Genomic DNA, 144179 nt, shown 5'->3' with positions numbered 1-144179 from the left:
CGCTTATTCAGCGCTTGCACAATTGTGGCTGGTACGATTGTCAATGGAGAATTTAAGTCTTCCATAGTGCATACCCAGGCACTTGGGGACTGTACAGCACAATTGGCGGAGCTCCGTGCACTTGTTCTTGCTCTCGAGTTTGATGATCCTAATGTGAATACTCTTACTGTATGCGATTCTTACTACTGTGTTCAGTCTTTCAATGACAAATTATTCTATTGGTCACAAAATGACTATAAAAACCCTAAAGGCAGTGCAATAAAGCATAAAATGCTTTGGGTTCGAGTGGCGGAACTTACAAAAATGTCTCCCACTCACGAAGGTTATCCATACTCTTGGCCATCAGCGTGTGGGAGCACATGCTGTTGGTAATTCTTTGGCCGATGAAGTGGCGAAGTCTGCAGTAGCCACATGTTCTGTTGCAGCAGTTACAAGGTCCATGACTAAGATTGATAATGACATTTTTGGCATTGATTGCTCCTACGAAGGATGGAACTGCTCCTGTGCAGGGCTTCCCTTCAAAGTATTCTTATTATTTATTTTCCGAACAAGTTTCTTATGCTACAATTCGGAATGTTGGGGATTGGCTGGTTCCAAACATGGGCCGCACACCCACTTTGATCATTGCTGCACATGAAGACACAGCTTATGCGCATGCCGGAGTGTCTGCAACAGTTTCTTTTTTACAGCAAAGTAACTGGTGGTGTGGTTTATATAAAAAGACCTGTAATTATGTACTTTCTTGTGACATTTGTCAACAAATTAAGCCTTCTACGGTCTCAAATCCACTACAAAAACAGCTGTGTATATTCAATCAGCCATTCGACTGTGTGTATCTTGATCACTGCCATTTGGCTGTGTGTATCTTGATCACTGAGGTTCGTTCTCTTCTGATACTGCATATAAATATATTTTGGTTGCAATTGATTCGTGCACTAGATTCCTTTGGGTTTGGCCACAGTGCAGAGCTGACGCTCAAAGTGTCACTAGATATTTTCGTGTCTTTATTGGGATGTTTGCCTGGTGCACCATCCACTCCGACCAAGGTGCAGCGTTTGCCTCTAAGACATACAAGGATGCAATGATGTAATCTGCAGGTACAGTTTTTGTCTTCATATAGGCCTAAGGGCAATTGCATAGTGGAGCGAATGAACCGTGACTTCAAGCAATCTTTGACAGATAGAGTCTTAGGTACTGTCTGGAACTGACTAGCCCACTTTTATGGGGTTCAATGTGCACTTAATAATCTCCGAAGAAGATCTCTGGGTGGGCGGACCCCATACTAAATGCCCTTTGGCATTAAAACGTTTATGCCAGACCTTGATGGTCTAGATGTTGTGGTGGCTGCTGCAACCTTTGACGTAGATAATCATTCTACAATGTTACAAGATCTACAAAAAAACTGTGACAGCTACGCCACTGAACATTTGCTGCCCTCTTCCAATGATGCTGCACTGTTGATTGCGGTAGCCGGCTCCCTTCCTAAGATTTGAGATCTGGTATGAGAAAAGCTGGAGAAATGTATTTGGCCCCTCTTATTGTGGAATAATGAGGTGCTGATCAGTCCTCGACAACATCATGCTGACCCAGCACTGCCACCTCTAATTAACAGAACTGCAAGTGGTTACTTTGGAGGTCATGCCAGCTTCTCTTCTGACTCATCCTCTTCATCTTCCAAATTGACACTTCCACCAACAAAATTGTGTATTTTTATCCCTTGGTTCAAAAAGACTTACCGGGTCCCACCCTGGACTTTCATATGATTGAAGCTTATCCAAATGTTCCTCTTCATGTTGATTGGATTTGTAACTGTGTTTTTCTTACTGATCAATGGTCATAATTTGCCAGAATACTCTGCTGTGAACTTGGTCGACGGAGTTCTGGTACCTCATACATCGTCCCATATCATGAAACATGACCAAGCTCTTGTTAAAATTTCGGCTTTTCCAGTTGCAGGTGGCATTATTTGGGATAAAGTAGATTTTGAAGTCCACAGTCTGACGGAAGTGCTTTAGATTCCATACGTATTTCGCATTTCCTTAGGAGATGTAGTAACACAGGACATACATTCTAATGATTGGGATGTGCAAGCTGTACATTCATTGTTTTCTGATTTGAAATATTATGCTGCTTTGGATGCTGAAGATTTGTATTTCAATTATGCCAATTATGCCAATTTGTTCTGTTATCAACATTATGGACATCATTACTTACATTAAAAAAAGCACATTATGACCTTTTTTTAATTACACTTAATGGGAACACTGTCCAACTCCCATCAAGGGGAGTTCTAAAACACTTCAGTATAAGTTTGCTTATTTTACCGATTATAACATGTCTAATCCAGAATCCATTATTTTTAATTGCATTCAACATCACAGCCTAAATGTATTCTTACCCATAATAAAATGATCTATTCCACTTCCTTTAGAACTGAATTGGTGAAACAAGGTTATGATCACTTGAAAGATACAATTGATTTAAAATCAACAGGGGGTACTGAAGCTTGGCAGGTTCAGGGAACTGAAGCTCTACATCGTGCCTGCCTAATTCCGACTCAAATGTTATTTTTAAATGACAGTATACCAGACAACTTGTTTTTGCTTGGCGACTGCTGAAAATTTGAACATTCCATCAATACCCTCCTTAGCGGAATATGACAATTGGAGCACTCAGACTAATTTTACCATCGATGTATTACAAGCTTTATTTCGCATTGACACTTTGAATATTTCTAAAATTGACCAATCCAGTTGGTTGGTCTGGCCAACAAATTCAAACAAATAGCAACTACGTTTTTCTAATGTAACTCCTGCTTTTACGCTGACTAGACCGGATCCCCGCTTTCCAAATTCAAACACAGTCACCACATACTCGGTGGGTAAATTATGACAACTATGGTTGGAACATTCCACTTTGTCAACAGTAAAACAACATGTATTGCTCTAGTTGAGCGACATTAATTTGGCTGATTTTATTTTAGATCCCAGAGCCCCTAGAAATAAGAAATTTCTGTATGCAGCTTACAGTGAAATTTGGAAACTTTCGCAAGCAGAAGCAGCTTTGTCTGCGTCAAATGGATCGGGCAAATATATAAAAGGTTCTTGCTGTGGTTGATGATAGCATCAGCACACTGTCCTCACGCATTTACACCTTGGATAATATTAAGTTGTCAAGTATTGATATTGTTCAGAATGATGTATCTGTGTTGTATCATGGTCAAAATCAATTGAGATCAGTAATGCAGTTTGCATGGACGTTACAAACTCTCAAAATGGAAAAAGTTGTTTCGGATTACTTGAATGCCACTGCTTTGTGTTCACCTTTTAATTTGACTGATAAACAACGATTTAAGTCCATGAAAGAAGCTAAATATACACTATTACACATTGAACAGTTGGAGCCCTTGCCATTCTCTGTGGCGGAAACTGACTCAAATGTTTGGTTAATTCATGGGGTAATATCTCTCCCATTTTATTTATTTCAATTTAAATCATGTATGCAACATTTTCTGATAGGTCGCTTTGAGCCCCTGGGTAGTTCATTTCTCTATGAACTATAGTCCCTTCCTTTCACTTACATATATCAATGGGGCGATAGGGAAGTTTTCCTAATGGGGAGGACTGCGATTGTACAGTAGGTCATTCCCTAGTTTGTAAATACGCTAAGTTGCACAGTGCTTGTAATGTATCAGCACCGGTATACACCTGTTACAACGCATTTGTTACAGCGCACTACTGTTACAACGCGACTTTTACAACGCATACCATTACAACGCATTGCGCTGGGGAGCGCTCTAGGATAGGGAATACGTATAATTTACTATCCAACACCTTCCCTAGGGTCCACGGGGACAGGAGTTAGAATAGTAAATTATACTTACCACTATCCAGCACCTCAAAGCGCTATGCGTTGTAATGGTATGCGTTGTAATGGTCGCGTTGTAACGGTAGGTAGTTGTAATGGTATGCGTTGTAACATGGTACATCCATCAGCACCTAATATTGCTTGTTTCTTTAATGGAAATCCTGTCCCATCAAAAATTTCCGCTTTTACATTGCCTACAAATGGCAGTTATCCGATTCTGAATAACCACAACTTCTGTGGTTTACGTGCAGGAACAGTTTCACAATGTGTTACTTGTGCTTTTTCCACCCCCGCATGGGAAAGTAGATAGTTTGATTTGGCCTTCCATTCCAACTTTGAAAACAGATTTCAACTAGTTGAGCAGGCTAAAAGCGCTTTTGTTCCAACAGGAAGTGGCCCTCACTTCAGCTCGAGAGACCTTCGAGTTGCAGGTGGCTAGGACATCCAGCGAGATTCAGTCACTTCTGAACACCAACCTTCCACTTCATTTTGGGGAACTTATACACCTAGGAGCTTACTTATGAGCCCTTGCGTCACTTTTGTGCCACCGGTGCGTCACTGTTTGTGACGCACCGGCAGGGTAAAAAATGCGCCATCTTGCCTCATATTTACAAAGTGATGCATCTAGGTAAATGTGTCACTTTGTAAACCCATGCGCCACATTATATGTGCGCCAAGTATAATGTATGCAGGGTGGGCGTTCTGACGCAAGTAAGTCTCGTAGAAGTGTCACAGTGAAATCTATGAGATTTCACTGCATTACTTCTAGGACGCAGATGCGTCAATATCTTACGCCTGCCTCACAGCAGGTGTAAGACTGATGCAGGCACATTTGAGTTGAGTTGAGTTGAGGGAGAATTTGTATAGCGCTACTTTGCCCAAGGGCCTCAAGGCGCTAAAGATGAAATGAAAAGCTGTGTGATAGAGAGGCAGGGGGGAAGGTGAGTTGAGTTGAGGGAGAATTTGTATAGCGCTATTTGAAGTGGGACTGGCCAATGTGAAATGACCCATTGATGGAGTTGCGTCACTTTCGTGACACACTTCAGCAATGCGTCATTTTTGCGCCTACAGCCAGAGAAATGATGCGTCATGCTGTAAATATGACTCATACAGCATGTCACAAGGGGGGTGCAATGAAAAGTGACACATCGCTGTTTTCACGCAGCGATGCGTCACTTTTAATAAATGAGGCTCCAAATATTTAATGCGTCTGACACCAAAGGACTTGCTAATTTTTTTAAGAATGTGGGATCCGGCCTTGTGATTTTTTTCAGATGATATTTGGAGTACTACCAGCTGTTATTTATTCTATATTTTCTACCGTCTTCAGAGGGTTTCCTTTGCTACTAGCACTTGAAGGTGGAATACTGATCCTTCTTCTTCTACTACGCAATGCCTGCACATCACCTGTATTGTACTGTAAGCGATGCCCTTTCTATTGGGCTTTGGGTTCATGCCTCTCCAATACGACGTGTACAGTCCCGGATATTCACCAGCTAATGGGTCCTTTAGAGACCCATGATTAAGCTTTTTTTGGGAATGGCAACAAGGCATGTGCTGCCACACTTGGCATCTTGGCTGGATGGGATGCGCAGGACATCCTGCAACCAAGTTTCATTGAATATCACGCAAGCTGTCCGGATATGTTCTTCAAAGCATCACAATATGAGGAGCATGTCTGTTCCTTCGACATACTTAATTGGATGGCATCCCTTTTTTCTACTAACGAGAGAGATGGCCTTTTGAAATTAATTGCCTTCTTAGGTTCTTGCACTTTTATGGGTTTTCCACCTCCTTTTTAATTTCGTTTTTCATGAACCAACAATTTTTCATCACCAAATGTTATTTTTTCTGCAATTTTTTTTCCCCACAGTCTGGTTTCTTGGGTCTCGCCTACGCAGCGCGCATACGCTGCTTAGGCAAAAGACCTTTAGCAATCGCTTCGGCTTTTCAGCCAAAAACGTGCACGCATTCCATTGCCTTCAATGGCAATGCATGCACGTTTGACGATTCCCTTGTGGGAGCGAGCTTTGACAACATATGTTTGCTCGCTCCCACAAGGGAGCGAGCAAACATATGTTGTCCCCTCCCCCTGCTTCCTCCTTTCAGCGCGAGGCGCCCGCGCTTATTTATTTTTAATTTGCAGCGCAAGGCGTGCGTGCATCTTGCTTTTTTTGCCAGCATTTGTGCCGCTGTTTTACATTCAGTATTTATTTCAATGGTGTTCAACATGAAATCAAAGCTTTAGCAGTGATATGCATGTGTAGCAACTCCACAATAATATTGACCATCGTCAAGTTAAGATTACTCACTCTACACTTCTGCATATATTCTTGCCTTGGCAATATGTTGGTAGTCAATGTTGAGGCACAGATATACGTACAACTGTATATTATGTACCTCAATATTGTGACCTAAAAATGTATGTGTGAGCGTGTGGACCTGGGATTCTTTATGTCAGTGGGGGTGTCTGTGGGAGAGTATTGTTGTTTTAGTTTTCAGAGTTTCCAGCAGAGAGTTTGTGCGAATGTGTCAATACGTGATGGCATAAGTGAGTGATTTTAAGTGAATGTGATTAGGACATCCCTTAAGTCCCTCAGGCGGCCAGTGAATATGTTGTACCATTGAGTAGGTGTTTGAATTCCTCTCACACCAGAGGTGATCCAGCCTAAAGTTGAGAACACAAGGTTATTTTGTGGAACAGGGTTGAGGCTGGTTTCTCGTGACCTTTATTGCCTCGGGCACTGTGTCTAAGGACACGGATGTGCGCCATGACTGGTGGGGGGATCGTAGACTGTCTGCCTCCAGTCTGTAACTGTACATCCATCCAGTGAGGTTAAGTGCTAGCACGTTCTGCATTTCAGAGGTGAGACAAGACAAGACAGCGCTCCATCAAGCAATTAAGCCCACCACCTGACGAAAGCGCGCCATGCATTGAGACTTTGATGTGGATGGGGTTTGACCAAGCGGCTAATAATGCCTTTCTGCTGACCTGCTCCTCAAATATCCAGAAGTCTTTCCTGCTCATGGAACCTGATCAAAAGACATTGCTGGGAAGAAGTGCCCCATGAGAAACCAACGCACCATTCCTCCCCATTCCACCTTCGTTTGACTCATTTCACAATATGCCCCAGAGAACTGCCTTTCCTGTATGACCACAAGACCCTAACAACCACAACACACAAACATAACCACTGACCCATCTAACATTCCACGACATAAGGTAAGGTACCTGCAACAATCCCACAGCTTCCCAATACAGTGCATGACATACATGACCGATTAACTATCCCATAGGGTATGCCTAGGCCACAGTTGATAAAGCAAGTGTGAGCCATCGAGTGTCTATCAACATCTAATGCACCACGGCACGTGCGCAACCTGTGACACATCAATTATCACATATATCAACCCATACTCTAATTAAAATAACTTGTCATCTAGGAATACGTGCACTACATGTTTTTGTATTAAGGAGACAAAAACATCACATATAACTGTTCCCAATTTTACTTTGTATGTTATTTTCTGAAAGATAAAGTTGCGTGCCCAGTTATAGAATAATTATTACAATATGCAACAATCCTGTGTAAACAAAATTTGTTTATACTCTAATAAAAAATCTGCGGTATATCCCAAAATAAAAACATTGCTTCAATGACTATTCTCAGTTTTTATTCAGCTTTCCAAAAGCCCTTGCTTTGTAAAGTATTCCACCAAGGGTCCATTTTTCACTGGTTGCACTGTGAGGCAATTTTTAAATAGTAAATGAGCCCAGTATCCACTTGTCTTATGTGTACATGATCTCAATCACACAGAGCCTCATATGTAAATGTTGACCTTTAGTAGAATTGTGTGCCTCATCAGGACAAAATTAAAAGGATTTTCTGGCCTTTCCATTTAAGTGTGTGCTGATAAGTTCTGAAAGATATTTTCTTAGAGATATGCAGTCTTTGAAAGTGGTTACAAAAAAGTGAAGATGATCTTCACAGTATGTAAACTCACCACCTCTTCTCGCGTTAATACACAGAAGAACGCATTCTTATTGGAGTGTAGGTAGATCTTAAAGTGTGTTAAATCACCACCTGAGCTTGGGTAAGTACATTAACAAACACGTATGCATCTTGCTGGCGTTTTCAGATTGTTTTGTGTACCTCAAGGGATAAAAAGAATGGTTCAATCACTCATATGGTCAATTGTACCTTCAGCTTTGGAAGCTTATATGTACTAACGTATGGTAACAGAGAAGAGAGGCATGTAGTAATAAAATCAAGCTCAATTATTTTCCTTACTGACATGCACTGAATAGGAGGGTTTCATACGCGTAAAAGCTGAAAAATAGCCATTTAAAAACTTAAATCTGGAGCACTGGCAAGTATGCATGTTTGTACTCCCTATCAGTGCACATATCCATTCTCTATTCAGGCATTGAGGATAGGTCAGCTGGTGATGGAGTGAATTGGACTGGGTGGCAAAGACTTACAATGCAGTAGTACATGGGTGCTGCTGCCACCATAACACCGGGTACAGTGGTTGTGAGGCCGAGGAATATGAGGGACCAACTAGCCAACTTGTGGGGTATGACTCATTTTCTTTACTTGCATTAGGATCTATCACACCCTTGCTGTGGTACTGCAAGTGTCCAGTTGTAAGCCAGCCAGCAACTCAGCTGAAGTTCTATTAAACTATTAAACTAAAATGCTGGCATCCCTGCCTGACAGTGCTTGCAGTGTTATTAGTCTGTGATAATAGCTATCACTGGGCATTTTCTCCCTTACCCCAGTCATTCTTTCTGCCTTTTTGCTATTTTGATAAACGTTACCATAGTTTGGAAATTCAGGTGAGTATAGAATAGGTGCAGATTTTCAAGATTTAAACATTTAAAAACCTGGGGCAAATAAAAAATCTCATAGAATCCCAGAACACAACATAGCATAACGCACAAGTGACAAATTTAAATCCCCATGTACCCAAACATACCGCAGTACCCAAAGCACCTTCCTTAACTACTTAATTGCAGATCACCAGATCACCAGAGCACATAACCTGTGGGAATCTAACACAGTCTACAATTGCTATAGGCGCTTGAACATATTAAGTGAATGCACGTCATCAATCATTTCAAAACAACCCAGTGCACCACAGCACACAGAGTATATGTAGTATATAAAAACACATTGGCACCACAATATACAACACCACAAACACCTCACCTACAGCACACTATGTGTGCTCTAAACACTCTATTCCACTAGTGCATATGAAGAAGATAAGACTCAAGAGACATAACAAAGCATCCAGTCAAACATATAAAACAATAGCCCCAATTCACCACAGAACATTAGGAACCAATGACCTATTATATTTGCTACCACATGTCACAAAACCTTAATATAGCATATATAATACACAGCCCATGAAATATCCTGAAACGCTCCAGTACACCAAAGAACATTAAAAAACAATTCCTAAGACCAATTTTCCCTCAAATACCAACATCTTCCTTTACCTTGGTATTCTCAGCTCAGTGCTAGAGTACCCATTTCCTGGGTATTTGAGCACTTTAACACCATTGCTGCTGATGGTATTTCCCTCCTATGCGGACTATGAATTTTTGCCATTGTTCATGACAAGCTCAGCTCAACCGTGCCTCATGACGAGCTGTGCTCGTCATGAGCATCGAAGGGGTTAAGAATATCCAAATCAATAACACATGCTATTTGCATAAAATACCAAACATCCACCAAAGCACTTACAAAACAAGCATTGGCATAGCCAATAGGTCTCGCCTTTCGGACCTTAGAAGTATTTAGTTATGCAGCACAGTATCCTTGGTGCAACAACATGTATAAGGCCCCAAAGGCGAGACCTATTGGCTATGCCAATGCTTGCTTAAAAGTGCTTCTGGACTCTGCTTTACTTTGAACTCTATTTTAGTCTTTTGCCAAGGCACTACGACCTTACCGGGGGGAGGGTGTTATGTGGCCCCTAGGGTCATTCTCAACATTGCTATGATAGCAGGAGCTCTGCTGCCATGATGACTCTTTTGCACACATTACTACTTAACTTTATTTAACAAGACTCTATTTGTGTCTTTCACATGAGAACGGTCTGAATTCTGCATTCTCTGCTGTTCCTGGAGTTTAGTCTGAACACAATGTGCAATTTCAAAAAACATGCCCCTCGTCATTCTGTTCTGGTCAGTTCCTATTACCTAGACAAAACATTCTACACACAGCTACAATGCTAGAGGACCCGTGCTTTGATATCACAGAGTTGCATGTTGTTGACACAAACTTGGAGGGAAACTTTTTCTTGGAGAAGAGCTATGCTGTTCCTATGATGTAAAGCTACCATCTAGGCTCTAAGGTATGGGGTCTGCTGACAAACCCAAGAGATCTTCCTTTATATAATAAATCACAACTTACCAAGGGGAGGGTGGCTAGGCCTTATAGTCTTTTTTCCACTATCTATATATAATGACTTCCCCCTTTATATTCTATGGTATTGTAACAATGCTAACTGTGCTAGGTTTATGATTTTTGCTGCTGCTAGTGGCTAGTATGCTGCATTATAGAGCACGATAGTTAAAATAAACATTTTGAACTATACAGTGACTCTGACTATCCTTATTGTGGACAAGTACGAGTGAGTGAGTGAAAGGGTATGTCTTGCTACCGGGATTCCTGAGAGGGCGGGAGTGTTGTGTTCTGGGTTGTCTAATCATTTGCAGCTTCATGATTTGTCAGGTAATGAATGAGACACTATAGCTAGTCAGTTCTGGGATTTTGGGTGCTAAGGTGATACAACCCCTATACACCTAGGTCCTGTTTTCCGGCGCATATTCTGTGTATGTGCAGAATCCCCGCAACAACTCTTTTCCTCTTCCAGGACCTACGTAATGGCTTCTGAATTACAGCTGTGCAGTGGGTACGCCACTGGTGCAAGGGACAGCCCATCTGCGCCCATCCATGCCCAGAACCAGGTACCCTGGTTCAATCACCACCCAACAATACTTTGCAGCACTCTTTAGGTCACTAGACCCTAGACGCTGTTCTTTCAACTGCTGTTGCATTGCACCTCACACCACTGGAGGAGCTTTCACCTGTATCCAATGGTGGTTCTCTAGCAGGCACAAACCCACACCCCCACACAAATACTAACAATGCCCACACCACCCCCTTTCAACACACACACACCACACAAGCATTACCAACACCTACACTCCCACCATACACCATACGCCATAGCAAATCTGCATGTCAACTAAAACTCGCATGTATGCTTCTCATCACATGATCACTCAGCAAACACACAACCGAAATATGGGACCTACTGAGCAGTGACGCACTGACATCCTCTTCATCACAGAGACCAGGCTGAACCCTGCATCAGCTCCTGACATTGCTACAGCAATTCCAGCTAGCTACAACATGGCTCAACAGAACCACCTTCACAAGCCGGTAGGAGGACTACCTATCATCTACAAGGAATCCATCAAAGACACAATATCCACCAGGAATGCTACCCTATTCATGGAACTCCTGCACTTCAGGCTGCAAATATCTGAAAATTCACCCTGAAATGAACCCTCACCTACCGACCAACCGAAACCTGAGCAACCTTTACCAACCTCTATACCATTGACTTCAGAGCCTACAATCTCCACAGTTACCTCAACTTTCACCTGGAAGACCGAAAATACCCCTGACCACAGTACTCATCGAAAGCTTGAGCAACATTGGACTGATCAAGCTTGTCACAGAACCAACACACACCAGAGGAAAAATACTCTTGATCCCATCTTCACCACAAGTAATAGCATCAAATACAACTCCACCGCACAGCTCACATGGACCGACCACTCCATCATCTACTTACAAATCAATACACCTCAAGTCAACACTCCTACCAGGTTAAGCACTCCAAGCTGCACCTGAAAATAATCACAGAAGCAGACTTGTTCAGCCCCCTCAGCACTGCCCAGCCTAACCTCACAGACAACCTTGACAAGAACATCAACAATTTTAACAACTGATTCAAGGACTGTGCTAACTCCCTCCCACCCATCAAACCCAACAAGCATAGTAGATCAAACAAGCAGGCCAGCTGGTACACAGAAGACCTTTGAGATACCCAACAACACTGTAAACCACTACGAAGGAAATGGAGAACCAGCCACAACACCACCAACATAACTGCCTAGAAGATTGTACGCAGATGCTATCACCAGCACATTAGGAACATCAAGAAAAAAAACACTTTTGGACCACATCAAAGGAAGCTCCAACAGCTGCAAAGAGATGTTTTTGACCATCAAGGATTTCATCTCGCCCTCTTCCACTGTCAACACCATTACTGCCTTCCAACAACTCTGCACCAACTTATCCAACTTCTTCCATCACAAACATCTACAGCAACATTACACACCAATTCAAACCCAGAGAACTCATCACTAACCAACCCACCGCAAACCAAGACAGCCACCTGATCAAAAGGACAACTCTCACCAGAAATGACACCACAGCAACCATGTGGACCATTCACTCAGGTACCTTTACAGACCCATGCCCTCAGCATATCTATAACCTGGAAATATCCCCAATCAGCACAATCTGGACCCACATCATCAACACCTCCATCATCCGCCACTTTCACAGATGAATGGAAACTTGCAGAAATCAGCGCCCTCCTCAAGAAGCCCACAGCTGACCAAATCAACTGAGCAACTTCCGACCCATCTCCCCACTTCCCTATCCAGCCCAAGTGATTAAGAAAGCCTTCACCAAGCAAATCACAACCCACCTCAAACTTCACTGTCTTGTAGACAACACACAATCACGATTCAGAAAGAACCACAGCACTAAAACAGCACTCATCTGGGCCACTGATGCCATTCAAAACATCCAGGATCGGGGAGAAACATCAGCCTCACCCTGCTCGACCTCTTTGCAGTCTTCAACACTGTCTACCACAACACCCTCATCAGGAGATTCCACAAGATTGGCATAAAGGACTGGCTTTCAATAAGATCTGTTACTTCCTCGAAGGTAGTACCTAAAGGGTCAGGCTGCACCCTTCATATCAGAGACCAATAAACTGATACGTGGTGACCCACCAGGATCGTCCCTAAGCCCCACTCTTATCAACGCAAACATGACACGACTCGCCAACATCATCTGATCAAAAGACATCACTGTAATCTCCAATGCCTCTCCCTGACAGAAAAGACAAGCGCCATCAGAACCAACTTCCCTAACTGCATGACCATGGTAACAGACTGGATGCAAACAAACTGCCTGAAACTCAACTCCAAAAAGACAGAAGAACTGGTCTTCGGCAACAAGACCTCCCAATAGGATTATACCTGGTGGTTGTCAGAGCTAGGACCAACACCCACAGACCATGCAAGAAATCTAGGGATCATCCTAGAGGATAAGCTCAACATGACGGCTCAAGTCAATTGTGTGTGTAACTCCTGCTTCCAGATCCTACGCATGCGGCGAAAAATCTTCACAGGGTTGCCTCAGAACCTCAGACGGACCATCACATATGCACTCATCACCAGCAGGCTGAACTACAGCAACACTTTCAATGTTCGGAATCATCATACAACTTCCTCACAGTTTGCAGACCATCCAGAATGCAGCTGCAAGAATCAAATGCAGCTGATTCTTTGAGTGGATCCTCTGGCCCCGCCCATTTTCTTTTGCAGGTAGATGTGGGAGCTCTGCTTGCTCTCGGAGTTCCGACGGCGTTTAGCTGCTCCGTAGTTAGCTCCATAATTAGGCACTGAAAAAGGCAAAAGGAAGACTTGCTGAAAGACCGAGTCACGGTGGCGTGGTGAGGGGATTTTCCGGAGGCTGCTGTTTTTCAACAGCCTGAACCGTGGATAGATTTATCCCGGGGGGGGGGGGAAATGAGCTGAAGGAGTTTATGGTGGCATGATTGTGGTTTTTGAGAGCTGTACCTATGACTCCTGTCCTTGATCCAATGGGCTGAATAACTTATGTTCAGGCAACAGAGCCAGGCAGAAAGGGTGGTTCCCGCAGCTGCTGAGGATTGAAGGATTTTGAAGTGAGGAAACTGCTTTTTTTCAGCCTGGAAGAAGAGTTGGGGCAATTTGCTCCCATTCATCAGTGGAAGTAAAGGAGTGGCTGAGACAATGGGAAGTTTGATGTAGGCGCTATGCACAAATTTGGACCTTATATAGGGCTGTGTTATTCCCCTGGCACCCGTGGGAGGTATATGCTGGATCTACTAAAACAAGGGGTCCCTTGCATGTTTCTGCTTACCTGCTGCCATTCCTGGCCAAAGGAGACCGCAATCGCTCACCTTTGCTGCCTTCACCTGCCTCCATTTGCTACTTACAATACGAGGGGACTGCAACATCCAGCCTGCAGTACGTGGCGCATGGCCACCAAAGTCATCGCCAAGTTTCAAAAGCGTCTCTGAAATCTGCTGTGAAACTGGGGTAAGAGACTGAGATTTTAAATGCGTATTTGTACAACATACCCCCATTCATGGTGTGAAAAGGTGGTGCGATCTTCTCAAACGTAACAATACATCACAAGATATGGGGAAACGTAAACTTGTGGGTGCTGTTGCAAGTAGTAAGAACAAAACTGCCAGACTGAGTGCTAGTATAACCAACTACCTTAACAATGCAATGGGTCTAATTAACAGTAAAATTGAAAATGTTGAAGACCGCTTAATGGCTTCCAAGAATGCTTTAACCACTGTGATAGAAACGACTACACTAGCCCCAACTGGACCTGCACCAGAAGCAGATTTGGCTAACAATGTCCCAGAGAAAAGAGTAACAGCCCTAGTGCATAATATTTGTGGGGCACCTTGTGTATCATCTGACCCATTGGAACTATTGCTTCATCAGAAGACATAAGCAGTCCAATTCCACCAGTAGCCAAAAGTAAACAGCTTGTAAAGGGGAAAGGTGAAGAGTCACCTAAATAACTGCAGCCAATACTCTCTAAACATAATGGAGGGCAAAATGCCCACATTGGCAATGACTGTACAACTAAACTGGATCTATATCCAAAACAATTACTTGGGAAGATCTATATGGTTGAAAAAAATCTCTTAAAGGAAATAGGGAAAACTAAGGATGATGTAGCGCAGATCCTGAAAGTCATTACAGATTTGTCATCTCACGAGAATGTACTATCTGAAAAAAAGCCATCAAATCTATTGGTAAACTAGTAATAAGACTGTATGTAGCCCAGTGAAATCAGCTAAACCTGCATCTAGGTATGACGAGAAAAATAGGGAAAAATTGTAGAGAATATCGTTGAGGAAACTACAAAAATGGATTTAAAATTACCATTATCATCCCAAAATGCGACAAAAACAACAAGCCCCATAAGCTCTACAATTAGAAATCAGGATAGAAATAATGGAAAGAACTGATCCTAGACATAATCACTGAGGTTAGCTTCATTTAGCATCTGAGGCTACACCTTATACTATTATCCTTAGAGATGTTCCAGTATTGGAGGATTGTGTTAATGAGGGTTGGGTAGACTTGAAGAACACTCTCATCATAACACAAATATTCTGGCAAGAAACATTATTACCCTGGGGAGGGAGATCCCAGAACTACGGAGCGGGAGACTGTGTGGTGGTCTTTTTTCAGCATCCGGCAATGATTGAAGTCTTGCTTGAAGAAATATCTAATGATGTAGAAACATCAGCCAATGGGAAAAGAAATATTACCAGGGTACCGCTTGGATATTTTTATAGACCACTTACAAGAAAACCCAAAAGAGCATGACACTGGTCCATTGATAGCTGAAGCAAGTTTATAATGACTCACCCTATTTTCAGTTTCTGTGGTTAAATACTATTGACCATCAGTGTTTTATGATATTTAATTTCTATAAAAAATGTTTTTGACAGTAACAGAAATCAAGTGAATTTATCCCATGAGAAGGAGCTTGACCTGTTTTTAAAACAGATCAAGGTTGACAAATTTTTGATCTGGGGTGGAGATTTCAATAGCAGGAAATGTGACATTCTTGAAGGAAAGTGTTGTGGATGTGAGAATGAGTTTGGAGAAAGCTACACCCATTTCCCACATAATACATATGAGTAATCAATTAACTGGACCTTGTATAAATATAATTTGGAAGTAGTGGATCAGATGCTACTTGAGGGACAAGTGGAGTTACCAACTTTTGAAGGGCAAGGTCACTGCTCCATAATCGGTCACATATTAATCTCAGCCCACAGTCAAAATCAGATACTAAAAATGGAGGTTGAAAAAAGCTGTCTAAGCGACCATACCTCAGTATTCTTAACTGACAGATTAAATGATATTCCTTGTGGGGTACTGTGTTGAGCACCACGCATAAAAACTCAGGGAGAAAATGGCATTTCGATTAGATGGTCCTGAATAAACCAGACCGATTTTAAGGAGAGACTATTGATCGATTGTAAAAAGGATATAGAATTATGTAAAAATGGGGAATCAACAAGTGAAGATATAAGTGGGGCTTTCTGTAAAATACCCACAGCAATTTCCCAGGGTCTAAAAACTAAGAATAGGAACAAAAAGAATAAGATAGTTAGTTGGTTTGACTCCGAATGTAAGGAGGCAAACCACCTATGAAAGAAGGCTTTGAAAATTAGACCAAACGATAATGAACAGATCACAAATCAGAGGACGATATATAAACAGACAATGGCAAGAAAAAGAGGGAGATTCAAAGTGAAGCATGGGAGAAGCTGACAGAGGCAGCTAATACTAGGGACGATAAACCACCCCTATTTTAAAGACAGCAGTGCTGTAAAAATTGAAAGCTTAGTACAACCCCAAGAGTGGATTACCCATTTTATGAAGGTTTTTAATTCAGATAATGAAATCCCTGTCTCAACAGTACATAGTGATCCAATATATACTCGTGAATTAGATGATAACATTTTTATACATTTTGATACTTTCAATTTGGACCCCATTACCGTAGATGAAGTCACATTGGCCTTAAAAAAATGTGGAAAGGGAAAGGCACCTGGTGTTGATGGTGTCCCCATTGACATTTTTTTACCTAATGTGGGTTTGTGGAGTCCGTTGTTATAAAATGTGTTTAATACTATTGCTGTAAAATTGAAAGCTTAGTACAACCCCAAGAGTGGATTAACCATTTTATGAAGGTTTTTAATTCAGATAATGAAATCCCTGTCTCAACAGTACATAGTGATCCAATATATACTTGTGAATTAGATGATAACAACATTTTTATACATTTTGATACTTTCAATTTGGACCCCATTACCGTAGATGAAGTCACATTGGCCTTAAAAGAAATGTGGAAATGGAAAGGCACCTGGTGTTGATGGTGTCCCCATTGACATTTTTTAACTTAATGTGGGTTTGTGGGGTCCGTTGTTATGAAATGTGTTTAATACTATTGCTGAAAGACTGATTCCAAGAACATGGACGGAAAGTATTATTGTCCCGATCTTCAAAAAGGGAAATAGGAAAGACCCCAAGTGTTATCGCTCAAGCTCCCTTCTCAATACAACATCTAAAGTAATGGGCAGGCTATTGCTGGAGGGACTGGAATTGTGGGCAGAGGTGAATAAACTCCTTACTGAAACACAATACGGTTTCAGAAGGGAGATAGGGACAATAGAACAGTGCATCACTTTGCACCTCCTGATTTCTAAATATACAATCATGAAAAATTATCACTTACTAGTACTAGAGTGCGTTATGGGGTGGGGAGAGTGTACACCAAGTTTCAGGGTAACCCAGGAAATTATACTGGGTTGTGTCCTTGCCCCCCTTTTATATTCCTTATATGTAAATGGAGTAGATGCAGAGTTACAAAATTTAAATGCTGATACCCCAAGAGAAGATTAACGCTCTGTTCCAATTTTACTCTATGCAGACGACGCAATTCTTTTGTCACAAACTGTGGACGGACTAAAGTCCCTGATAGAAAAATGTGCTGAATTTATGCATGATAAGGTTTTAGCACTAAATTTGAACAAAACTTTTACGATGATGTGTGGGCAAGAAAAACCTAAAACTAAGATTCACCACGTAAATAGCACTCCAATCAAAGCAACAAATTCATTTGTATATCTGGAACTAGTTTACAATGCAAAGGGAAATTGCAGAACCTAGATTGAACAATGTAAATTAAAATGTGTCAGGTCTACTGAGGCAATTATTAGATTTTTGAAAAAAATCAGTAATAAACCAATTAAGGATCTCATGACTTTATATAATATTAAATGCCTACATGGAACTTGTTATGGAGCAGCACTTTGGGGGGGCGGCGGACTGTATAACCCTTCAAACCAAAGAAAATAACTTTTTACGTCGACTACTTGCTGTACCAAATTACACCCCCACATATAGTGTACATAAAGAACTTGGGGCACCGTATATTGCTGATTTTATAACTACCATAAGTTTAAACACTTGGTATAGGATATGGAGCAAAGAGGGTGCAAGGTTTACACAAGACATAATCAGAGCCTGCATTGCACTGGACCATGGAAGTAAAATCTTGTGGCTGATATATATCAGAATTCTTTTAACTGAATGTGTTGAGGATGTTGGTCTAGAAAATCCTTCACAAATACTTGAATATGATAAAAAAAGGAAATAAAAAGTAGTATGGTGGACTCACATTATTGGTTGAGGGAAGCAGATGCAATCACGAAACCCTTGAAAAAAGTAATACATTTGAGAGAAACTTTGGGAATGGTACACAAAACTATCTATTGCAGGTCACAAACACAAGACACAGATTTTACCTTGTAAGACTACGGATGGGTTTGGCTAATTTTTTAATAGCCTTTCCAAAAATGGGCAAGTGGAGCCAAAACTTGCCAAAGTGCCCCTGTGACAGCAAATCAAAAATCAGACAACATTACATTTCATTTTGTTTTGTAACTTTTATAGTGGGTTTAGGAAGTGTTTCTTATCACCTTTGTTCTTAAAGAAGGGGCCTGCTTTCGAATATATCTGTAGCTTAGGTAATATTAAAGTCCGTAATGCTGTGGCGGTCTTCATTCAGAAGGCAATTAAATTAAAAACAGTAACTCACACCTTGAAGCACTTGTCTATGAAGAAACCGGGGCATTGTCACACACCAGAAAGGACGCAAGGCCAGGGAATCGGTATAGCACTGTGTTTATTCAAGTATAGCTCAATGTCTCTGAGGTTTATATGTGTCCTGTACGTCTTCCGGGGTCTTGGTTCTGGATTCTCGTCACCGCTCCGATGGTATTCCAATATTTCCTGGGAGGGTTCTTCTGTCTGGGTCTCTGCCTCGGGGGAAATGGAGAGTGGAACAGGCAGTTAGAGACATGGGGTTCTTCAGCTATTGCTCCCACACAATTTGGAAAAGGGGGACCTCCTGCCTTGGTCACTGTGTTACCTCACCCGGACGCTCCATGGTATACAAACAAACGGAGGCTTTTGTACCAAAGAAATTAAGCTTAAGGAGACAATAAGGAAGGGGGTTTTCATGAGGGAAGCTGCCCGTGCTGGAAGGGAGGAAGGGCCAGGAGTTCTAACTCCACTTGAGGCCTCTGTATACCACAAGTGTGCTAGCGCCACTTAGCTGGTCTCCTTTGCCCGCTTTATTGGGACAGTAGCACCCCCGGGGTTTAAGCGTCGCCTGGCCCTGCATCATAGTATCCCAGAAACGCCACCCGGTAAACCCCCCAGCTCTGCCAGACCACCGCTGCCCCTCTCGTCGCTTGCCTTGTACCATGGCCCAGTAACATGTTCACGGCTGACTCGGCCTCAGCGCCTTCCCGAGGGGTGTTTCCCTGGAGTTCATCGCTCTCGCTGGCCGGTGCCTTTAGACTCGCTCAGTCCTCTTAGATCTTTTTACTCTCCGCTCTTCTGCTCTCGCTCTCCGCTCCTCTGCTCTCGCTCTCCGCTCCTCTGTTCTCGCCTGGTCCGGATCTCCTTCAGTTCAGTTGTAGGGTTCCATTCTTTCTCGTCTCAAGTCCGATCCTTTGTCTCGGTCCGCCACGTCGAAACAAGCCGCCTGTTCTGCCTCTTCCCCTTTTCTTCTTCTGTCCGAATCGGGGGCTGGTCTTCCAGTCGGTGGAAGCGTGTCCTCGAAGGTGCCCCCAGGGCACCTTGAGTACACCCGCGCAGCTGCTCTTTCACAGGCATAATACAATAAATGAGGATAGTTCTGTATACTTAGCTGCAGTATAAATCTATGGTTTACCACTTTGCACTTTATTTCTTGCACTATATTATCTAATATTGTGATGTTAAACACTATGGCTAATTTAAAAATGTACTGATATATATATATTTTGATAGTAAATTTTATACAGATATTTTGCACAGAAAGCTTGTGGGGAGTTAATCGCTACTCTTTTTATCATGAATTATTTTAATTAATTTTATAATTCTGTGATGTGTAGATGCTTTTTATGATTTTAGGTTGCTTTTATGGTTTATCATTTTAAACCGAATTAAGCTTACAATTGATTAACTCAAATTCAACCTCCCACACTACAGGCACATCACACTGCACCTCAGGAAGCTTCACTGACTCACGCACACATACAAAGACCTTCACAACACAGATCCAGCATACCGGAACAGTTACATACACTTTCATCAACTCACTAGACACCTACGCTCTGCCTCACTTTTACTCGCACACACGGCCTGCATCCACAAAAGCAAAACTGTGGGTCCCTAATTCTTCTACATCACACTCAAAACGTGGAACAACTTCCCTCAACACATCAGAACCTCCTCCTCACTTTTTGAGTTTTGCAAGAAGCTGAATACCTGGCTCTTCATATAGGCACCATGGAACCACACATACACACTTTGCCCAAGCACTTGGATACCCTCTCGGGTGATTAGTGTGTTATACAACTCAACACAACATGACATGACACGACATGACATCACATAACCTAACATACATAACATTTGTAGGAATCCGCCGCTCTGTACAGTGTTCTAAAATAAAGTGCGCTTTGTAGAGAGTGCAAGAGATCCCCAAAAGGCAGGTAGAGGTAAAAGTAGAAAATGCATAGGGGCCGATTATGATCCCGTCCGGAAAGCAGTCCAACAAATCGGTTTCGGAATGCATTCTGAATGACTTGGATTCGTGGGAGTCTAACCAACCGATTATGGTGTGTCCGAACACCGTTCAGTTGGATGCCTATTGACTTCAATGGGAGCCTGTCTTACGAAACCATGGGTACCCCAACAGCCCCGATTCGGAGGGCCCCGGGCAAGAAGGTCCTGCTAAAGTCCCCCAAAGTAAAATTCCAGCAGCCAATCCACGTTGGAACCACTGACTCGGAAAGGCTGTCCGAATCCAACATCCTAATCGCTCACCTGGAAATTTAGGCCGTAGATCTCTACTCCATTGTTACTTCAAATGCCGCTGGGATCTGAGTCGGACAGTTTGAACGCTTTCAGGACATCATGATTTGTCATCCGGAAATGTGTCCGAGCCAGTCGGAAAAAAGGCTTCCAAATCAGATCCGACTGAATCGGATGCTGTTAGGAGTCTTTCAGGATGGCATCGTTATGTACCCCTAACTCTCTTTTTGTTGTAATGTGGTCAAGCAGTTAGGCTTATCAGAGGGTAGTGTTAAGCATTTGTTATACTCAAAGAGGCAATAAGTGGGACACACACTCAAGAATAAATCCAAGACCAATTTGTAAAAATAACATTGATTTATAGCATCCAGGATTGGCCGGGAGCAGAGGTGCTGAGGTCCACTGGAGCAAGTTAAGTTGGTTGGTGCTGGGGCCGGTGGGGCCGAGTGCAGAGTCAACATGTCACCCGGGTGTTATGCGTCTTGAGGTCCTCACGGTCAGCAGCAGGCAACTTGGAGAGACAATCTGGGGACAGTTGGGCCACTCAGGATGTGGGTCTCAGGTATCTCGATGTCCTTATGAGAAGACCAAAGGTTGTGATTAGGGGTATATTTTTGTTTCTTGGTGATATAAAAGCAGGACTTTTGCAATGAGAAAATTTAAAAATTATGTAACCTGTTTTAAAATTAGAACTAGAACTCTGCTCCGCTGGAAGCAAATTAGGCTTTCTCAATAAGGGTGTGATATGGCAATACGTAAGCTGTTGAAAAACAAACCTGGCAGCCTGGTATTGAACCAATTGAAATCTTTGGTTCAGGACTTTAGGGAGGCCAATGTATAAGGAGTTGGCATAGTCTAATCTAGAAATGACTACAGCCAAAAATACTTGAACCAAGGCATCAAATGTGAGAAATTTGCTAGTCTTCAAAGTTTTTCACATCTGTACAAAACAGGAAGACGTGACGGTTTCATGGAAAGATTCTTATCAATGAGATCCCCAAGACTCTTTACTGAGCTCTTAGGCTGTGGGTAGGTACTCATCATGGAGGGCCAATAAGAAGAATTCCACAGATTGACCTTATTGTGTGTAATGACAATCCCTGTCTTATCAGAGTTGAGTTTTAAGTGATCACTATTCATCTAATCTTGGTTGTACAGCATACAATTTTGAAAGATTTCCACAGATTCTGGTAACTGTTTAATGGTAAACAACAGCTGCAGATTGCCTGCATACTTTTAAACTCTGACTAGCATCTCTTTTAGAGAGTGTACCAGTGGACGAATATACGGATTATAAACATTGTAGGATAACGAAGATCCTTGAGGTACTCCATAGGTTAAGTGGACCTTGGGGGAACTGTAGGGGGAAAGCCAGACAGATTGCAAGAGGTCCTTTACAAATTAAATGAACCAGTTTAAGGCTGAGTCCTATAAGCCTGTGGCACTGATGTGGTTGATCAATAACTCATGGTTGATCGTGTCGAAGGCCGTAGACAGATGGAGAAGGACCAACACCTGGGAAAAGCCTCTGTCATCTTCTTCCCACATATCATCTATGACTGAAGGATTGCCTGCTTCAGTTGAAAGAACAGCCACAAATCCTGCCTGATGTGGGTCAAGGACATTAGATTCCTCTAAAAAGGAACAGAGGTGACTGGCAACATGAGCCTCCAGGACTTTTGCCAAGAAAGATAACAAGGAGATTGATCAGTAGTTCTTCAATGGGTCATTGCCCATTTTCTTTTAGAGCAGGACCACTATAGCCTATTTGTAGATGTTGGGTACTATACCTTGGCTGAGGAGGAAAATGACTATGTCAGGAAAACGTGAGAAAACCATTTATAAAATTCTCTGGGTGCAAGTGTGGCTGGGGGAGTCCAATTTGACTTTTGATAAAAGTCACATTAGGAGGGGAACTGGCAGGAATGTTATCCTTTATTATCTGAAACTTCACAATAAAGAAGGAATTGCGAGTATTGCATAGATCCTGTGTCAGTTGGATGGGGATAGTCACCCTATCAGGATTGGACAATTCAGAGACTATGGTAAAACATTTCTTGGACTTGTTCAGGGAGACCAAGATTTTATTTGAAAAGACAACAGTCTTGGCTTGTCTGACTAGTGTTTTATATTCTTTAAGCTAAAAGAATAGATTTCCTTATCCCCTGTTGAGTAGTTGATCCACCATTCTTGTTCTGCATGGCGAAGTGCAGGTCTAGGTCTGGGAAAAACCATTTGGATGCTGCATGGCATCTAGCTTGTGTCTTGTTGTCTACTGATACTAAGTTAACTATATCATCAACAGGATGGTCAACACTGTCATAAGCAATGGGTAAGATGGCATTTATTGATTCCAAAAAGGAATCAAGGTCTACTTGAGGTCAATTTTTACAAAGAAGACCATTCCAGTAAAGCGCAATAGTTTTGGAGGAGTCAGGCCAAGTTACAAAAATGTAATTGAAAATGGTCTGACGGAAAAAAACACGGGGAGGCAGTGATGTAAGTTACTGAAAGGTTAAAAGACCATACCAGATCTAACTTATGGCCTTTCACATGGGTGGGTGAGTAAGTATGCTGTACTAGATTTAAATTTCTTAGCATGTCAGTGAGTTCTGCAGATTCCTCATTAGCCCAATAATTAGAATCGCCTATTATCAAGATTATAGCATGGTCAATAACGAAGAGAGGTAAAGATTTGCCAAAAGTTGGGGACAATATCGCGTATGGCCCTGGGGTCAATAGACTATCGAACAAATAAAAGGAGATTTAGGAGAGTAGAGCTTAATCAAAATGCAATCAACCATAGGGATAGCAACTGAAATTCTGATAGTTCAATGTTATGTTGTATATTCCTTTAATACCGCGAGGTAAGAATGTAGAGTGTAGTGCGTACCTGTGCTCTATGTGGAACTGCGGTTGTAGGCTGAGCTGTTGAGAGGAAGACATCGCTTCCCTGGCTCTCACCTGTTTGTCACTATTACTTAGAATAAATACTTTATTCTACAACTACAACGTGTTGATTACCTTACTACAAATTGGCGACGAGGGAAACTGGAGTTTGAGCGTCCTTACGAGAATAATCTTTCAAGAAGAATATCGAAGGAAATCTCGTTTAAAAAAAAAAAGAAGAAAGCGGACCGGAGCAAAAGACTTTCTGTGAGTTACATTTATTTTTTTGCCTTCGTTTTGAAGTTGCCACCGCTTGCCGACTGCGCCTTAACTTATTTAACTATTGCGGGATTATCTATGCTCAGTGGCCTTAACGGAGCAACCCTTAATTGTCATCGCCTACCTGCATCATTTCAACTGCGCTCGCCATTCCACTGCATGCGCTGACTGTCAGGGGAACTGCGCGCGTCACTCATTAGCGCGTCTTCAACTATTCCCTCAGGAACTGACGTCAGACGCAGGTCACGCAGCGTGACCCCAACGTGGCGGCCATTTTTAGCAAACTATGTTTACTTTTCGAGCATTTCTCGTGTTGAAGATCAGCATGTCGAAGAGATGTTTTGATACATCGTGAAGAGGCCTCGCACATAAAAAAAAAAGGCAGTAACTATCTACAGAATACACATTCCGGACAATACAGTAAGGTGAAGTTATACTTATAAAAAAAATATATATATATATTTTTGTTATTGTGACATTATAACAGGTGAGAAAGTCGGGTGAAGGTTGTTTATTTTTTCTAGTTATATTTGTACTTTCCAGTGCATGGAAGAAGGTGACTGCAGTGTAACTACTGTTAATAAGGACAGAGACATGGCACAACAAAATTTTTCCATTAGTCCTCCTGAACCATTTTGGGTTAAAGGTACCCAACCCAGAATAAAATGGTAGGAATGGAAAGAGTATTTTATTAATTATTTGGAAGCTGTTGATGAAACCAAAAAAATGAAACCTGAACAAAAAAAGAGACTGTTACTACATTCTTTAGGACCCATAGGTTTAAAAACATTTTCAAGGATGAGTAAATCTGATGACTCCGATCTCGATGAATTTGAGAATGCCATCAAAAACATGGATAAGTACTTTGCTCCCAAAGTATGTATCGGGGTCATAAGGCACAAATTTTTCAAAGGAAGCAAACTAAAGAGGAAACTGTGGATGAATGGATGGACGATCTTAAAAAACTTGCCATTGATTGTAAATTTGACAATTTACATGATGACTTGATACGTGATCAACTTGTGATGCACAACAACAACTCTGGTCTGCAAGATCGTCTTTGGGTCAATGGAGATGCACCTCTTGATGATGTGGTAGCTATCATGAGGAAATCTGAAATATCTGGAAGGTGTGCCACGGTTGTGAAGGAGACTGAAAAAGATTTGTCCAAGACTTCTGGAACTTTGTAAGATTCAGGCTCCCAATAGACATTTTCGTCAACAGCAGCAACAAGGGAGATGGACTGGTCAGCCTACAAGAATTCAGAACAAGAACATGGAAGATAGGAGATGCTATAGATGTGATAGTAAAGAACATCTAGCATTTAGTAGACTATGTCCAGCGTTAAAGAAGAAGTGTGGTATTTGTGGACTTTTAGGTCACTTTAGCAAGATGTGTCGCAGACGCAGTAATGTGAAATATGTATATGAAGATGAGGGTGAGAGTATGGAGGAAGTAGAAGTAGAGGATGAATGTTGCATAAAGAGTGTTCGTGGAAACTATGTGATTAACATTTCCGAGGATTCCCTAAAAGGAAAACCAATTTGGGAGATATCTCTTGGTGGGGTGGTGATAAGTGTGTATGCGGACTCTGGTTCCCCGTACACGATTATAAATGAAGAAGTTTGGAGGAAGAAATTTGTAAATAGGATTGGTGAGCAATTGTATCCATCAGATGTTTGCCCAATCAGTTTTACAGGTAATAGAATTGGAATGATTGGTTTTAGGTGGCTTACATTTTTATTTAAAGGCAGGTCCACAAGACCGAAGTTATATGTAGCAAAGGTAGGACCATCAGTGTTAGGGTGGTTCGACCAGAAAAAATTGCACATCATCTTAGATCCTAATTCTAAAGATAAAGTATTAATTTTAGATGACTGTAGTAGAATGGAGGAAACACTGTCCGAAAAATTTCCCAAAGTGTTTAGCAAGGAGTTAGGTGTTCTGAAGGGATTTGAACATAGGATAATTTTAAAAGCTGACGCGCAACCCAAAGTTCACAAAGTGAGACCAATACCTATACTGATAAGAGAGGAAGTTAAAAAGGAAATTCAGGGACTACTTGCCAAAGGCATTATAGAGGAAATTGAAACATCAGAATGGATTTCTCCGATTGTGGTTGCCCGGAAACCCAACGGAAAAATTCGTTTATGCATTGATTTGCGCCACTTGAACAATAATATCGTGGTTGAAAAATTTCCCCTTCCCAGAATCAATGAGATGGTATCTTCCCTTAAAGGTGCTACATGGTTCTCCACGGTTGATCTCTCTGCCGCTTACCACCAGGTAATGTTAGATCCTGACTCTAAGAACCTTACGGCGTTCATTACACCATTTGGTTGTTACCAGCTCAGGCGTATGCCTTTTGGGTTGGCCTCAGCCGCTGCTGTTTTTCAGCGGCTGATGCACAAACTTTTTGGAGACATGGAGAGTATCTCATTTTTTCAAGATGATATCCTGGTTGCGGCAAAAGACAAAGAGAGCCATGATTCTAAACTTAAGCAAGTTTTGGAAACCTTACAGTCAGCTGGCCTGACTGTAGAGTTATCCAAATGCAAATTCAGTCAAAGAAGTGTTTCATATTTGGGACATATCATAAGTGAAGAAGGTGTTGAACCCAAACCAACGTTAGTTGAGAATATAGTTAAATTCTCTGCACCTGTTTCAAAAGATGAGGTGAGAGCGTTTCTTGGCATGGCCGAGTACTGTGCCAAGTTTATAAAAAATTTTGCTGCAAAAGTTTACAATATGCAAGTACTATTGAAGAAAAACACTAAGTTCATATGGAGTGAGTTGTGTGAAGAAGAGTTTAAATTGATCAAGAATGAACTACAAAATGTGAATGCACTTGCCAGTTTTGACCCCAATATCGACTGTTTGTTAACAACTGACGCAAGTGACAAGGGTTTGGGTGCCGTATTGTCACAACATGATGGGGAAGGTAAAGAAAAGATAATTCTGTTTGCTTCTAGGGCCCTTTGCCCTGCTGAAAGTAGGTATCCCATCATCGAAAGAGAAGCCCTTGCGTGTGCATGGGCATTAGAACATTTTCGAGCATTTGTTTGGGGCAAGCCTGTGACCATTCGTACAGATCACAAACCTTTGATCCGTATTTTGTCATGTGAAGGCATCTCTGGTGCGTCTGCGAGATTAGCCAGATTGTCTATGCGGATGAAGGAATACATCTATAAAATGGTTTACCTACCTGGGAGGGATAACCGTATTGCTGATTGCCTATCTAGACTTCCACCTCCTCTTGAAGTATGTGAAGACGACCCTTGGAGTGAGTATTGTGTGGCTTTAGTGCATGATTGTGGTGAGCCTGCCATAAGTAAAACTGAGTGGTTAGCCGAACAAGAAAAAGACACTGTTTTGAAAAACGTTTTAGAATACATCTGCAAGGGCTGGCCCAAGAAGAAGAGTATTCCTGGATTGGATGCCTTTTGGCAAATCCGTATGGAGTTGTCCTCTGAAAACGATATACTCTTTAGGGGTGATAGAATTGTTCCACCTCTGTCATTGAGGAAGAACATTTTGCAACTTTGTCATGAGGGGCATTTTGGTATTATGAGAACCAAGTCTATCGTCAAAGGAATGTTTTGGTGGCCAGGAGTTGACAGTGAAACAGAGGTGTTTGTTAAGAAATGTGTGGTTTGCGGGTCCGCTGACAAGACCCTTAGAATGTTTAAGCCCAAGATGAGTGATGGTTTAATTCCTGACTTCCCTTGGGACACTATTGCAATTGACATTATTGGACCTATTGGGGGCTCTAAAGAATACGGGTTAGTTGCCATTGACCTTTTTTCCAAATGGCCTATTGTAAAATTTGTAGACTAAGTTGACACTCTGACAGTACTTAGTTTCTTAGATAAAATATTCATGGTGGAGGGTTTGCCGGCTTGCGTGCTATCTGACAATGGTGTCCAATTTACGTCCAAGCAGGCTAAGGAGTATTTTGACAGGTGTGGCGTCAAACACAAGACTACTGCACTGTATAACCCTAGTGGGAACGGCACTGTTGAAAGGTTTAACAGAGTAATTAAAGGTGTCATTCAGGCCTCTGTGCATAGTAAACTTGATTGGAAAGTGCAGGTACAGAAAGCAGTCTGGTCATACAGGGTTACTGTGCAAAACAGCACTGGCACTTCCCCGTTCACCATGATGAGAGGCAGAACAGCAAGGTGTAAATTTAATCCTGCATGGCTTTTCGATGGAAAAATAGCTTGTTGGTCTCCAGTTGAGGTCAGAGATAAATTACTGTCCAGTCACGACAAGAGCAGAGAGTTTTATGACTCCCATCACAACACCAAAGATGTCTCTGTCAAGGTTGGAGATTGGGTAAGGGTTAAGAAACCTTTTAAGCTAACCAAGGGGGAAAGTCGCTTTGAACCACCATGTAAAGTTGCTGAGATCTTAAGGAATTCGGTGAGATTAGATGACGGAAGGGTGTGGAATCTTAAAAACATTGCATTCAATCCTGATCAGAATTATATAGAGGTATTTTCTAATTCTAGTGTCAACAATTTTGATTGGGTGGAAGACCATTTTGAGAATAGTCATGTTCAGTCTCAACTTGGCAATGATTTTGCGTCTGTTTCTTTTGATGAGCCGATGCAATCCAACCTTCCTCCGCATATTGAGGGGGGAGTGGGCGAGGGTTGCAGTCATGATGTCCAGACTAACACCAATGCCTCTACCTCTACGAGTCTGGGCACATGTGGTACTCAGGATAAGGTCAGTGTCTTGCCTGACAAAAGAACAAGAGTTGTTCCCAGATGGCTTAAAGACTTCACTGTATAGCATGTTGTTTTTTCTTTCTTGTTTTTTCTCTATTTTCCCTTATTATTCCTTTCCTTACGTTTTACTTTTTTTCCTTTCATTGTATGGGGGGGGGGATGTGTTATGTTGTATATTCCTTTAATACCGCGAGGTAAGAATGTAGAGTGTAGTGCGTACATGTGTTCTATGTGGAACTGCGGTCGTAGGCTGAGCTGTTGAGAGGAAGACATTGCTTCCCTGGCTCTCACCTGTTTGTCACTATTACTTAGAATAAATACTTTATTCTACAACTACAACGTGTTGATTACCTTACTACATTCAAGATCCTGAAAGATTGGCACCAGACCCAGTGAAACTGCCCATTTATCACCCCATGATTGCTGTTAGAGGTGTGCTGAGACCTCATGTAATCTGTATGATGTCCTTTGGTCTTGTCCATACCTTCAGACTTATTGGTGGAGGTGTGGCAACCAAGGATCACTGTTGAGGTTCCCGGTGGGATGGGCACCTCCATCAGACCTACCAGATCCAGAGGAAACCATTCCTGAAGCTGCAGTTGCTCTCCCCAGCTCAACGGGGGAGCTGATACTATGATATTCACTGCACTCTAGAATCTCTCCCCATAATGCTTTGAAGGGCCTTTGGTTGGGATTGTATATTTTCCCATAACTTTGCTTGGGGTGGTCCTAGGAGGATGGGACCACCACTGAATTGTTCAGCATGATGTGCTCTTTGTGTTCAACGCACCTGCTTGGTACTCTACCTAAGTTAGGGGGGACCCCAAAATCATCACCTCTCTCACTGCTTGATATATTTTCAAACTCACTTTTGTCAGGTCGCTATATGCTCTTTAGCATGTAAAGATAGAGTTACTTTACCAAAGGTGTTTGTGGTTCCCAGTTGTTTTTATTGAGGCAGAGTGGAGTTCTATCCATTGAACTCTGCGTAGTTGCACTCCACCCACCGTTAGTTGGAGTTCACAATGAATTTAATGTAGGCTGTGGTAGCTTTGGGAGTGTTAAAAGTGCTCTCTACTGGCACTCGTGAAAAGTATTAATCTTTCTCTGGTTGGTCCGTTAGTGTAGTCATATTCATGTAATCACAAATCCCAACATTCAATTCCAGGAGACATCTTGGTTTCTTGGTTGCCAAAGATGGTAAGCAATGCTTGATGATCTGTTACAAGAGTGAAAGTTTTCCATATAGGAATACATGAAAATGTTCACAAGACCAAACCACTGCTAAACCTTTTTCTCAGTGGTGAATAGGCGTGTTCAGTTTGTGCAAATTTCTGCCTGCATATGTCACAATATACCTTTGAGCATTTGGGTGTCCATATGTGTGAACAGTAAAATGAAGCATTTATATTTTTCAAGTCTCTTACAAGAGCACTTACTGTGGCAAAGTCATGTATATATTAGGAACAGCCATTGGCCATGCAAGGAATGAAGTTAACATCATTTTGTGTCCTTCAGCTTTGTGTGTCTCCTTAATTTTAATGTTCATGACTAAATCATTCAGGGTTCTTCCGACCTCCATGTCAGCAGTTTTTCCTTGGCACGTTCCTCAGCTCAGGAGGCCATGAGGACTAACTTCAGCTAAGGGCTTCTCTCAGCATTCTTCATCTGCATGAATCTGACAGACAGCCGTCGATAACTCAGAGACAAATAGTTTCTTCATCATTGAATTCAATTAACTTACAGTGTTTGATGAGCATATCAGCCCTCGCAACAAATGTGTCAATTGTTTCACTAGCTATCGGTCATTCCGGAATCAAAATATATCTTTTGTACTGAACATTTGGCATCAGATTGAACATCAGATTTAACACCTCTTTGATTTGATGGTATATGACTTTGTTGGTTTGATGTAATTCCGTGATTACTGATTTAACTCCTTCATCTGCAAGATTTTTGAGATATGTGACAATCTTTTTGGTGTATGTTTTATCCAGTGCATCAATTAAATCATCAAAAATCTCACCCTTATCAGTGGGATCAAATAGTCCCCAGGTTTTGAGGATAGAGTGTCTCTGTACGCGGACGACATTCTCCTCTACCTCACCTCGCCGTGTAAGTCCCTTATTGTTGTTTGCGACGTACTACGCACTTTTGGCAGACATTCTGGCCTTGTCATCATCTGGTTGAAGTCCCACCTGTACGTCCTGATTGGTGAGGTCCCGAGGCTCCCGTGGGATTGTAATATACGGGTTGCGGGGCAGGGGTTTAAATACCTGGGTATCTACATTTCGGTTGATCCCAAAATACGTTACGCGAACAATTTGCTTCCCCCTCTTGCGCGCCTTCGGCGTGATGTGGAGGGGTGGTGGAAGCTGCCGCTTTCCCTGCTTGGATGTGCGGCTTTGATCAAAATGATGTCCCTGCCCCGGTTCCTGTACGCACTTCAGAACACCCAGGATCCGGTCCCGTCTGGGTATTTTAGAGAGGTCGAGGGCCTACAGCGGACCCTGCTCTGGGATGGCAGGCCGCGCATTGCCATTACTAAACTGACCCTTCCGTGGTACGACGGAGGGATTGCGCTGCCCGAAATTCAGAGGTACTATTGGGCGTCACAGCTGCTGCCCTTAACCACGGCCTCTATGGTCCAGCCGTGTATCCGGGATACGCATGGATCGGTGGCTCCTGGGCGACGGGAAATACTACAGGGCTCTGTATTCGAGGTCTCTGGATAGAAGAATGACAGGTCCCACTAAGACAGCGGTTCATATCTGGAGAGCAGTGACGAAGGCACAGGGGTGGAAGGGCAGACTCACGATGGCGACTCCACTTTACGACTCTGAATTGTTGGGCAAACTGTGGCATACCAAGGGGTTTGACCACTGGGACTTGATAGGCATCTCCAGGGTGGAAGATATGATAGCTAAGGGGCAGGTCAAATCCTTTGAAATGTTACAAAGGGAGTTTCAGTTGGGGGGAACGGAATTTTTCAGATATGCCCAGTTGAAACATGCCCTCCTGGCAGTAATGCCGGAGGGTGAAAAGATCCCTGAATCTTCCCCGCTGGAGGATAGGCTTTTGGATGGCCACATGCTCGACAGTGCTATCTCATTGACCTATAAAAAATTGATTAATGTCCGCGCTGACCTTCTTCTGGGGGTGCGAGATCAGTGGATCCGTGATGGAGTTGAGTTGGATGACGAGGATTGGCAATGCGCGGTCTCGTCTCCAAAGGAAGTGTCAATCCCGGCCAGACTGAGACTGGTGCAATTGAAAATCCTGCATAGGGTGTATGTCACTGGCCCCAGATTGATACATATGGGCCATTCGGTGGATGGCCTCTGTAGGCGAGGGTGCGGTTCCTTAGCGACTTTCATGCACATTATATGGGAGTGCAGGTCGGTGGCTACATATTGGAGGCGAATACATGCAGTGATGGGTGAAGTAACCGGGGTTGACCTGCTGGCCGAAGCCCGGCGTTGCCTGTTAAACGTGTGGGGCCCCACGGATTATAGCAGTTCACAGACTCAATGGGTCACTCTAGGTAACATGGTTGCTAAGAGGGACATTGCTCAGAAATGGGAAGCGGCTTTGCCCCCAACAGTAGAGATGTGGAAGGCTAACATGGACTGGTGCATGTTCCGGGAGAAGACAGTGTATGTTGCCAGAGGTAGGCCCAAGAAATTGAATAAGATTTGGGGGCCCTGGGATGAGTATAGGGGTGGCATCTGCCTTCCGCCTGATACAACGCCCTTGGAGGAGCGCTTATTCCCCTAGCTCTTGACTCCGGCCGAATGATTGAGGTACAACTGTCCTTCCTTCCTTCCCCCCGTTACCTTTTCACATGGTTTGCTCGTATGGTCTACTACTCAATATACTGACCCAGCCTTCCCCTGGAACGGGGCGATGTCGCACTCATGTTCCTTTGCCTTGCCTTCTTGCACTAGTTAGGTGCCTCCTTTTTATTACATTGTTTTTTCCTTTATATACAATAAAATAAACTTTATACGAATTTGCATTCTATTCTGTGTGCACCATTCGAGCTGCATAATGCCTTGCTGCCTAGCCTCCGGGATGTATGGCTGAATAGCTGTGTACTACTGTGTTGTAAATAAAGGTTTTCCACAACAACAACAACAAAATTCCACCCTTGAGACTATGCCCATGCTTCTTGATTCTGACTCAACTTCCCACACTAAAATCCCTGGAATAATTTTTCATGCCAACACCACCATTTTTCTTTTGTAGTTTCTTCCTCATATCTACCACACCTGCGAAACCTGAATCATCAATATGACTCTGATCCATCCACTATTGCTTGAGTTTTAAGCTGGGATCCTACCCCGTAACAGTACAATAGAAGAGACCCCGTGGAGCAACTGCTATTGCTCCGTAAGCCCACAGCATGTCATCTAAAGCTGATCTCCAGTTCAACGTGTTGATCATTACCAGTTGCAAATGGTCCTTCAGCATACAATGGAAATTTTTGACAGGACCATTGCTTCTAGGATGGTAGAGGGATGTCTTTATATGCTTAATGCCCTATGAATCTAAGAATACCTTCATCACCAACACCAATTGTGTGGCATTATTCATCACAGTCTTCACTAGGTAGCCCTCTCTCACAATTTCACTGTGAAAAATTAAATGTCTACACCAGAGGTGACACTATTTTCAAAACCCACATCAGTCCATTTTGACATGTAATCCATGAGAACAATGGCACTTTTTGAATTTTCACCTAAAACATTTATAGGTCCAGCTACATCCAATACCGCTTTCACACATGGAATTAAAGGAGAACTCACAGGGTTAATCTGTGTAGGTTGGGTCACCTGAGATTTATCAATAAGGACACAATACCCACAGTTATGCATAAAACATTCAACCATTTTGTCTGCCCAAGATCCACAGAAATCTTCATGTACCCTGTGTTTCTTCACCCTTATATCAGAGGGACCTTCATGGTGTAATTCAAAAACGTTTTACCTGGAACTAGTGTTAGCTACCAGCTGACCTAGCCTCGTCAGGAGTCCCTCCGCACACATTAATCCATTAGCTGCATACCCATATGGTATGAAATCCTCATCCAGAGACCTAGGGTTGGGCCACCCTAACACGACCTATGGCATGACTTTGCTAAGGATAGGATCCTTGCGTAAGTTCACTCTCCATTCAATATCTTCCAATGTTCCTTGCAACACACTGCAAATAGAATGTGACAAACACACCCCTTCATTATCTCCATCATCTCCATCTTCTACATCCCCAACTGAATCCTTTAACAGCATTCTGGACGAGCAGTCAGCTATAGTGTTCATTTTGCTAGGAACATATTCAATTTCATAATTAAATTCTAATATGTGATGTTTCCACTTGGCAATCCTGGGAGTAACCTTGTCACCCCTGTTTGTACTAACTAAGTCAATTAATGATTTGTGATCCATTCTTAGCAGAAAATGAACTCCCCATACATACATGCAGAAATGCTGTGATCCCCCATTGTGCAAAAGCTTCCTTTTCAGTGGTTGAGTATGTATGCTCCTCCCCCTAAGTGCCCGGTAAGCAAAGGCTCTCAAGTTCTCTCTCCCGTCACTCCTTTTCTGTATGAGTGCAGCACCCAACCCAATATTGCTAGCCTCAGTAACTATGATCCTACGGTCACTCATATCAAACAATTTCAAAGGACCAGTTAACACAATTTTAGACCACACCTTGTCAAACGCCACTTGGCACTCATCACTCCACACAAACACAACCTCTTTCTTCAATCACTCTCTGACAGTACTGGTTTTGTTTGCAAAATGGAGCACAAGTTTCGAGTAATACTTAGCTAAACCCAAGAAGGATCTCAATTGGTCTTTGTTATACGGAATAGGTGTCTCTTCTATGGCCTAAAGCAGCTCCATTTTTGGACTGAGGCCCTCTTTGGATATATAATGACCTAAATAGTCTACACCCAGCTGTTCAAACATTAAACATATTCTCCCTCACAGCAGGTGGATTCATTTGTTGGCCTCTTAGGTCGGGGGTTCATTTGGCCACTAGTGAGAACTATTTCGAGAGGTAAGGAATGAGTCTGAACCTCTTTCTATAATTGGAATTGAGTTAACATTGATTGACTTTTCTTATTTTTTCAACAAAGAAGGTGGAGAATCCTTCTCAATCCTTGACTAAGGAATTGTTACCTGTTGCAGAGCTCTCAATGCTGGACTGTTGTTTGCCTGGTTGATTTTTAGCCTTATCTAGATGTGACCCAAAATGTGATGCCTTTGCATTCCAAATTTTCTTCTTGTATTTTTTCTACTCTGATGTAGCTCCCATAGATGTGTTATTGAGGTTCTTGTCTCCAGCATCTTTCTGCTAATTTCAGTTTCCTCCTTTCATCATTTAGGTTTTGGTTGTACCATGGGTAGGCCAATTTGTTTCTGACTCTTTTCATGTGACTCTTTTCAATTATGTTTAACATTGCCTGGTAGTAGTGAGCCGTAAGTTCATTCACATCCGGCATGTCCTGTGAAGGGATGAGGTTTTTATGGCATAAGGCTAGATCAGCTTTGTTCACTGTTTTTTGTGTCTCTGACCCACTGCTTGCATTTGAATTGTTGATGTTTAAGTTTAAGTGTTTGTGCTGTAAGTTTGAATATGATCTTGTGGTGGTGCAACCATTCAAAAGGGATGATGGATTAAATGTTTATCTTCCCATCTTTGGATAGTTTGAGATCCAGTATGGCCTCTTTGGTGTATATAGGTTTAGTGCAGGCCTGTGCTAGGTTTTTACCAGTGAAAATATATTTAGGGTTGAGACTAACAGGTTGTTGTCGTTGTTTTAGTGAAGGTTGAGGTCTCCAAAGGAAGATACAATTTGAGTGTTGTATGGAGAGAACAGAAATTATTTCAGTGATTTGTTCAAGAAAGGCTTTGTTACCCCCAGGTGGGTGGTATATGAGTTGCAGGTTTGCTAGTGACCTATTTGATGTGAAAAGCTCGAATCCCATGCATTCGCAAAATGTTAGGCTAGATACTGGGAAGGAATAGATCTAGAGGGAGTTGCGATAAAACACAGATATACCTCTGCCATGTCTTTTGAGGCTATCAAGTCTTTTTATGGTGAAGTTCAGATGGGAGAGTAAGCGGGGAGAAGAAGAGTCATTTACCCATGCTGTCTGACCTACGACCACAACTTTACCATGCATGCCTTTACAACAGATTACTTTGTGAATTCATGACAGCTTAAAGGGATATGTGTGGTAAATTGCATATTCCAGCCTACCTACCCTTAAGCCTGATACCACAGCCCTGTAATTCACTCCAACCCCAACCCTTAAAAATTACATAAAAATCTATACTATTTCTGTAAATTAGTCTCAGATTTATTCTTGAGGGTGTGTCTCATCTATTGCCTCTGTGGGTACAACAAATTGTTAGCACTACCCTCTAATAAGCCTAGCTGCTCTCTACACAGTGTACTGTGTGTTAGTACACTAAATAGAGAGCAAGCTTCCTACATGTGAACACTCGTGGTCAACGAGGGCTGGATTGGAGGGGCACGACTCCCCATACATTTTTAATTCATGAAAAAACGTTCCCCTATTTTTTCTAAAGAGACAACCATCCTTGAACAGTGCATTCCAATAGTCTAAATGCTTAGCTGAGTTAGTCTGTGCTGTTTTGTGAAACTAAAGCTGGGCAGACAGATAAACAAGGCTTCCTACCAGGGTGACTGCCTGCCTGTAAGAAATGCAAATGTGTGCAACAAGTTAATTTGAAAATGTTAAGGGTAATCAGCAAATGTGAAGGATGCTTGGGAGCTGGTACTGGCTTTAATTGATTGAATCACTCAAAGCTTTGTGATAACAAAGATTTATTATTTTTAAGTGGTAGTGCAAAGAGTTAGCAACTGAGCTGTGCGTCTTTCAATTGTAAATGTATTTATTTAACACTTACTACCCCTGACTAGGTGTTGAAGGGACAGTTATGTATACAAGCATTGGAATAGCCAGTAGGTCATGCCTTTGGGACCTTATACGTGTTTAGCCAGAGATATCAGCTTTGCCAATGTCTTTAAGCTATATTGTAGATCAGTGTGGCAGCTGTGCATTATGTTGAAAAATTACAATAAAATAGTGTTATAAGCATTTTTGTAACCTTACACACACACACATATATATATATACATATATATATATATATATACATATATATATATATATATTACCTACTGGCGGTCGCCAGTAGGTATATATAGTTAGCATTTTTTCCCTATGGGATTTCTGAAAATTCTATGCCTAATAACTTTGGCGTTTGTGGACGGAATTGGCTGAAATTTTCAGGAAAATGGCACATTTTGTTTCTGAGCAGCCCTTGAAAATTTGGGGGGGTTTTGTGGAGGGGGGGCCGAGAAAGAAGGGGGGTCCCAAAAGGCATTTTTTCCATGTTAATTTCCATAGGGCGGTTGGACTCACTTTTAGCCCGAACGGCTGAATGGATTTGCACGAAACTTGGCAAAATTGTAGGGACTGTTAGCCCGATGTGCCTTTGCTAGGTCTCAATATATGTGCTTCAGTGGATTTTGAGAAATTAACGTTTAAATCAAGATATATATCTGTAACAGCGCTCCGGGCAGCGATCCGGTTAGCGAACCTTTCGCGTATCGGAACTTTGCGATGCGAAGCTGATTGGCTCTCCGGTGTCTGTCAACATTCTAAACAGTCCGGAGCGGCCGCCATCTTGTCTCTCGGTAGGATCGAGAGACAAGAGGAGGCCAAAACAAAGGGGGAAATTACCATAAGGGGGCATAGTAGATCCTCGTTGACCCCTAGGTTTTATGTGGAGGTTTTAAAAGGGCCTAGGAGGGTCCAAAAAAAAAATTTTTTTTTTTGCGTGGTAAGCGCCAAGTTCGCGAACCGGAAAGCGTTCTGGGCAGCGAACTTTAAGGATAAAAGAATGATAGACTTTTGTAATACTGTATGTTAATTATTTGTTGTTTTTGTTCGTTTTTTTATTTATTTATTTATTTTGATTTAAAAAAAAATTATTTATTATTTTCATAGTTCATTAAAACTTCCAGCATTATATCATCTGGTATCTCGTCAAACATGGATGTTTCTGTCTCTTGTAAGGTTTGAATAAATTGTTCGTCAAAAGATTGATCCATAAAATCTTCATCCACATTTTCTTCATTTACAATGTCTTCGGATGTAATCTCGAAGGAAACATTACTTTTTTCTTGCTCCCCTTCCATTTTTTTGCTGTAAATTGCATAAAAAAAATAATTAAATTAGAAGAGTTAGGGCACTGTTGGGTTTAAGTTCAGACAGGTAGTTCTGTTTTTTTAACAGTGAACTTAAAGTAAGTAAATTCATAATTATAGCAGAGAAGTGTAAGTCAATCAATAAATATAACAGAGGAGTCTATCTGTATCTATAACTATAGCAGGGGGACAGTAAATAATTAACAAAAACGTTTTTACAAATTAATTTAAAGTGCCACTTACAAATTATCAATTTAATTTTCAGGGAGGTGAAAAGGCTCTTGAAATGTAGTTCAGGAAGTAGTAGTCAAAATGGCTGTGTTTCCTTCTCTTCCTTTATATATATTCAGGTACATAACCAATCAAATGTCAGGAAAAAAAAATTGAAAATGAAAGTAACATTTTCATTGGTTGTCAATTCCAACACTTCAGATGTGTTTTGTGAAGTAATTTACCTCACGGTACTTAGAGAGGTCTACAGGCTTAATGGCTAAATGGAATTTCAATCAAATTTGTGAAAATGAAAGGGATTGTTATGTAGTATGAGCTAATCTATATTTGGTGAGAGTGTCTCTAGTCGTTTTTCTGTAAATTACTTTCCCACCTTTTTTTAGGACCGCTTTCCGGAAAGCGGCCCGGTTAGCGAACCTTAAGCGTCACTGGAGTCTACCATTTTGTGTTTCGGTCGCATTAAGATACAAGATGGAGGGCAAATAATGTTTAGAATGGGTAGAAGGGGTCATGGTAGACTTATCTTGACCCCCTAGGTTTTCTGAGGGTGGCTGAGGAGGCTTATATGTGCGGAAAAAAAATGTGCGAACCGGGTAGCGCTCCGGGGAGCGTATTTTGTGGAAAATTAGAGAAAAAAGTTAGAGAAAAATAATAATTGTGAGTGATCAGATGTAGGGTAGCTCTGAGAAGAGCTTTTGGGTTTATGGTACATTTAGGTACTTATAAGTAGGTACCAATGCACAGTCTTAAATTCAGAATGAAAATTCTGTTGCCCTCATCTGAGAAGTGAACTCCATCTCCTCTGTAGATATCTTGCATGTAGTAACGCAAGTTATTGTTGTACAGAGAGCCCATTCCATGGTCTCTCATGTAAGCTGAAACAGATTTGTTTACATGCTTCCTCGCTTTCTCAATTTGTGGACAAAATTGGTTGGACCACCTCCATTTCTGTCTTTGGCATATATTGGAATATACCAAGGCAGTTTGAGGAAAAAGTGCCATTAATTGCTCAAAGGTGTCCTTTAAAAGCATTTCCAGACCTACCCCTGTCAAAGTGCCCAAATCATTACCTCCACAGTGCACTATTAACAGGTCAGGTTTTGGCAAATGCATAAAGGTTTTCACCAATGGTATCAATTGGTGACATTTTAATCCTCTTTGGCCCAACCACTTAATTTCCACATCTTGTAAATTGAGGTTAGGTAAATTTCTGTTCTCAGCATACCTTTGAGCCCAGTGGATGTAACTATGTCCAACAATCCAGACCTTAAACATGGTGGGAGAAGGTTGTTCTGCAGTCAGATGAAGTGTGGTAATGAAAGGGCAGTTGAAACAGTAGGAGTTTCTAAAGAAAAAAAACTGTGGATTTCCAATGCTAATGATTCATTAGCAGTGATTGGTGCATTTCCATTTCTGAAAACAGAAAGTTAGGGTGCATGGATGTGTTCTTTGAAACATGTAATTTGAATGGTCAAGGAAGAAACATTTAATGAAAGATTGCACTGGATACGCAGGTGCACTGAGAGTTCAGAGTTCAATTGAAACATTGTTGTGTGAATTTGCAAACATGAGAGGTCTTCCAGGAGGTGGTTGCTATGGAAACAAGGCAGAGAGGGCAGAGGGGGGAAGGGTTTTGATTTGAAAAAAGTGAGGGAAGAGGTATGATTGGCTAATATGAGAGATATGTGAAATGAATATCTGTATTTCTGTGCTTTCAATAGCTGCAGCCTTTGGAGTGCATCCTTTTTCTTCTGCTGAAGACAATTTGGTGTATTTCTGAGACTGTTTTCAAAACTCAAAAAATATTTGCTAAGGTGAGAAAAGATTTATTTAATTTAGATAGAGAATAGTATGATTTAAGGAGAAAATGATGAAGAAAGCTGTGTTTTTAAAATGTGGTTTTGTCTCTAGTGATATACTAATAGAATTAGTTTCTTTGAGAAATTGTAATTGCATATTTGGTGTAGCATTCTGGCATGCAGTAACACAAGTTATTGTGGTACATGGAGCCCATTCCATGGTCTGTTATGTAAGCTGAAACAGATATGTTGTTTTTAAAAACGATTTAAGAAATCAATTACATTTCTGGATATGTACTGCTAGATCTTCATAGGTTGTTTTGAGCCATATTTATAAGGCATTTGAGTGTCTTTGATGTTATGTTTTCCTTTTAAAATGTAAAGTGTTCCTCATGGGGCAAGTGTCTTGTAAATACGCTCCCACTTGTGCTTTGCAAATTTAGATTTTGATTATGGGAGTTACATAGCCATGTTAATAATGTCCAAACAATGGTGGTAGGGCATTCAAGAAAACGTTTTTCTGTGTCTCTAGGACATTTTCAGTCCTTTCCTCTTGAATGCAGGTATACAATTGATTTATATGCTGTGTTTAAAAACGAATTTTCAAATCAATTACATTTCTTGATATGTACTGTTAGAGCTTCATAGGTTGTTTGGGGTCATATTTAGAAGGCATTTTAGTGTCTTTGATGTTATGTTTACCTTTTTAAATGGAAAGCGTTCCTCTTGGGGCAAGTGTCTTGTAAATACGCTCCCACTTGCGCTTGGCAAATTTAGATTTTGATTATGGGAGTTACCTAGCCATGTTAATAGTGTCCCAAAAATGGTGCTAGGGCATTCCAGAAAACACTTTCATGTGTCTCAAGGACATTTTTAGTCATTTCTTCATGAATGCAGGTATACAATTGATTTATATGCTGTGTTTAAAAACGAATTTTGAAATCAATTAAATTTCAGGATATGTACTGTTAGAGCTTCATAGGTTGTTTGGGGTCATATTTAGAAGGCATTTTAGTGTCTTTGATGTTATTTTTCCCTTTTTAAATGGAAAGCGTTCCTCATGGGGCCCTGAGCAGTTCTTAGCCATGTTATTTAATAGGAAGTGGATAACATGGCTAAGAGCATTTGCTGGAAAATGCATGAATATCGCTGACTTTTCTGCGATATTCATGCATTGCGGCCGTTTTTTTTCCCATTTGCAAGCACTTCTTAGCCATGTTATCCAATGGGAGGTGGATAACATGGCTAAGAGCATTTGCTTCAAAGGTTGTTTGGGGTCATACACCATTTTTGGGAAATTATTAACATGCCTATGTAACTCCCATAATCAAAATCTAAATTTGCCAACCGCAGGTGGGAGCGTATTTACAATAAATTTGCACCATGAAGAACGTAAAATAGCATAATAGACACTCAAATGCCTTATAAATATGACCCAAAACATCTTATGAAGCACTAGCAGTGCATATTTCCAGAAATGTATTGGTTTTCATTTAATGATTTACTTCATTGGTAGGCCTTCACATGTTTTTTTACCTTGGTTTTCTACAGTGAAAATCTTATCTGCAACCATGTGTTGGCCTCACCTCAAATAAACAAAACAGGTGATGGACTGAATGTGGATCAATGACACACATTCACCCCAGTCTAAAGATCTGGGCCTAAACAAATCTTTAGATAGGCTACATCTTATCGTCATCCTGAATTAATCATTTAAAATATTAGGGAGTGATTTATGATTGTTGTATGCCTGTTTTGTACCATTGAGTGTCATTTTTGTGATGCAGTGCTGGTGGAAAACATTTGCTATGTTAAATAATTAGTAGGGCATTAAGTTTTAGATGACTGTTATTTATTTACTGTTTGGTAATAGTGGTTAATAACATTTTATATTATATTTTTCCACAGATTCAACTGGAGATTCTTTCATAGTTTGGAAAATGCCTACAAAAAGTAGAATAAGAAAGGCTAGAAAACGTCAAAGACAGCAGGATGATGTTTTATTGCAGCAGTCCTCTTCCCCAAATACTTGTCAAAACACCAAGAAAGGTCCGGGTAAGAGTACGAAATCATTCTTAAGAAATATTTGTAGTAAAAAAAGTTTTGCTCAAAAAAATGTTTCAGTCCACAAAAAGAAAAGTAATTTAAATGGAAAGGAGAGACCCATCACAAATGTTACTGGTAGAGGAAGAGATAAATCTGTGCATGATAGTAGAAGGAAACAACAGTTTAGGGACATTCGAAATCGAATGTTCCGTAATAGGATATTAGTTAATTTATTGAAAAATATTAAAAAGAAAGGCCAACAGAAAGCGGCATTTTATAAGAAGAAGAAAAATGTAGAGAAAATTATTGATCATGCTTTTGAAATTAAGCGAAAGTTGTTTATTTTGGTAATCAATAGAATTAGGAAACTAAGCAAGGTAATTTCTGATTTCAAAACAAAAAGTAGATGGAAGAGAGTAGTAAATCGTACTAACTTTTGTGAAGTTTTTTTCGGAGAATGGATGCATAGTTCAAGTTGTGAGGCATTTTTTAATGAAGAGAGTTATTTTCAGGATAATGATTTGGTGTTTGCAGTTGACACCAGTGGTCGAGCTTATGAAGTGAAGGATGGTTGTCCAGTTGAAAAAGAACAACTTGTGACAACAGAGACAGAAGAGGCGCTAAGTGATGAGGTTTTAGGAAGACGTCCTAAGGGTCCTGTGTACATTTGGAAGTGTAGTTCTATTTGCAGTGTGCGACAGGTTTCCATCAATTTGCTTTGTGATTTTATACGGACATTTAATAAGAAAAGTTTGAAGCAGAAAATGAAGTTGTTGCAAGATTTAGATCCTTGCAGAGTGAGACAAATGACAGGTTTGCGTGGTCATTCACTGGCTTGTCTTTCCAGGAGAGTATGCCAGAGTGTTTTTCATCATTTCAGGATGCTAGCAGTGCATCATAATAAAGTGAGAAAATTAGTGAGAATGTTGTATTATGCTAAGAGTCCAGCAATTATGCTTAAACAATTATGTGCTGCTCTTTTGCATGGTTGTGAAATAGATGTGAAGAATATTTGTGAAGAAATTGAGTTTTGTTACTTTGGTAGTAAAGATGAGAATGTTCAAATTGACCTTGAAGTAGAGGGTAATGTTGAAGATAATGTACAGGTTTCCAGTACAGATTATTTTCAGAAGGAAATTGCCACGTTTCAGATGAAATCAAGTGAGAGGCCTAATTTCACTTGTGTATGTTGTCGACGCACTTATTATAAGAATCAGACTAAGTTAGTGGATTTATATGCAAAAAGTGAAAGGGAAAATAATAGTGAATGGAAGGATTTTGCCACATACTTGATGGTAGAAAATTGTTTTGATTTGGGAGTGGACCAACGTGTGTGTACTTATTGTTGTAACAAATTAAACCAAAACCAGATGCCTGCTAGGGCGGTTCATAATAATCTGGAATTGGTTGAGATTCCTTCAGAATTGAAGGATTTAAATACTTATGAATCTATTTGGATTCAAAGTATCCATCCCTTTCAGGCTATTGTAAGAATGGAGCCAAAGACAGGGAAGTTGCCTCCAGCAGATTTACAGAGAGGATTAAAGGGAAGAGTTGTTTATTTGCCTCTAGATTTGAACAAAAACATTAACACAATTGGAATAGAAAAAGTGGAAGAGGAACCTCTGGTTATCTTGGTTAATGGGGTTCCGACAAAGAATAAGAAAATATGGCAAGATTTAGTGGATGTTAGGAAAGTCAAAAAGGCAACAGTGTATTTGAAGAAAAATAATAAGTACTATAAGAATGTATATGTTGCAGAAGAGGAAGTAAGTGATGAAGAGGATAGCGATTTGTGTGCTGGCCAAATTGAGAAAGTAGAGGCCTCTAAAAGTGAAGAAATATATGAACATTATAGTGTTCATCCTTTGCATTCCAAGGAAGTCATGGGGAATGCTATTGAGTTGTTTCAAATGAAACAAGCCAAAGGGAGTCCCATTAGTGTTTGGGAGGAAAGTTTGGAAGCTCGGTGTTTCCCACAGCTATTTCCCACAGGTCAAGGAGGAAGATATGATGAGCGACCTCATCAAATTCCTGCGTCTGAATACCGGACTTTACGATTGTATGCAGAAGATCCTAGGTTTCGGCAATGCATTCCCTATTTGTTTCATCTCTTGTTTGAAAGCGATCTGTCAGGACTGTCATATGCAGTGAACCACATTTTAAAAAGTGGTATACAGATGCAAAACATCTCGGCAAGTGACTTTATGCATAAAGTCAATGTCCAAGACAGTATTTTGGATTCTCACTTAATTAATCTCATGGCGTGTCAGCGTGGTACTAATGAGTACTGGTACCGTCGTCATGGTGATTTAAAATGTATGCTGAGGAACTTAGGAACTCCAACATGGTTCCTCACTCTGAGCTGTGCCGAGTATGGCTGGGAAGACTTACTTGAATTTCTACGAGAGGCAAATGGAAATATTGAAAACATTGAATTCAAGACACCTGGAGAACTGTGTTCTTTGGATCCAGTGAATGTATGCAGGTACTTCAATCATAGATTTGAAGCTATGATGTCTTTCATCACAAATAAAAAGAATCCACCTCTTGGAGAGGTGTTGGATTTCTTCTGGAGAAAGGAGTACCAAGCAAGAGGTGCCCCTCATATACATATGTTGTTGTGGATCAAGGATGCACCTAAATTTGGAACAGATCCGGATGACTTAGTGATGAATTTCATAGAACAGTATTCTACGTGTGCTGTTCCAAACGCAACGGAGAAAAAAAGTCTAAGAGAACAAGTTCTACGTTTCCAAAGCCATCGTTGTGGAAAGTACTGTCGTCGTAAATTCAGAAACAAGGACAAGTTCTACACCAAATGTCGTTTCAACTTTCCACGACCGGTGATTTCTAAAGGAAGAGTGAACAGTTTGATGTCTTCGCTGCGACATAATGTGACGAGGAAATCACCCAAGAATACATACAATTTGAAAAGGAACGAAGAGTCCAAGTACATCAATGACTACAACCCAGTGATTTTGTCCATGTGGAATGCTAACATGGATATACAGTTTGTGGCTGACAACTGTATGGCTGTGGCTCGGTATGTGACATCTTACATCACCAAAAAAGAAAAGACCGAACTGAAGGATATGTGGGAGGACATTTCCCATGAAAAGAGCCTCAGCAAGAAGTTGTACAGTTTCAGTCTGAAGATGTTGTCGCATCGAGAAATCGGAGCTTACGAATGTTCTGATCGTTTGTCCTCAGCAAGTCTCTATGCCAAATCCAGGAGTCTCGTTTGGGCGAGTCTTGGTCTTGCTGCAACACGAAATCGAGTTCTAAAACCTGTCCGGGAAATTGAGTATTTGGCAGAAAAGGAACCAAACAGTACCGACATTTTGAAGACCAACATGTTGGATACATATTATCCAAATCGAAGCAGTCACCTTGAGAATGTTTGTCTATATGAGGTTCTCCAAAATTATATATTCAAGAGGAACATCAAAGAAGATATTGAGAAAGGAGTGTATGCTGTAATTGGAAGTGAGGGATGCCTGGTCAAGCAAAGAAAATGCCAATTAGTAAACCATCGAAAATTGAGTGGTGAATCTCCAGAAAAAAAGGAGTTTTTTTATTTAGCACTTTTGCAACTTTTCAAGCCTTGGCGTGCAGAAGAGGAACTGCTTGGAGATTTCCTCTGTTACGAAGACTCTTTCAATGCAGCCAAGGAGTCCATAGAATGTCCTGCTTTTTCTAAATATCAAGAAATGCTAACTTTGGAAATTGAGCAGGAAGCAACGATTGCAGCCGAGATTGCCAGAGACAGTTCTCAGGACAGTCAGAGTTCTGTTTCATTGAGTCAAGATCCACTTGGAGGACCTATTATCGAAAATGAAGCTGCCACTGCTATGAATGAAGTAGAAAGAGCCATGGCACATGCTCAGGAGGATTCAGTTAACTTAGAAGACTTGGAAAAACAACTCAACGTTGAGCAGAGGAAAATATATGATGAAGTTACCAAGGAAATTGAGCACGGATTAAGTCATGAGAAGAACAAGTGCTCATGTACATCGTTGAAGCCTGTCCGACTGTACGTGAGTGGAGAAGCGGGAACTGGAAAAAGTTTCCTCATTAAAGCAATCTCTTGTTATTTGCAGGAAAGGACTGAGTCATCGCTGTCTTGTGTTGTCACCGCTCCTACTGGACTGGCAGCACATAACATTAAAGGTATTACTTTGCATCGTCTACTGATGCTGCCGGTGGAGCATGACAACAAATTACAATACAACAAGTTATCTGGAGATGCTTGCTGTGAAGTTTCAAGAGTCTTGAGGAAAATGAAACTACTTATCATTGATGAAGTAAGCATGGTTTCCAATGTCATGCTTGCCTTTGTGCATTTGAGAATGCAAGAAGTACTTAAAACTGAATATGATGTGTTATTTGGTGGGAAACACATCATTGTTTTCGGAGATCTTCTGCAGCTGACACCAGTAAAAGGTCAACCTGTGTTCAAAATACTCACGCATGAAGATACCAGGAAGTGCCTAGGGAGCATTGGCAACGTCAATATATGGTTAAACTTCAATTATGCTGAACTGCATCAAAATATGCGTCAGGCTAAGGATGAAGATTACTAGAATATTCTACAAGATATTAGAATTGGAAAAGTGACCGAGCATGGGAAAGAAGCTTTAAATGCACGATTACTGTCAAATTTATATCCCAAACAAGAGATTGTGCCTGAGAATATTTTTCAGAAAATTACTGAGAAGAAATCCGGGATATGTCTCATGCCAACTCTTGCAGAATGTGCCATCTTCAACAACAAAATGTTGAATTTAGAAAAGCAAGAGATTGTGAAACTTGAAGCTATCGACAAATTAGAGCATATGGGATCAACAATTATTTTGTCAGACAATTTGAAATCAAAATTGGATTCATTAGAGAAGACTATATCTAAAACAGCGGGTTTTGAAAAGACTTTGAATGTGTGTTTAAATTGCCGAATCATTTTGAGAAGGAATTTACATGTAGAAAGAGGTCTGGTAAATGGATCAATGGGTAATGTTGTTGATTTTGAGAAATACAGAAATAGAGATGGAGTAGAATTTTTAAGAATTAAATTTGATGGCATTGAGGAAGTACAGCAAATTGGTCGTTGTTCTGCTAGGTTTTTGCTTGTTAAAGACTTATATGTTCGCCGTAAACAGTTTCCTGTTTGCTTGGCATATGCGGTGACAATCCATAAATCGCAAGGTTTAAGTGTAGACTGTGCATTGGTGAATATTGGCAGTTCTTTGTTCAAGGAGGGTATGGCATATGTGGCATTGTCACGAGTTAGAACTTTATCGGGATTGTACTTGATTGACTGTGATGTCACAAACATTTGTGCGGATCTAGATTGTGTTAAGGAATACAATAGGTTAAGAAGAGAGTATGCGCCACATTTGCCTCAATATCCTTTGTTTGAGAAACGTGTGGTAGGCCGGAAACGTAGAAATAGCAGTAATAGTAGGGAGGTTGTTGCAAAAAGACTAAAAGTCAATGACCCGAAAATTGTTAGCAGAAAGAAAGTGGATTCTGTTGAAGATGTTGTCGGTTTTCAATTTGAAAACAGTTCTGGGTGGTTAATGTTCTCTTTTCACTAGAGAGTTTAAAAGAACAGATTCTGTTGAATTCAGAACAAATTTTATGCTGTTTATTGAATTCTGTTTTCGAGAAATGTAGCACTGATCGAACAAAAGTAGAAAGTGTGTCTGAAGTTCGTTATCTGTTAGATGAATGTTCAGGTCAAACAGACTTCTCTGAAAATAATCAGCAAGATTGTCAGGAGTTTTTAATGTATATGCTTGATATATTGCAAGATGAGGGTGTAGATGTAGATCACCTGTTTGGGCTTTCTTATCAATGGCAGCATGACTGTGAGAATTGTAGGGTATCAAGTACTAGTAGTGTAGACTCAGAAAGATTTATATATTTAACTTTGCCAGACAGTAAATCAGTCTCCTTTAATAAGCTAGTAAATGCAGCGGATCACAACATGGAGTGTAGCCAATGTAAATCTGAAATGATGTCAACATTACTTATACGTAGATATGGACAGTATGTCATTTTAATGATGCAACGATGTAGGCCTGATGGATCAAAATTGTCAACTTTAATAAAAAATTTTGTGGCTTCTCAGCTTTCAATATCAGGAAGGACTTTTGTAACTGTAGCAATTATCTATCACGATGGTCCTTCAACAACTTCAGGACATTATACAGCTTATTTAAAGTCTCGAAACGGCTGGTCATTCTGCAATGATTCCGTTGTAACTTTCAAAAAAAAATTGCCGTTTGACCTTAAAAATTCTTACCTGGTGTTTTTAAAACCAAAATTTTAAAGAAAGAATCTCGGGATTTCCTGTGAAGATTTGCAAAATGTTCATGAAGTTGAGGGAATGTAAGTCTGCAATGCTGTCTAGATTATTGGTCCAAAACTTTTAATTATAATGTCATTTTGTAAAATCCGACTATATAAACCTGATGCAAGTAAGTCTGCTTCATAGTAAGCAGTATCAGTGTCATAGGAAAAGGAGAACATGAGTGACAAAGAAGGGTAAGATATTAGTAGTCCAGGATTGTGAAAATTATCTCAAATGTTTTCTTTTTGAAAGTTGCGAAAATAGAAAATGACGGGATTTGATTGGAAGAATTACAAGACTTGTGAATAGCTGCAACATGATTTGGCCAAGTGGAAACATGTGGTAGAATGTGAGAAGTCTTTTCTTGTATGTAACATATTTTTCGAATCGTTGGAGGTTTTCTTTCAGAAAGTGGCGGGCTTACAATATTTATAGCACAACACAGTGGACGCTGTTCATAGGACATCCTTCGACGTCATTGAAAGTAAGTTAATTTTAAGGAGTTTTGAATTCAGATTTCTTATGTTGAATGGGTTTTTTAAACACAATCATTTTGATTGTGTTTTTTTTTCCCCGCTGTTACATGATGAATACCTTCAAGTCACTGATTTAAGTGAAATTTGATACATTCTGAGAACAGCAAAAATAAACCATTTAACATGTATAATTAATGTTCTGCTTTTTGTACTTATGATATACATTTAGAAATGTGAGGTAGATATGGAGAAACTGAGTCTTCTGTAAGTGTCAATGTTAATGCTTACAGAGCTGTACTTCTGGGTACTGTTTTTTTTTTAAAAAAAATGAATAGGCCTCACCTCAAAGAAAGCTCTTGAAAGCACACATCTTATTTGCATCCTGAAACAATCATTTAAAATGTTAGACTCAATTTTATGATGGCTTTACATCTTTTTTGCGCTGCTATTGCATCACTATTGTGAGACATTAGCAGTGCAAAAGAAGCACCATGTTCCAAAATAGGCCTCAGTTCATCAACATCAAGATACAGTTTGTTTAAAATATATATGTTTAGGATTGTGTAGGGGACGTAGAGAAGCAGAGGCTTCTGTAAATGTCAAAGTTGTTGAAAAACTGTTTGTTCTTGAACCTTTTCCCTTGTCTTTTCTAATTTTTAAATACATGTTTTAATATTTTTGGAAATGTTTGTTCTCTCTTTTACAGATTGAAAGTATGAAAAAATATTTTAAAAAGGTAACAAGAATTATAAGGTAAATGTTTTCTACTCTTTTTACCCGCAATGCACTGCTGATGATGTCACTGACACTATCTCTGATTTACTCTCTATAGCTGTCTTTCTTTTTACATTATTCTCTGTTTACTTCCCTTATACTAACTCTTCTTTTTTTAAAAAAAATATTTTTTTGGTTCGCTTCAAGTTCGCGAACCGGTCAGCGAACTTGAAGCGAACCAAAAGAAATAGAGCTTGCCAGAGTGATAAACATTCTAGCAATTTTATTTGAAAGGGGAGGTAGTTCTGAAAAGAACTTTTTTTTTTTGTTTTTGTTGTTTTATTTATTTTTTATTTTTTTCTGAGCATTTTTTGATTTTTTTGTATTTTTAGAACAGTTTTATGTTTTTTTTGTGTTTTTTATGGAGGGGAAACAACAAAAAAACAGGCATTGAAAAGGGCTCAACAGGAGCAAAAAAAAAAAAAAATTACTGCTTGGGTGCGTTAGGGCACTTATGGTTTTCGAACACCATATTGATCAAGTTCACGCTCATGTTCCCATACGAGAGCATAGCACCACAATATATACAGGTAAACTTCATATGTTTAAAGTTTGGCTGAATGTTTGGCACAGTTTCCTGTGCCTCTCTTCCTGTCAAAGACATTGTTGACGTAGATCTGGCCACAGGAGTTGTCGGGGGATTATCTTGTAGGTCCCTTAACTCTGCCCGGCTGTAGTTTAAGGGATGCCACCTGGCCATATGGCGATGCATAGTATAGTTGCCCATACTATATTTTTTCTCTGTGCCTCTAGACAATCTGTATTTACAGATGAGGCAGGTGGCATATTTAGCATTGACCTTCTTGTCACCTGGAGGGATGGAAAAAAACTGCCAGATGAAACTTGTTTTCCTCTTAGAAACACGGGGCAACTCCGGGATAAATTCTGGTTGATCTCTATCCTCTTCTTCTTCTTCCTCCTCTTCCTCCTCTCTGTTGGAGATAAATTGACTTGGTGGTCCTCTCTTCTTATGAGGAGGTGGAGGTGGTGGTGGGGGTGCACCAGCTGCAGCAAGTATAGAAGCCATTGCTGAACTCCAGGAAAATGGTCTTTCTCTCACCAAGATGAAAGTCAGAGTGAGGAAAGAAGGAGGGGTTTACATGATTTGGGAAAAGCAAAAGTTCTGAACCAATGAAAAGTGTTATTTTTACGTCACATGACCTAGTCATACATCATTTGGAAACCAAAAGTGAAATGAACCAATGAAAACTTTGATAAACAAGTCACATGACCTGTTCCGCTTACGTTACGCGGTGCGCGCCGCGTCTCGGATCGCTTCCGGTTCGCGGTCCGGAGCACTTCCGGGAGCGCTAACGCGGCGCGTCATTAGACGCATTACGCGACAACGTGATACGTCGCGCTTCCGCGACGCGTCACAGTTCCGCTAACGTAACGTTTACCGGTTCGCGGACTAGGTCGCGGCATCAAGATGAGCTAACGGAAAGCTTCCCGGTTCGCGAACTAGAAGCGAAGAAAAAAAATATTTAAAAAAAAATTATTAATAAACATCTAAAATATATTTTAAGATTTAAAGAAGAATACATTTTACAGTTACAGATGTTAGCTTTTAAAAAACCAATGAAATTCACAGAAAAAACCATAGGTTATAGACCATATATAGTTAGGAATTTGCATTTACAAAACCTTGAAAATTCACTGAAAAAACCATAGGTAATAGACCATATATAGTTAGGGATTTGCATTTACAAAACCTTATTTTACTCGCATAAAACCATTGAAATTCCATATATAGTTAGTTGCGCTAACTATATATCGCGCACCCGCAATCCACTGCTGATGATGTCACATATTACATCATTCATGACATGGTCAGTGACATCACTGATGACATCACTGATGACAACATCCAGTGACTGTATGTTTCTGTAAAGTTAAAATATGTCTTGCATATTGAAGAATGAGTGGATGTATAAGTGTCTGGATGAAGGATTTAGTAGGTGCATGACTGACTGTATGAGTGAGTGATTAAATGTGTCTCACTGAGTGCATGGGTTAGTGACTAAACTGTCTTAATTTGTGCATCATTATGTCTGTTGTTCTGTAAACTGTTGCATGTGTTGATAAGTAGCTATATGAGTAACTATATGGGTTAATGATTGGTTGCCCAAGTATTTGTATGGGAGACTGAGTGTGTGTGTGGGTGGCTGGGAGGTGTATGACTCTGTGCATAGATGTGTGAGCAGTTGATTCACTAGATGTATGGTTTCAAAAGTGCATGTGGAAACAGCTGTATGGGCGGTTGACTGTGTGCATGAGGGTATTGGTGAGTGAATGGATATCTCAGTGCTACATGTCAAAGTAAGTACATATGTAAAACACAGTACATGTGAGAGTTGACATATATAAATAACTGTGCATAAGAGCCAGTGAATGTGTGAGTGGCTGTATGGATCATTGTGAACTTGTATCAGGGATTGTATAAGAGAGTAAATATGTGTTAGTATATGTTTGAATAAGTAAAGTTTGTATAACTGTATAGTTGAGGAAATGGAGGTGTGATTGATTCTTTGCATGACTGACTAGGTGTGTGAGTAACTCCATGGATGAGTGACAGTCTGTGAGTGTCTGTTTACACTGATTGTATCTAAGGTTATATTAGAGTCTGAAGAGGTTCATCGTATTATCACATGAATGATATCATCAGTGATGTGATCAGTAATGTCAAATGAGATGTCATCAGTGATATCATCAGTGATATCATCAGTGATGTCATCAGTGATGTCATTTGTGATGTCATCAGTGATGTCATCAGTGATGTCACTGACCATGTCATGAATGATGTAATATGTGACATCATCAGCAGTGGATTGCGGGTGCGCGATATATAGTTAGCGCAACTAACTATATATGGAATTTCAATGGTTTTATGCGAGTAAAATAAGGTTTTGTAAATGCAAATCCCTAACTATATATGGTCTATAACCTATGGTTTTTTCAGTGAATTTTCAAGGTTTTGTAAATGCAAATTCCTAACTATATATGGTCTATAACCTATGGTTTTTTCTGTGAATATATATCTATATATATATATATATATATATATATATATATATATATATATATATATATATATATTACCTACTGGCGGTCGCCAGTAGGTATATATAGTTAGGATTTTTTCCCTATGGGATTTCTGAAAATTCTATGTCTAATAACTTTGGCGTTTGTGGACGGAATCGGCTGAAATTTTCAGGAAAATGGCACATTTTGTTTCTGAGCAGCTCCTGAAAATTTGGGGGGGGTTCGTCAAGGGGGGGCCGAGAAAAAAGGGGGGTCCCAAAACGCGTTTTTCCCATGTTAATTTCCATAGGGCGGTTGGACTCACTTTTAGCCCGAACGGCTGAATGGATTTCCACGAAACTTGGCAAAATTGTAGGGACTGTTAGCCCGATGTGCCTTTGCTAGGTCTCAATATATGTGCTTCAGTGGATTTTGAGAAATTAACGTTTAAATCAAGATATATATCTGTAACAGCGCTCCGGGCAGCGATCCGGTTCGCGTACTTTTCGCTTATCGGAACTTTGCGAAGCGAAGCTGATTGGCTCTCCGGTGTCTGTCAACATTCTAAACAGTCCGGTGCGGCCGCCATCTTGTCTCTCGGTAGGATCGAGAGACAAGAGGAGGCCAAAACAAAGGGGGAAATGAAGGAAAGGGGGCAAGGTAGACCCCTTTTGACCCCCTAGGATTGATGAGGGGATATTATAGAGCCACGCTGGGCCCAAAAAAAAAAAAAAAAAATTCCGATTTTTTCGCCGTATAGACGCGTCTTGGTACGCGAACCGGGCAGCTAACTGGGCAGCTAACCGGGAAGCTAACCGGCAGTGTAACGGGAGTCTGACGAGTAGCTGATTGGCTGTCAACATTGTAAACAGTCCGGAGCGGCCGCCATCTTGTCTCTCGGTAGGATCGAGAGACAAGAGGGGGCCAAAACAAAGGGGGAAATGAAGGAAAGGGGCAAGGTAGACCCCTTCTGACCCCCTAGGATTGATGAGGGGATATTATAGAGCCACGCTGGGCCCAAAAAAAAAAATTCCGATTTTTTCGCTTTAGAGACGCGTCTTGGTACGCGAACCGGGCAGCTAACCGGCTGTGTAACGGGAGTCTGAGGAGAAGCTGATTGGCTGTTATCATTGTAAACAGTCTGGAGCGGCCGCCATCTTGTCTCTCTGTGGGATCGAGAGACAAGAGGTGGAAAAAAGGTGTAAATGAATGAAAGGGGTAAGGCAGACCCCTCCTGAACCCCTAGGATTGATGAGGGGGCTATTAAAGTTCCCTGGGGGGTGAGAAAAAAAAATGTGATTTTTCGCGGTAAAGGTGCTTCCTGGTACGTTAACCGGGCAGCTAACCGGCAGCGTAACGGGAGTCCGACATATTGTGTTTTTTGAACGTTTGTGATATGTGCACGTGTGGATTTTGTCTAATTAAGGTTAAAAATATATATATATATCTTTAAGCGTGTTTTGGCGCGCTTACGTTTTGGGTTTGGTTTGCGCTGCAGAGACGATACGTCACGGTTATGCGATGCATCATGAGGCGTCTCACGGGCTACGTGATACGTCACTTAATAAAGAATATATTTTACAGCTATAGATATTAGCTTTTAAAAAACCAATGAAATTCACAGAAAAAACCATAGGTTATAGACCATATATAGTTAGGAATTTGCATTTACAAAACCTTGAAAATTCACTGAAAAAACCATAGGTTATAGACCATATATAGTTAGGGATTAGCATTTAAAAAACCTTATTTTATTTGCACAAAACCATTGAAATTCCATATATAGTTAGTTGCACTAACTATATATCGCGGACCCGCAATCCACTGCTAATGATGTCACATATTACATCATTCATGACATGGTCAGTGACATCACTGATGACATCACTGATGACATCTCAAATGACATCACTGATGACATCACTGATGACATCTCAAATGACATCACTGATGACATCACTGACATCTCATTTGACATTACTGATTACATCACTGATGATATCATTTATGTGATAATACATCTTCAGACTCTAATATAACCTTAGATACACTCAGTGTAAACAGGCACTCACAGACTGTCACACATCCATGGAGTTACTCACACACCTAGTCAGTCATGCAAAGAATCAATCACACCTCCATTTCCTCAACTATACAGTTATACACACCTTACTTATTCAAACATATACTAACACATATTTACTCTCTTATACAATCCTTGATACAAGTTCACAATGATTCATACAGCCACTCTCACATTCACTGGCTCTTATGTTCAGTTATTTATATATGTCAACTCTCACATGGAGTGTGTTTTACATATGTACTTACTTTGACATGTAGAACTGAGATATCCATTCACTCACCAATATACTCATGCACACAGTCAACTGTCCATACAGCTGTTTCTACATGCACTTTTGAAGCCATACACCTAGGGAATCAACTGCTCACACATCTATGCACAGAGTTATACACCTCCCAGCCACCCACACACATACTCAGTCTCCCATACAAATACTTGGGCAACCATTCAATAACCCATATAGTTACTGATATAGCTACTGATTTAAACATGCAGCAGTTTACAGAAGAACATAAATAATGATTGCCAAATTAAGACACTTTAATCACTAACCCATGCACTCAGTGAGACACATTTAATCATTCTCTCATACAGTCAGTCATGCACCTACTAAATCCTTCATCCAGACACTTATACATCCACTCATTCTTCAATATGTAAGACATATTTTAACTTTACAGAAACATACAGTCACTGGGTGTTGTCATCAGTGATGTCATCAGTGATGTCATCAGTGATGTCATTTGAGATGTCATCAGTGATGTCATCAGTGATGTCACTGACCATGTCATGAATGATGTAATATGTGACATCATTAGCAGTGGATTGCGGGTCCGCGATATATAGTTAGTGCAACTAACTATATATGGAATTTCAATGGTTTTGTGCAAATAAAATAAGGTTTTTTAAATGCTAATCCCTAACTATATATGGTCTATAACCTATGGTTTTTTCAGTGAATTTTCAAGGTTTTGTAAATGCAAATTCCTAACTATATATGGTCTATAACCTATGGTTTTTTCTGTGAATATATATATATATATATATATATATATATATATAGATATATATTCACTGAAAAAACCATAGGTTTCACACCAGTTATAGTTAGCTGAACAGTTTACTCATACAAAACCATTGAAATTCCCACGTTATAGTTAGTTGGACTCACTATAACTTGCACGCCCGCAATCCACTGCTGATGATGTCACATATTACATCATTCATGACATGGTCAGTGACATCACTGATGACATCACTGATGACATCATTCATGTGATAATACGATGCTTCTCCTCACACTCTAATCTAACCTTTGATACACCCAGTGTTAAATACAAACTACTATTCCTGAAATTAATGACACACCAATACCAGTAACTACATACGCACTCACTGATTCCTAGGTCTACACACACATCCACTCATTCACCCATACAATCACTCATACATACAGACACTCATCAATACAACACTATCATATCCACTCATACACCTATACAAACACTAACATGCTGACACTCATCCACAAAGTTACTCAAACACCTAGTCAGTTATGCAAAGAATCAATCACACTCCCATTTCCTCAACTACAAACTTATACACACTAAACCTTACTTATTCAAACATATACTAATACATACTTACTCTCTTTTACAATCACTAATACAAGTACACATTGATCGATACAATCACTTACGCAATCACAGGCTCTGATGTTTAGTCATTTATATATGCCAACTCTCACATGCACTGTATTTTATATATGTACTTACATGGACATGTACCACTGATATATCCATTCACTCAGCAACACACCCATGCACACAGTCAACCGCCCATACAGCTGTTTCTATATTCACTCTTGAACCCATATACCTAATGAATCAACTGGTCACACATCTATGCACAGAGTCACGCACCTCACAGCCACCCACACACATACTCACCCTCACATTCAAATACTTAGACAACTAATCAATAACCCATATAGCCACTCATATAGCTACTGATCAACACATGCAGCAGCTTACATAACAACAGACATAATGATGCACACATTCAGACAGTTCAGTCACTAACCAATGCATTCAGTAAGACACATTTAATCACTCACTCATATAGTCAGTCACGCACCTACTAAATCCTTCATCCAGACACTCATACATACACTCATTCTTCAATATGTTAGACACATTTTAACTTTACAGGAACACACATTCACTGGATGATGTCATCAGTGATGTCATTTGAGATGTCATCAGTGATGTCATCAGTGATGTCACTGACCATGTCATGAATGATGTAATATGTGACATCATCAGCAGTAGATTGCGGGCGCGCGAGTTATAGTGAGTCAAACTAACTATAACGTGGGAATTTCAATGGTTTTGTATGAGTAAACTTTCAGCTAACTATAACTGGTGTGAAACCTATGGTTTTTTTCAGTGAATTTCAAAGGTTTTTTAAATGCTAATTCCTAGCTATAATGAGTGTGAAACCTATGCTTTTTCAGTGAATTTCAAAGGTTTTTTAAAAGCTAATTCCTAACTATAACGATTGTGAAACCTATGGTTTTTTTTAGTGAATTTCAAAGGTTTTTTAAAAGCTAATACCTAACTATAACGTTTGTGAAACCTATGGTTTTTTCAGTGAATTTCATAGTTTTTTAAAAGCTAATTCATTTGTATATCGACTTTGTAACCTACGATTATTTTGTTTGTTAGCGGTTTTTTACAACAATTAATTATATATATATATATTTTTTAAAAAACATTTGTTAAATGTATATATATTTTTTTTACATGTTTTCCCGGTGCGCTCGCGGTGCGCGTACCGGAGAGCGCACCCGAGCGCACCAAGAGCTTACCCCCTGAAAAAAAAAATGTTTTTTTGCCTGTCAGAGTCCTTCTAGGCCCCCACTCAGAAAATCTCGGGGTCAGAGGGTGTCTATTCTGCCCCTTTTTAATTATTTCCCCATTTAGTTTTCACCTCTTGTGTCTCTGTTCTTCAGAGTCACAAGATGGCAGACTATGCAGACCATTTAGAATGTTTACAGACACTCAAGAGCCAATTAGCTTTTGAAATTTACAACCAATAAAAATTTGTGTGTGATGAACTTTCATTGGTTTTCTACTACTGCTTTCTAAAAGGCAAGTTGTTAATTTGTAAGGGGAATGTAATACTTGATAAAGCTACTTTAATATTATCTATTACTAAAAACGATAAATTAAAGTGATTTGTTTTCTACTATTTACAGCAAGAAATTTAAAAAGAATATGGATGTCAATGAGGACACCGTTAATATTAATTTTGAAATTTCTGCAACCTTTGTTGAGAAGAGTTTGATTGAGGTCTCAAATGATCCTATTCATAACACTATCCATGAAAAAGACCTTCTTTTGAGAGAAGATGGAATGGAGGATTTTAAGGATGAGTCTTTGGATGTTGAATTAATGGAATGTTTGGACTATGTTGAGTTCCAGGAGTCATTTATGAAGAGTTCTGATGAGGAGATTCCTGATCAATTAATGCTAGAAGTACTTCTAAATTATGAAAATTCTGAAGGAAAAATTTATATTTGTAAATTATAAATTGTTTGAGAAATTTTTCTGTTATTCTACTTGTAATTTATTAGATAGTAGTGAAATGATTGTGGTATAAAGTGAGACCTATAGTATAGAGTGAAACATTTCTGTATTACATAGTAAGTTTACTCACAGTTACTTCCCTTCTCCCACTATATTTTCTCCAAAGTGTATTTTACATCTCTTCTTCATCCCATGCCTTCTTTCTCGCACTGTCTCTCTCTAATGTACACTATCGCCGCCTTTTTGAGTAGTTTCAGAAGACAGTGAAATGTAATGCTCCTATATAGTTAGTTACCTTTGCTATATTTGCTTGAAAATTAGCCAAGGAAACCAATACAGTATCTCTGGACCAGCATTAATGTTAAACATTGCACACATGGCTTGTAAATTGGCCAAGGAAACCAATACAGTATCTCTGGACCAGCATTAATGTCAAACATTGCGCACGCGGCTTGTAAATAGGCCAAGGAAACCAATACAGTATCTCTGGACCAGCATTAATGTTAAACATTGTGCATGCGGCTTGAAAATTGGCCAAGGAAAACAATACAGTATCTCTGGACCAGCATTAATGTTAAACATTGCGCACGTGGCTTGTAAATTGGCCAAGGAAACCAATACAGTATCTCTGGACCAGCATTAATGTTAAACATTACGCATGCAGATTGTAAATAGGCCAATGAAACCAATACAGTATCTCTGGACCAGCATTAATGTCAAACATTGCGCACGCGGCTTGTAAATAGGCTAATGAAACCAATACAGTATCTCTGGACCAGCATTAATGTTAAACATTGCGCACGCGCTTGTAAATAGGCCAAGCAAACCAATACAGTATCTCTGGACCAGCGTTAATGTTAAACATTGCGCACGCGGCTTGTAAATAGGCCAATGAAACCAATACAGTATCTCTGGACCAGCATTATTGAGTAACAGAGCAAAGAAAGATAAGTAAGGGAGTGTGGGTGAGTTTTAGGGAGTAAGGATAACGGAAGAAGAGTGAGATAGTAAGAGGATCGAGAGACTGAAGCTAAGAGACAGAGAGTGAGGGAAAGGGAATGAGAATGTGAGAGGACAGAGGAAGTGAGAGAAGGAGTGAGTGAAGTGTAATAAGGTGAGGAAGAGAAGGGGAATTGTTGAAGGGTCAAAAAGAGAAAACAAGGGGTAGGGGAGTGAAGTAGAGTGACTGACAGCTGGAAAGTAGTGGATGGGAGAGAGGGAAAGGGCAGTGAAGGAGTGGTTAATGTGAATAAGTGAGAAAAGTGGAATAAGGGAAGAGAGGTGAGGGAGAGTGAAAAAAGGCCAGTGAGGGTGAGTTAAGAGGAGTAATAAAGGGTGGAAATAGGTAAGTGAGCAAAAGAGAATGGGAAAATAATATATATTTAATAATAGAAAATACAAAATAATGTCAACAACATGTTATATGGTTTATTTTTGCTGTTCTCAGAATATATTGAATTTCACTTAAAACAGTGACTTCAAAAGTACTCATCATATAACAGCGGGCAAAAAAAACACAATCAAAATGATTGTGTTTAAAAAACCCATTGAATAATTACTTAAATAATGTACATTTTTAAAAACCATATCTAAACTCACTTTTGATCCATCCACTTTTCCACGAGGCCAAATAGTATATGGAAAGTCCTTTTCTATGTAAATTAGTCCATTGTTTTTGTAATGTCTCATTTACTCGACTTTCTGAAAGAAAAGCTCCAACATCTTTCACGTTATGAAACAAGAGTTTTACTTCCATCTCTAGCTTACATTTAATAAATAATTTCTATAATACTCACAGCACACTTTATATAATAAACATATACTATCTCTATGAGAACTACATGTTTTTTATTACCTTCATCACTCTCATTCAGAAAGTAATTTTGAAGAGGAAACTAAGTTATATTAACGGCTGCAATCTTCATAGGCCAATTACCTTCCCTACAATTTCGGTTGTAAGAACACTAGGTAATAATTTACTAAGTCAGAAGGCAAACGTTGTTTGAAAGTGAATTGAGTATCAGTACAGAGCTTCCAACCTTTTTCACATTTTAAATAAGCTGTTTAATGTCCTGATGTTGTTGAAGGACCATCATGGTAAATAATTCCTGCAGTTGTAAAGGTTCTTCCTGAAATTGATAATTGAGAAGCCACACAATTTTTAATTAATGTTGTCAATTTAGTCCCATCAGGTCTACATCGTTGGAACATTAAAATAACATACTGTCCATATCTTATTAAAAATAAAGTTGATAGCATTTCAGATTTACATTGATTACAAACCATGTTTTGATTTGCTGCTCTAACTAGATTATTAAAAGACACTGATTTGCAGTCTGGTAAAGTCAAATATATAAATCTTGCAGTGTATACTGTAGTACTACTTGAAAAGGAGCAATTGTCACAGTCATGTTGCCATTTATAAGAAAGGCCAAAAAGATTTTCTACTTCTACTCCTTCATCTTGTAAAACAACAAGCATATACATTAGAAATTCCAGACAATCTTGCTGAATATTCTGTGAAAATTGATTTAGACCAGAACATAAAACCTTTCGAATTTCAGAAACACTTTGTATTTTTGTTCTATCACTGCTACATTTCTCAAACACAGAATTTAATAAACAACAAAGTGTTTGATCACGATTTTCAGCAATCTGTTCTTTTACAGTTTGGAGAAAGAAAACAACATTAACCATTGCATTAGCATAGCAGTTGACACCAGAACTGGAGAAGTGTGGCTCAATGGTTAGAGCGACAGACCCTGATGCAGAGGTCTGGCCCGGGACCAGGGTTCAATTCCCCACCTCGGTGGGTCTTGGGCTCAAAATTTCACGGACCTGATAATTCTCGCCTTGGTGCCTATTCCAATCACGGAGTCCCACTCTGCAACTCTGGGCAATAGCTTGCTTAATCTCCACAACGGCCCCCACAACGCTAAAGGATGCCTGGCCTCCACCTTGGAGGTGCCCAGGAGTGGACGCCTCACAGGGAAAGCCAGGATGGGTTCCACAGCGGTTTTTGTACAAGCGCCTTGAGACCCTTGCGAGTGAGTAGTGCGCTATACAAGTATCAATTTACATTTACATTTACAACCATTTTCAAACTGAAATCCAACAACATCTTTAACTGAATCCATTTTCTTTCTGCTTACAATTACTGTTTCATCTACTTTTTTTCTTTTTGCTACAACTTCACTACAATTTTTCTCATTTCTTCTTTTTCGGCCTACCACAAGCTTTTCAAACAGAGGATATTGAGGTAAATTTGGAGCATACTCTCTTCCTAACCTATTATATTCTTTTACACAATTTAGATCTGCATAAATCTTTGTCTCATCAAAATCAATCAAGTACAATCAAGATAAAGTTCTGACTCGAGATAAAGCAACATATGCCATGCCCTCCTTGAACACAGAATTTCCAATATTCACCAAAGCAGTATCAACACTTAAACCTTGAGATTTATGAATAGTTACTGCATATGCTAAAGAAACAGGAAACTGTTTTCTGCGGACATATAAATCTTTCACTAGCAAAAAAAGGGCAGAACAACGACTGATTTGTTGTACTTCTTCAATATCATCAAATTTATTTTTTATAATTTCAATTCCATCTCTATTTCGGTAATTCACAAAATCCACATGACCCATTGCTCCATTTACTAAACCTCTTTCCACATGTAAGTTACGTCGTAAAATTATACGACAATTTAAAGATGCATACAGAGTCTTTTCCATACCAGCAGTTTTAGATATTGTCTTCTCTAAAGAATCCAATTTTGTTTTCAACTTTTCTGACAAAATCATAGTGGCTCCTTCATGTTCTATTTTATCAAAAGCTTCCAGTTTCACAATCTCTTGATTTTCCAACTTTAACATTTTGGTGTTGAAGATTGAACATTCTTGCAGAGTTGGCATTAAGCAAAAGACAGATTTGTTTTCAGGAATTTTCTTATAAATATTCTCTGGGAGAATATTTTCCTTTGGAAACAAATTTGAAATTAATCGTCCATGTAAAGCTTCTTTGCCCTGCTCAGTTAGTTTTCCAATTCTTACATCTTGTAGAATATTTTTATAATTTTTATCCTTTGCCTGTCGCATATTTTGAAGTAGTTCTGCATATTTGAAATGTAGCCATATGTTAACATTTCCAATGCTTCCTAAGCATCTTTATGCGTAAGCATTTTAAACACTGGCTGTCCTTTCACTGGAGTTAGTTGCAGTAAATCTCCAAAAACAATGATATGTTTGCCTCCAAATAACACAACATAGTCTGTTTTAAGAGTTTCTTGCATTCTTAAATGCACAAACGCAAGCATTACATTTGATACCATGCTTACTTCATCAATGATAAGAAGTTTCATTTTCTTTAGTACTCTTGAAACTTCACAACAAGCTTCTCCAGATAACTTGTGGTATTGTAATTTGTTATCATGCTCCACTGGCAGCATCAATAAGTGGTGTAAAGTAATTCCTTTAATGTTGTGTGCTGCCAACCCAGTTGGAGCAGTAACAACACAAGAGAGCGATGACTCCGTTTTTTTCTGCAAATATGTTGCAATCACTTTAATCAGGAAACTTTTCCCAGTTCCTGCTTCTCCACTGACATAAAGTCGGATAGGCACAAATGATGTACATGAGCACTCTTTTTTCTCATGTGATAAACCATGCTCAATTTGTTGTGTGACTTGGTCATATATTTGTCCCTGTTCAACGTTTAGTTCTTTTTCCAAATCTTCTAAGTCAACTCCATCCTCCTGAGCTTGTTCCATGGCTCTTTCAACTTCATCCATGGCAGTGGCAGCTTCATTTTGTATAATTGGACCTCCTAGTGGATCCTGACTCAATGAAGCAGAACTCTGACTGCCTTGAGAACTGTCTCTAGCAATCTCTGCTGCAATTGTAGCTTCTTGCTGTATTTCCTCGTTCAACATTTGCAGATAACTTGAAAAAACAGGACATTCTATGGTATCTTTGGATGCATTGAACGAATCTTCATAAGTAAGAACATCTCCAAGTAGTTCCTCTTCTCTATGCCAAGGTTTAAAGAGTTGTAAAAGTGCTAAGTAATAAAATTCTCTTTTGTCTGGAGAATCACAACTCAATTTTCGATGATTAATCAAATGACCTTTTCTTTGTTTTACTAAACAGCCTTGACATCCAATTACAGCATATACACCTTTATTGATGTCTTCTGTGACGTTCCTTTTAAAAGTGTAGGTTTGCAGAACTTCATAGAGACAAGTGTTCTCAAGGTGAGTACTTCTATTTGGATAGTATGTATCCAACATGTTTGTCTTCAAAATATCTGTACTGTCTGGTTCTTTCTCCGCCAAATACTCAATTTCTTGTACAGATTTCAAAACTCGGGTCCGTGTTGCAGCAAGACCTAGACTCACCCAAATGATGGTTCTAGATTTGGCATATAGACTTGCTGATGACAACCGATCAGAACATTCATACGCTCCAATTTCTCGAAGCGACAACATCTTTAGCATGTAACTGTAGAATTTCTTGCTTAGACTTTTTTCATGTGAAATTTCCTCCCACATTCCCTTCAGTTCAGTTTTTTCTGATTTTGTGATGTAAGACGTCACATATCGAGCCACAGCAATAGAGTTGTCAGCCACATATTGAATATCCATGTTAGCATTCCACATGGACAAAATGACTGGGTTGTAGTCATTTATGTATTTGGATTCCTCATTTCTTCTTAGGTTGTATGTATTTTTGGGTGATTTCCTTGTCACAGTATGTCGCAGAGAAGACATAACATTTTTTACTCTTCCTTTCGATGTTACTGGACGTGGAAATGCAAAACGACATTTCGTGTAGAACTTGTCCTTGGATTTGGATTTTCGACGACAGTATTTCCCACAACAATGGGTTTGAAAGCGTAAAACTTGCTATCTTAAATTGTTTACGTCTGTACTTTTCGGAACAGTACATGTAGAATATTGCTCAATGAAACTCAACAGTTTCTCATCTGAATCTGTTCCAAATTTCGGTGCATCTTTAATCCATAGCTGAATATGTATATGAGGAGCACCTCCTGCTTGATACTCCTTTCTCCAAAAGAAATCACACCTCTCCAAGCGGAGGATTTTTTTTGTTTGTAATAAAAGACATCATAGCTTCAAACCTATGATTGAAATACCTGCATACATTAACAGGATCCAAAGAGCACAGTTCTCCAGGTGTCTTGTATTCAATATTTTCAATGTTTTTATTTGCCTCTCGTAGAAATTCAAGTAAGTCTTTCAAAGCATACTCAGCACAGCTAAGAGTGAGGAACCATGTAGGAGTTCCTAAGTTTCTTAGCATACATTTCAATTCCCCATGACGACGGTACCAATACTCGTTAGTACCACGCTGACATGCCATGAGATTAATTAGCTGAGATTCCAAAACACTGTCTTGCAGTTTAACTTTATCCATAAAATCCCTTGCCGAAACATTATATAGATGTGCTCCACTTTTCAGTATATGGTTTACTGCATAGGAAAGCCCAGACAAGTCACTCTCAAACAGTAGATGGAACAAATATGGAATGCATTGACGAAACCTTGGATCTTCTGCATATAATCTTGAAGTCTGGTATTCAGATGCAGGAATTTGAACAGGTCGTCCACCTTCACCTGTTGGAAATAACTGTGGAAAACAACGAGCTTCCAAACTTTCTTCCCATACACTAATGGGACTTCCTTCGACTTTTTTCATCTGAAACAAGTCAATAGCATTCCCCATTACTTCTTTGGAATGCAATGGATGAACACTATAATGTTCATAAATTTCGTCACTTCTATAGACATCAACTTTTTCTATTTGCCCAGCAGAGACATCAGTGTCCTCTTCTACAGTTGTTTCTTCTTCTCCCAGATACACATTTCTATAGTACTGATTATTTTTTACCAAATACAATGTTGCCTTCTTGACTTTCCTAACATCCACTAATTCTTGCCAGATTTTCTTACTTTTTGTCGGAACACCATTAACTAGAATAACCAGAGGTTCCTCTTCTACTTTTTCAACACCAATCGTATCAATATTTTTCTTAAAATCTAGAGGCAAATAAACAACTCTTCCCTTTAATCTTCTCTGTAAATCTGAAGGAGGCAATGTCCCAGTCTTAGGCTCCAAGCAAACAATAGCCTGAAAAGGATGCACACATTGAATCTGAATAGACTCATATGTATTTAAATCCATCAATTCAGAAGGAATGTCTACCAACTCCATATTATTATGAACAGCTCTAGCAGGCATTTTATTTTCATTTAATTTATTATAGCAATATGTCCAAATACGTTGATCAGAGCCCAAATCAAAACAATTTTCAACCAACTAATAAGTAGCAAAATCCTTCCACTCATTAATATTTATCTTTTCGCTTTTTACATATAAATCAACTAATCTAGTCTGATGCTTATAATGAGTTTGTCGACAACAAACACAAGAAAAATTAGGCCTTTCACTTGAATTGACTTTTAACTTTATAATTTCATTTTCAAAATATTCTGTACTTAAAATCTCTTCATTCTCTTCTACATTACCTTCTATTAGTGTATCAATTTCTGTACTGACCTCTTTTTCACCAAAGTAACAAGACTCAATTTCATCACAAATGTTTTTGACATCTTATTCAGTTCCATGCAAAAGAGCACTGTTTAACTGTTTTAGTTTAAGTGCTGGACGTTTTGCATAGTACAACCTTCTCACTAATTTCCTCACTTTATTATGATGCACTGCTAACATCCTAAAATGATGAAAAACACTCTGACATACTTTTCTTGAAAGACAAGCCCATGAATGACCTTGCAAACCCGATTTTTTCCCTCAGTCTACAGGATCTAAGTCTTGTAAAAGTTTCATTTTTTGTTTTACACTTTTCTTAGTATATGTCCGTAAGAAATTGCAAAACAAATCAATTGATTCCTGTCGAACACTACAAATACTACTACAATTCCATGTATACACTGGAGCCTTAGGACATCTACCTAAAACTTCATTTGCTAACACCTCTTCTGTATTTCGAGACACAATCTCTTCTTTTTCAACCAGACAACCATCCTTCACCTCATATGCTCGACCACTGGTGTCAACTGCATGCACCAAATCATTATCTTGAAAGTAACTTTCTTCATTAAAATATGGCTCAGAACTTGAACTATGCTTCCATTCTCCAGAAAAAACATCACAGAAATTAGTTTGATTAATTACTCTCCTCCACTTATATTTTGATTTGAACACACTGATTATCTTATCAAGTGTACGAATTCTATTCATTACTAAACTAAACAATTTATTTTTCACTTTAAATGCTTCATCCACAATCTTAACTATGTTTTTTTTTCTTGTAAAAAGCGGTCTTTTTTTATACCTTTTGATATTTTTTAATAAATTTAAAACAATTCTGTTGTAAAACATTTGTCTACGAATGTCAGAAAATTGTTTACTTCTTGTATTTCTTTGCAAGATATTGTCTCCTTGTACACGTCTAACATTGTTAGAAGGATATCCTGTCATTTTTAAAATTACAAGTGTTTCATTTTTCTTAGGTAAACAACTTTTTTTTGCTTGACATTTCAATAAGTTCCTCAGAAATTTTTACTTTGCTTACCAGGAGCATTTTTCTTTTTCTCTGAAGATTTTATTTTGGTTGGTTCTTGATTTTCTTTTTCCTTAGACCTTAATTTTCGTTTATAATTTTTCTCTGCTCTGGTTTTAGGAGGCATGTTTTTGTTTGTTTGTATAGATGATTATAATTAGTGGAAAATAAAAAAATAACATATTATGCACCCGTACAAACATATTACATGGCAATTAGATTAAGTAAACAATATAAACACTAGTATACAACAAAAGGCTCATTTACATTACATGTGCTTTGCTTTGTGTCAAAAACGATTTACTAATTAATGTTACATCTTGTTTGTTCCGCTTCCAGAAAAACACAACAACGCTACATGGCCCAGATTTCCATTGTAGTGATTTCTTACTTCCAGGTCTACTTGTCAGAACGGCACACACACACTCCCTCATGGCTGGTATACACCCACACCACACCCATCCAGCACATACATCACTACACACGTGACCCTACCAATAAAAAAGATGGGACACACGCGCTCTACGCCATTTTAGAGTTGTTCCCATCGCAAGTGCTGTGATGGCCCGTCCTAGTGGTTTGGACAAATCATGTAGGCCCGAACCACCAAGCAGGGGGGCCACCAATACGTGTGTGGTCTCTTTGGTCACAGAGTTAGTGGTACTGCAAGGACCCAGCGTGTGAGCAACCTGCAATGATGATGGGAGCACAAGTATGTCCTTAGCCATAGCAATATCAAGACTCAGAACCATATGTGAGACTTCTTGGTGGCAGAGCGGGACTGCATGATGTAAAAGGTGCCCTGTCCATGAAAAGGTGAACAATGAGGCCTGGGTACGCAGCGGAGGGAGTAGATGGGGTGCAGCAGACTGCATACAAAAAGGAGACACACCGATTTTGGCGTACACAGTCCTCTATACCGTATATTATTACATTTGTATTTTCACAACCGGATAAAAATATTACTACTATACTAATTGTACAAAAATCAAAGCCTATTAAACAAGTAGGAACTGTAGAAATAGTTGTTTTTTAAATGCGGGAGGGAAGGTGTGTGAAAGGGCGATGTAATTCTACTCCACATTAAGATAGTAACAATTACCAATCATAACATCTTTCTTTTACTATCTTTTAGATGAGAGCTTCTGGATGAATTATGTCCCGGCACATGGTGAAAGACACACCGGTGACAGAAAGGTGAGCTGCGAATATTCTTTTCAGTCACTCTCTCACTTCCTCTTTCCTTTGATAAAGATATGTCGCACAATGTTATCTTTCTTTTTATCTAACAGGTTGTGTTTCACAAACTAGCATCCCCCCAACACCTCCAAAGCTCAACGTTCGAGGACTCCGCAATGATGCGTGGCCATCTTAACAACGTCTGAGAAGGCTGCTTCGACATGTGGTGCACCCTCTTTGAATAAGGCCAATAGCACAAGGTGAGCAAAGAAGCTTGTTTCCGAAGGAACGAGAAGTCACATGTGGGCGGAGAGAGTGGCTAGTGTGCAACAGCTTGACTGGGTAGGAATGTACAATTACCTCCGGGCAGTGAGAATGGATAGGTTGCATTAGTCTGATGAGTAGATTTACGAGCCCTTTGCACCACTTTTGCGTCACTTTTTGAACATGGGAAAAGTGACGCAAAAGTGCGCAAGGAGCTTGTAATCTGCCCCTGAGTGCACAAGAAAAGGCACTCACCTCTGGACTCTGGGAGTCAATGAGGTGCAACAGTCTGGGTACGCAGTAATGAGAACTCAACGCTTTGCAGTGGGAGTGCATTGGGTATAGTACTCTGGGAGAAAAAGAGCACGCAGACAGTTGTATGTACTCTGCTATCACTACCTCTATACTATCTTTCAGATCACTAAACTTGAGGGTGCACTATGAACCGGCACGTGTTTGGACACACAACGAAGGCAAAAAGGTGAGCTACGAAGATTTTATCAAGTATTAACACTACCTCTCCTGCTCCATCTATTACTTTCTCTCTCTCTCACACTTTTAATGTCATTTTTTCTCTCTTTCTCTCACTCCCTCTCACATTGTTTCTCTTTCTCTTTTAAAGTTGTGAACGCTGCTGTCCACTCTGCCGATAAAAAATCAAGGCTGAATTTAATACAGTCTGCCGTGTAGAACCATAGCAAAATTCCAAATGTGAACTCTGTTCGCCCCAGTGTTTACACAAGGTAAGCAGAACGGCCTAGATACACAATGCCTCAATTAAATGCATTCGAAATAAACAATATTGTCCCGCATAATGACGTAATCTCTCACCTAATTCTGTCTCATCTCTGAATCATTTTGAAGACCTGTTGGTCCATACTGTAAATCTGATGCAGTAGGCACTTCCCTACAGACACCTCTTCAAAGCGGGCCTATAAGAGAGGTGGAATGTAACAGGCACACTGCAGACATGCAAATATTGCGAAGTGTTAGCTTAATTTGTGATCCTTGTCCTCATTCAGTCACATTGATCTAATTTTAAACATTTATTTTCATTTTGGTTTTGCAGGTTACCTACCCTCCTTCCATTGCAGTCCATCTCACATTTTGTTTATTATATTGTTATGTTAAACTTATGTTTCTAGTTATTTATTATATTGTTATCTCAAAGTTACGTTTCTAGTTATTTGTTGCTTTAATAAAAGTTAATAAAAAAAAGAATATACGTCTTCGTTTTCTGACAACATTTCACTATTGTTTAGTGTGATAATCATATGCTTAGAAAACATTAAACAATTAAAAATATAAATGATGTTTATAACTAGAAGTATAATACGGAGGCTAACTCTTTACCTCCTTTTTACCAGAGTCTGTAGCTGCGATTAACGGTTCCTATGGAAAATTTGAAAAACTCCAGCACAGTAACTGTTTGGATTAGCAACATTGTGTGGTGAACTTGTAACCTGTGTGCTCACTTAAGTGTTCCATGAACCGTTACTATGGTAACAGGCAACAAGTAGTTTGTGGTTAGGGTTGAAAGGTACTAGCTGTTCAGAAACCATTATATATTTACCCTGGATCCTCTACATGACAGAGAGGAAGGCAAACTAAGACAGAACACTGTGTAGCAGATTTACAAGCCCCCGGGCCACTTTCGCGTCACTTTTCCCATGCTAAAAGTGATGCAATAGTGGCGCAAAGAACTTGTAAATCTGCCCTGATGTACATTACGGGCAAAAGAAGTACAAAACTCTTTGAATTCTTTATTGATCACATGTAGACAGTGTTGCTTCACGATTCACAATGCACTACACTAAATACTTTGCGCCTATTTAAATGGGATACGGGATTGTCGACATTACAAAACTTAGGGGCATATTTACAAGGACGGCGTTAAAATTGTCGCCGCTTTAATGGCAGCAAACTACAACTAAAACGGCGATAATGGACTTCAAAATCCTTTTTGATCTTACCAGAAGATTTTTTCAACATTGCTGTTTGCTATGCAAGAGTGAGAGCCGAGGCTCTTGCCCTGCCATAGCAAACTTGGGGACATATTATCAAGGACAGCGTTAAAATGCTCTGGGGAATACCTGGGATTCTATTGAAATTCTCACAAATTCTCAAAAGCCTATTATTAAGCCATTATGGCCACATTAACGACACTTTCCTAACGCTAAAGCGGCGATAATTTTAATGCTGTCCTTGTAAATATGCCCCCAATATCTCGAGAAATATAGCGATAATTTATGTTCGCAAGTAAAAAGCTTATTAATATAAGACTGTGGACTTAACGTATCAATCCACCTCGCATATTAAATATGCTTAAGTCTACTTCAGAAGAGATGTTAGGATACAACATAAACCACAATTAGCTAGAGTTTTCCTCTCGGTCCTCAAATCCAGGGCCGCCTTGTAAATACAACGCTATTTTCATACCTCCCTCTTCCTTTTTATATTCTCATAGAAACACCTACCTTGCCACTGAGAACACCTACATTGCAACTCATTGGAGATACAAGGCGAAACCTTACCAAATGGGCTGCTAGCATGCATTAATGCAGCTTAGCGTCACCTAGTAAATAGGGCAATATAATTTTCACCGCATTTTTGGCTTTTGTAAAAAAATTACAGCGAAATGGCACTTGGTAATATGCCCTCAAGTTTGCTATGAAACAGCCGGAACCTCGACTCCCGCCCTGCCATAGCAAACAGCAGTGTCCCGGGGGTAGACACCCCGAGACACAGCAGGAGCTACTCCTGGTTGGTGGTGTTCCCCAAGGCTTTCGACTGCTCCAGAATGTAGACCTCGCGGCCCCCCTCTCAAAATAGAAAAAGCCCCGGAGGGTGCTAATCCTCGGGGCTTAGATGGACCTTGGAGCTCCCTCACCCATTTATTTTTCAGCACCCAGGAAGGGCGGTCCCTGGTCTTCAGGGCCCCTCTGGTCCCCCATCAAATTTAATATTTTAGACCCTGGGATTTTGCCCTCCCAGGTAGCTAATTTTTAGATAAGCATAGGAGCACCCACTTCATTTTTTCATTTTTATTACGGCGGATCCATGCACCCAACACACATTTCTACTTTTTTTCCAGAATTTTTTTTTTTCTAGATGATCAAAATATTTCTTACATGCCCCCTGTTAGAACTGGCTATTTCTGGTTGGCTAAGGGTGACGCCAAAGCTAGGCAGAAACCACCATTCTCGTCAGGGCAAGGGAGTCACACGCCAAGATAACCCCTGCTCACCCCCTTGGTAGCTTGGCACGAGCAGACAGGCTTATCCCGGAGGCAATGTGTAAAGCATTTGCGCCAGCACACAACAGCAACAACACCCTAGGCACACCACTAAAGGAACTCCACACAAGGTTATATAAAGATAACTTCTGTATTGTAAAAACACATCAGATAGAAGTCACACATGTACATTGTGCCAACTGGCACGGGCAATATTCACAAGGGATTATTTACAGGACAGGGCCACATGGGCCACTGTCAGAATCAACACTTTTAGAAATAGCACTTCTAGAACTTAGAATAAGTATAGCACGAAATAACAGTTATAGATCACATCCAGTAACTACTGGGAACAGGTAAGTACCACCTACGCAACCCTAAACACCTCAGGAGAATGTCATGCAGGGAACCAGGACCTTACTAGGACCACCTGTACTAAAAAGAACAACCCCCTAAGAATAAAATACATTTAGTGGTATAGGTAAGAACACATTACACATGATGCAAAACCAACTTTCAGGGGTGTAGGGAAGGAAGACACATGATGCATAAAAACATACATTCAGCGGTGTAAGAACATGGCACATGATGCATCAAAAACACATTCAGAGGTACCGGGGAAAACACATGATGCCTAAAACATTCAGAGGTGTAAAATCAAGGAAGACACATGATTCATAAAAACATTCAGAGGTGCCGGAACATAACTCAATTGTGCAAAAACACATGATGCCTAAAAACATTCAGAGGTGTAAGATCAAGGTGCGTAATCATATTAAATGCATTACATTTCCTAGCACCACATCACATTGCGCAAAACTCACATTAGGCAATTACCATCACATAGATAATCACATTGCGCCTAAATAAAATCACATACCAGCCCCCATCTAATAAAGTGACTAAAGAGCCCTGTGTCCAGAATGTCAGGGCACGCTGCCAATTCAGCGCCAGTCAGGGGTGCGCCACCGGTGCAAAACCTAAACGTTGCAGGTGCCCACTACTTGCTGGGCACCCGAGGACAATCCCAAGCGCCTAAACGGTGCAGCTGCCCACTAATTGCTGGGCATCTGGGAATCAAAACTGCGACACGGTCCTCACTGACCCTTAGGCGCAAACTGCGCCCACTGCTTGAGCCACACAGGATCTGAACTGCGCACGTTGGAGCCACACAGGCTCTGGACATTGCACATGCCCAAAACGTTGGAGCCACACAGGCTCTAAAAAACCCCGTGTCCACGTTGGAGCCACACAGGCTCTTGCACAGATATGTCCCATGAGCCTCTACGGCTCTTAAAACAAATGGGTCACCTGGGCCTCTCTGGGCTCTAATCATAAAATGCCCTCAAGAGCCTCACTGGGCTCCAAATAATGTAAAGGCGGCCACGAGCCTCTCTGGGCTATACAATGAAGCAATGCCACAGAGCCTCTCTCAGGCTCTCAGTAAAGGAAAATGCCCCCGGCGCCTCTCAGGGCTCCAATCACCAGGAATCAACAACAATGCACCCGAAAATCAGGAGGGGCACTGGATAGGAGGGGGCAGGCACCGGCAATGTGCCCCGACACCCCCTCTGACAATACTGGCCCCTTCGATGGATTCCCCCCTTCTGGGGACTCACAAAGCCACAACTGCTCCCCTCTCCCGAAGCGGCCCTGCACTCACGACTCTGCTCTCGGGGGCTGGGACGGTCACCGACACTCCTCTGCGGTCTTCTTGGCCGGGGCTCCCTCCGCTGCATGGGAGCCCCGCAACGCAGGCGCTATACTTTGCTGGCTGCCCTGGGGCTCTCTCCACACCATGGGGGCCCCGGGTGGCCATCGCTCAGCCTCCTTCTCCTTCTGCTCTGCCTTTGCTGCCTGCGGCGGATCCCGCGGAAACCCGCGGCCTAGCCCCCACCTATTTTCGGGGACTCTTCACTCTCGGTGCGGCGGGCAGCATCTCCGGTCTCCCTCTTCACATGGGAGACCGTCAAAACGGGCATAGGCTTCCCCCAGGCAAGGGGGAAGAGGAAATCACGCTTGCCAGGCCCCGCCCACATCACCACAGAATCTGCCTGGCTTCCTGTCTTGAAGGCCGCCAATGGCAGCGCGGCCCTTGGCAGGGAGGTGGGCGCAGCGCCTCTGTATCGATCTTCGGGCCAGTAAAGGTTATTCCAAAGGGCACAACGAGGGGTGGGCACCCTCTGTTGCAAAATTAAAAGTAGAAACGGGGTGAGCACCCGTTAGACAAGTAAATAAATGGGGTGGCACCCATCAATAAAAATAATTAAATAAAGGCGCCGGGTGGGCACCAGCACTCTCACATAAAGCGCTCCCAAGCACTAAAGGACCCTCCACAGCGCTCCTAGCGCTAGAACAGCCAACAAAGCGCTTCCAGGTGCTTTAGGCTAAAATAAGCCCTGGCAAAAGCAAGAAAAAGTTCTCTGAAGGGAAATGCAGCTTCTCCAGTCTGCCAAAGGTCCCAGAGATTCCAAGGAGCAAAGCAAAGTCCTCCCAATCAGCCCAGGCAAGGCAGAGGGGTCCCCCAGAAGTCCTCCAGGCATCCAGGAAAGTCCATCAGGTACCCAGGGGCTGGGCAGGGCTCAGGGAGGCAAGCCTTCCCCTGAGCCCAAGCAGCAGCATGCCCCTGGCAGGATTCAAGTCAGAAACAAGAACCTTTTTAGAGTGTCACAGCACCCTTTTTATACCCAAAATCCTTTGTCGAAAAGGGTGCAGGCAGTGTGAGAACCAGCTAGAACTGGTTATAGGGAATTCCTTTCACTGGCCAGGCTAGGGACATCAGACGCACCCCAGGGGGTGGAGCCAGCATTGTGTGGGGAAAACGCAGCCTCATTCAGGACCCTCAAACCAGACGGTCAATCCACAAGCAGGCCCAGGCTCACTCCTCCCCTCACATCAGCATGCTAAACACTCCATTCACCACCGGGGCAGACCCTCCCAAACTCTTGGAGCCAGGCTCACCGGCCAGGCTCAACCAATCACACGCCAGACACAAATTACACAAATATGCCAACTTCTAGAAGTGGCACTTCTACAGTAGATACGATCATGCCGCATATACCATTGTGCAGCATTCAATCTCACGAGTTTGCACATACCAAACTCGACCCTGCACTCCCAACACATGAGGAACTACCATGGGCATACATATTCCCCATTCATTCCTATGGGAGGGCAGGTCACTCACCACTCATACACAGAGAGCTCACGTACTTTACACTGTACCACAGTGAAAAAGTGTACAGAGGCCTAAAATCACCAACACCAGGTCACAGAAACAGGCTAGGAGAAAGCAAAAAGTCTCGGGGTGAACCTGCCAAAAGGGCCGGGTCCAACACCCACTTTATACGTGTTGAACACTATTTTCTAGATCCTCGCTTCTACAGAGGCAAAAAATGGCTGCCAACACTTCCTGGTTTCGAATGTTGACAACCACTTGACAGCCAATTAGCATTCAGCGCATGAACGGGATGGTGCGCTTAGAGTGCGCGGATCCACCGAGGCCATAGATATATAGGAACTTTTAATTGTAATTTTCTCAGGAACTACTGAACGGATTTACAAGATTTAAGCAAAAAGCACAAGTCTGAACCAAAGACTACCACTTTGCCAAATTTGGTGTAAGTCCGTTCAGCTGTTCAGGCTGTAGCCGCGATGAACGGTTCCTATGGAAAATTGCATGGGGAAAACACCTTTTGAAACCCCCCTGTTTTCTGGCTGCCGCCTCAAATGCAATATTTTAGGCCCCGGGATTTCTCCTTCCCACGTACCTAATTTTTAAACAAGCACGTGCTTTGTTTTCATTTTTTTTACGGCGGATCCATGCACCCAGCGAATATTTATCAGTTGTTTTTTTCAAATATTCTTTTTTAGGCCCTAGGGGTCCTTGTGGGACCCCCTAAGCAGGTCTAGAGGGTCAAAATATTTCTTAACTGCCCCCTTTATTCGTTTTGACCACTTGCTCCACTATTTTCTAGATCCTCGCTTCTACTGAGGCACAAAATGGCTGCCAACACTTCTTGGTTTTGAATGTTGACAACCACTTGACAGCCAATCAGCATTCTGCGGGTGATCAGGATGGTGCGCTTATAATCCGCGAAAGGTGCGCGGATCCACCAAGGCCATAGATATATATGTACTTTTAATTTTAATTTTTCAGGAACTACTGAACAGATTTACACCATATAAGCAAAAGGTATGAGTCTGACCCAAGGACTACAACTTTGCCAAATTTGGTGTAATTCCGTTCAGCCGTTCAGGCTGTAGCCGCGATGAACGGTACCTATGGAACATTGCATGTGGAAAACACGTTTTGGGATCCCCTTTTTTCTCAGCCCCCGCTTCACGAATCACCCCAAGACTTTCAGGATAGGAGCAGACCGGAGCGCCCCACCAGTTTTGAAACATTTGTGACGATTCATCAACCGGCGCCAAAGTTATTCCAAATAGAATGTTGCGGATTTCCTATGGAAATTAGGTCCTAACTATGACTACCTACTGGCAACCGCCAATAGGTTATATATATTAAAAGTATGCTGAAACAACTCAAGAAATTACAGCGAAATTAGCTCACCAAGTGGTGGGAAAAGAAATCATTGGAAAAATACAAGGAGGCGGGTAGAGTACCTAGGGGATTACGAGTACTCATAGCACCATCATTCGAGAACCCTAATCCCCTAATGTTACAAGAATGGGCCACCAACAATTTAGAGGAGTCGATGAACATGGTCTGCATTTTGATCAAATACGCCAAAATTGATAGACATGATATCGTGACCCAGATTGATTTACTTAACCTAGAATTGGATGCCCTTGGGTTAGAAGACCTTGTGAATAAGATAAGAGAGGACATTAAAAAATGCTTGGATAAACATGAGAATGTGATCATGAACCACAAAATAACGAAGTTTGCACACGATAAATGCGACTATGAAACATGTCGCATATTTACTTTCGCGAAATGCTTTGACGAAGTAAAGAAACAAGCTATGAATAGTAAAATCCAACAGGTGCAAGTATTCCCAAATCCAAGCACGATCATGTCCACTGACTCGGATGTTAGCTCTATTGTCAGCAGTGTTGCATCAGATAACAGCGAGATGAACCAACAACAACACGTGCCACTCAACTAGAGCCCCTCAGAGGAGTTGGGGTTTATCATAGAGGACCATCGGCAAACCTTACGGCTGAGAATACCCCAAGCTCCAAATGTAGCAGGAGGAACCAACACGCAAACAGAGACGCAAAGCGCGGAGGCTACAACGAAAAGAAATGAGGAAGGGGGAATCAGAGTGTGGAGTAAACAGTATAGCGGCTGCGAACACTGTTATTAATATGACGAACTTGGAATTGACTGTTGCAGAACTACAACTGTTGTCATTGGGACTTTCATTCTGCCCCAAGTCTGAGTTCAAGTATTTTCAATCATGTGTTCATATTTTCAAATTCATCAGAAAGCTAAAGCTATTAAAATTCCACAAGCTTAAGAATGCAAACACAAAGAGCACTGTCTATTAATTCTGATAATCAACCCAGTGTACAATTTCAGGTTTCTGATGTTCCTGTATTAAGAACTGTGAATGAGTTAGCAGATGTATATGATATTGCACCTATTAATACACAAGAAGAACTTATGAGTATCGATTGTACTACTAAGGCAGCTCTCACACATTTCCGCCCACAGTCTACTTTCATCCCCGTAATGGCCAGGGATGCCATTGACATTTTTGGGAATTGTATTATTGAAGACCTTAAAGCTCTTAATAAAACATGCCTCAGATGTTTCCACATTTGCTGGTGCAGCCCAGATGAAGAAACGACTGGAAAAATACGAGGTGAAAATCCGTACACGGAAACATGAAAAGTTTGACAGGGACGAAAGGGACTATGCCATGGGGCGAGTGCTCACGTTCTCCAAAAAGTATGATCAAACGCGGAAGGATCTGATCAGCAAGAACAAAGCGGCTGGTGCAGCTGCACCAGAAAATGTGGAAACATCAGAGTCTGAGGTTACAGAGGGAGAGCAATCAGAAGATGAAACCAGATGCACCCCGAAACATACCGAAGATACCCCTTTTCAACAGAAGTTTCAAGTGATCCGAATGAACTGGCTGAGGGGAGGGAAGAACAAACCCCCAGAAAACGGAGGAAAACCAGAAGGGGTGGCCGGAAAAGCAAGGGGAAGAGGAAAAGCGGCGACTGCGGAGGCTCCAGCGCGCAAGGCGAGGGGCAAAAGGGGAGCAAGATGGTAGGATCTGAAGGACACACAGACCATCTCACAATCATCAACCTATCTGCAAGAACTCTTTCATCTGAAGAAGAATCAGTACTCAAACTGGGATTAACCTTCTGTCCTGATAACAGTCTTGAGTACACTCAGACCAGAATCGATCTATTTCAGTTCATTAGAAGGCTCCGTCTACATAAATACTTCAAAACTAAACCAACTACAGATGAAGCAAAATTGATCCGATCACGTTTTAAAGACACTGATCTTTTAAAGATCAGTGATTTGACATCCCTGGAACTGCTGGAAGAACTACGACACAAGAGTGCGGCAATGGCAACGCCAACACCGACAGAAACCCTGACCCAGAGACTGAGGGCAGTGGAGGTAGAACAGGAGGCTCCGAACAGTGGTCTTAAACTGAAATCTAAGTTTGTACCTCCAACACAAACGGATATGATAGACACTTTTTCGGAACTCGTGATCAAGGATCTAAGGAAAATGCGCATGCACAAAAAAGTATCCGGACGAAGGAACAACCTGACCGAGAAACAACGGGCAGCATTGAAAACATTGGCCGCGGATACTTCCATAGTCTGTAAACCTTCAGACAAGGGTGGTAACGTGGTCATACTGTCACGGGAGGAATACATTCAGGAAGCCATGCGTCAACTACAAGACGAGACCTGCTATGAACTAACCACCAAACAACGATACCAATCAAGTATTGATGAGTTACATGAATTACTCAAAAAATGGCATGACAAACAGATGCTTGAGACTGAAGAATACTTTTTTCTCAAAAAAACACATCCAGTTACCCCCACCTTCTATTACTTGCCCAAAGTACATAAGAGGATGGACAAGCCACCGGGGTGCCCTATTATTTCATCTATGGGCAGCCTCACTGAGAATCTCTCTAAATTTTTAGACCACTTTTTATTTGAAATGGTTTTGGGACTGAAGTCATATATTCGTGACACTGCCGATTTCATTGAAAAAATTGAATCTATTGACTGGCACCCAGGGTATTGCCTATTGACACTTGATATCGCCAGCCTCTACACGAGCATCGAGCATGCACAAGGGATGAAGGCGATTGATTACTTTCTAGGAAAGAGATCTTTGAAATACGCCCAACATAACAGCATGCTGATGGAGTTAATTGCATTCTGTCTCCATAATAACATCTTTTTGTTTCAGGATGCTCTATTTAGACAGCTCTCCGGTACAGCCATGGGTTCCTGCTTCGCCCCCAGCTACGCAAATTTATTCGTGGGCTGTTGGGAGGAGCAGGAGGCCTGGGCCCCGGAGAAAGAGCAATGGTCTAATTCTATCGTCTCATGGTATCGTTACATAGACGATCTTTGCATAGTGTGGAATGGCTCGGTTGAGACAGCTCAGCAATACCTTGCAGTGCTGAATAAGAATGACTGTAATCTGATCTTCACCGGCCAGGCTAGTACTAGTGAGGCAGTGTACCTAGATTTAAAAGCGGAGGTGACGGACAATAAGATCAAAACTTCCCTTTATAGAAAGCCAACAGCAGGAAATAGTACGCTACATGCGTCTAGTAATCATCCCCTAAAACGTATCAAAAGTATACCCTATGGCGAGCTATTAAGGTTGAAGCGCAATTGTTCAACCTATGAAGACTTTGAGCTTGCGGCAAAGGAAAGCAATGAGAGATTTGAGGCCAGGGGGTAAAGTAAAAAATTGCTACAGAACACTCTAGACAGGGTTAGGATACCATCGAGAAACACCCTATTCACTAAAAAGAATAAACCCATGACTGACACAGAGAAATTCAGAATGATCCCCCCTATTCTCAGGATTGCCAACAACTCAGAACAATTCTGAAGAGACATTGGCATATTCTGAAAAATGATAATATCATAGGGAGTGATGTGCCTGATAACCCCCTAATCACCTTTAAGAGGGCTCAGTCTTTGAGGGACACTCTGGTACAGAGCAATTTGTCACCCACTCCCACGAAGACAGGAAAGTTGAAAGATGCGATGGGCTTTTTCACTTGTGGACGCTGTAAGGCCTGTGCCAGTAATTAAAGGGTTTACACATATGAGATCACAGGGTGCAGACAGAATGCCCATGCGGGCTTAAGTACATAGGAAGTACCATCACGTTGCGATGTAACAACATTGAGGAAGGAAGCGTGGCTTCCGAAACGCGTCTGTGCGAGTAAAGTTGCTTTTTGAATTGAAGATTCCCGTGTGTGCAGTCTTTATTTCCCACCCGGGACCGGGAGGGATTGAGCTTGCATATAGAGAGCGCCAGGCTCCGATGCGCTTGGACCGCACCCGCCGAAAAGAGTGCCACGTACTGTGGGGCAGAGAGCGATATATATATATATATATTGGCTCCTCATAACACAAGCGCGGTGCACTCGCAAACGGGTGCTTTTAAAATTTGTAACATATGTGTCTACTACACAGAAATGTTATGGCTCGGGTATTTATACCGAAATATACGTGACTCTTACTGCGCATCATATGCAACCAATTTTGGGCTCAAAATTGTAGAAACTCTTGTAAACATCATAGCGCACCTATTAATTTTATCCTGTCTTTTGCACTTGCACAAGCACTTTTTCCAACAAGGTAAATCAAGTTTTTAACCTTGTTTACATACATTACTGCACTTTATCACGTTTTTTCTAAACCTGGGTTTTATGTACCGTTTTAAACTGACATATTTGATTAAGCAATGAAATGAATTGTGGTTTTTGTTCCATTGGAACTCTTCTATGTCTATGGTACTATGCTGATGTCATCATTGTCAACAAAGCATTTAAACCCATGTGATCTATTACACTGTGTCATGTGATCAAGGTCCAAGGTGGGACCGAAAACGCGTCGTGACGCTTGAGCACCGAAAATAAAACTTTAGCACTGAATTGAGGACCGTGTCTGTATCTTCCTTACCACGGGGATTGTGGTTTTGTGTCTTTCGATACGGAATTAGCACAAATATATATATATATATATATATATATATATATATATATATATATATATATATATATATATATATATATATATATATATATATATTTTTTTTTTTTTTTTATCAATTTCCGCCAAGATTTTTGCTCTGTCTTTGATGGCGTACTTGATAAGAATTCTCATCATGGTTAATGAGCATGAAGCAGAGTTGTCTGACCATTCTTCTAACATATCAATATCTGGATCTTCATAAGTGGGGATTGTGAATATCCTTAATCCACGAGGGACTCTTTTCACATCCACATAGCGCTGTAAACTTTCGGCCTCCCACCATTTATTGAGCTCCTTTTTGTATAGTTTCTCCAAGGTATTGAACAGAGTCTGTGATTTAATTTCCTCCGTGATACTTGCTGGGTTGTCAACCAACGCATTATCAGCAGCATTGTGGGCAAAAAATAGCTTGTCAGCAGTCTGCTTTCTGCGAGACTCGAGAGCATTTGCCAGCATAATGTTGTCTTTTGGAAGGTTTCAAAATTGCACAGAAGCGCCGGTAAGCGAACACGCCTGTTCGCAGTAGAAACCGGCTCCCTGCCGTGCTCTGTCTTACTGAAACTCTTTTGGTTTTGCCGAGGGATGCGTGCCCGTGGAGCTGAGCGCTAGGCGCGAAGAACGCGCACGCGGGTTTGTTGACACAGCGACAGCCTCGCGCTCACCTCGAAGAAGGGCAGAGTTCAACGCAGGGCATTTGTAATACGCCTCCGGTGAGTTCGGATTCCGAGTCAGGCACCTCGTTCAGCGGCGAAAAGTGCAGCAATGCAACTGGAACGACGAGCGTTCCCCGAATCTCACCAAGTCAGAGCAGGGGTCAGCGCTTCCACATAAACAAATCCTTTTCACGAGTGCTGGTAGTGGAGAAGCACTGTCGGCGGGCGGTCCGAGCCGGGCACCAGCAGTCCCAATAAATTCTTTACGCGAATCACCTCTGTTTGAAATGATAGCCCGGACACCTCTTCTGTGCAAAAAATGATAGATTTAATGGCAATAACAACGCGTTTCGGCGATTAAGCCTTGATCACGCTTACCATCTCGCCAACAAACGTCAGTTTTAAATCTACAAACAAGTGCAAATGACATAAAGGAAGGACTGTTTTGCAGGTATACACAACATGATAGTAACTGTGTCGGCCATCTTGGTATGTCTAAACGCTTAAATAATAGCACTATGACAAATCCAGATGCATTTGTGACGAACAAATATAAGTTCAGTGTTCAAAGCACCCCCAACATTAATGAGTTCAAAGCACCCCCAACATTATGCCCAAGTGGGCGATGCCGAGATTTAGTAATGTTTATACAAGAAACTGATGCCCAAGTGGGCAATTCCAGCTCTAAACATATGTCCATCGCCCTAATGTGCATTCCATGGAAATCAATGCCAACAAAAAAATTATTTTTTCTTTCAGACTGTTAGAACATGTTTTGCAGAGTAGGCTTTGTGTGAAGAACTTTACCCGTTGAAGGGAACACAGCACCCACCACTAATGCCCACTGGGGCAAGAACTTTTGTTGGCATTGATTCAGGAAAATTTCAGGAAAATGGCACATTTTGTTTCTGAGCAGCCCTTGAAAATTTGGGGGGGTTTCATCAAGGGGGGGCCGAGAAAAAAGGGGGGTCCCAAAACGCGTTTTTCCCATGTTAATTTCCATAGGGCGGTTGGACTCACTTTTAGCTCGAACGGCTGAATGGATTTTCACAAAACTTGGCAAAATTGTAGGGACTGTTAGCCCGATGTGCCTTTGCTAGGTCTCAATATATGTGCTCCAGTAGTTTTTGAGAAATTAACGTTCAAAACAAGATATATATCTGTAACAGCGCTCCAGGCTGCGCTCCGGTTCGCTTACTTTTCGCGAAACGGAACTTTGCGTGCAGAAAGCTGATTGGCTCTCCGGTGTCTGTCAACATTCTAAACAGTCTGGAGCGGCCGCCATCTTATCTCTCGGTAGGATCGAGAGAGAAGAAGAGGTGAAAAACGAAGGGGGAATTTAATGAAAGGGGCAAGGTATACCCCTCTTGACCCCCTAGGAATGTTGTTGGGGTTATTAAAGGGTCCCGTGGGGAAAATAAAAAAAAAAATGATTTTTCACGGTAGAAGCGCTTCACGGGCCGCAAACTGGGCCGCAAACTGGTAGCGAAACGGGAATTCGCCATTTTGTGCTTCGTTAATTAAATTACTAGGTATAAGGGGGTGCGGGAGACGTATCCTAATCCCCTATGTTTCCTGAGGGTGGCTGAGGAGGCTCATATATGTTGATACATCTCTTCCAGCGGCTGTGCGTGAGCTTTTTTTTTTTTGCTGCGTGACAGTCCGGAGCGGCCGCCATCTTATCTCTCGGTAGGATCGAGAGAGAAGAAGAGGTGAAAAACGAAGGGGGAATTTAATGAAAGGGGGCAAGGTATACCCCTCTTGACCCCCTAGGAATGTTGTTGGGGTTATTAAAGGGTCCCGTGGGGAAAATAAAAAAGAATGATTTTTCACGGTAGAAGCGCTTCACGGGCCGCGAACTGGGCCGCAAACTGGTAGCGAAACGGGAATTCGCCATTTTGTGCTTCGTTAATTAAATTACTAGGTATAAGGGGGTGCGGGAGACGTATCCTAATCCCCTATGTTTCCTGAGGGTGGCTGAGGAGGCTCATATATGTTGATACATCTCTTCCAGCAGCTGCGCCATCTTGCCTTTTTTCCAATGCCACAATTTTGTCGTGCACGGCAGCCATTTTAGATGCCAGGCTGGTCCCAGGCTATCACCTACCCCTGCGGATGTAGTTTATGGCCCCAGCTGTAGAGAATCCAGACATGCCAACCCTCCCGATTCAGGCGTGAGACTACTGATTTTAGTGCTAGTCTCCCGCCTCCCGATTTCTGCAAGCAAAAACCCGGGGGCATATTACGAACAACTAGCGATAATTTTTGTCTCTAACTTGTTTAGAGACAAAAATTATCGCCGCACATCGGCGATTTTTATCGCAGATAAACCTTGCTATTATTGCAGAAAAGTCAGCGATATTCATGTATTATCGAGCAAATGCTCTTAGCCATGTTATCCACCTCCCATTGGATAACATGGCTAAGAACTGCTCAGGGCAGGTGTTAGCTTTTGGAGATATTCGCGCTTAGCGCGAATATCTCCAAAAGTTGGTAATAGGAGATAGCGATGTTAGGGACTGTTTCCAGTCGCTAACATCTTGGCACGCCCACTTTGCATGTCATTAGTGATAAGTATCACTGACATGCAAAGCGGGGCCCAAGATGGTCGCTATCTCCTTTTAGCTGTCACTAACTGGTGTTAGCGACAGCTTGGTAATAGGGAGATAATTTTATCTCCGCTTTCATGGCTTTTAAAGCCAAAAAAGCGGCGATAAACCCCCTTGATAATATGCCCCACGATTCCTCGGGGGTTTCAGCTGACAGGGCTTGGTATTGTGTTACGTGGTAATTTTTCCAGGAAACGTCAGAGGTTCGATGCAGGGGTTCTAGAAGAGGTGATAAACCATTTAAGCCTCATGAACAAGCGCATGGTCTTTTAAAGATTTGTGAAGTACTCGGGGCGGCGGTGTGTGTGTGCTCTCTTTCAGGAGCGTGCGGGGGGGCACTGCCAGCAACTTGCCAGGTCAGGTAGTGTTCAACACGTGCATCACCCTTTCTCTGCCTGCTATTGCGCTCCATGCTTCGGAAAGGTAAGAAAAAGAACGTGCATTTGAGTTTGAAATGTCCGATCCTGCAGCAGCACACTTCCAAAGCCCACACATGACAATAACCCGATTCAAGGCCCCATTCACCCGTTTTTAAAAAAAATATATAACACTCCAACAAAGTAAGATTATAAAACTTTATTAACTTTTAAATATATGAACGGAACAAAAACTGTAAAAACATTTAAACATTTTTCACCCAAAAAAGCAACAATGGTCAGAAGCTGTTTTTTGTGCGAATAGTCCCAAGGCAGCACAACGTGCTGAGTTCTGGACGGCACCCAGGTGATGTCGCCTGGGTGCCGCACTGGTTTTGGGATCCTACAATGCTGCTCTGAAAATTGGCGTGGGGCGTCCCGGGTGGTGCGGGGGGAGGCCTCGTCAGTAGCGGTCTGTTGTGCGAATAGTCCCAAGGCAGCAGAACGCGCTGAGATGTTGATGGCACCCAGGTGATGTCCAGTAAACTGCCGCACTGGTTTTGGTATCCTACAATGCTGCTCCGAAAATTGGCGTGGGGCGGCCCGGGGGGGGGGCGTGGGGGAGGCGGCGTGACCGGGCCTCCCCAGGTGACGGCCATCCAGCTGAGTTGCGCCCGCTCTTGCGGCTACAGCGTCTCGCTCACCATGTTGTTGAGTTGCTCCCACTCTTGCAGTGCAGCGATAGGCGGCTGCCACATGACTCTTAAAATGGCGGACGGCTCTTCGGTTTTGGGCCTGGTCCACTGAAATGGCCCTGGGACACCTTGGAACTCGGACGCTTGCCTGCTAGGGCTTGGGCTCCATTCTCGAAAAGCGTCCCCTCAGCCGTGAAGATTCTACAAAAGTCTTGGGGGCCCCGACTCCCGCAGGCTTCCGGTGGGGAGCGGCTGCCATGATTGTTATGTTATGTTATGTTATTTATACTTTTGTATAGCGCAACGGTTACTCAAGAAGAGTGTCCCGGCGCTTTGGGTAAGGAGAACTAATTCACAATAACATAACACATTAAAAACAACAGAAAGCACATAAGACAGAAGAGGGGACTGCTAACAGGACTATTGAGAGAACAACCAGGTCTTAAGACCTCTCCTGAACTCAAGCAGACTTGAAGCCCCCCTAAGAGGGAGCGGGAGCGAATTCCACATCTGTGGGGCAAGCAGGCTGAAGGAGCGGCCTCCCAGGCACGCTCTCTTAACGCGAGGAACAGCCGCCAAGAGCAAGGATTCGGATCTCAGAGAACGAGCAGGATGATAAAAAGCCAGTCTCTTTTGAAGATACCTTGCTCCCACCGCATGGAGAGCCTTGTATGCCAGAGTCAAAGCCTTGAAGGCGATCCGTGTGCGGATGGGTAGCCAATGCAGGGTTGATAACAGGCCCGAGGCACTGGCACGTCTGTTAAGACCGAAAATGGCCCTGGCAGCTGCGTTCTGCGCAACTTGAAGACGCTGCAACAGGTACTCTGGTAGGCCCAGGTAAAGAATGTTGGCATAATCCAACCTGGAACCTATCAGGGCCTGTACAGTCAGCTGCCTGTGCTCCACCGACAGAAAAGGCAGAAACCTCCGCAACATCTTCAATAGGCCGAAGCAGGTGCCGGTCACTCCAAGGATCTGGGCTTTCATCGTCAGCCCCTTGTCCATCTTAACCCCCAAGTTTTTAACCATAGGGGAAGAACCGGACGGAGGGAACATATCGATGGGCCACCAGGCCTGCCAGCTCGGCTCCGTATCGCATCCGAAAAAGAGTACCTCAGATTTGTCGGAATTGCACTTGAGGCTGTTCAGTTGGAACCATGTGAACACCGCCCCAACGCAATTCCGGATACTCTCCCCGTCAAAGTCAGCCCCTCTCTCACAAGAAAAGAGGAGCTGGGTGTCGTCGGCATACGACACGATCCGGGCGCCAAACGACTCCACCACCGCCGCCAAGGGGGTCATAAAGATGTTAAAAAGGGTAGGGCTCAATATAGAGCCCTGAGGGACCCCAACTCCCAAAGGCGGCATGGCGGCGGTGTCAGGCGGCGTCCAGATCGTTTGCCGGCGGCCGGCTAGGAAGGATGAGAACCAGCTGAGCACCGTCCCCCTAAAGGCCAATCTCATAGAGTCTAGCGAGAAGGCCATCATGGGGGACGGTGTCGAAAGCCGCCGACAAGTCCAACAACACCAGCATGACTTTGCCCCCGGTATCCAACACCCCCTTGATAGTTTCAGAAACCTCAAGGAGCGCGGTCTCGGTGCTGCGATTTGAACGGAAGCCCGACTGGGAGTCATGTAAGATCTCATGGGTCTCCAAAAAATTGGAGAGCACCGACTGAACATGTTTCTCCAAGATCTTAACGAGGGCCGGCAACAAGGAGATCGGCCTATAGTTGGCAGGAACCTTCGGGTCGAGACCCGGTTTCTTAAGCAGCGGGATGACCATTGCCTGCTTCCAGACAGGCGGGACCACCCCCTGCCTCAACGAGCGATTCAGAAGAGGGTTCGCCAGTGGATTTATCACTTCCGCCAGCTTACCCAGAAGCTTGGCTGGGCAGGGGTCAAGTGGAGACCCAGATTTCAAGTTGCCCATAAGCGCTAGGGAGGCTGCGGCTGGTAAAGATGGAAACTCAGCTAATGTGACGCCCTGCGCGGCCGGATGGAACAAACTGGCCTCAGGTATCACCGGCGAAACAGGTACCCCAGATGGAAAAGAGTCCTGTATGAGTTTTATCTTGCTGGTGAAAAAACTCGCAATGTCTGCCGCCCAAGAGTCTGAAGGCACCTCTTCCGATGACGTGGTCCGAGGAGATATAAATTCTCTGACTATGGTAAAAATTTCCCTGCTGGAATTTGAGGCTGCCTCAATTCTCCCCGCCAGATAGGCTTTTTTTTCAAGACGGATATCCCGGTGGTAGGCCTTAACCACAGCCTTGTAGGCCATCCTGTCCATGTTATCATAGTGTGCCCGCCAGGCCCTTTCGGCCACCTTGCACTGCTGCCGCTTAGCCCACAGTGCAGAGGAGAACCAAGGGGCGGAAACCCGCTTCGATGTCAGACGGGGGGGCAACACCGGGGCCAGGTCGTTGAGCCTATCAGAAAGCCATGCTTGCAGGGACTCCAAATCTACCTCCAGGTCACCAGAGAGGAGGCAGGGATGATCCAAAGCAGCCTGCGTCAGCATCTCAGGGGTCACTCTGTTGAATGCTCTGAACGCGCAACCCCGCTGCTGCGGGGCAGACGAGGCCGGTCTAGTGGTGCCAGTGATAACAAATTTGGCAAGCCAATGATCCGACCACAGAACCGGGAGGGTCTCTTTCACCACCAAAGGCGACGAAGAGAAGACCTGGTCAAGAGTATGTCCCTTGACGTGAGTCGGCCCCTGCAGATAAGGGATGAGACCCAGCGGGATCATGGCCTCAGAAAGCTTCATAGCAGCGGGGTCAGACGGATCATCCATCCGAACGTTGAAATCACCCGCGACTATACAGTGTTCTGCTCTCAGGGCCAGTCCCAGCAGCACTGAGTCAAGGTCAGAGAAGAACGTTCCAGGCGGGCCCGGGGGTCGATAGACCAACAGCCCCTTCACTGATTGCTCGCGGAATGACCACGACGGAGCCACGAGATGGTGGTGCTCTCATGCTGACGCCAGCTTCAGTCTGAATGATCCAGAAACAAGGTGGGGCTTTCATCGTTTGGGAAAAAATAATGTTCTAAACCAATGAAAAGTGTTATTTTTAGGTCATATGACCAAGCCTTCCATCTTTAGGAAACCAAAAGTAAAATGAACCAATGAAAAGTTTTATAAACAAGTCACATGACCTGTTATGCGGCATAGGGCTACAAAAAGCGTAGAAAATCCGTTGGCACGTGAGGCGGCGTCAGTAGCGGACCGATGTGCGAATAGGCTGAAGGCAGCACAACGCGTCGAGATCCGGATGGCACCGAGGTGGTGTCCAGCAAATTGCCGTACTGGTGTGGCCATCCTACAATGCTGCGCCGAAAGACGGCGTGTCCAGCTGAGTTGCGGTCACTCTTGCGGTACAGTGACTCGAACGCGCCGAGATCCGGATGGCACCGAGGTGGTGTCCAGCAAGTTGCCGCACTGGTGTGGCCATCCTACAATGCTGCGCCGAAAGACGGCGTGTCCAGCTGAGTTCCGGTCACTCTTGCGGTACAGTGAGTCGAACGCGCCGAGATCCGGATGGCACCGAGGTTGTGTCCAGCAAGTTGCCGCACTGGTGTGGCCATCCTACAATGCTGCGCCGAAAGTCGGCGTGGGGTGCCCCGTTGGCTTATGAGGTGATGCCAGTAGTGGACCGATGTGTGAATAGGTCGGAACCAGCACAAGGCGCCAAGATCCGAATGGCAAGTCCTGGATGTTGAGTGCCATAGTTGAGAGTTCTGAGCAGTGCTTGTAAGACTGTCTGAAGCTTATTTGCACCTGCTGCAGCTTCACTATTGCCCTGGTGTGGCCAAAGGTCGCACATGACATAGGCGGCCGGCTCCCGAGGTCCGGCGGAACTTTTTTCCTTTTCCTTTCTGCTTCTTTTCCTACAATCCGTTTCATCTGAAGACACGACCAGGTCCCTGAATGTGTGCAGGGGGACGCTATTGATTGAATGAAAATGGCGGCTTGACACAAAGCTGACTCAAGCGTTGCTGTTGATGCTATACAGACAAAAATTGGTTTTCAGTTTGTACATTCTTCAGGATTTTTTTTCCATCCAAGTCTGATTGAGAGTTTGTAGAAAAATGGCTTCAGATTTTCCACATACTACTCTTCAACATTCTTCCTAAATGTAACAATGTGAAACTCACTAGGAGAACGGCTGTTTCTGTTTCCTTTCAAAATACTGCCAACAATATTTTCTGAATGGAAGACACCATCTTGTAGCATAAAGGGCCGAAAGGGGTTCTGGTCTGGCCGATGGTTGCTGGAGACATTTTGACTATATCTTGGACCTGCCCGGACTCGCCCAAAATGGCGCCGGTATAAATGGGACTCGTAACTCATTGTTGTGTACTAGTTGAACAACCTTGATATCATGAGATATGAATGCAGTTTTGATGCTCATGGCGGGCGGGGACGAGAATTGATTGAATATTTCGACATCCCTATTGATATTAAGTTCTGATGTGTTATTGATTACTGTACTATTGAAAGTTCGAATTAACGTCCCCCATGGTACTTGCACGCAAATGTATATCTAGATAACTTTTTTGTAAGTGGCCCTGTCGTATTTTAATTACAAAATGTACGTCCACCGATTCCGCAACTGTTAGACACCTTAGTTCTTGCAACCTAATGGCCCGCTCGTTACGTTCCTCTACAATGTAAATGTCTCCTCATCATATACGATTCCAGTTTGCTCCGTGGCCGGCCCACGTGGTTATAGGCCCGTATTTGTATACTGACATTTTCACAATAAAGGTTTTTAAAACAAAACATGGTAGTAGTATTTACATTGGTAAAGTTTTTACTTTTAGTCACTGTTTTCGAATCAGTAAAAGGCAAGTGAAATAAAGTAGTCCAATTACATGACGGATAAAAGGTATAATATGTAGGAACGCAGTAAAGATAAATGGTCAAGGGCAGTTGTGTTTTTCACTCCTGCAACATAAAGTGATCGATAAGAATCTGATATTCAGGCGTATCAGCGACTAAGACAGCAGGCCGAGCCTCTTTTGCTCAACGGCTCCGTCATGGGACGAAGAAACGCCCTTTTTCTCGAAAAAGGAATATATTTTACTTGCAGGACACTTGTAAATTTTCCGGGAAAGTACATTAGCCTGGAATATTATAACCTATATGTTTAAAAAAAATAATGTTCGAAAACAATAAAAAGCGTAATTTTTAGGTCATATGACCAAGCTTTTCATCATTAAAATAACAAAAGTAAAATGAACCAATGAAAAGTTTTATTAACAAGTCACATGACCTGTTATGCTTACGTTGCGTGCTGCGCGCCGCGCCCCGGATCACTTCCGGGTGCGCTAACGCGGCGTGTCATATAACGCATTACGCGACAACGTACGTCAAGAATATAGTCAAAATGTCTCCACCAACCAGCGTTCGGAACACAACCCCTTTCAGCAGTCCAAAAAGTTCTGTTAAATGACAACAGAGGGGACAGGCAACAAGAACCATCAGTCAAAGAGGGGAGGGCAAGTTCTTCTCTTCCGGGTCATGTTGGGGCGCTACCGGAACTGATCGAATTGGTAGTCTACAGTGTTTCTGGATGTTTCAGACTAAAGCTGGCGTCAGCATGAGAGCACTACCATCTCGTAGCTCCGTCGTGGCCATTCCACGAGCAGACATGGCAACCGCTCCCCACCAGAAGCCTGCGGGAGTCGGGGGCCCCCAAGACTTTTGTAGAATCTTCACGGCTGAGGGGACGCTTTCGAGAATGGGACCCAAGCCCTATCAGGGAAGCGTTCGAGTTCCAAGGTGTCCCAGGGCCATTTTAGTGGACCAGGCCCAAAACCGAAGAGCCGGCCGCCATTTTGAGAGTACTGTGGCAGCCGCCTATCGCTGCACCGCAAGAGCAGGAGCAACTTAACTACATGGTGAGCGAGACGCTGTAGTAGCAAGAGCGGGCGGTAAACAGCTGAATGGCGGAAGATGCACAGTGTAGCAAAAGCGGGCGGAATGGCAACTAAAACGGTAAAGGGGCGCCCCACTACAGCGTGTCTTCAGGTGAAACGGATTGTGGGACAAAGTCCAGAATAGAAGAGTCATCAAAAGGCAAAAAGTTCCGCCGGACCCCGGGAGCCGGCCGCCTATGTCGGGGGCGATCTCAGGCTACACCAGTGCTATAAGACTTGGGGAGGGGGTCGGAGCCAAGCGTCTTCTCCGAGTCCGTGCCTTCACACCGTCCGTGGGGCCTCCGTCAAGCGGTTTAGGGAGGTACCATATAACATTGTTTTCAAATGCAGTCAGGTCCACAAACGACCCTCACTTACTTTGAGAATAGTGAAGCTGCAGTAGGTGGAAATAAGCTTCAGACAGTCTTACAAGCACTGCTTTTGTAAACATTTTTTGTTTTTTTGGTATTTTTGCACAGTTTTATATATTTTTTTTGTTTTTGATGGAGGGGAAACAACAAAGCACAGGCATTGAAAAAGGCTCAAACTCAGAACTCTGAACTATGGCACCCAACATCCAGGACTTGCCATCCGGATCTTGGCGCCTTGTGCTGCTTCCGACCTATTCACACATCGGTCCACTACTGACATCATCTTATAAACCAACGTTATGTAAATAGTTATTTAATAAAATGTTTTACCCTGTTTCTTTGCTGGTGTGTTGTCTATATTTTTAATATTTGCATAGGGTTTGTCGTTATTTTGGGCGGGATGGGTGATGGAGCCGAGCTGTCTTGCAGCCCTCATGGTGTGGAGCTCAGTTCATCTCACTATTTTCGTATTTCTTATGAAGGGTTGTTTATAATATTTCTATTTTAGCGAGGTCAAAAAAAGATCCAATTAGTGGCGTACTGATTTTGTTCGATTACTTTTATTTTTTTACACGATTTTTCCCGATCTGCAAAGACTAAACAGAGTATTGCGACTTTGTGCTTGTTTGTAAATAGAGAATGAACCAAAGAGAATCAATTGTAAAACAGTAAATGCTTGGATAATAATCAATCAAATGGAGAGACAAGCAGGCAGGACGGATTACAACGGGGGTAAAGGCCTGCGTTAACTACTCTTCAGTATCTGCAAAGAGAGAGTACTACTAAGAGAAAAGAGGGGAGGGGGGCAGCGTTCAAAGCCAATCAGCGTGCATAAACACGAAAAAGTTTTTATCTATCACGTACTTGACATTTTAAAGCTTTTCATATTTGCTATTAAAAAACCATTGAAATTCACTGAAAAAACCATAGGTTATAGTCGATATATAGTTAGGAATTTGCATTTACAAAACCTTGAAAATTCAATGAAAAAACCATTGGTTTTAGGCCATATATAGTTAGGGATTTGCATTTACAAAACCTTATTTTACTCGCATAAAATCATTGAAATTCCATATATAGTTAGATGCGCTAACTATATATCGCGCACCCGTAATCCACTGCTGATGATGTCACATATTACATCATTCATGACATGGTCAGTGACATCACTGATGACATCACTGATGACAACTCAAATGACATCACTGATGACATCTCATTTGACATCACTGATCACATCACTGATGACATCAGTCATGTGATAATACAATGAACCTCTTCAGACTCTAATATAATCTTACATACACTCAGTATAAACAGACACTCACAGACTGTCACTCATCCATGGAGTTACTCACACACCTAGTCAGTCATGGAAAGAATCAATCACACCTCCATTTCCTCAACTATACAGTTATACACACCTTACTTATTCAAACATATTCTAACACATATTTACTCTCTTATACAATCCCTGATACAAGCTCACAGTGATCCATACAGCCACTCACACATTCACTGGCTCTTATCCACAGTTATTTATATATGTCAACTCTCAGATGTATTGTGTTTTACATACTTATTTACTTGCACATGTAGCACTGAGATATCCATTCACTCACCAAGACACCCATGCACAGTCAACCGCCCATATAGCTGTTTCCACATGCACTCTTGAACTCATACACCTAGTGAATCAACTGCTTACACATCTATGCACAGACTGACACACCTCCCAGCCACCCACACACATACTCAGTCTCCCATACAAATACTTGAGCAACCAATCAATAACCCATATAGTTATTCATATAGCTACTGATCAACACATGCTGTAGCTTACACAACAACAGACATACTGATGCACAAATTAAGACAGTTTAGTCACTAACCCATGCACTCAGTGAGACACATTTAATCACTCTTTCATACAGTCAGTCATGCACCTACTAAATTCTTCATCCAGACACTTATACATCCACTCATTCTTCAATATGTAAAACATATTTAAACTTTACAGGAACATAGTCACTGGATGTTGTCATCAGTGATGTCATCAGTGATGTCACTGACCATGTCATGAATGATGTAATATGTGACATAATCAGCAGTGGATTGCGGGTGCGCGATATATAGTTAGCGCATCTAACTATATATGGAATTTCAATGGTTTTATGCGAGTAAAATAAGGTTTTGTAAATGCAAATCCCTAACTATATATGGCCTAAAACCAATGGTTTTTTCATTGAATTTTCAAGGTTTTGTAAATGCAAATTCCTAACTATATATCGACTATAACCTATGGTTTTTTCAGTGAATATATATATATATATATTGGCTCCTCATAACACAAGCGCGGTGCACTCGCAGACGGGTGCTTTTAAATACGGGGATGCTCCCGCATGTCAAATACTCAAAGTTTGCCTCCTCATACCACTGTCTCGTGCAAAGAAGAAAGCACTCCTTGGGGGTCGTTTCTGTAGTTTATTTTCACAGAAAAACTTGCACCACCAACAGGCGCATTTTGGTATCAACCTTTTTTTGATGTTTACCGAAGCGTCAAGACGCCATGGTTTTTAAACATTACAATGCCTGCAACAACATAAAAAGTGGCCTATTTTTTCCACAATATCCTCCTTTCTAATAAGGCACCATCTTTAAGTTCCAAATAGAACACAAGATCAAGCAGAGCACACTGCTGGGAAACATCCCAAACAACACAAGTATAATATTGTGAGAATTAAGATTGGACACAAGTCATAATGCCCACCAATGGGATTTTTAATGCTCTGCCAGCAAAAACTCAAATCAATCTAGCCCTGTATGGGCCAACTCCAAATCAAAAAACGTGTTGCAGGTCACACAAACATTTCACAATGGGTTCCCTCTATACACATATACATCTATATACATCTATGGTAGGAGAGAAGGAAAAAAGAGAAAAGGAAAGCAAAAAGAGAAGAAAACGAAAGAAGAAGAAATAAAGAAGCATAGAAGAGAAGAAAAAAGAAAAGGAGAACGAAGAAAAGAAAAAAAACAGAACCAAAAAAGTAAAAAGAAAAAGTTAAAAAAAAAGGGAAAAGAAGAAGGTAAGCGATCAAAAATACATATCCTATTTACAAATCAAATTTACAAGTACTTCACACTACCATTTACATACAGTGGTCTTACTAAATGTTATTGTTCTCATTCTCCTAAATGAATGCTAGCTCCTCACTACTAATCAGGCCAAGTGGTACCTTCGTTTGGAGATCCACTATAAACCTAGTCTTCAGTCTCCATAGTATCAGGACCCTGTCACCTCCCCGGGGATTGAATGGAACCTGATCAGACAGAAATAGCTCAACATATCTCTATTGCGATGATGTACCTTGTCAAAATGACGTTCGACTGGATATGTCTCATCTCCCTTCGCTATTGCCCTCATGTGCTCCAGTATCCTGATCTTAGCCGGATGTATAGTGCTGCCTATGTAACATAGGCCGCAGCGGCACACGAGGCAATACACTACATAGGGGGTCGTACAAGTTAGACATTTTCTTATGCTCCTCCGAACCCCTATAGTAGGAATATCATAGGTAAGAACCCTTTTGCTCCCTTTACAAGCTTTACACTTCCCACATGGGTAGAACCCCTGCATCAAGCCGAAGGCTGAGCTTGGGTTATCTGTCAAATAGCTATGAACAAGTTCATTTTTAGTGATTTAGCCTTCCTAAAGGTTACAAGGGGGTTCGATGGAAGATCAGACCCTATTACACAATCAGTTCCATGAATGTGCCAGTTCCTCTTCATAATCCTTTTTAGGTCCCCCACATTTCTAGAGTAGGTGGTTATTAGGCAAATTTGGCTCTCATTCATGGCAGAATTTGTACTGGGATTGGTGTTATTGGTCTCTTTGTGTTGAAGCAATTCTTCCCTCTTAAGAGCATTAGCCCTTGTGTAGGCTTGTTCCAGGACTTGATTACTATATCCTTGTGCTCTAAAACGCCCCATACTTTCTCTTGCAGCTTTTTGAAATTCCTCCTCATCCTAGCTGTTACGCATAATCCTGAGTAGCTCCCCATAGGGGATGTTTTTCACCAGATTCGTAGGATGGCTGCTTGAGGCATGAAGGACAAAATTGCCAGCAGACGGCTTTCGATACAGTCTAGTTTTCAACTGCCCTTTATCGACATAGATGTTCAAATCCAAATAGTTCACCAAGACTGAACTTACTTCCCCTGTGAACTTCAGATTGACCTCATTTACGTTTAGGACCTCAATAAAACTCTGGGCTAACTCAATAAACCCATTCCAAACGATGAATAAATCATCGATGAAACTGTACCACTTGGTTGGTCCATTCCTCATTGGCCCCGCCCCATGCCACCTGCTCCTCCCACCAGCCTACGAACAAGTTTGCATAACTAGGGGCGAAGCAGGTGCCTGTAGCCGTGCCCGAGGTCTGTCTGTACATCTGTGTCTAAAATAAAAAAAAATTATTGGTGAGGCAGAATTCTGCAAACTCCAAAATTAGAGTATTGTGTACCACATATTTCAATGGGCGTTTCTCCAGAAAGCACCTAAGCGCCTTTAAGCCCTCACAGTGTGCTATGGAAGTGTACTAACTAGTTACGTCTAGTACTATCAATTTGAAGTTCTCTTCCCACTTCAAAGGTGCCAAATGTCCCAACAGATCTTTAGTGCCTCTAATGTAAGATTTCAACACTTTCACATTCGGCAAAAGAAAGAATCCACATAGATGGACATATGTTCTGTGAGGCTCTCCTGTGATGCCACTATCGGTCTCCCCGGTGGATGTAGTCTGTCCTTGTGCACCTTCGGTAGGTGGTAAAAAGTGGGGATTGTTGGATTGAAAAGTCTCAAAAACAGAAATTCATCCATGTCGAGAAGGTTTTTGTTATGCCATTTGGAGATCAAGGAATGGTATTCCACTGTACTTTGATGATACTCCTTGACCTCAATAACTGCATAGTTATGCTGGTCGTTCAGCTGTCGATAGGCCTCCATATCATAGTTCTTTCTTGTTTGCAAAACAATGTTCCCGCTCTTATCAGAGAGCTTGCAAACAATGATTTGAGTTTTTGCTGGCAGAGCATAAGAAAGCCCATTGATGGGCATTTTGACTTGTGTTCAATATGAGTTCTCTCAGTATTATATTTGTGTGGTATGGGATGTTTCCCAGCAGTGTGCTCTGCTTGCTCTTGTGTTCTATTTGGAACTTAAACATGGCGCCTTATTAGAAAGGAGAATGTCGTGAAAATATAGTCCACTTTCTATGTTGTTATAGGCAATGTAATGTTTAAATAACATGGCGGCTTGGCGCTTCGGTAAACATCAAAAAAGTTAATACCGAAACGCGTCTGTTGGTTGTGCAAGTTTTTCTGTGAAAATAAACTAGAGAAACAACCCCCAAGGAGTGCTTTCTTATTTGCTTGAGACAGTGGTATGAGGAGGCAAACTTGGAATATATATAAATAAATTAAATCTCAAAATTCTATTTGGAATAACTTTGGCGCCGGTTGACGAATCTGCCTGAAAATTTCCTTAAAATGGCCTCGCGGCGCTCCGGTCCTTCCCTGAAAGTTTGGGGGGGATTTGTCAAGCGGGGGCCGAGATAAAAGGGGGGTCCCAAAACGCGTTTTCCCCATGTTAATTTCCATTGGGCGGTCGATTTCACTTTTAGCCGAACGGCTGAATGGATTTCCACCAAACTTGGCAAAATTGTAGGGACTGGTAGCCCGATGTGCCTTTGCTATGTCTCAAGATATGTGCTCCAGTGGATTTTGAGTAATTTAGGTTAAAAAAAATATATATATCTATAAGCACGCTCCGGTGCGCGCACCGGAGAGCGCTCCGGGCACGCCACGCGACTTGCGCACGGAAAGCTGATTGGCTGTCGGTTGTCTGTAAACATTCTAAACAGTCCGGAGCGGCCACCATCTTGTGTCTCGGTAGGATCGAGACATGAGAGGTGGCCAAAACAAAGGGGTAAAAGACCATAAGGGGGCAGAGTAGACACCCCCTGTCCCCCTAGGTTTGATGTGGGGGCCATTAAAGGGCCCCGCGGGGTCTCAATTTTTTTTTTTTATTTAGATTTTTGCGGGGGAAGCGCCCGGTACGCGCACCGGGGAGCGCACTGGAGAGCGTACTATGGGAAAAATAATCACTTTAAAAAAAAATTATGTTTATCATTTTTTTTTTTATTTTTTTTTATTTTATGTAAGTACCTACATGTAGGTACCAATGCAGAGACTTAAATTTAATGTACACCATCTCCTCTGTAGATATCTTGCATGTTGTTATTGAAGTTTTTGTGGTATATGGAATCCATAACATAGTCTGTCAGGAAAGCAGAAACAGATCTTTTAAGCACTCCCTGAGAATTTCTAGGGGATCATGGGTAGTCTATCCTGATCCCTTATGATGAAAAAGAGGTGTAAAATATACATAGGAGATAATATAGTGGGAGAAAGGTAGTAACTATGAGTAAACTTAGTATGTAACAGAAAAAAAGTTGCACAGTATACTATAAGTCTCATTTTATAATATAATCATTTTGGTAATACTTTATTAATTACATATAAAAATGAATATTGTCTCAAACAATTTAAAATTATTAAATATAAATTTATTCCTCTTATTCTTTTTCATAATTTAATAAAACTTTTAACATAATATTGTCCGGTATTTCCTCATAATTATAAGTACATGATTCCATTTGTTCCAAACATTCTATAAACTGTTGATCCAAAGAGTCATCTATGAAATCAACTTCATCTTTTTGCTCTTCTGGTTTTTCCACCTTTACTTCGATAGAAGTAACATTTGCTTGATTTTCTCCTTCCATTTTCTTTCTGAAAATTGCATACAAATTAACTATATTAGTAGAGTTAGGGTACTGTATGCCAGAGAAGCGTAACTCAATCCATAACTATTACAGAGAAGTCTATCTCAATCTATAACTATTACAGAGGGATAGTATATAACTAACAGAATATTTTTTCTGAAATCAACTTAAAGTGTACAACATACTTCCAAAATAACAACTTACCTTGGAGAAATCAGTTGAAGTTATCAGTGTTATTTGTTTTCAAATGTACTTCTGGAAGCAGTAGTCAAAATGGCTGTGTTTCCCTCTCTTCTTTTATATATATTTTTGTACATAACCAATCAAATGTCAGGAAATAATCGTAGAAAATGAAAGAAACGTTTTAATTGGTTGTAAATTCTAACATTTCATATGTGTTTTTGTCATGTAATTTACCTCAGGATATTTAGACAGTCCTGTAGCCTAAATTTCTCAATGGAATTCCACCAAATTTGGGCAAATGGTAGGGACTGCTATGTAGTAGGGCCTATTCTATATTTGATGAAAGTGTCTCCAGTGGTTTTTTTGTAAATTGCTTTCCCACCTTTTTTTATGGAGCGCTTACCGGTGCGTGCTCCGTTACGCGCACCGGCAGTGTTACGGGAGTCCTCCATTTTGTGTTTTGGTACAATCGAGACACAAGATGGAGGGCAAACAATGTTCGGTATGGCTAGAAGGGGGCACAGTAGAGACTTCTTGACCCTCTAGGTTTTCTGAGGGGGGCTTAGGAGGCTCATAAACGTAAAAAAAAAAAATCTTTAATTTTTCGCGGAGGAAGCGCCTGGTACGCGCACCGGTAAGCGTACCGGGAAGCGCACTTTGGTGAAAAATAGTGAAAAAAGTTAGAAAAAGATAAACGTTTTGAATGATGTATATGTATGTAAATGTATAGGCATTTATATAGCACACTACTTACCCGGAGGGTCCCAAGGCGCTTCGACCGCTGCGAAACCCTTCCTGGCTTCCCTGAGAGATGGTCCCTTAATGGGTATCTCCAGGGTGAGACCAGGCATCCCCGGCGGTCTGGTGGGGCCGTTAGTGAAGATGAGGCAAGCTAATGCCCAGAGTTGCCGAGTGTGAACGCTGATCAGAGTGGGCACCGAGGCGAGAGAATTATCGAGTCCGCTGACCCTGGTCCAGAAACCTGCCGCGCCGGGAATCGAACCCTGGTCCCGGGCCGTCCTCTGCTCTCGGGTCTGCCGCCTCTAACCAGTGAGCCACACTACTTCACTACTTCAATGATCAGAGGTAGGGTAGCTCTGAAAAGAGCTTTTGGGTTCTGTGGTTGAGGTAGGTACCTACAAGTAGGTTCCAATGCACAGTCTTAAATTCAGGAGGAATATTCTATTTCCCTCATCTGAGAAGTGCACACCATCTCCTCTGTAGATGTCTTGCATGTTGTAACGCAAGTTGTTATTGTATATTGAACCCATTCCACAGTCTCTCATGTAAGCAGAAACAGATTTATTCACATGTTTCTGTGCTTTCTCAAATTGTGGACAAAATTGGTTGGACCAGTTCCATTTCTGTCTTTGGCATATATTTGAATATACCAAGGCAGTTTGTGGAAAAAGTGTCATCAATTGATGAAAGGTGTCCTTTAAGAGCATTTCCAGACCAACCCCAGTCATAGTGCCCAAATCATTTCCACCACAGTGCACTATTAAGAGGTCAGGGCTTGGCAGATGGAAAAAGGTTTTCACCAATGGTATCAATTGATGACATTTTAATCCTCTCTGGCCAATCCACTTGATTTCCACATTTGATAAATCAAGGTTGTGATAATTTCTGCTTGCTGCATACCTTTGAGCCCAGTGGATGTAGCTATGTCCTATAATCCATACAGAATACATGATGTGAGAAGGTTCTGGTGCAGTCAGATGAAGTGTAGGAATGAAATGGCAGTTGGAATAGTAGGAGTTTACAAAAAAATAATTGTGGAGTTTCACTGCTCTTGAATCACAAGCAATGATTGGTGGATTCAGATAGTTGAAAACTGAAAGTTAGGGTGCATGGTTGTGTTGTGTGAAAGAAGCAATTTGAATGGTTAAAAAAAGTCACTAAAAGCTAAAATACCCTGGATAAGCTGGTGTATTGAGAGGTCAAACATCCTTGCTGAGTTAATTTGCAACCTTGTACAGTAAACTTTTGAACCTGAGAGTTTAGTTAGGAGGGAGTTGCTATGGTAACAGATAGAAAGATCTGAGACGGGGAAGGGTGTTGGTTTGAAAATAGTGAGGGAAGACTATTGATTGGTTGAATTAAGGCATATGTGTACAAAGTTAGAGATGTTCTATGCCAGTCTTGGTTTCAGTGTATTGAGTGCACACTTTTTGCTCTGCTAAAGAGAAATTGGTGTGTGTGTCTGACACTGTTTTCAATCTCCCAAAGCATTTGTAAAGGTAAGTAATGATTTATTTAATTTATATAGAGACTTGTTTGCTCTATGGAGAATATTTGGAAGCAGATAGTTATGTTTCAGAAGTCAAATTGTATGCTAGTATATAAGTCCTGTGTTGTGTTTCTAAAATGTTATACAAAAAACGATTTTGGGTGCAAATGAATGGTATTTTCATTTGGCCCTTTTTTATGATTGCCTTGTGCAACTGGTGCATCACTTTGTACATGGGAAATAAGTGACGCTCTTGTGGCGCAAGGCCTTCATAAATAAGGCCCTGAGTTTGTTGGCTGTTGATTTGTTATTTGCTTTTTGATAATACTTATTATGAACATATGCAAGATAGTGGATTTGTATTTTGGGACACAGTGATCTTTCAAAGCTGATATTGAGTGGTTGTACATAGGTTCTGCGCAGTGTTTCTTAAATGTTATTCAAAAAACGATTTTTGGGTGCAATTGATTGGTATTTGCATTTGGCCCTTTTTTATGATTGCCTTGTGCAGCTGATGCATCACTTTAAACATGGGTAATAAGTGACGCACTGGTGGTGCAAGGCCTTCATAAATAAGGCCCTGACTTTGTTTGCTGTTGATTTGTTTTTGGATTTTTGATAATGCTTGATATCAACATTTGAAAGATAGAGGATTTGTATTTGGGGAAACAGTGACGTTTCAAAAGTGATATTCTGTGCTTGTACATAGGTTCTGCGCACTGTTTTTTAAATGTTATAAAAAAACGATTTTGGGAGCAAATGAATGGTATTTTCATTTGGCCCTTATTTATGATTGCCTTATGCAACTGGTGCATCACTTTATACATGGGAAATAAGTGACACTCTTGTGGCGCAAGACCTTCATAAATAAGGCCCTGACTTTGTTTGCTGATATTGAGTGGTTGTACATAGGTTCTGCGCAGTGTTTCTTAAATGTAATTCAAAAAACGATTTTTGTGTGCAATTGATTGGTATTTGCATTTGTCCCTTTTTTATGATTGCCTTGTGCAGCTGATGCATCACTGTGGAAAGTCAGCCCAATTTACAACCGATGCCCAGGCTGCTGGCGCAAGACGCCTCTTAGTTCCCATTCTGAATAGTTACCAAATAAAGAGACGGGCGCTGGAAGCAGGATCATAAGAACAGAGTTTTATTACTCATGAGGAGAGCCTGTCATTTCGGACACGAAACACAGTGTCTTTCGGGAGGTGCTCTAACAAGTTCTCTGAGACATCGCCTTTTATACATCACAAACATTCCTTATTACAATAATAACATTGTGAAGCAAGGAAAAGACATCCCCGACCCCTCCCCGTTCTGGCGCAATCCAACACGTGGCTACAGTACAGGTCCTCACACCATACAATGAGAGGGGGTTATTGCTCAGCTGAGTGTTCCGCTGATTTCTTTGGAATGTGTGCGCCTGATCGATTCTCGGAGGGGTGGGGAGGTCATTAATAGTAGCTCTTTTGAAGAGGGACGAGTGCATACAGTGGTGGGCAATGAACTGTATCCTCAGGCGAAGGGGATGACCGGTGGTCCGTGCGGACAATCGGGCTCAGTGGAGGGGTCATCAAGGGAGGGGTATTCATAGGAAGAAGGGAGGTGATGGTCAGGCACGGGGTGTGATTCCCAGGGACAGAGTCGCACAGAGAGAGAGGTCTTATGACCCGTATATGAGAGAGCGGGGGCAGTCAGGTACAGCTGGGGGGTTATGTCAGCTGAAGCGAAGGATGCTTCTTCAAGAGGAACTGGGGGGGTGCGTGGGTCAAGCAGGAGGGTTATTTTTCAGAGCAGGGTCGCGCAGAGGGAGAGGGTTTTATGGTCTGTGCATGTGAGAGTGGGGGGGGTGTTCAAATACGCGCAGGAGGGAAGCCGGGGATTCCAATGAGCGGGCAAAAAGGCCATGGTGCCTAAAATGGCTGTCATGTATATATGGGCACGGGCTTTTACTAGCGGGATGGTGCGGTCAACGTTTCACGGCATTCATGGTGCCTACAGGGAGGGGGATGGGAGAAGGCAAATGAACGCCGCGTATGTACATTATTATTGCTAATTTCCACAGTCGCCGCTTTTAACATAAGTAAGTTCATTTCCTAACTAATGGGCGTACATATAATACATGTGTGGACGATGAGATAGCGTTTGTCATATACCAGTGAATTGCATATAACCATGGCACAATCGATGCGGTTGGTGGAATGCAGCACATATGAATTCACAGTTGCTGGGTTACTTATACAAGCCTAGAGTTCAGCATACTACATAGTATAAATGTTCTGACTTTCTTTTCGGTGGCATCAATGTACAGCTTTTAAAAGTGACCGAAGAAGAAAAACATTTTGAAAGCAATACAAAGTGGTTGAGGGCGGAATTCGGTTCGACACAAGTAATTTAGTCAAATTGATGGGTGTCTTCGTCACAGTGTCTTTTTAGCAGTGAGCCATCACTGGTAGGCTCTAGTCCGTTTTCTTTCGTTGGCGCTGTTGAGCACCGGCGGTGGAGCTATAGGTCCAGCTCGGATCTATCCTTACGCGTTGCAGGGTGCGGTCAGTCCTCTGCTGTTAGACCACAGTCCTGTTCCCTAACCAATTCTTTAAGGGTGCCTTATGCTCGGCACCTGTATTTCCTTTTTTCTTCTGTGGCGAACCCCATTTCCATCTGAATGCTGTTCTTCTTATCTGAGTCAAAAAGTCATGTGGAAAAGAGGGGGTGTTGGATAGTTGACGGAAGAGAGGGCGGAGTGGGGTCAGGTCTTTTCTTGGACACATCAAGGGACCAAGGGAGCAAAGGAGAACGAGCAGGCAGGCCCATCAATCGGACCCAAAAGGGGGCGAAGACTTCAGGCACACGTGGGTTAGCAGACTGAGGGCTTCAGGGCAACCCTTCAACTTTTCATTTTCCACGTTTGAGATTGCTGTCTCGTCCTGTATCTTGTTGCTCTGCAGCTCCACCTTTGGTCGAGGTCACATGTGTCTCAAGATCCGCAGCCAGGCTGTACGTCACGTCCGACCCTTCTCCTCCGATGATCGTATATCTTTGAATGGGTACAAAACAAGTTTTAGAGAACTAGCAGGAGAAGACATTTATGCATTTGAATTCCGCCCTCAATCCTACGCACTTGGGCGCTACGTTCATTGATCACAGTCAGAACCCTACCACCATGAAGTATACATGTCGGCATTCCTACTGTGTTTGTGCCAAGTCTATTTATCGTTCATTCCGGCTAACCCTTTCAGAAACAGGGCAGGGGTGCTATCGAGAGAGGGGGAGGGAAAAACAGGCTTTCATCGAGGAGCAACAGTTAATCAAGGTCATCGGTTATTCTTCGAGGACAGCTGATATGGAGCAGGGGTCAGGGAGAGGCGGGGACACTTTGGACATTCACGCTTGAGTGCAGAGGGGTGGGGCAATCTGGGCATTGGGGATCAATCTGGACATTGGGGCTTGTAAATCTAACGAACTGAAAAAATAGGATGCCATTGACATATAGTCCCCCTATAAAAGGGCCAGATTAGGGGACATCAGTCGTCTTACCTGTCCCTTCCTTCTTAGCCAATTCAAGTTCTTTCATTTTGCAGAAAGGAGAGGTAGTAATATGGTGAGTTACAATCATTTTAGTTTCTGTCAATTTTGCTGAACACCTTCGCGTTCAATAAGTATCCAATTAGGCTGGTGCCGGCGGGGCACAATTCTACCACAAAAAGAAAGAGGCAATAGGTGGGGGTTCTTATAGAGAGTGAGAGTCGTCCGTATTCTAAACGAGCCATTCGGTACACGTATGACATGTAGAAAGGTAGAGAGAGAGAGAGAGAGAGAGAGAGAGAGAGAGAGATAGAGAGGGAGAGAGAAAGAGAGAGACGTGTATGGTAATAGGTCATTTAGTGCGCTCACAACACAGAACGGCAGGGGTCCGGTAACACGGAAATGCAAACAGAGGGAAGACATAAACCCATACATTACATACACACAAACTCAGACAAGGGAAGACAGTACGTGTGTTACATACAAAAATTTACGACAAAACATAGAACAGTTATTGGCCAAAAAGATCTCTTTCTGCATGCTGCGCATCTTTAGTATCCTATTTATCTACGTGCTGAGCTCTTTTTACCTTTTCCTCCTTTTCCTCTTGTTTGCTATCTTTGCGAGCGTTCTCGATTGCTAATACTTACACACCTCGGTCAGTTGGTCGGGAATTAACCTGGTCGGGTTACTACTCACGTTGGGATCTTTGAATCATTTTTCCTTTTCTCCCTTTTGGCGAAAAGGTTCTCCAGGCTGAGGCGACGGAGGGTGTTAATCGGGAGAACAGTCGGACAGCTTAGCTATATCTATACGGGTGCGAGAAGGAGGTGGTACACGGTCTTTAAACATTAACAACATTCCTAATCTTCCAGACGGGCAGTGCTTAGGCAAACCTTACCCCGGAACTTTCCTTGTCCTTTTCCTATCTAGTTAAAACGTCATAGTTGCATTATCTGGCGTGCTGGTTTGAGTCATAGTCTGTCATATCGTACTAAGCCGTCGAGTATCTACGTCAGTCCATCCTCCCAATCACTAGGTTCTAAGGGAGGAACAGTCATGTCTAAGTAAAGGGGGGGTGCTACATCTTACAAAGCTCGTCATGTATAAGCACTATGCTCAAATTCCCTACTTCCCCTTCCGTCGGTCGTTCGGTCATCACTCCTCCAAACTTCAGCCGATGTTCCAACGTGACCTGCAGATGGGAGGAGAGAGAAGGGGGGTGGGGCAACATTCAAAACACGTCAGCGCGCATAAATCCGAAAATGTTTTTACTTACCACATACTCGATCTACCTCCACACGGTGCATTCTCTGCCATTTCGGCGTTTAAGCCCAGAGGGACCAGTGGTGTTAGAAACATAATCATTGGTGTTCTGCGTATCCGCATGGATCACTCAAGCGTGGTCTTTTAGATCATGCGCAAGGGTGGTGGTCAGGTGGCGTTTTCTTCAGTATTGTTTAAGGGCACCTAAAAAGTTTTTCCTGTTGCCTGTGGCATGTAATGTAATGGTTTAAGTATCGGGCTTTTTAACCTTCAACCTTAATAAAGCTGCTTATCCTTCGCTTATATCGGAGACAGTAGTAACACATTCGAGACTCATTAATGCAATCGCTACAGTTGTACTTGCTTTTTCAAAAACCTTTAATAAAAATGTTGGCGCACAAACACGAGCCTACAACCCAGTGGGCCGGCCACAGAGCAGACTGGAGCCGGGCGTGAGGGGAACGAAGTCGGTAGCCATTCATTTCATAATATGAAGTGCGGCAAGTGTAATAACATCGTATCGAAATTCATTGGGAGTAAGCATCATAAATGTCGAAAAGTCAAACTTTCAAATAACCATAGTGCGTTAAAACTTAATATCAATTCATTGTCCGAATGCTCTATCAGTACCTATTTCATATCAATTCACTGTTTTAACACATAATTGGTACCCACCCTATACCGGTTCATTGTCCCAACACATAATCAATATCTATCTTATATCAAATCCTTTTCTGAACACATTATTGATATCCATCTTATCTACTTTCATTGTCCAAAAACTACATACATATCTCAGAACATCAAAGCTTGAGCAATCAGAGTACAACAAAGAGCTGAAAGTTTCATTTGTATCGGCGCCATTTTGGGCGAGGTCAGGCAGGCCCAAGTATAGTAAAAAATGTTTCCTCCATCTCGTGGTTGGACCAGAACCTCTTTCGGCAGTTCAAGAGTTTGTTTTCGAAAGGGCAACAGAAGAGACTGGCAATGTGAACCATCAGTCAAAAAGTGGGGAGGGAGGCAACAATTTCTCTACCGGGTCATACTGGCATCCCACCGGAACTGTTCAAGTTGGCGGTCTTGCAGGGTCTTAGTCATTTCAAAACTGAGGTCGGCGCCGGCAGGAGTGCGCCGATGTCGCTGTTCCCAACGGGGGCGGGGGCGCCCATGTGGAAGGGTCGGGGGCCCCCCCGGCTCTCATAGAATCTTCAAGGTTGAGGAGAGAAAAAGCACAGGACGTGCACCGGTCCTGGGCCAAGCGCCGCTTTTCGATTGGGACCCTGTTGATCGAAGCGTTGGGGTGTCGCTGGAAGCCCCCACCTGGGGGGTGGGGGAGGCTCGTTCGCGCCGCCTCCCCCTTCCAGCGACCCCACGCCGTTTCTCGGCTCCAGCACTTTGGAATGGCCGTACCAGGCAATGAAGAGAGGGGGGGGGTCGGAGGCAGCAAGACATCCCCCCCCGTGCGGCCTGCAGGGCACCGTTTTCTCTGGACTTTTCGTAGCGGCCAGACCAGGCGAGACTATCTGCAACTCTCCAGTATTGCTGCAGCATTTCACTACCGACCTCCGCTCCGGTTTCGTTTTTCTGACGGCCGGAGCAGGCGATAGAGAGGGGGGGGGTCGGAGGCAGAGGCAAGACATCCCCCCCGTGGCCCGCAGGGCAGCCAAAAGAAGAGAAAGGGGAGACCATTACAACTTTCGGGCCGTCCGCCCCACAGCCTCCCCTTCCGATGGCGGCCAGCCGGGCCCTGCTCTGCACGTGTTGAGGCCTCGCCTTCCGGATGGGCATAACCGCGGACCTGTTGCACTTCGGGAGCTTCCGGAATGGGGGTAGGTATCTGCTGATTTGTATCTATTTCATGTTACCGTTATTTGGGCGTGGCGGGCGGTGGGACAGACATGCTTTGGATAGCGAGGGGGCGGCGGGGCCTAGCTACCTCGTGGCTGTCTTGGCGTCAAGCTTGGCTTCTTTTGCCATTTTATAATTCTTATTACGGACTATTTCTAACGTTTTCTTATTTTTAGTGAAGTCGGAAACTCATAAGTGGGCTACTGACTTAGCTCGACTTCTTTTCCTTCCTTTTCTAGTGTGTGTTTCATGCTAAAGTTTCTGTTAACAGGATTCGGTGATCACTTCATATTTTATATGTCCTTTTATCAGGGATACCCTCCGGTTGAGCCGGATGATCTACCTCCAATAAATGGTCCGGGTGGAACTAGTTTACCAATCAGTGGGGAGAAGATAGGCATGACGGGTTACAACGGGGACAAAAGTCTGCACTACCTATCTTGTCACGGCGGGCAAAGACTAGACAGAATATTTCTATTCTTCGTTGTTTGGAGGCGGTGAATACCTCAAAAAGAACCAATATCGAACAATCAATGTTCGGTCAATCAAACAATCAATGGGGAGAATAAGTAGGTACGACGTGTTAATGGTTTGCGTTACCTACCTTTTCGCTACCTGCAAAGAGAGAACCTGTTCTTCCCCGTTTGCAGGCAGAGAATCTCCAGAGAACAATCCGCGAACAACAGTTCGGGCCACAATCAATCAATGGGGAGAATAAGTAGGTACGACGTGTTAAAGGTTTGCGTTACCTACCCTTTCGCTACCTGCAAAGAGAGAACGTGTTCTTTCCCTGTTTGCAGACAGCGAATCTCCAAGAACAACAGAGCAACCAATCAATGAACAATATCAGTATTTAAATACCGATTCCAATACAAACAATCAATCAATCAATCAGATGGATAAAGCCATCCTACCAATTAGACGTAACAGGCGTCTCCTACTTAACCTTACCCGGACCGGACCATGTGGACAGTTCTTCGTCTTCCCCTTTCCAGCGCCCGATCGTTCTCTTACTCCATGATTTTACCGCAGAAGTCCTGTGGGATCCCAGTCAGGACAGTAGGTCACTCGAGAGAGGTCCGTTCAGAATCGGTGAAGTTCATTCAATCAGCAGCCGGACGAGGGTCCTCTTAAGGCAGGTATACTCCGATCGTTTAGATGCTCACCCCCATCGTCTGGACCTCTCTTACTGGACCTTATGTCGCTGATGGGCCCCGCGTTTGGGACGCCAATTGTGGAAAGTCAGCCCAATTTACAACCGATGCCCAGGCTGCTGGCGCAAGACGCCTCTTAGTTCCCATTCTGAATAGTTACCAAATAAAGAGACGGGCGCTGAAAGCAGGATCATAAGAACAGAGTTTTATTACTCATGAGGAGAGCCTGTCATTTCGGACACGAAACACAGTGTCTTTCGGGAGGTGCTCTAACAAGTTCTCTGAGACATCGCCTTTTATACATCACAAACATTCCTTATTACAATAATAACATTGTGAAGCAAGGAAAAGACATCCCCGACCCCTCCCCGTTCTGGCGTAATCCAACACGTGGCTACAGTACAGGTCCTCACACCATACAATGGGAGGGGGTTATTGCTCAGCTGAGTGTTCCGCTGATTTCTTTGGAATGTGTGCGCCTGATCGATTCTCGGAGGGGTGGGGAGGTCATTAATAGTAGCTCTTTTGAAGAGGGACAAGTGCATACAGTGGTGGGCAATGAACTGTATCCTCAGGCGAAGGGGATGACCAGTGGTCCGTGCGGACAATCGGGCTCAGTGGAGGGGTCATCAAGGGAGGGGTATTCATAGGAAGAAGGGAGGTGATGGTCAGGCACGGGGTGTGATTCCCAGGGACAGAGTCGCACAGAGAGAGAGGTCTTATGACCCGTATATGAGAGAGCGGGGGCAGTCAGGTACAGCTGGGGGGTTATGTCAGCTGAAGCGAAGGATGCTTCTTCAAGAGGAAATGGGGGGGGTGCGTGGGTCAAGCAGGAGGGTTATTTTTCAGAGCAGGGTCGCGCAGAGGGAGAGGGTTTCATGGTCTGTGCATGTGAGAGTGGGGGGGGTGTTCAAATACACGCAGGAGGGAAGCCGGGGATTCCAATGAGCGGGCAAAAAGGCCATGGTGCCTAAAATGGCTGTCATGTATATATGGGCACGGGCTTTTACTAGCGGGATGGTGCGGTCAACGTTTCACGGTATTCATGGTGCCTACAGGGAGGGGGATGGGAGAAGGCAAATGAACGCCGCTTATGTACATTAATATTGCTCATTTCCACATCACTTTAAACATGGGTAATAAGTGACGCACTGGTGGCGCAAGGCCTTCATAAATAAGACCCTGACTTTGTTTGCTGTTGATTTGTTTTTGGATTTTTGATAATGCTTGATATCAACATTTGAAAGATAGAGGATTTGTATTTTTTGGAAACAGTGACGTTTCAAAAGTGATATTCTGTGCTTGTACATAGTTTCTGCGCAGTGTTTTTTAAATGTTATTCAAAAAACGATTTTGGGTGCAAATGAATGGTATTTTCATTTGGCCCTTATTTATGATTGCCTTATGCAACTGGTGCATCACTTTATACATGGGAAATAAGTGACACTCTTGTGGCGCAAGGCCTTCATAAATAAGGCCCTGACTTTTTTGCTGATATTGAGTTGTTGTACATAGGTTCTGCGCAGTGTTTCTTAAATGTTATTCAAAAAACGATTTTTGGGTGCAATTGATTGGTATTTGCATTTGGCCCTTTTTTATGATTGCCTTGTGCAGCTGATGCGTCACTTTAAACATGGGTAATAAGTGACGCACTGGTGGCGCAAGGCCTTCATAAATAAGGCCCTGACTTTGTTTGCTGTTGATTTGTTTTTGGATTTTTGATAATGCTTGACATCAACATTTGAAAGAAAGAGGATTTGTATTTGGGGAAACAGTGACGTTTCAAAAGTGATATTCTGTGCTTGTACATAGGGTCTGTGCAGTGTTTTTTAAATGTTATTCAAAAAACGATTTTGGGTGCAAATGAATGGTATTTTCATTTGGCCCTTATTTATGATTGCCTTATGCAACTGGTGCATCACTTTATACATGGGAAATAAGTGACACTCTTGTGGCGCAAGACCTTCATAAATAAGGCCCTGACTTTGTTTGCTGATATTGAGTGGTTGTACATAGGTTCTGCGCAGTGTTTCTTAAATGTTATTCAAAAAACGATTTTTGGGTGCAATTGATTGGTATTTGCATTTGGCCCTTTTTTATGATTGCCTTGTGCAGCTGATGCATCACTTTAAACATGGGTAATAAGTGACGCACTGGTGGCGCAAGGCCTTTATAAATAAAGCCCTGAGTTGCTATTGTATAAACTTAAATATGTTGCAATTTATTGTTTATATTGTTTGCTTTTTGACATTACTTTGTTGTTTGCTAATAGTGGTCTTTCATGTGTTTTTTTTTACAGGACAACAGATTCAAACCAACTTCTGAAAAGCAAGCAAAAATGCCTTCATGGCAAAGAATTATCAAAAATACCATACGGAAAAGGAGAACATCAACAACAGAATTTATGGAATCCTCTACAACAACTACTTCAAAAAACACCAGAAAAGCTTCTGGTAAGCCAATTAAGTCTTTTCTTCGCAACATATGTCGTAGAAAAAGAAATGATATTGCTAATGTGAATATTCAGAAAAAGTCAACAAATCTAAAAAGGAAGGAGAGGCCCACAAAAAATGTCTTGATTGGAGTAGGAGAGTAGAGAATGGATAGCAATAGAAGGGTAAATCAATTTAGGGACATTCGTAGGCGAATGTTTCGCAATAGGGTAGTTTTAAATTTGCTAAAAAATGATAAGAAAAGTAAACTGAGAGCTGCTTTTTACAAGAAAAAGAAAAGTGTAGAAAAGATTGTTGATCAGACTTTTGAAGTTAAGAAAAAATTATTTATTTTAATAATCAATAGAATTAGGATACTTAATAAGGCAATTGATTCAAATCGAACAGTAGATGGAAAAGAATTATTAATCAGAGCAATTTTTGTGATGTATTTTCTGGTGAATGGATGCATAGTTCAAGTTCTGAGCCGTTTTTCAATGAGGAGAGTTACTTTCAGGAAAATGATTTGGTGCATGCAGTTGACACCAGTGGTCGAGCATATGAGGTGAAAGATGGTTGTGTGATGGAAAAAGAGAAACTTGTATCTAGAGATGCAGAAGAGGTGTTAGCTGATGAAGTTTTAGGGAGACGTACTAAGGGTCCAGTGTACACATGGAAGTGCAGTAGTATTTGTAGTGTGCGACAGGATTCAATCGATTTGCTTCGAAATTTCTTACGTACATATAGTAAGAAAAGTCTCAAACAAAAAATGAAGATCTTGCAAGAGTTAGATCCTTGCAGAGTGAGAGAAAGCACAGGTTTGCACGGGCATTCACTAGCTTGTCTTTCTAGAAAAGTATGTCAGAGTGTTTTTCATCATTTTAGGATGTTAGCAGTGCATCATAATAAGGTGAGGAAATTAGTGAGAAAGTTGTATTATGCAAAAAGTCCAGCACTTAAGCTTAAACAGTTAAACAGTGCTCTTTTGCATGGATCTGAAGTGGATGTGAAGACTATTTGTGAAGAAATTGAGTTTTGTTATTTTGGGAACAAAGAGGACAGTGTAGAAATAGATATATTAATGGATGGTTATGTGGAAGATAATGGACAGATTTCAAGTATAGTAAAGTTTGACGAGGAAATTACTAAGTTTAAGGTGAAATCAAGTGAAAGGCCTAATTTAACTTGTGTGTGTTGTCGACGGACTCATTATAAGATTCAGACTAGGTTAGTTGATTTATATGCAAAAAGTGAATTGGAAAATAATAGTGAATGGAAGGATTTTGTAAGTTATTTGTTGGTGGAGAATTCTTTTGATTTGAGTTTTGATCAGCGTATTTCTAATTATTGTATAAAGAAATGAAATGAAAATAGAATGCCTGCTAGAGCAGTTCATAATAATCTTCAGTTGATAGATATTCCTTCTGAATAGATGGATCTAAATACTTATGAATCTATTTTGATTCAATGTGTCCATCCTTTTCAGGCTATTGTACGCATGGAGCCTAAGACAGGGAAATTGCCTCCATCAGATTTACAGAGAGGATTAAAGGGAAGAGTTGTTTATTTGCCTCTAGATGTAAAGAAAAATATTGATACAATTGGTGTTGAAAGAGTAAAAGAGGATCCTCTAGTTATTCTAGTTAATGGGGTTCCGACAAAGAGTAAGAAAATCTGGCAAGATTTAGTGGATGTTAGAAAAGTCAAAAAGGCAACGTTGTATTTGGTCAAAAACAATGAGTACTACAAAGATGTAAGTGTTGGAGCAGAGGAAACAGCTACAGAAGAAGACAGTGATTGTTCAGTTGGTCAAATTGAAAAAGTTGATGTGTCTAGAAGTGAAGAAATCTATGAACATTATACTGTTCATCCTTTGCATTCCAAAGAAGTAATGGGAAATGCAATTGACTTGTTTAAATGAAAGCAGCAAAAGGAAGTCCCATTAGTGTATGGGAAGAAAGTTTGGAAGCTCGTTGTTTTCCACAAATATTTCCAACAGGTTGTGGTGGACGATATGATGATCAACCAGTTCAAATTCCTGCAGCTGAATAACGGACTCTAAGATTATATGCTGAAGATCCAAGGTTTCGTCAATGCATTCCATATTTGTTTCATCTACTGTTTGAAAGTGATTTGTCTGGGCTTTCTTATGCAGTTAATCATATACTAAAAAGTGGAGCTCATTTGCAAAATGTTTCTGCAAGGGACTTTATGGAGAAAGTTAATCTGCAAGATAGTATTTTGGAATCTCAGTTAATCAATCTCATGGCATGTCAACGTGGAACCTATGAGTATTGGTTCCGTCGTCATAGAGAATTGAAATGTATGCTAAGAAACTTAGGAACTCCTACATGGTTCCTCACTCTTAGCTGTGCTGAGTATGCATGGGATGACTTACTTGAATTTCTATGAGAGGCAAATGGAAACATACCAAAAATAGAATTAAAAACACCTGGAAAACTGTGTTCTTTGGATCCAGTGAATGTTTGCAGATATTTTAATCATAGATTTGAAGCTATGATGTCTTTTATTACCAACAAAAAAAATCCTCCCCTTGGAGAGGTTTTGGATTTCTTTTGGAGGAAGAAATATCAAGCAGAGGTGCTCCTCATATACATATGTTGTTGTGGATTAAAGATGCACCCAAATTTGAATCAGATTCAGATGAAACAGTGATGAGTTTCATTGAAGAGTATTCAACATGTGCTGTTCCAAAATCTACTGTAAAAAACAGTTTGAGGCAACAAGTTTTACGTTTTCAATCTCATCATTGTGGAAAGTACTGTCGTCGAAAATTTAAAAACAAGGAAAAGTACTACACGAAATGTCGTTTTGCATTTCCACGACCAGTGATTTCTAAGGGAAGAGTAAATAATTTGATGTCATCTCTACGACATACTGTGACGAGGAAATCTCCCAAAAATACATACAATTTGAAAAGAAATGAAGAATCTAAGTATATCAACGATTACAACCGAGTGATTTTGTCCATGTGGAATGCTAACATGGATATTCAGTTTGTTGCTGACAACTCTATTGCTGTGGCTCGATATGTGACATCTTACATCACCAAAAAAGAAAAGACAGAACTGAAGGAAATGTGGGAGGATATTTCACATGAAAAGAGTCTAAGCAAGAAATTATACAGTTTCAGTCTGAAGATGTTGTCGCATCGAGAAATTGGAGCATATGAATGTTCTGATCGGTTATCATCAGCAAGTCTCTATGCCAAATCAAGAACAATCATTTGGGTGAGTCTAGGTCTTGCTGCAACACGAAACCGAGTTTTGAAATCTGTACAAGAAATTGAATATTTGGCGGAGAAAGAACTAAACAGTACAGATATTTTGAAGACAAATATGTTCGATACATACTATCCAAATAGAAGTACTCACCTTGAGAACACTTGTTTGTATGAAGTTCTGCAAAACTACAGTTATAAGAGGAACATCACAGAAGATATCAATAATGGAAAATATGCAGTCATTGGCTATGAAGGATGTCTAGTGAAGCAGAAAAAAGGCCATTTGATTAATCATCAAAAATTGAGTTGTGAAGCTCCAGACAAAAGAGAATTTTACTATTTAGCTCTTTTGCAACTCTTTAAGCCATGGCGTACAGAAGAGGAACTACTTGGAGATTTTCTCTGTTATGAAGACTCTTTTAATGCAACTAAGGATACCATAGTATGTCCTATTTTTCTAAATTATCTGCAAATGTTGAATGAAGAAATGGAGCAAGAAACCACAATTGTTGAAGAGATAGCTAGAGACAGTTCTCAAGAGAGTCAGAGTTCTACTTCATTGTCTCAGGATCCACTAGGAGGACCTATTATCCAAAATGAAGCTGCCACTGCCATGGATGAGGTGGAAAGAGCTATGGAACAAGCTCAAGAGGATGGAGTGAACTTAGAAGATTTGGTAAAGCAACTAAACGTTGAGCAGAAAAAGATATATGACGAAGTCACAGAGCAGATTGAACATGGATTCAGACATGAGAAAAAGAGTGTTCATGTACATCATTTGACCCTGTCCGACTGTACGTAAGTGGAGAAGCAGGGACAGGAAAAAGTTTTCTAATTAAAGCCATTGCAAGTTATCTGCAGAAAAAGACTGATTCACCGCTGTCGTGTGTTGTAACTGCTCCAACTGGTCTGGCTGCACATAATATTAAAGGGATTACTCTACATCGTTTACTGATGCTGCCAGTTGAGCATGATAATAAATTGCATTACAACAAGTTATCTGGAGATGCTTGTTCTGAAGTTTCAAGAGTCTTTAAGAAAATGAAACTTCTTATCATTGATGAAGTAAGCATGGTCTCAAATCTAATGCTTGCTTTTGTGCATTTGAGAATGCAAGAAATTCTTAGAACAGAGTATGATGTGTTATTTGGAGGAAAACACATTATTGTTTTTGGAGATCTATTGCAGTTGACTCCAGTAAAAGGACAACCAGTGTTTAAAATGCTCACACATGAAGATACCAGGAAGTCCCTTGGAAGCATTGGAAACGTTAATATATGGTTAAATTTTAAATATGCTGAACTGCTTCAAAATATGCGACAGGCAAAGGATGAAGATTATAAAAATATTCTACAAGATGTAAGAATTGGAAAAGTAAGCGATCTTGGGAAAAGAGCTTTACATGGTCGATTAATTTCAAATTTGTATCCAAATGAAAACATTCTTCCAGAGAAAATTTTATAAAAAATGACTGAGAAGAAATCTGGGATATGTTTGATGCCAACTCTGCAAGAATGTTCCATCTTCAACAACAAAATGTTAGAGTTAGAAAATGAAGAGATTGTGAAACTGGAAGCAATAGATAAAATAGAGCACATGGGTGCAACAATTGTTTTGTCTGAAAATTTGAAAACTAAATTGGATTCATTAGAGAAAAGTATTTCTAAAACAGCTGGTTTTGAAAAGACTCTGAATGTGTGTTTAAATTGTCGTATCATTTTGAGAAGGAATTTAAATGTTGAAAGAGGTCTGGTAAATGGAGCACTGGGTTATGTTGTTGATTTTGTGAATTACAGAAATAGAGATGGAATTGAATTTTTAAAAATAAAATTTGATGGCATTGAACAAGTACAACAAAAAAGTCGTGGTTCTGCTAGATTTTTACTTGTAAAAGACTTATATGTTCGCCGAAAACAGTTTCCTGTTTGTTTGGCATATGCAGTAACAATTCATAAATCTCAAGGTTTAAGTGTAGATAATGCTTTGGTGAACATTGGAAGATCTGTGTTTAAAGAGGGTATGGAATATGTGGCATTATCCCGAGTCAGAACTTTATCAGGATTGTACTTGATTGAGTGTGATGAGACAAAAATTTGTGCAGATCTAGATTGTGTTAAAGAATACAATAGGTTAATAAGAGAATATGCTCCACATTTGCCTCAATATCCTCTGTTTGAAAAACATGTGGTAGGCCGAAAAAGAAGAAATGAGGATAATTGCAGAGAGGTAGTTGCAAAAAGACAAAAAGTAGAGAAAAATTTAATTGAAAACAGAAAGAAAAAGAATTGTGAAGAAAATGTTGTTGGATTTCAGTTTGAAAATAGTTCTGGTGTCAACTGCTATGCTAATGTAGTGGTTAATGTTTTTTTCCTTAAAAGATTACAAGAACAGATTGTTGAAAATCGGGATCAAAGATTGTGTGGTTTATTGAATTCTGTGTTTGAGAAATGTAGCAGTGATACAGCAGAAATAGAAAGTGTAACTGAAATTCGAAATATTTTAGATATGTGTTCTGGTCAAGATAAATTTTCACAGAACATTCAGCAGGATTGTCAGGAATTTTTAATGTATATGTTTGGTGTTTTGGAAGATGAAGGTGTAGATGTAGATAATCTTTTCAGCCTTTCTTATCAATGGCAGCATGACTGCCACAATTGTAGTTTATCAAGCACTACTAGAATAGACACTGAAAGATTTATATATTTGACTTTACCTGACTGTAAATCAGTGTCATTTAAAAATCTAGTTAAAGCAGCAGATCATAATATGGTGTGTACCCAATGTAACTGTACAATGCTGTCCACATTATTTATACAAAGTTATGGGCAGTATATCATTTTATTTTTCCAACGATGTAGACCTGATGGAACTAAATTGACAACTTCTATTAAAAATGTTGTGGCTTCTCACTTATCAATTTCAGGAAGAACCTTTACAACTGAAGCTATTATTTATCATGACGGTTCTTCGACAACCTCAGGACATTATACATGCTACTTAAAATCTGAAAAAGGATGGAGTTACTGCAATGATTCTCATTTAACTTATAAACAACGTTTGCCTTATGACTCTACAAATTCTTATCTAGTGTTTTTAAAACCAAAGTTTTAGTAAAGGAAATTGGCCTTTGAAGTCGGGAATAGATATTAAAAGTTAGTTAGTTAGTTAGTTAATCTAATATTTTAAATTATTTATCTCATGTACATACTTTAAGTGGATCTCAAAGTAACAAATACTGATATATCTGACACAAATTGGCAGTGAGGAAAGTGTAAGGTATGATGTTCTTAGATCTTTTTTCATAGGAAGTTGATGAAATGGAAGTTATAGAGCACAGCAGACTTTTTTCCACCAAAAGGACCTTCACTATCTTCTATTTGGCCTCACGGAAAAGTAAGTGAATCAAAGATTATTTTACATATATGAGATGTATGTTTGAATGGGTTTTTTTAAACACAATCTTTTAGATTGTGTTTTTTTTCCCGCTGTTAAATGATGAAGACTTTGAACTCACTAATTTAAGTGAAATTCAATATATTCTGAGAACAGCAAAAATAAATAATGTAACATATTGTAGAAGTTATTGTGTAGTTTGCATTGTGTAATTTATTTTGTGTTCACATTGTCTCACACTCATTTTCCTTTTTTACCCTTATTTACCTCTCTTTACTAATTTACACTCTTTTTTCATCGCTGTTTCTTTACTGCACTTCATTCACTACTTCTCAATCTAATTGGAACTGTCTGCATTTCTCTCTTCCTTCCACCACTTTTTATCTTTTTCATATTCTCTCAGTACCACTGCTTTAGTTTTCTTACCCTCTCTTTCTTGTTCTCCTTTTTTTTTCTTTCGCACTCATTGTACTGTAGTTCACTCAGTCCGTCCTTTTGTTTTTCTGTGTACTTACTCTCTCACTCCTGTTTTATCCATCGTTCTATAATAACCTCATTCCTTTCATCCCTTCACTCAGTGACTTCACTTCACTCACTCTCAGTCATCTTCTATTCCTCTTTTTTATTAATAGTTTCTCATTCAGACTCCTCTCATTTTCACTCATTTTCCTTTTACTTTCTTATCTTTACTGATTTTGTTTTGATATCTTACATTCTTTTAGTATCTTACTTACCTTTAGGAATTTGTTCTCTTTCTATTTCTTTTTCCTTTTTTTTTCTCAAACTACATTACTTTCTTTCTGTTTTTGTATCCTTCACTATTGCTTCATTTCTTAGTAAACTTTTGTAGATTTTTAAACCTCATGAACTGTTTCTTCTATTTTATTATATATTTTTAAGTAATTATAACGTGTTTTTTCTTTTATCTTTCACAGATACAAGTTTTCATTAATTATATGGTAAGTGTGTTTAAAAAATGTTTTTTGTTATCACCTTTTGTTTTATTTTCACTATTTTTCTCTCACCCTACCTCACCCCTGTTTCTTTACTTTGCTTCCCTCACTTATTCTTATCCTCCATGTTTACTTCCTACCACATTCAACTTCATTCAGTACCTCTGCTTATCCACACTCCTTCACTTACCTTTTTTACTGGTTCACTTAGTTCCTTTGTGACACTCCTTCTTTTACTCTCTCTCTTCTTTCTCTCTGTTACTCCCCATGTCTTACCCTTATTCACTTATATATACCCTCTTTCACTCCTCTTTACTTACACTCACTGCTATTTTCATGCCCTCCGTCACTGCTGTTCCTTTTCTCTGGTTCCGTCACTATCTGTCATTCCCCATACTTAACTGTCCTTCCTTTTACTTTCATCATCCATTCACATTCTCCCAGAACCTCTGCTTTAGTCTTCTTCCTATTTCTTCTCTTCTTTTGCTCCCTTATTCTTTTTCTTTTTCTCAGTTACTTCCTCTTACACTTTTTCTCTGTCTTACTATCTATTACACAGTCCCTCTGTGTTCTTCCCTCTAGCTCTCTTTCTCTTAACACCACTCTCTCTGTCCCCATTCCTTTTAGCTTCATACTTTTTTTTTTGTTGGTGCGCTGACGGGACGCGCACCGGGGCGTTCACCGCTGCGCGGACCGGGAGCGCTCCTGAGATGAAAATATTTTAAAAAAACTATTTCAAAACAAAAACTAATATTATAATATACATTATAGTGTTCATTTTTATAAAAACATACCTCTCTCAGCTATAGACATTATTGAAAAAATAAGCTTAGAAATTTACTAAAAAGTACATAGGTATGAAGCCCTATAAAAAGTTAAAAATTAGCATTAAAAAAACCTATGAAATTCACTGAAAAAAACCAGAGGTTTCACACCAGTTATAGTTAGGAATTAGCATTTAAAAAACCTTTGAAATTCACTGAAAAAACCAGAGGTTTCACGCCAGTTATAGTTAGGAATTAGCATTTAAAAAACCTATTAAATTCACTGAAAAAACAAGAGGTTTCAGACCAGTTATAGTTAGCTGGAAATTTTACTGACATAAAACCATTGAAATTCCCACGTTATAGTTAGTCGGACTCACTATAACTTGCGCATGCAATGCACTGCTGATGACATCACATATTGCATCACTCATGACATGGTCAGTGACATCACTCATGACATCACTGATGACACCATCCTTGTGACACAGTGACAGACCTCCTCTCACTCTAAAGTAACCTTTGAAACACATATTCAAAAACTAGAAACTAACATTTTCAAAAAAGTGGATATACCCATACCAGTTACAACAACCAATTCAGTAATTTCACTATCTATATACAAAGTCACACATTCACCAACAGTTTTATATATTCACTCATACATATACTCACTCATCATATGGCCGGGATTCCTGTCGCCCCCTCCCAACACAATCCCCAAGGATGGGAAGACGGACACAGTTCTGAACTTTTGGAAGGCGAGAGGGAGTTACCCTCCCGGCCGTATTTATTAAAATATGAAGCAAAATTAAAACATTAAAATAAAAGTTTCATATCATGTACAATTTTCATTTATTACATTACGATGAAGACACGTTCATTGGCTAACCTTAACAAATCTCTAGTACAAAGGTTTTCCTAGCCAAGTCTAACATCCTGCAAATGCATACTTTCTGAATTAAAATTGTACATCCTAGCATTACGGGCCAACGGCAAGGTCGCAACCGGTGTCAGATCCCTACTACCAGAACTCCCCCCTCACGGTGTGAGGGCGGGCGCGCAGAGGACTGTACCTCTGTGCCAACTCCAATTTCCCTTGTCTTTGCGGGTCCCCCTATTTACTCGGCGCCATCTTAATGGTCGTCCGAGGACTCGTGTGAGGTGTCTAGAAGGTAGCGTGGACCCCCCTCCCACCCCACACTGTTTACCACATCCGCCGTCGCGGATATCCGGGCCCCGGGAAATTCATAGGAGGGGCATCTAGCCGCCTCCTCCCCTGGAAGGGGCCTATGACCGCCTTCCCTTCGGCGACCCCATACTTAGTGGGTGCCGCCTCCCCGTGTGAGGGGCCAAGGGCCGCCTCCCCCGGGCGCTCCCATCCGTAATGGGTGGCGCCCCCCCTCTAGGGACCTTGAAATTACTGCTCACCGATCATGACCTTACCGCCACAGGCCGGATAGTTGACCGGCTATCCGGCCCCCCCACAAACTCCTATTAAAGGTCATGCTTTTATAAACCCCTTAACCACGCTATGAAGTCTCCTATGAGTAAGACATTCCCCTCCCGGGACAAATGGACCCCATCCTCGAGATACATGTGATCCCCCCGAATACATCCATGCGGAATACACTGCAACTGCGCAGAGCGAAACAACCTACCAAGTTTGTTATTGACCTTTTTTACCGAATGGTTCAGTGCTGACACAGAGAGGCCCCCCCGCCACACCTTTCTGGGAATCATGTGGGACCATGCTATCGTGCACCCCGGGATCCTTCTTGCCAGGCAGCTAACTGTAGATAGAACTCGCTCAAGTAGTACTCGCCGACCAAGTGTCACCAAGTCATTACCTCCCAAGTGTACTTTGATTACAGACGGCGGTGACCTTGTCCGCCCTAACAGTTCCTCGACAAAACATTGAAACTGGTCAATACAGAGCCCGCCCCTTCCGTGGAAGGTCACCCTGTACCCGTATTCCCCAGCTGCGTGAATCATGTCACCTGCTTTGAATACGTCCCCGGACCGCCTCACGTATGAGTGGCCAACGACCAACACCACTCTGTCCTCAGCCGGTGATCTCTGACCGCTGGACCCCAGGTGCTGGGTCAACTGCACAGTCCGCCCCGCATAGCATGTTCGCGAAACTGTAAACCAAACAGAAGACAAGAAGCGTGAGTGCATGACATGGCTTCACAACATGTGCAACCGCACATACCTTTTATAACAGTTCGAGGACCATCGTCCCAGTTGTTTCACCTTCTCAACACTCTGACCCCTGGCTGTAGCCTCTGTAGCAGGCCCTATCCTAAAGGAATGGGTCCCGAAATCGCCCGGGTCCAAGCCCGCTGCTGCGATTGCCATCGTTAGCACCCGCTGAAACTGAAACCTTGTCAGTGGGGTGGCGTCGATATGTCTCAGCAAGCTCCCCCCCATGCATCCGCCCTTCGCGCCAAATATTCCTCAACGCACTTCACCGGGCACATGGGGGACCCTTGCATGCGCTGGACAACAATACTGTCTCCCATAGCACCCTGGTCGGTCTTGGACCTGGCTATTGTGACCACCATTGAATCACCCTCGATCAGAATGTGATCCCGACACAGACCTCCCTCTACATCTTTCTTATTTCTGGCTACCAGCTCGCTCACCCGCATAGCCGCATGGAATGCTAATGCGAAAGCGGCCCGGAACAGCACTGCCTCGAATTGGGAGGAACATGTCGCGGGGAGTATCGACATCAGCAAGGACAACCTTTCTAACCCAATCGGGCGCCTTTTGTCTATTCTACGACCCTCAAGGCGTTGCCAACCACGAAGGGCCTTCCTTACCAAAAAGGACGATGTGGGGTCCTTGATGCCATGTGCCTGCGCCATGAATGAAATGGCGACCCGGTGCCTATTGGCCGTTGCCGCTGATCGGCCTGCACTGTGTAGTGCTACAAGAAACTTCAGGACATACTCCTCCTGACCCCAATTGACCCCCCTGCCGGACCCAAAAATGCACAATAGGAACGAAACGCTCCTTCGTATGCCTTCCTTGTCCTGGGGGCTAGGCTTGCTGCCACGAGGTCTTGTAATCCGGGGCACCGAGTAGCCAAAGTGCTTCGGGAAATGGTGCCGCCGCTAGGTCCGCGGAAGGTAGATAACCCCTGAAAGCCTGCATGTGTGAACGAGAGAGTGCATCAGCCGCCTGGTTCAGTACACCTGGCACATGCTTCGCCCTGAGTTGTACGTTCAGTTTCATGCAAAGTAGTACAATTTCCTTCAGCAATCTCAATATCAACCTGCAGCGTGCTGCCTGATTATTTATACATTCAACGACAGTCATATTGTCGGACCAAAACACCACAGAGCGATCTCTGAACACATCCGGCCATGCCATCAGAGCCACCAAAATGGGGAACAACTCGAGAAACCCAATGTTACCTGTGAGACCGCTGGTGTGCCACCACGTCGGCCATGTCTGCGCCGACCATCGATTACCAAAGATGGCGCCGAATCCCACGCTCCCCGCCAAGACGGTCCACAAACCCAGCTCGTCCGAGGACGCTGGCGGTTTGTTCCACACCACTCGACCGTTGAAATCCACCAGAAATGCCAACCAAATGCGCATGTCCTGGCGAACCTCTGCAGACAGTCTCGTGCGATGGTGTCCTTCTTTGAGACCAACCATGGCTTGCGCAATAGAGCGGGAAAAGGGGCGGGCCATTGGTATCACTCTGAGGGCAAAGTTAAGCTGACCCACTGCTTGTTGTAACTGATGGAGCGTGACTTTTTCTTTGCCAATGCACAACTCCAAGGAAGCCCTGAACTTTGCTACTTTCCCTCCAGGCAAACGGAAACATCCCTCCACCGAATCGAGCTCAATTCCCAGAAACTCGAGTGAAGTAGATGGTCCAACCGTCTTACCTGGTGCCAACGGCACCCCGAACCTCTTCATGAGAGTGCAAAATTCCTGTACCGCCTGCGCACATTGTGTGTCGCCGGCTACCCCCAAGAACAAAAAGTCCTCTAGGTAATGCATAACCTGGGTATGGCCAGTGGCTTTGGTGAACCCCCATTGCAAAAAACAACTTAATTTCTCAAAATGAGCACAAGAGATGGAACAACCCATCGGCATACATTTATTCATGTAGAAATTTCCTTGGAACACAAAGCCTAACAGACGCTGATCACATGGGTGTACCGGGAGCAACCGGAACGCTGACTCGATATCTGACTTCGCCATCAGTGCTCCGGGCCCCAGGCGATTCAACATGGCGACGGCATCATCGAAAGATGCGTACCGCACCGAACAAACTCCCGGGTCAATCGCATCGTTCACCGAAAGACCCCTCGGAGCTGACAAGTTATGGATCAGCCTAAATCCCCCCGGGTCCTTCTTGGGGACTACTCCCAACAGGGAACAGATGAAATTAGCTACTGGCGGGTGTCTAAATGGGCCAGCAACCCGGCCAAGGGCAACCTCTTTTGCAATCTTCCTCTCAACCACCATTGGATTATGCTGCGCCGACAGTTGGTTTCTACAAAGTGAATCCCCTCGAAAGTCCCCCGCCGGGATGTGGAAACCATATAAGAAGCCGTTCCTCAACACCCCAGCGGAGACATGATCAGGGTATTCGTTTAGCCAGGGGATCATTGCCATGATATCTACGGGGGTAGGTAGCGGTATACGATGATAACCCCCAGACCTGTTTGCCCCCCCCCTCTATCCCCCGTATCACCATTCTTGGCTCTGCACGAACTCTCGGGGTGTGACGAATTTCCGCAACCTGCACACTCATGTCTGAACTTACATGTCCCTTGTGGCCTTGTGCACTTGCCCCTGTTAAAATTCCAACAGACCCCTTTCTTACCCCCATTCCCACTATTACGTGGTTGTTGGTTGCCAGCGGGGCCCGCTCGAAAGGGCGCCACAGGCTGATGGCGGGAAGACCCCGACCCATTCCTGCCGAGCGAGGACGACTTTGTCGCGCCCGGCAGCAGCTGCTTCTGCCAAGAGATCGAGTCGAGACAATCCCACCTCAGAGATGAAATGTACTCCTTGGCCTTACGAAATTTCATATCGTAACCCATCCATTCATCGCCCTCATATGTCTCATAAGAATTCATTATTCGTGCCTGATAGCAAGACAATCCGGTCAAAACCTCGGGCTTACGTTCCCCAATAATTGCTGAAAACATTGCAAAGGCCTTGGCCCAATTAGAGATTGTCTCATCAACCCTGAATCCCGCCATTTTCGCTCGCCATACACTCGGGTGCCACAAATCCTTCTGCGTCTTAACATACTCCATCTCGCGATGGTCAGTTAGCAGGGAAAACATATTCACGTACTTATCAGCCCATATCAATTCTTTAGTGGCCAATGGTATATGCTGGACCACCTTTTACCTTCTTGAGGGTAAAGACCCCTCCCTTGCCATCGGCAATGCTTGCTTACCCGGCTCTTTTTCTGTTCCCGCCGTTTTTTCGACACCAGCTGCCGGTCCTTCCGAAGTCACCTGTGGGGGGACAAGAGGGAGATTCGCCTTCGCGGCATCGCGTGACTGCCGCAACTGCTGCATTAGTAACATGGCCTCTTCGGCCGTGTCCCCCGGCGCCGTAGCACCCCCTGTCTTTCTGCCAAGCCATGCGGCTAACTGGGCGGCTAATTCGGGAGGCATGTCCTCCTCGCTGGCGGGCGTAACAACAACCGGAATCGGTTGACCCGCGTCTATGATCGGTACCGGGGCCTCGACTGGGATGACCGGGCTTGCCGGGGCCAACTCGGGAACCGGGACCTCCTCCCCAGCCGTCCTATTCCTGACCCTTTTACCCCTCCCCGTGGGGACAACTCCCGGCAAGGCTGGGCCTATCACCTTCTTCGGTTTACCCGTATTATTCATCGCCGCCATCTGCTTTTTCATACTCGCCATATCCTTTATCAGCATGCGAAGCATCTGATCAGTCCCGGACTTCTTTCCCGCCTTCCTGCCAGGCATTGTTAACGGATAATCGATCCTTGTTGCTCAACGCGGTCCTGGCCCCTAAGGCTCGAAGTCCTGAAAGAGAAACACAAAAATTACAAGTTCTCAAAATTGCTCCTTGTTCCGTCGAGGTCTCACGTGCAACGAGAGGGTGCAGCTTCCAAGCACAGGAACAAGAGGATGCTTCTTCGGATTGCTGCTCCTTTTATTCCTCTTCGGGAGGGCGTGTACCCTCCTCCGATATGCCTACGGGGCCTGGCCAACGGTGTAGGTGTCTAGGACAACCCTTCTTGGGCGGGAAAAGGCGCGCCCCGGCTACGCCGCTTTGGGCATACCAGCCGAGACACGCCCCCCGCCCAAAATGGCTTCCCGGGGGGATCCGGGCACCCTACCATACGTTCGGGGGGACCGAGTGGTCACCCCTTTCCATATGTAGTGATACCCCTATTCATCCTGTTACACACCGACAGTCATCAAAAAGTTACTCACACATATACTCACACATGCAAATAAACTAATAAACATCCATTTATTTGCATATACAGATTTACACACACTACCACCTTACTTCTAAAGAAACTTACACATATGTACTCTCTTAAACAATCACTTATAGAAACACATACTTATTTAAACAGGAACTCTTACAATCTCTCACTTTCACATATACTGACTTATATAAATGAATACTCACATATACTAGATTAAAATATATCTTGTTACTGATAAGCACACTAGTGAGACAGGCATTCAATCACTAACACACACATATACACACTCATCCACTCATACAGTCCTGCACATATGCAGTTTTCAAAAAACATACAAACAGTGAGTCAGTCATTGATACATCTATGTGCTAAGTAACACCCCCACCAAACTATACAGACACTCATACTGATACTAAAAAACATATAATAACCCATATACACACACATGTAGCTACTCATCAACCCATACAGCCACTTATACACAAAGTGAAACACTGATACATATATTTAAATATTTAAATATTACTCGCTAATATATGTATTCACTAAGATACACTTAATAAGCCAGTTAACCAATCAATTTTTTAAAAAATACAATAATTAAGACAATAATTTAAACATTTATTCTTCCATCGACCTTTACATATACATATATAAAACATATTTATTTTTCAGAAAGACACACATTCACTGAATGGTGTCATCAGTGATGTCATGAGTGATGTCACTGACCATGTCATGAGTGATGTAATCTGTGATGTCATCAGCAGTGCATTGCATGCGCAAGTTATAGTGAGTCCGACTAACTATAACGTGGGAATTTCAATGGTTTTATGTCAGTAAAATTTCCAGCTAACTATAACTGGTGTGAAACCTCTGGTTTTTTCAGTGAATTTAATAGGTTTTTTAAATGCTAATTCCTAACTATAACGTGGCTGTAACCTATGGTTTTTTCAGTGAATTTCAATGGTTTTGTAAATCAAAATTTTTTAATGTAATAAAGCATAGGTTTTACACACATTATCGATCCTACCGAGACACAAAATGGCGGCAGCTCCAGACTGTTTGGAATGTTGACAGACACCCAATAGCCAATCTGCTTTCCCATCGCTATATATAGTTTTTTTAACCTAAATTACTCAAAATCCACTGGAGCACATATCTTGAGACATAGCAAAGGCACATCAGGTTACCAGTCCCTACAATTTTGCCAAGTTTTGTGGAAATCCATTCAGCCGTTTGGGCTGAAAGTGAGTCCAACCCCCCTATGGAAATTAACATCGGGAAAACACGTTTTGGGACCCCGCTTTTATCTCGGCCCCCGCTTGACGAATCCCCCCCATATTTTCAAGATAGGAGCGGAGCGCAGCGAGGCAAATTTAAGTGAAATTACAGGCAGATTCCTCAACCAGCGCTAAAGTTATTCCCAATAGAATGTTGCCGATTTTCTATGGAAAACAATCCTAACTATAACTACCTACTATAGGTAATATATATATATATATATATATATAGGCTTCAAAAAATGCACTAAGTGCAAAGCTTGTAAACAAGGCATTAATACAAAAGAGGTCATTGTACCATTCAGGAGTAAACCATATACCATCAGGGGCGGATACTCATGTAAGACCGAGTATGCTGTATATGTTCTGGTCTGCAGTTGTGGGAAACGCTATGTTGGGAGCACAATCCATCAAGCTCATGTCAGAATTCTCCAACATTTGCGTGCAATCACTATCAATGACCCAACTTATCCAGTGGCCAGACACATAAACACACAACATGATGGGAATATCAGGCATATCTCCTACTATGTTATAGACAATGTTCCTAAAAATCCTAGGGGAGGAAACCGTAGACTAGCCTTGAGACGTCTTGAATCAAGATACATTATCTTGCTAAACTTGAAAATCCCAAATGGATTGAACTCAGACGAGGCCTTAACTGTACACCTGTAGTCCAGTGTAAAGCCTTATCCCGTTCTGAAACTCATTCCAGGTTAAAACTCTGCACGTTATAATCATGTGAGAAACTTTATTGTTTGATTTATGTTTTACAATTTATGATTTATAGCATGTATGACACAGAATCATCAACAGGATATTTTGTTTCAGCAAATATGGTTACCAACTTTTGGCCGTAGGTCCCAGTAGTACATGCACTATCAGCACTTAACATATATATATGAACAATCCACTCCACTTGGAGACGATGAAATATGCTGTGTGAGCGCTAGGTCGTAGTGTGACATATTAAATCATGCAATAGTGGGAATCATATCTGGTCTGGGGATATTACCAACTACACAATGATTTCAAATGTATAGTAAGAGTGCGGAGGAATTGCGATGCACGTAATAATTTATGACACATGTAAACACACCTTATATTTCTCTGCGCAACCGGTATGAAACAGGCAGCATGACTTTTATGGCCTTATGATTTGCTGAGGTTTATCAGCAGTTTTGAATTTGGTTTTGTTATGGTTAAACACGGCACTTTGAACTGGTTACAAAAACTACTGAATCTTCTATGTCTATATATATATGTGCTGGAACCATGACTCACTGGTAACTATGGTAATGAATAGCCTATCATGATAGAGGGTCTGTTTTTGATGTGTCATCATGTTAAGTGCTATATATGCTAATGTCATTCACAGCAGAGTAAGTGAGCAAGGCGGAGGCTTCCGCCGAAATGCGTCTTGTGCAGCATGTCGGATTAAACATTTTTCTTGAGTAAAATTCACGGAGTCAGTGCCTTCCTTCTATCGCATGGGAATCGGATTGGTACACAATACGAAGGATTCAAGCTCCTGGGAATCCCTACGCTGACCCTCCTCGTTCAGGCTGCACTGAGCAACTGGGACAAACTTTGGTATAACTTTCGAGAAGAAAGAAACTCAGCGCCCCCCGAAACCGGCAATTGTGGAGAAAACTGACTTTGTGTGATGCGGACGAGTAGCTGACTCACCGAATCCCTGCGAAGGCTGGAGAGCAGTTGCGGGCTTTCAGGTAAGACAGTTAAAGTCTGTACTACTAAACCAGTAAAATACTGCAAGGGTTTATGGGAGAGGTAGTCCCGTTTAGTGTGAAAGCTACATATAACGGGCAGTGAATTTCACAAGCAAACATACAAATCCGTGAAACTGCTAAAACATGTCTGCGGAATGGGAGAAAGAGCGGGAGGAGGCCGCACTGGATGTATTTGTGGACGCAGACACCAGCACGGCAGTTAAGAGCAAAAAAGCAGACACGATAACAGTACCTGACAAAGACAATAGCACCAAAAACCTATGTGCAGAATTAGAGAAACTTCGGAAAAAAGAAGTGTCAAAATGGTGGGAGATCAAGTCCCTGCAACGTTATCTGGACGTGGGGAGGGTACCACGAGGATTAAGAATATTGGTAGCCCCCACCTATGAGAACCCAGACCCGGCCATGCTGCAAGATTGGGCGGACAACAACGCCCAAGCATCGCAAAACATGCTTAAGATACTAATCAGGTATGCGGCAAGTGATCGGGACAAAATAATAACCAGAATTGAAGAAATATTAAAAGATCTAGACGCAAGGGAAAATAAAGAGGAAATAGCCACCGCATTGAAAGAGATAAAGAATAGACTTTCCAAACTAGAAGAAGAAATAAAGGAACGGAAAGCGATAAAATTCCAGCAAGACCGGAATGATTACATAAATGGCCGAATATACACATTTGCCAGGAAGTTCGATAACATAAAGAGGCAACAGCTTTCAGCAACAGCGAGCGGGTTACAAACAACTCCCGCCACGAGTGGAACAGATCTAAGTACCTCTGTGGAATCAGATCAAGAGAGTAATAGCTCCATTGTCCTAACAGGACAAGTTCCGAATCCTGCCCAGGAATTGGCTTATTTTCAGTTACAGCGCCTCAAATCCCTAAGGCCTCGGATAAACTCACAATCGGAATGGAACAAAGGCAAGTCAAACCAAGACAAAAAACAAAAAGCAGAAGAAGAAAGGACAGACGCTGGGGGTGGCGGCGCCACAAAACAAACCAAGCCAAAATACAGAAAGAACAGGAAACGATAATGGATGACGAATTAAGTAATAATTTGGACAATACGGTCATCAACCTGACCGATCTTGAACTAACATTCAGAGAAACAAAAATACTATCATTGGGACTGGCGTTTTGCACACCCACCAATTTTTACTATACCCAGACCCGAATAGATCTGTTCCAATTCACACGAAAACTTAAGTTGCAAAAACATTTTATAAACTGCACTAACAAAGGAACGGACTTGGGACAATCTGGCCAAGGAATTGCTGATACTCTCAGCATTGCGGATATGGCAACTTTAGGGGACCTCAATGCCCTTGAATATGATGAATCATTAAGCCAACTGACACCTGGTGAAATAGCGAATCTAGCCAATATAAATGCCTATCAAACTATTGAAACACAGTTTAAACCTAAATCTGTATTCATGCCAGTTTTGCTTAAGGATGGGCTAGACCTTTTTTCTGAAAATGTGATAAAAGATTTAAAAGAACTATCACTTTTGAGCACAAGACAATTCTGCACTAAAGACCACAATAGGAGAATGGAGTATGGTGCGTTGATTGCAAAAATACAAACCAGATCTGATATCGTTGTGCGTTGGTCAGACAAGGGTGGAAATGTAGTGTTGTGGCCACTCAAAATGTATAATGAGGAAGCTATGACTCAGTTACAAGACCAAGAATGCTATTGCAGAGTGAGCCCCAACCTAATTGTGGGTATACAGGAAAGGTATCATGGTGATCTATACAAATGGAGGAATATGGGCTTAATGAGTAAAGCAGAACTTAATTTCTTGAACAATGATTACCCGACTACACCGCAGTTATACCTGATACCCAAAATCCATAAGAATCCAACGCGACCGCCTGGAAGACCAATCATATCTGCTATTGGCGGTCTATTTGAGAATACCAGCACCTATGTTGATCACTTCCTACAACCTTTTGTAAAAGACCTTCCCGCTTACATACAGGACAGTGGGGATTTCCTCAAACATTTGTATGATTTAAATTGGGATGAGGAATTGGTGTTTATGACGTTAGATGTTCAAGCATTGTATACGAGTATTAGGCATATTGATGGTTTGAAAGCTTTGGAACACTACTTAAACAAAAGACCCATAGCATTATACCAACACTCGCTAATGTTACTGCAGATGGTCGAATGGTGTCTGAAGAACAACACATTTTTGTTTGACAAACTACACTATAAACAACTTCAGGGTTCGGCCATGGGTACTTGCTTCTCCCCCAGCTATGCGAATCTACATATGGGCTGGTGGGAGGAGCAGGAATTGGCCACTAAACATGCTGAAATCTTGTCTGAAAATGTAGTGTTATATAAACGTTACATAGATGACATCTTTATTCTATGGAGAGGGACAATTGAAAGTGCTGAGTCTTTTGCAAGAGACCTCAATGAAAATAGCCTGAACTTAAGATTCACTTGCTCCACTAGCAAAGAAAAGCTCCAATTCCTAGACATAGAACTCTATGTAGAGGACAATAAGATACAAACAAGGACCTACAGGAAAGAAACAGCAGGCAATGCAGTGCTTCATGCACTAAGTTTCCATCCCACCAAACTTAAAGAGTCTATCCCCTACGCCGAATGCCTGATTATGACACGCAATTGTAGCACAGAGGCAGGCGTCAAAAAAGCCAAGACAGACTTGTTTGAGAGACTGAGTAAAAGGGGTTATAAATCACAAACTCTAACGAAAGCTGAACAAAAATGCAAAAGCAAAAATAGGAAGGATTTACCATTCTCCAAGGATTTGGAGAGTAAAGACACATCAACAAAGGTGGCAGGGAACATCCCTAGGATGATAACTGGATTTAACATGTACCACAATCAGGTCAGGAGAATCTTACAAAAACACTGGCCACTGATAAAAAATGACCCAGTTATAGGACACCTGAATGGCAACAGACCCTCCATAACAAAATCTATGCGCAGCCAATTAGTGTGCAATTCACCTACATTGACAAAGCCTGCCATATCGCCGCCACCCCAAAAAGGCTTCAAAAAATGCACTAAGTGCAAAGCTTGTAAACAAGGCATAAATACAAAAGAGGTCATTGTACCATTCAGGAGTAAACCATATACCATCAGGGGCGGATACTTATGTAAGACTGAGTATGCCGTATATGTTCTGGTCTTCAGTTGTGGGAAACGCTATGTTGGGAGCACAATCCATCAAGCTCATGTCAGAATTCTCCAACATTTGCGTGCAATCACTAACAATGACCCAACTTATCCAGTGACCAGACACATAAACACACAACATGATTGGAATATCAGGCATATCTCCTACTATGTTATAGACAGTGTTCCTAAAAATCCTAGGGGAGGAAACCGTAGACTAGCCTTGAGACGTCTTGAATCAAGATACATTATCTTGCTAAACTCGAAAATCCCAAATGGATTGAACTCAGACGAGGCCTTAACTGTACACCTGTAGTCCAGTGTAAAGCCTTATCCCGTTCTGAAACCCATTCCACGTTAAAACTCTGCACGTTATAATCATGTGAGAAACTTTATTGTTTGATTTATGTTTTACAATTTATGATTTATAGCATGTATGACACAGAATCATCAACAGGATATTTTGTTTAAGCAAATATGGTTACCAACTTTTGGCCGTAGGTCACAGTAGTACATGCACTATCAGCACTTAACATATATATATGAACAATCCACTCCACTTGGAGACGATGAAATATGCTGTGTGAGCGCTAGGTCGTAGAGTGACATATTAAATCATGCAATAGTGGGAATCACATCTGGTCTGGGGATGTTACCAACTACACAATGATTTCAATTGTATAGTAAGAGTGCGGAGGAATTGCGATGCACGTAATAATTTATGACACATGTAAATACACCTTATATTTCTCTGCGCAACCGGTATGAAACAGGCAGCATGACTTTTATGGCCTTATGATTTGCTGAGGTTTATCAGCAGTTTTGAATTTGGTTTTGTTATGGTTAAACACGGCACTTTGAACTTGTTACAAAAACTACTGAATCTTCTATGTCTATGTATGTATGTGCTGGAACCATGACTCACTGGTAACTATGGTAATGAATAGCCTATCATGATAGAGGGTCTGTTTTTGATGTGTCATCATGTTAAGTGCTATATATGCTAATGTCATTCACAGCAGAGTAAGTGAGCAAGGTGGAGGGTTCCGCCGAAACGCGTCTTGTGCAGCATGTCGGATTAAACATTTTTCTTGAGTAAAATTCACGGAGTCAGTGCCTTCCTTCTATCGCATGGGAATCGGATTGGTACACAATATATATATATATATATCTATCTATATATATATATATATTATATATATATATATATATATATATATATATATATATATATATATATATATATATAGATAGATATATATATATATATACACATATATACTAATATAGCGTGGTATTTATTCCAACACAATAGTCAAAAAACCACATGGGGTGGTTTTTTCACTATTGTGTTGGAATAAATACCACGCTATATGAAATTGGGCTTGAGCTTTGCTTTTTTACTAAATCCGCACCTACAGTAATATTAAGGGGGTCGCTCCCTCGCTCGAAGCCCGCCTTCATTTGGAGGCCGGAGGATTGGCGAACTTTAACTAAGGATATATCACTTTCTTGCTTTTTATTTTCCACACTGTGATGAGAGTTTATATGCCTGGCTTTGGTTGTACTCAGAGCCATCGTGCAGGGCACTCCTCCTGTTTCCTTGTCTTTCATCTATCCTACCCTTCCTTGCAAGGAGAGTGATTAGGCCAAGAGTGGGGGGGCAAGGGGCACCTAAAGCAGTGATAAAATAAACACCGCCTTATCCAGCTGTAATGGGCAAAGAAATAATTCTGACCGTTAGCCTGGCTGCCTAGCTCAACCCACAGAGGCTGTTTGGGGTTGTGATCCAAACCCTTTTTGCCCAATGGCTGTTGCGCCTCTGCTCATGGTCCTTTGTGCCATAGAGATAACTTATAGACTAGGATATTTTGAAGCCATATTGAGTTGTGGTTAGTGGCCAAATAAAGCAAACAACGAAAATGAAAAGGCAAACAGAAGATAAATTAAATATTAGTGTTTATACTTTTGTTTCAGGATGGCATGGCCTATACTTAATTTATTGCGCACAGATTGAACTTTGTTGACATTTTATGAGATAATACTCATGCATCAAAAGTAACAGCTACACGTTCTAAATATGTTGAGTATACCAGTGTACAGGTGAACTGCCTAATACATGAACTCAATCGATGGCCACATATGGTTGCTTTGTGGGTATGTTCATTGTGTCTGTTTTAAAGCTCTGCAAATTGTATGCCTGAAAATATCAAGGCAGCCTTTTTTCTTTAGTCTAAATTTAGAGTTCAGATTCGGCTTAGTCTATGATTCAGAAATAGCACTGATACCTGGGAATATGATAGGTTTATCACAGTGAATTTATAACATTCTTTTTTTTCCTACCCAACGGTGGGGACGGGAGGGGACAGGGAGGTAATTGGGATGGGACTGTTTGCTTGTGTTGGGGTCTTTATAGTTTAAAAATACTGTGAATAATGGGGGCAATGTTTGAATTAATTTCAACCACAGGTAATTAATCAGATCCATATCCCAATCAGCCGTTATTTTGCACACCTCCTCGCCTCAGTTTGGACCCAGCCATATGCAAATTAGTCTTGACCCTGATTCAATAGGAAAGTCCAGCCCGAACTGCCAGGCCATGTCCTCACTGAACTGGAACCCAGGACCTGAACAGCTTGGTTTCAGTGTCACTATATGCACGGCACCCACATCTGGGTAACACACTAAAGAGTACAAAAAGTGATAGATGGAATACGTAAATTAATCTCAGCCACTGATAATGACTTAGGGCCTTCTCCCAATTCATCGTTATTTTTTGCACCATGCAACCTCACTTTTAGCATGGGATCGTTTGGTCGCTCTTAAGAGTAAATTGAATGAGTTGAAATAGTGTCATAATTAAACCCGCATGGAAAGAGAAGTCAGACTGTCAGAATATTAATAATCTTAAGAAATTGCATTAAGTAGGGAAGAGCACAATTCAGGTTGAAGAACAGCAATATATACCAGTATTGTCTTCATTTTTGTTCACTTTCGATTTTTTCTGTACAGCGTCTCGTTCTTGTGTTCTAATTCCTGCAACGTTTGAACAAAGGGTCTATTTCCGGACTATCTGCGCAATATCTTTCGGAGCCTGGATTCAAATAACCTATATGTATAGGTCTTTCGGAAAAAAAGGATAGCTCTCACGGATGGTCACGGTGACCACCTCTGAGAGGCCTCGACGTCAGAAAAGAATAAAGGCTCAGCAGGAGATGGGGATGTGTGAAGCTGATACCTTCCTGAAGAGCAGGACACACGACGCCTTCAAATAAGCTGCAGAAAAATTACTTTGTGCAGGCAGATTTTTTTCATGTAGTCATTTTGGACTCTGCATCTCTTGAGCAGAGGATTATTCTTTTCAATAGTCGGAAAACTTTTTCATATATTAATAAAATTCGCCAAGTTGTGACGCATTTGATTTTCATAGAAAACCCAGCCATTTAAAGTATTTATCTGCTTTTACGATAATACAAAAATGTCTGTCATGCTTTTTCTAGACACAAGGTAAACCAAGTGTAAAATTGTGTGTCCCAAAAGTTGTAATGCTTTAATTGACATTTAAAACAATGCTTAAATACAAAGGTTCCCTTTCCGTGTAATAATAATGATAATAATGTATTAATGGTCGATTCATTCAAATTATTCGTTAGATGAGATAAAAACAAAAACCTTCGACCCATACCCTCTAATCTGATTTCTAAACTCATCCTATGGCATTTGCGACACCAAATCTGTCCAACAGGTAACCTCAAAGTCCTTAGTCCACAAATATGTTAAGAGGATCAATTCTAATCAGAGTATGTTTGAGCATTTCACTAGTTACACATAATTCACCTTAGAGTCCCTTCATAAATGGTCAACCAAATCATAAGATTAATATTGCAGAGTTCCCTTACTGCACATGACCCACCCAGGTAGCCCTAATGACTCGATCGGCCTGAAGCATAAACCTAAGATGCCCATAATTGTGCAAAACCTTCCCCAGAGTGTAATCCACTTGGAAACTATGTACAATTAGTTAAAATCTTTACAAGTTTAAAAGATAGAAATAGACATTTATGCCTTGCAAATATCTGTAAAATAAAGTAAGAATATATCAATTAATTAGGCCCCAGAGTAAAATGCGATTTCATTGAGCATTAATAATTATTCATAGGTGCAATAAACATCACAAGATAAAGTAGAACTTCATTTATTAGATGATCCTGGGATGGGGAATCATCCCTCAACCTAAGTTTAAGGTACACTTTTATTACAAATTTGGTGAATTGACAGTTTAGCGGTGCTTCCCGGGAATTAAAGCAGGCTGAAACTGCTTGTCTGCATGATTGTATGCCCCAGGATGTTAAGAGGCGTTCTTATGAGAGCCCTCCTTTCAGTTAAAGGTTTCTGGCAAATACATAAAAGATGGATCAAATCTTCAACACCTATTTAGCATAGACGACAGGGACTTATAGCATCTTGCCGAAACCAAGGTAAAGTGTGCAGCTGTGCAGATAGATGGCCTAAACGGAACCCCATGCATTTCCTCTTCAGATACTGGTTCCAGCCCGCATTTAAGTAGCTCTCTCAGACGTTTTATAGTTATTTAAAATCATCTAGCTGTGTGATATTTTTGCTAGTATACCATATCCTTAATTGTTGATTTCTTCTTCATTAAGAGATTTTTAGTATTTTTAAAAACTGCAGGTTCGATGTTAAGATCTCATAGTGTTTGTGCTCCAAGATTAATAATGTCATGTTTTAGATAAAGCCGAGCAAGAGTACTTTAATTTCTGGAAAACTTGGAGTGTCATCAGTCGATGCTCTTAGTTTGCACCAAGATTTAAGATAAGCCCTCACCCTAGCAACTGACTGATTTGTCAGCCCAAACTCTAAATGAATTTGGGCAGTGGAGGCATTGACTGGTAAAATATAGAGATGCCCATAGATTTTAGAAACTAGTGTGTCAAGAATATCTGTGTCCACCCATGGAGAGCTTTGCTGCCATATGTTAGTGTTGGTAACACTTTGGCAGTGGCAATTCTTAACAGGGGATCAATGCTGAGGCTGACCAAGGATCTTTTTAAGGTTAGAAAGAAGGGTAATAAAGTGCTACTTTTATGTTTTAATGCCTGTTAATGTGGAAGAAAAGTTCCTCTATCATGAAATAAAACACCTAGATTTTTGTTCTCCTTAGCATATTACAGCTGCTGGTTGTATAGGTACCCAGGTCAGTTGTGCTGCCTACTGTTGTTTATCTTCATAACCTAGCTTTTTTGCGATTAATTTCCTTACTATTCTTTATTGCATATAGTGAGAGTTAATTGATTAGACAATGTAGGCCAACTTTTGTTTGGCTGATTAGTATGACAACATACACATATAAAAGATTTGAGATTGGTTAGCATCCTAATTTGGGTGGATGTGCATTGACTACAAAGAGAGCCTTTGACAAATCGGCCAGAAATTAGTTAAATTCGTATGGGGCCAGAACAAATCCTTGTTTACGCCCATTTTTGGTTAAGATTTTACTCGAAAGTGTAGAGCCGACACTGATTTTTATTCTTCCCCGTGTACCTGTGTAAAGGAGTGGTATACCTTTTAAAAATTTCTAAGAAATACCCCATGTGGGTGTCGGAGCACCGCCCCACTGCTTTCTTGCAGTGCGAGAAGCAGAAACATAAAATTATATTAATACCATTTTTTGTTTCTGCTTCTTGCACTGCGAGAAAGAAGAAGGTTATGCCTGGTTGGGGGTGGATGGGTTTCTCAGGAGGTTCATATCACTCTCCAATTTCTCCATGCAGGCTGCTGTGCAGCCTGAATGGAGAAAATGGCCTACACAAGGACGCCTGTAAGGACGGCGTCCTAGCCAATCACAACGCTGCCATTGCAGCGTTGTGATTGGCTATGGGGAGGAGAGGGAGGCTGTCTGCTTCTGCTTCCTGTAAGCAGACCGAGAGCAGAAGACACGACGCGGGTGTCTGAGATCAGAGGTGAAGGTGAATTTTTAAAAAAGTTATTAAATTTACCCCCCACCGCCTCCTCGCGTGACTCCCTCCCCGCGCAACCCCCGCCCCCCACCCATGAGAAATGCCGGCTGCAACTGAAAGAAGGTTGTGTCAAATGAAATCAGAAGCTGACCTAAAGTCAGCAAAACCTAGATGAAGTGATTTTTGATTCAGTTTAATTTTTATCAAATATATGAGAAATGTTTGTTGTGGACCCCACTCCTCGGGTAAAAGCTGTTTCGATTTTGTTATTGTTATTGCTAATTGAAATTTGTTGAGCGCATTATCACCAGCAGGTCTCTAAGCGCTGTCAGAGAGGTCCTAGCCTAGCCAGAGGGGTAAGATTATATCCAGGCTTCTGCAAAAAGAACTGTTTTTAATTTTTTCCTGAAAGGAAGGAGGGCGTGTTCCTTACGAAGACTCTACAGCAGGTTGTTCCAGATGGGGGGGGATAGATGATGAAAAGGCTCTGCCTCCTTTCGTGGACATGTTGAATCTAGGACAAGTCAGGAGGCTAGCAACCATGGACCGTAGAGCCCTGCTGGGGATATATTTGGCAACACGGTCCTTGATGTAGCTAGGAGCTCTGCCATACAGGACTTTGTGTGCAATACATAGGCCCTTGAATTTAGCTCTCTGTCTGACAGGGAGCCAATGCAGCTGTTTGAGGAGAGGTGATGCGTGTGCTTGCCAGGGTGCTTTGAAAATGAGCCTTGCGGCATCATTCATAATCACCTGGAGTCACACAAGATTCTCCGGGAAACTGCCATTCGAAGTGTATTAAATGTGAGAATAAGGGCAAGTTTGCACAGCTGTCTCAACAAACCAATGCATGTTCCTACCACAGCCGAGACCTGCTGGGTCACGGTGAGCTTAGCATCAATTTTGATCCCTAGGCTTTTTACCACCCCCGCAGGTTCTGGATATGTACCCAGCTCATGCGGCCAGAAGAGCTCCTTCCACAGGTTGGAGTCAGAAGTAACAGACAGTACCTCCGTTTTATCTGGGTTTATTTTCAAGGCGTTGGCTGACATCCAATTCACTGTGATTTTAAGATGTTTTGAAAACGTGAGTGGGCTGATAAGGCATTGTCTATCTGAATAATTATTTGAGTGTCATCAGCGTAGTTGTAAATTTGACACTCCATTTGATTTAGTGATGCTATTAAGGGCTGGAGGTAGGCATTAAAAAGGAGTGGGGATAATGCCAAACCCTTAAGTACACCACATGAGAGTGACCTAAATTGGACACAAGGTCATTAAATTGTGTTCTCTGCGAACCCCCTTTGAGAAAGGAGGTCAACCATGCCAGGGCGGTGCCCTGAATCCCTAGCTCCGAAATCCGCGACATTAGTTGGTCATGATTGACCGTGTCAAATGCCGCAGAAAGGTCCAGTAGGAACAGGGCACATGGTTTTTTCTTATCGGCCCTTAGTCTAAGTTCATCCAGAACCGATAACATCACCAACTCCGTGCTGTGGTGTGCCCTGAAGCCTGCCTGATTTAATTGCAGGGGATGGTTATTTTCAATGTGGTTGCTCAGGGATTTTAACACATGTTGTTCAAGCACTTTAGCAAGAAACAGCAGTTGTGAGATTGGTCTAAAGTTCTTAAGGTTTTTAGTACTGGCCCCAGGTTTTTTCAAGAGTGGGATAACCCAAGCTTCTTTGAAGTTGGAAGGCACCTGTCCTGTAACAAGGGATCGATTGAGGAGTGAAAGTACCTCATATTCAATGCCTGCGAATGCTAACTTAAAAATTTGGGGCGGGCAGGGTTCCATAGAGAACCCTGATTTCACTCTCCCAATAATGTGGGCCAGGGAGTCATGTATTAACGCAGGGAAGGCGATGAGTGGTTCAGAAAAAGTGAGGGGTGGTGGGGAAGGTGTCAAAGAACATGGGAACTTAGGGGTAGAGTGAATTTCGGTCAGTAGGTCTTTGACTTTTGCCAGGAAGAAAGACTGAAAGTTGTTACAGTCTTCTAGGCAGAAAGTTGGTTTTTGATCTTTAACTTGCCTTAATTCTTTCAGGATACTAAAGGTCTCTTTTTGTTTGTTATCGGCGGCCATGACTTTTGCCTCATAGAATTACGCTTTGCGTCAAAGAATTGCTTTTTTGTAAGTTGCAAAGGCCATACAGTAGTCCTGCCGGGTGCATGGGTCATAGATCTTCCACCAGGCTCTCTCGCTTTGGCGGAGGGTTTGTTTCAGAGTTCTAAGGTTTTCATTGAACCAGGGGTCTCCCTTGCCCTTGTCCATGATTCTAACTTTGCGTGGTGGAGATACTATGTTGATGGCAATCTGTATCTTTCCTGTCAGGGCATGGCTTTCTGCATCGATGTTTCCCTGCTTGGGTGTGGACGAGCTGATTTCTGTAGAGTAGTGATCAAGTCATCGGCGCAGTTTTTGTTCCAGCTCCGTATCACCTTCCAATCTGGAGATGGATTAGTAGTTATTTTAGGAAAGGGGAGCCGGCCGCTAAGTAGGAAATGGTCCGACCAAGGGCAGGGGCTGATAGATATAGGGTTGGCAAAAGGACGAGAAAACCAGACCAGATCCAAGGTGTGCCCTTTGTTGTGCGTGGGCTCCTGCACTAGTTGCAGAAGCTCTAGGGCATTTAGTGCCTCCTCTAACTGTTCCACCTGACTTTCTTTGGGGGTTACTTTTGTTGTGGTATAATATTTTCCTCAGCCTCCCAATCCATTAACTACTTTAAACATTTTGCAGTATAATATTTTCCTCGACCGCCCAATCCATTAACTACTTTAAAAGCAACACAGCGAGGTACTTTGCTTCTTTGTGGAGGAGGGCAATTAGTCTGTAATTTTCTGGTTGCTGCCTATCTCATCCTTTGTAGATTGGGGTAATCACTGATCCTCGCCATGAGTCAGGGATTTCTTGTGACCCCAAGGCACTGTTAAAAACTGACGTCATTGCCTTCGTCCAAATGGCAAGGTTTAAGTTATACAGTTACTGTGGGATTACATTTGCACCAGGAGCGCTGTTGCGTCAATCACCCTTTATCTGTTTTAGAACTTTCTCTTCAGTAAAAGATAGACTACCACCCAAAATGGATGGTTCTGATGCTGAAGGGTTGAAAAAAACTGATGGTAAAGCCCGCCAGTTACAGGTCTTCCAGTTTCTCACAATAGGTTATTGTCTGTAATTGGACAGAAAACGGTATTTAAATAATGTGCCCAACTTGATTCCAAGATGGTTAAGTTATTGATACTACACTGAAGCCGTTTATCATTCTCCAAAAGTCCATCAAGTTTGATTTCCTGCTGAGAAATCTTTGGTCTAAAATGCCTGTTCTGAGGAACATCTTTTCTCCCACAGATGTGTTTTATACGACTGAAGTGTTTTTCAGACTACTTCGTTAATTTTGGGCTTGCCTTAATAAATGCAGGTCTCTTTTTAACTTCTTTTAAGCCAGAGAGAGGTGAATATTTTTCGGCATGCAGGAGAAAAGTCTACTGAGCTTATGTTGCTTGAGGTGCTGTAATTTAGAAGGGTGATCTTCAATGCATGAAGAACATTCTTTCTGCACATGCATAGATGAAAGCTGCGAAATAAATTAATGTTTAGCAAAACTGCAAATTGTGATCTGCTAAAATGCAATTTATTGTGCTACTTTGCGTTAAAAAATGTAGAGCTACACAACACCTGGTTTATGGAAATTTAATCCCACATCCAAGTATTTAAAACAATACACACAGAAGGTTTCAATTAAACATTTATGCTCAAATTATGTTAATTTGCAGGAATTAAAAATGCTTCAAGTGCTATGCATCAATTAATTGAATAGCAAATCCAATTTGAAGAGCAGACACGTCATCAGAAAAACATTTACAAGGCAACGCTTTCAATGAAGATTTGCGAGACAAATTGCTAAAGAAAAGGCTTGCATCAATGCTGTTTTCACAACTTACGAAGTTAAACTATTGTGGGAAATTGGGTTGTTAGCTGAGGGGGATGTGAGCCTACTCAGGAAATGCCCACAATCCTTGTCAGGATAAACCGATATAAGTCACTAAATTAACCTGTGCCAAACCCTCTGGTATATTGGCACAAAAGGAGACAAGCTTAACTTGGAGGCAATGTGGAAAGTATTTATGCAGCCCACAAACAACAGAGTCAAAATACAACACACGGAAAATCCCACACCAATTTAGAAAAATAGAGTAAAATGTAATTAATTATTTGACACCTAAAAGACAAAAATGCAATCAGTAATACTAGAGATATGACATTTCAAAGATTTAAGGTTAGTATACTGCCTAAAATCACAACCCCCCACTCGCGGTTATCTGGTCTTGAAAGACCTGGTGAAAGTCACATGATGAGGCCAACCGCAGTGAGGGGTGGGAGGGATACAGGGATCAGGTTAGTCACTCTAAAAAGTTACCTTCACAAAGTTTTTCGCAAAGTGTCCAGTTCGCGATGGAGAAAACCAGGAGAAGTAGGGAGAGTATCAGAGTTATTTGTCAATGGAGGGAGCAGCTTAGACGCTGCACAAGTTGGCCAAGTAGCTACAGAGCTCCGCACCACCGTTCTCGATATGATTTATCGTCGGGAGGAAAACGCCTTTTTTTCAGCTGGGTGATGCAGAATTTCTTTTCTACACCACAGCAGTGAGCTCTTGAGCACTTTCTATGCTGTTTTCTTTGGAATTTTAGCTAGTTTGAAGGCGCAGCTCGCTCTCCTTCGTTTTAACAGCCACCATTTTTTTTCTCTTCACCGAGACCTTCGTGTCTCCAGAAGTCTCCAATATGCTCAGTTTTTTCATACATGGTTCTCAGCTGGGGGTTGATCTGTTATGATGGACAATTGGGTTATTTTCATCTGTTGGCATTATGCGTTTGTTAATCTCATTTGAAATGTGAGAAATGTAGCATGCCTTCTTGAAAACAGTCTCCATTTTGAACTCTACTCAACGAGTCGCGCCTTCAAACTAGCTGAAATTCAAAAGAAAACAGCATACAAAGTGCTCAAGAGCTCACCGCTGTGGTTTAGACAAGTAATCCTACATTACCCAGCTGAAAAAAAGGCCTTTTCCTCCCGATGATAAATCAATCGGGAACGGTGGTGCGGAGCTACGTAGCTACGCGGCCATCTTGTGCAGCGTCTAAACCATGCCCCCAGTGACAACCATCTCTGATGCTCACCCTACTTCTCCTGGCTCCCTCTATTGCAAACTGGACACTTTGCAAAAAACTTTGAGAAGGTAACGTTTCAGCGTGACTAGCCTGATCCCTGCATCCATCCCACACCTCATTTCGGTTGGCCTCAACGTGTGACTTTCACCTGGTCTTGCAAGACCAGGTAACCATGAGTGAGGGTTTGTACTTTTAGGCGGTATACCAACCTTCAATCTTTGAAATTGCATATCTCTAGTATTACTGATTGCATTTTTGTCTTTTAGGTGTCAAATAATTAATTACATTTTACTTGATTTTTTTAAGTTGGTGTGGGATTTTTCATGTGTTGTATTTTAACTCTGTTGTTTGTGGGCTGCATAAATATTTTTCACATTGTCTCCAAGTTAAGTTTAGCTGCTTTTGTGCCAATCTATCAGAGGGTTTTGCACAGGTTAATTTAGTGACTTATAGCAGTTTAACCTGACGAGGATTGTGGACATTTCCTGAGTAGGGTTTCATCCCACTCAGCTTACAAACCAATTTCCCACAATAGTTTAACTTCATAAGTTGTAAAATCAGCATTAATGCAAGCCTTTTCTTTACCAATTTGTCCGCAAATCGTAATTGAAAGCGTTGCCTTGTAAATGTTTTTCTGATGACGTGCCT

The sequence above is a fragment of the Lissotriton vulgaris genome, chromosome 1_1 (genome assembly GCF_964263255.1).
Source record: "Lissotriton vulgaris chromosome 1_1, aLisVul1.2, whole genome shotgun sequence".
NCBI lineage: Eukaryota > Metazoa > Chordata > Amphibia > Caudata > Salamandridae > Lissotriton > Lissotriton vulgaris.
The sequence above is the reverse complement of the archived record's forward strand: the minus strand, read 5'-3'. Positions refer to the sequence as shown.